This window comes from Drosophila miranda, assembly GCF_003369915.1.
Source record: "Drosophila miranda strain MSH22 chromosome Y unlocalized genomic scaffold, D.miranda_PacBio2.1 Contig_Y1_pilon, whole genome shotgun sequence".
Lineage (NCBI taxonomy): Eukaryota > Metazoa > Arthropoda > Insecta > Diptera > Drosophilidae > Drosophila > Drosophila miranda.
Window position 1 is genome coordinate 49,276,889 of NW_022881603.1, and position 144,179 is coordinate 49,421,067.

Here is a 144,179-nt window from a genome sequence, read left to right on the forward strand (position 1 = left end):
AAGAACGATGAAAGCAGCAAAGCCCTTACTCCGATTCTTACGGTGTTTGTTTTGATTATTGCGTTTGCTGACTTCTTCGTCTCGTTGGTGGTTTAATTAGAAAACATTTGACTTTCTTTACATGCTCAGTGGCATGCTCAATAACTATTAAAAAATATACAAACAAAAGGCACGCAGCCTCTTGTACAATACATCGCACACCAACACATCTAATGTTTGAGACTTCTCTTTGGTAAACTGAGACTCCTCTGAGACGTTTTAGTAAATGCACTTAATTTGTTTATTTAAATTTAATTTATCTTTTTTAATTATTCGTTTCGTCACAGCAATACAAAATCAAGAAGTTAAACGACGCACAATGGCGTTAGACGAAAAAAGGTGGCAAAAGTCGAAGATTTGTTTACCGCTTAGGATACTCTGGAGACAAAAAGAAAGAAAGCAGAGCGCAGGAGAGGCTATCACAGTTTTTAAATCCCTTACAAATCATATTATGACCGTTTTTCGTGCAAGGTTGTGGCAGGTAAATCGTACCTGTCTTTGTGACCAGGTTTTGCATGCAAGAATTATATGTATGGAGTTTATTTTAAAACTTACATATAAAATTCCACGAGAGTGGAAGAAAAATTCTTAGACAAACTATCACGGAAGGTTGACTGCCCAAACAAGGATTTGGAATCACAAACGATGGAAACTCATCACGGGCAATTTTTGAGAAAAAACAAATTACTGCAGTTATAATTGGGATGGATATAGATATTATCAAAAGAATGGGTGTAATTTTGAATATTTAAAACTGCAAAGAAAAAATAAATACCCGCAATATTGTAACGAACCTAAAAGGGCTCGCTACAACGCCCCTCCCAACGTGCAATAATACTACAGATCAACCTACCATCCGAGCAGTCAGTACGTTTAAACTAAGAAAACTAGAGAAATACAAGAAGTTTAAATTATAAGTTCAGCTACAATAAACCCAAGTTATAAACGCCAAAAACGATTTCGCTGCGTAAGTTCATTTGACACCACCCCTCACCCATCCACATACGCCACTCGCCGTACGCCCGCGGCGAAGCTCGACACAGTGCCCCAGTGCCAGAAAACGCGAGCAAAACTAAACAGCAAACGCAGACAACGAACGGAACAATAGAATCCCACACAGAGGAACAGCCTGGCGAGCCCCACTCTGGGGAATTTGTCGCCAACCAAGGAGTGAGTACCGGCTGGATGCATAAACGCCGCCGAGAGGAGCTGGAGGCGGAATTTGAACTCCTCCGCGAAGGTACCGTGGAAGATTTGCGGAGAAACTTCGCCGATCCCCACAGCCCAGCACCTCGGCGCAAGCGGAGAAGCGAAAGGTAGACCCCGAGCTCAGCCTACGAGTCCCTGGAACTGTGGAGAGCAAAGCATCTCACCGACATCGATAACCGTCGAGGATCTACCGAACCCCCCTCCCCCGGAGCCAAGGTCTTCACCCATGAGAAGGATGTTGCCAACTGCGGAAGGGAACAGCACCACGGACGGTCATTTCTACAGCCACGCCGCGCAGATGGCAGAACGCATTCGGAAGTGGGGAATCCAGTTCGACGGGCAGGACGACCCACTGTCTTTCGTTGAGCTACTGGAAGAGCGTGCGCTCTCGTACGGGGTAGACATGAACTACCTGCCGCGAGCCATGGCGCCTCCTGGACCGAGTTCCGACAGGAAATCCTGGCCTTCTTCCTGCCCCCGCGGTACTTCGAGCAATTGGAAGACCAGATAAAGGACCGCAAACAAGCGGTAGGCGAAACGTTCAAGGACTCCGTCATCGAACTCCGGTTGCTTATGCACCACGCCGGGTACGACGCGGCTAAAGAACTCAATAGGATCTACGACAACACCCTCCTAGCGTACCAGCTACACGAACTACGAAGCCTCACGAATGATGTTCAACAACACAATTAAAATAAATAATATAACCCACTGTAGTGAACCCATGCAAGTTAACGTACCCAATTCTATTGAGCTCTTATACGAGTTGTAAACAATCTTTGGCTTTCTAAAACGAAAACAATTTCAATCTTGGGCCTCCATCCAATTGATTTCTAAGATGTACAATCTCAATGGCTCCCGCCACAATCCCAATCTTTGACACTCGCCTAAATGGAAAAACAATGTTTGCCCACACCCGGCTTCTCATAAACAATCTCACACCCGGCTTTCTGCAGATCCTGCACTTTGGGCATTTTACAGTTCTCTCTTTGCATGACGAAATCCAATACTCGGGATGGCGAAATCAATTGAGATGTTTATAGAAAAACTATTCCCGAAAGGGATCGACGATGCAAAGATCGAAAAGTTCAAGTCAGTCTTGATCCAGAAGCGACACCGAAAAGTCGAGCTAAAAACTAAGATCGCGCAAACCCTTTGTCCGGAATCCTTTGTGACCCTCAACTTAAATCTATATCTGTAAACTTAGAAGTTAAATAAAAACTTTTTAAAAACGCAATCCGCTACCGCAGTTATTTAATTGGCGCCCAACGTGGGGCGACGTTGTATAAAAAGCACCGAATAATAAAAGTGTTGCGTCGTGCCGAAACCCGAAGGACAATTAATTAATGGAATAAATCCTTCAATATAAAAACGCGGAGTGACTGTGAGATATTAGATAAGAAAAAGTGAGATAAAAAGGAAACAAACCGGAGCTTAGGGTGTGCAAAAATAAATACAAAAAAAGCTAATCAAGACAGTTCAAAAATACAAAAAAAAAAAACAAAATCTTTAAACCAAACAAATCAAAACAAAACACAAAGAAAGTGAAACTACAAGCTAAACCAGAGAAGGAAGACCCCCAGAAGACCCAGTTAAACAACAAAGAAATTTACGAAGGAAGACCCGTTCGAAGATCTGTCAGCCAAACCAAGAAGGAAGACCCTAAGAAGGACGACCCCTACCGGATTGTTAGTGAGCGAAAGTAGTAGTACTAAATATATAAGTTCAATTAGGTTTAAGCCCAGCGGTGGTCAAGAATATAAGAACAAACATATAAGAAAAATTAAAGGTGGATCAACTAACTTTAGACTTTGGAAAACTAAAAATGATTAACTCACAGACAAGGACCGATCTCACTGCAGATCAGGTCAAACAATTGATAGAACTTCAAATTTCACAAGTCCAGGAGCAAATAGTAAATTTAAAACAACAAATAGAATCTAGATGAGACAATCAAAGATGACACCACTTTAAAAGTAATAGAATCCCTACCAATTTTCAATGGTGGATTAAAGCAGTACGTAGGATGGAAGGAAGCTGCAAAAACTGCAGTGAAATTATATAAAAAAGGAAGTAAGCAATATTATATTGCCTTAACAATTTTAAGAAACAAAATAACAGGACCAGCACATGACGCACTGACCAACCACGGGACAGTTTTAAATTTCGATGCCATACTTTCACGACTTGACTTTGTTAACAGTGACAAGAGACCAATTTATATAATAGAACAGGAGCTAAGCGTTCTCCGACAAGGGAACCTTTCAATAATAGATTTCTATAACGAGGTTAACAAGAAAATGACCTTGTTAATAAATAAGACAATGACTCACGGAAAGGACAGTGAAATTACAAAAGAATCAAATAAAAAAATTAGAGGCCTAAACGGCGGTATTGCAGAAATCCTATTCTCATTGAATCCCCCAGATTCAAAGGTACAGGAATTGCAATCAAATAACATACTGGCCTAATTTGCCTACCAATTCAGTGGCCCCAGAAATTCAGGGAATAATATTTACAATACATTAAGATTCAACCAACGACAACCAAGGACTAATAGTTCACCATTCGACCAAAAAAGGGATTTTCAGAGGAATAACATGTCATGGGGACAACCCTATTTCTTGGGTAATAGACAACAAAATCAGGCCCCAGAACCAATGGATATAGACGAATCAATACAAATCCAGAACCGACAGATCAGCACTCAATACAAAGGTAATAATAATAATAGATATTATCGGGAAAATACTAATGGTTATTATCGGAGAAATAATAACAATTATAACCAAGCTCAGCAATTTCGAGCAAACGTAGTACCGAATAATCAATCTAACGCAAATCAAGCGCAGAAACGAAAACCAAATGAAACGTCGGAACAACCGGCTAATAAAGCAATGCGGATAAATAACATTGAAGAGGACCATTTTTTAGATCAGCCCCCGAAGTAGGTCTGCCCTACCTAAAAAGAGTAGATACAAAATTAAACAGAGAATAAAAAGTTTTGATAGATACGGGAGCAACTTCCTGTTATATAAAAAAGGGAATTTACGAAAATAAAAAAGAATTATCAATTTATAAGAAAGTTGCTACAGTAAATGGGTTTTCGATAATTAAAAATTTCCATAATATAACTATTTGTAACACAAAACAAGTGTTTTACGAAATAGATGGAATGGAGGCGGATTTAATAATACGATTTAACCTATTCAAGAAAATCGGAGCTGTTATTGATACAGGAAAGGGGACTTTAAGTTATAAAGACAATGAAGAGAAACTTATATATGATGAGGTTCTTTCCTTAAACAAATTAACCTTTATAGAAGGAAAAACCATCCTTCCATTGAAGGAATTTATAATAAAAAAATATTTTGAAGAAGAAAAAGAAATGAAAAGTGATTCGGTAAAGGTAGAAGGGAGTTTATATAGCTTGGGATCAAAAAATCCTGAGCACGCCGTCAATAGTTTGGGATTCAAATATCCTGAACCCGCCGTCGTTGAATTATCCGACATCCAAAGTTTTAATAGTTTGGGATTAAAATATCCTGAACACGCCGTCGTTGAATTATCCGACACTAAAATTTGAATAGTTTGGGATTAAAGAATCCTGAACACGCCGTCGTTGAATTACCCGACAATGAACAATTTAAAAGTTTGGGATGCAAAAATCCTGAACGCGCCGTCGTAGAAATATCCGACATACAAAATTATGAAAATTCTGAATTGAAAAAAATTAAATTGTATAACACAATATTCTACATAGAAGACAATTTAGAAAATCTCAGAGAGAAAATGGTATCTATCATCGAGAAGACCATGCCAATATAGATTTACAGTTACCGTTCAGAACGGATATAAAAAGAGATTAACACTGAACATGATAGACCGGTATATGGCAAACAGTATCCACGCTTATTCGGTTAACGATTTCGTTAATAACGAAATAAGTAAAATGTTAGATGAAGGTATAATCAGACCTAGTAAAAGCCCATATAATTCAACGGTAATAGTAGTACCAAAGAAGGGAGTAAATGAGGACGGAACTCCTAAACATAGATTAGTAATAGACTTTAAGAAACTTAATGAAAACACCATACCGGATAATCCTTGCCAATTTAGGTAAGGCAAAGTATTTGTCGGCCATTGATTTAGAGTCATGTTTCTATCAGATTTTAATGAGGGAATCAGATATTGAAAAAACATCTTTTTCCATAAATAACGGTAAATATGAATTTCTAAGAATGCCTATGGGATTGACGAACGCTCCCAGAATTTTCCAAAGGGCAATGGACGATATACTTAGAGAACAAGTTGGGAAAACTTGTCACGTCTATATGGACGATATAATAATATTTTCAAAAACTATAGAACAACATTATAAAGATCTTATTCATATAATACAGATTTTGCAAAATGCTAATATAAAAATTTCCCTAGAGAAGTCTAAGTTCTTTCAATTGGAAACCAAATTTCTGGGATACATTGTTTCCCATAAGATCATTAAAACAGATCCAGACAAAATCTCCACAATACAAAACTATCCAATTCCTAAAAATATCAGAGAGCTACGTAGCTTCTTAGGACTAACAGGGTATTACAGAAAATTTGTCCGAAATTATGCCACAATTACCAAACCATTAACAAAATATCTGAGTGGAGTAAATGGGAAAGTTTCACGAAGGGCATCAAAAAAAACATTAATACAGCTGGATGAATCAGCAATAGGAGCATTTAATAATTTAAAGGACAGTTTAATAGCACATATTGAATTAGTACAACCAGATTACAATACAAAATTCACATTAACCACAGATGCATCGGACATAGCAATAGGTGCAGTTTTATCACAAGATGGGAATCCCATAACGTTTATTTCTAAAGCTTTAAGTAAAACCGAGCAATTATATGCTAAATTATTATTATTTTTATTATTATATGCTAATAAAATGGAATTATTAGCTATTGTATGGGCATTAAAAAATTTGCGAAATTATTTATACGGAGTGAGTGCAATTGAAATACATACAGATCACCAACCTTTGTCCTTTGCAATGTCGCAAAAAAATCCAAATGTTGAAATGAAACGTTGGTATTACTTCATTGAAAGTTTCACACCGAAAATTATTTATAAACCAGGCTCAACTAACGTAGTAGCGGACGATTTATCTCGGATTCAAATATATCATATGACAGATAGTGATGTCGACCAGACATAATCGGAATCAGATATAAATACTCAGCATTCAGCAGAGAGTAGTTTTGAAAACGTCATTCAAGAGACTAGCAAGCCTTTAAACCAATTTAAACAGCAGCTACTATTATCGCAAGGGAGATTCACAGTTCATGAGTTAGTAAGAGTTTATGAAAATACCCGACACATTATTGAATTTGATACGGTTGACAATTTGCTAATCATTTAAAAGAATTTATTCAGCCTCACTTAACCACAGGAATACACTGCACTTTAGAAGATTTATACCTTATCCAAAATAAGCTAAAGGAAAACTTCATAAATAAATTTCTCTTCACGAGAAAGTTCCTCCAAGATGTAGTAAATCCAGAAGATAAAGCTATAATTATAGAAGAAACACATTGCAGAGCCCATAGAGGACTAGACGAAAATTACAAACAAATAACTAAGTTGTATTATTGGCCAAACCTACACAAAAAATTAAAAGAATATATAAAAAATTGTGAGATCTGTAACAAAAACAAATATCACAGACACCCTGTAAAAATTCCAATTGGGGAAGCTCCCATTCCAGCAAAAGAAGGAGATCAATTACACTTAGACATATACTATGCCCAAAACCTAACATTCATAACTTGTATAGATTCTTTTTCCAAATACTTGGTGGTCAAGGAAATCCAAAGTAAATTAAACATTGAAAATAAGGTAATGGAAATTTTGCAACACTTTCCGTTAGCAACATCATTAATGACTGACAACGAACCAAGCTTTACTTCAGCACAATTTAGATCATTCATACAAAGGAGTAACTTAACTATTTATTATGCTGATCCCAGACACAGCACCTCAAATGGTCAGGTAGAAAGGGTACATTCCACACTAACAGAAATAGCGCGGTGCATCAAGGATGAACTAAATCTAACAGATTATTCAGAAATAATAATAAGGTCGGCACTGAAATATAATCTGACGATACATTCAACGACCAATCAAATGCCATATGACATATTGTATAACAAAATAGAGCACAAGAATAATCCAATATTACTTAAGGAAGCTCAGACCAAAATGCTTAAGCTACATAACAAAGATAGAAGAGAAAAAGAATATAAAATAGGAGAAGTAGTTTATGAGAAGAAATTCGGGGAAAGAAATAAACTTCAATCCCGATACAAAAAGCAGGTAGTTAAGGAAAATCGACCGAATAAAATTATAATCAACAATAGAAACAGAATTATACATAAAGATAACATTAAATATTAAGGAAATGCTTTCCATTTTTCCAGAAAACGTATGCGAATATACTTATACTGACTTTTGTTATATTGACGACTTCGGAAGTAATTGACTATACGCATAGTGACTATCTATTGCTCAAAGACGACAGAGACGTTTACACTTATGAAACATACGCCGAACTTTTCCATATTACTAATTTGAGTTTTTATAGAGAGTTAATTGATATAGAATCCAAATATGTCAACAAATCAATTAATTCAGACGATGAGTGGGAAATATCAATGGACTTAAGTCTATTAAAATTAATGATTTCAGAATTAGTTCCAAAACGGAATGAAAGGGGAATAAATGAATTAGGTACCATTTGGAAATGGATAGCAGGCAGCCCTGATCATGACGACTTTTTGAAAATACAAAATAAAGTAAATGAATTAACTGAAAATAATAATAAACAATTTGTAATAAATTCCAAATTTTTCAAAGAAATTGAATTGCTATCAAATTCATTAAAAAATGTCATCTTCAATGAAGAAACGATACTGAGAAAGCATCGTTTAAAATAAATAACTTTTGACCTACTAAATTTAGTTGATACCATAACCCTCTTAAAAGTAAACATTTTCAATACAACAAATTTAGATAAAAATGAAATAGAGGACATTTATAAGCATGAAAAACATCCTGTTGAACTGTCTGATCTACTGGACATTGCAACGGTTAAAATAATTCGAAATGCAGATTTAATAATCAGTTATATAAAATATCCTCAAATTAAAGATATTTGCAAGTTTTACCATGCAAGAGCCATCTCACAAAATGATGGAATGTTAGTTATAAGTGAAAAAGTTTGTGAATGTAAGGAGAAATACTATTTAATGAATAATTTTAAAACTGAAACTTTTAACAATTACGCACAAATAAATTTAAAGAAGACCTGTTTCACCAATTTACTTAATGGCTTTAAAGCCAACTGCACTAAAAAAAGGGAAAAAAACAAGGAAATAGACATCATTCAGGATGGTGCCATATTAGTTTCAGGCAAAAATAACGTAGACAATACTACTTTGGTAGGTTCGTATCTCCTTATATTCAACAACACAATTATAATAAATAATATAACCCACATAAATGATAAGGGTAAAATTCTAAAATACATATCGCATCATAGATATAGCGATTTTGAATTAGTTGATTATGTACAATCGAATGATAAACAATTTTCTTTTGATAATGTTAATATTTTAAATCCCCTTATAACATTAGGTAATACGGCCTTACCATTAACAACATTATTTTTAATCATTTTGATATTGATGTTATTTTACTTCGGCTATAAATTAACCAAATAACCAATTAACCAATAAGAATACCGACAGAAGAAATAGTGGAAAGCAGCGTTCAAATACTATCAGAAGAAATTAGAGCTCTATCAGAACTTCAAAATGTATCGGGACGAAACATTTAAGAATGGGGGGAGTTAACGTACCCAATTTTATTCTCTTCATAAGATGCATGGGAGAACTCTCGCTCTCCGATAAACATAAGAACAATTGTACCCTAGGCTAAGACTTAAAAATATTCCAATAAACATTCACTTATCAGAACTCAAACACAACGGACCTTCTTTTATCAAATAAAACTCTTTACATGGCGACCGTGACTGAGAGCTAAAAGCTCAAGGCACATAAGTGTTCAAAAAAAATGTGAAAAGAGAAAAAAAAAAACAAAACAATAAAACTAAGGCACTAGACAAAAAAAAAAGGAGGATTTAAATACTGAGTGAGTAGAGGATGAGTGGGCTTAAAAATAAAAAACGCAGTGGAATAAAAGTAAGACAAAGAAGAGAAAAAGCCCCACTTTTAAAATTACTAGCCACCAACGAACCACCACGTTGGGAGACGGCCAGCGAGATATATGACAAAATAGATCATATAGAGTCTTGGCAACAAGACCAAAAACGACAGAGAAAGAGCTTCAACCCCTCTCACTCAAGTATCAAATCAATATTCGACAAAACTAAAACTTCTCCTCCACCCCATGCATAAATTTATACATCGTCTTAGGCATCCAGGACTCACCGTTTCTGATATTCGGCAAGGAACGCACCTTCTAATTCGACACATTCAGCTGGCACATTTGTGGATGGACATAAAGGAGGTTCGGCGCAATGGTCAAGTCATGAAATCCAGTTCTATTAGTTCGCTCAACCCGTTCATCGATCATTCTGGACTACTTAGAGTTGGAGGTCGTCTTGGCAACTCATCGCTAGGATTTGACGCTCAGCACCCGCTCATTCTGCCAAAGGGACATTCCATTACCTTTGCGCTGATAAGATATTATCACGAAGGAAACCTCCATGCCGGACCTCGCGCCTTGCTATCCAAAATTCGGCTGGAATATTGGCCCATTGGAGGTATTCAGCAGGTCGTCAGCAAGTGTGTGAGATGCTTCAGGACTAGGCCGCGCATGGTTGAACACATCATGGGAGACCTACCTAAAGAACGTTTTGAAGGATCTCGAGCTTTTGAAGTCACTGGAGTAGATTACTGTGGACCTTTTTTCTACCGATCAGAAATCCGCACGAGGCCTCCGATCAAGTGCTACATTAGCGTATTCATCTGCTTCACTTCTAAGGCTATACACATGGAGATCGTAAAGGATTTGACCACCGCATCGTTTCTAGGCGAACTAAAGCGTTTTACTTCCACTCGAGGAAGGCCAAGTCAAATTTGGTCGGACAATGCGACAAACTTCGTTGGGGCCAAGAACGAGCTTCTGGAGCTAAAGAAGCTTTGTCTGAGCGAACCGCATATGAAGGAGGTCCATGAATCCTGCTTGGCTGACTCGATCGACTGGCAGTTCATCCCACCTCGCTCTGCGCAGGATGGCGGGTTGTGGGAAGCGGCCGTGAAGACCGCAAAATATCACCTGTACCGCTCAGTTGGACCATATGTGCTTAGCTTCGACGAGCTGCGCACTCTGATCTGTCAGATCACTGCAATTGTTAACTCTCGCCCTTTGCTCTCGCTTTCAGAAAATCCTGATGATTTAGACGTTTTGACTCCTGCTCATCTGCTTTTAGGCGGCCCCCATGAGCAAATCCTCGAGCCTGACCTAACGAAGCTAAACTTAATCGTCTGGATGGCTGGCAGCGGGTCACCCAACTACAACAAATATTTTGGAGCCGTTGGCGCGAAGAGTATCTCACTCTTTTGCAAGAGCGCGCGAAGTGGCGTACCTCCGCGCAAAACATCTGCAAGAACGATCTCGTACTAGTGAAGGACGAAAATCTTCCTCCAATGCGTTGTCCACTAGCTAGAGTGGTCGATGTCGTTATGGGCAAGGACGGAATGGGTCGCGTCGCTGACCTGAAGACATCCTCAGGAAACATCAGGAGGGCCGTCACTCGGCTATGTTTGCTGCCCCTTAAGGAATCTGTTAAGAGACTAGCTCCCAACGGGGGGAGTAAATTCGGGCCAGCCGCTGAAGCATTATTATTGTATGAGCAGAGAGAGCCGCCTATGTTGTAAAACGTTGAATTTCTGCAGAGCTGCTGCGCTCTCCCGCTAAAGGGGCTCTCTGCCGCCGCCACTTCGGCAATTACTTTGATCTGCTGCCGCCACTTCGGCAATCACTTTGATCTAACGCCGTCGTCTATTGTTAGTTCTATGCTAACCTGGCCATAGCAAGCAATCGGCTTCCGCTAAGCCACCAAGATTAAATACGAATTATAAAGATTAACCCAAGTTCTCTTTTCATTTTTGAAACACATAGGTGCCAAAAAAGCTTGGCATCTCAAACAATGAGTATTATTAAATTTATCGCAAGAAACGCTCCTGAACAATGTACATCTTAATTTTATTAATATAATTTAGCTAAAAACAACATCGGTAGTAACGGAAGACTAAACAGGCTATCTTCACCGGCCGCATTCACTATCGCTCTATGGAGGAAGTAGACAACGATTGAGAGAAGCAACCTGATTTTTTAAATGCTGTATATCTTACAATTTCACTGACGCTCTCCGGATGACGCTGCCTGTGGGTTATGCCCAGAATCTGGTTAACAGTCAGGGTTTCCAGTGAAAGGCTGTCCGTGTCCCAAATGTTCCGGTGATAGGTATTCTGTAGGAACTTTATGATTGCGCATAAGTCCTTGCGCAGTTTTCGGTTTTCGTCCAGCGTCTTCTGTTGCTCCCCACTGACAGACTGAACGCGGTCCATGATCTTGCCGTATGCCTCCCTTTAATTGCCGACAAGTTGGTGAACATGACGCTGTTTACATTTAGTAGGACGTCCACCCACTCTTGAAAAGTGATCAGGCGCAGCTGGAGTGGGAGGCAACCCAACAAAGATTGGGGTTAGGTATTGAGTGGTAGCCTCTGGGGTGGATTGTGTAGGCACTCACCTTTGAATCTCCGCTCAGAAAATTGAGGCCGTCGATCTCGTCCAGCTGTTTTAGGAATGTCTTGTTCAGCTGCAGATTCATCTGAGCGCTCATGTCGTGTGCCTCAGGCAGTTGGTCTACCAGACGGTGAAAGTACTCCGTGGCTATGGGCTCAGTGCGAGCATTGCACCTGCTCTTGGTTGCTGTAGTCCGTGAAGACACCGGATTGATTTTCGACATTCCCTGTGTCCTTCTGTAGAGCCTTTTGGCTTTGCTGATCCTTCAGCGCCAGCTGCACCTGTACCGACTGCTGAGACGTCTGCTGTCCCGAGTTCATGGGAGTATCCGGATTGGACAGCCCCATAGAGTTTGAGTCCAAGACGAGTCCTCGTCTGTCGCTCATGTTTTGACGATTATTGCTCCGATTTCCTCGTCCGCATCGACTATTATTCAAAGTTTTATGTTCTAGTCAAGTTTTACTGTCGGGAGAAGTGTTCGTGTGCCAGGTTTTACAGTTTCGAGATCAGACGATCACTTCGTAATGGGAATTTCAAGGCACTGGTGATGGGCGTAGCTGTAGCAGTTTTCAGGTCTACGAGCACTCGACTCGACGCGAAACAAAACGAAAACCTCTGCTCTGAAAGAACTCACATGTTTTGAGTGCTTTTGTGTGCTTAGACGTAATATCGCTCATACCGTATTTGAATCCCGTGGTGACCCTCACAGGCTCACAGGTTCTTGCCCTGACTTTCTTTGCATGCTCAATAACTATTAAAAAATATACAAACAAAAGGCACGCAGCCTCTTGTACAATACATCGCACACCAACACATCTAATGTTTGAGACTTCTCTTTGGTAAACTGAGACTCCTCTGAGACGTTTTAGTAAATGCACTTAATTTGTTTATTTATATTTAATTTATCTTTTTTAATTATTCGTTTCGTCACAGCAATACAAAATCAAGAAGTTAAACGACGCACAATGGCGTTAGACGAAAAAAGGTGGCAAAAGTCGAAGATTTGTTTACCGCTTAGGATACAAATACAACGAGGGGGAACGTTGTGAGTTGCTGCGTACACCGCAACTCTACAGTTATACCCGATACTAAGTCAGTATGGCTCTCCTGCGGCAGACGCCGCTAATATTGAACCACACGACAAAGAGTGCGTGCGAGAGAGACAGAAAATCAGTCTGAGCGTGACGTCGGGCGCTGCGTGGCCACTGCAAATTGATTTCTTGCTTTTGGCTATAAAAATGATCCGATCTGATCCAGATTCAGCAATCTGATAGATATAGTCATTAGCTATGATCATGCCTTTTTAGTTTTCTCGAATGTGCAATATTGTGGATGCAACAGGTTTTCGTTCTTTGTGGGGGCGGAAGGGGGTGGGGCGAAATTCTGAGATATACGTTTTATAGTGAGATCTAACAGAAGTGCGGATACCAAATTTGGTTACTCTAGCCTTAATAGTCTGAGATTTGTGGATGCCCCAGATGTTCGTCCTTTGCGGGGGCGGAAGGGGGTGTGGCGAAATTTGGACACGAAACGGTCAAGGTCCGATATCACAGGAGTGTGGATACCAAATTTGGTTGCTCTGGCTCTTATAGGTTCTGAGATCCTTGAACTCATATTTTGCAATTGGCAAAGCCGACCATGAAACCTGTGTGTTAGAGAGAGACAGAGCGAGCAAGAATGAAATTGTTTTCTTAATTCTGGCTATAATAATTATACGATCTGGTTGACATTTTACACTCTAGATCATATAGTCATCCTCTACGATTCTGCATTTTTGGTTTTATCGTATCTTTAAAAATGTGGATGATTTTCGTTCTTTGTGGGGGCGGAAGTGGGCGGGGCAAAGTTTTGAAATATTTTTGTAGCAGTGACATATCACAGATGTCTGGATCCAAAACATCGTTGCTCTCGCTCTTATAGTCTTTGAGCACTAGGCGCTGAAGGGGACGGACGGACGGACGGACGGACGGACGGACGGACGGACGGACGGACGGACGGACAGACGGACGGACGGACGGACGGACGGACGGACGGACGGACGGACGGACAGACGGACAGACAGACAGGGCTCAATCGACTCGGCTATTGATGCTGATCAAGAATATATATACTTTATGGGGTCGGAAACGATTCCTTCTGGACGTTACACACATCCACTTTTACCACAAATCTAATATACCCCAATACTCATTTTGAGTATCGGGTATAAAAACGGCTATCACAGTTTTTAAATCCCTTAAAAATTATATTGTGACCGTTTTTCGTGCAAGGTTGTGGCAGGTAAATCGTACCTGTCTTTGTGACCAGGTTTTGCATGCAAGAATTATATGTATGGAGTTTATTTTAAAACTTACATATAAAATTCCACGAGAGTGGAAGAAAAATTCTTAGACAAACTATCACTGAAGGTTGACTGCCCAAACAAGGATTTGGAATCACAAACGATGGAAACTCATCACGGGCAATTTTTGAGAAAAAACAAATTACTGCAGTTATAATTGGGATGGATATAGATATTATCAAAAGAATGGGTGTAATTTTGAATATTTAAAACTGCAAAGAAAAAATAAATACCCGCAATATTGTAACGAACCTAAAAGGGCTCGCTACAACGCCCCTCCCAACGTGCAATAATACTACAGATCAACCTACCATCCGAGCAGTCAGTACGTTTAAACTAAGAAAACTAGAGAAATACAAGAAGTTTAAATTATAAGTTCAGCTACAATAAACCCAAGTTATAAACGCCAAAAACGATTTCGCTGCGTAAGTTCATTTGACACCACCCCTCACCCATCCACATACGCCACTCGCCGTACGCCCGCGGCGAAGCTCGACACAGTGCCCCAGTGCCAGAAAACGCGAGCAAAACTAAACAGCAAACGCAGACAACGAACGGAACAATAGAATCCCACACAGAGGAACAGCCTGGCGAGCCCCACTCTGGGGAATTTGTCGCCAACCAAGGAGTGAGTACCGGCTGGATGCATAAACGCCGCCGAGAGGAGCTGGAGGCGGAATTTGAACTCCTCCGCGAAGGTACCGTGGAAGATTTGCGGAGAAACTTCGCCGATCCCCACAGCCCAGCACCTCGGCGCAAGCGGAGAAGCGAAAGGTAGACCCCGAGCTCAGCCTACGAGTCCCTGGAACTGTGGAGAGCAAAGCATCTCACCGACATCGATAACCGTCGAGGATCTACCGAACCCCCCTCCCCCGGAGCCAAGGTCTTCACCCATGAGAAGGATGTTGCCAACTGCGGAAGGGAACAGCACCACGGACGGTCATTTCTACAGCCACGCCGCGCAGATGGCAGAACGCATTCGGAAGTGGGGAATCCAGTTCGACGGGCAGGACGACCCACTGTCTTTCGTTGAGCTACTGGAAGAGCGTGCGCTCTCGTACGGGGTAGACATGAACTACCTGCCGCGAGCCATGGCGCCTCATGGACCGAGTTCCGACAGGAAATCCTGGCCTTCTTCCTGCCCCCGCGGTACTTCGAGCAATTGGAAGACCAGATAAAGGACCGCAAACAAGCGGTAGGCGAAACGTTCAAGGACTCCGTCATCGAACTCCGGTTGCTTATGCACCACGCCGGGTACGACGCGGCTAAAGAACTCAATAGGATCTACGACAACACCCTCCTAGCGTACCAGCTACACGAACTACGAAGCCTCACGAATGATGTTCAACAACACAATTAAAATAAATAATATAACCCACTGTAGTGAACCCATGCAAGTTAACGTACCCAATTCTATTGAGCTCTTATACGAGTTGTAAACAATCTTTGGCTTTCTAAAACGAAAACAATTTCAATCTTGGGCCTCCGCCTAATTGATTTCTAAGATGTACAATCTCATTGGCTCCCGCCACAATCCCAATCTTTGACACTGGCCTAAATGGAAAAACAATGTTTGCCCACACCCGGCTTCTCATAAACAATCTCACACCCGGCTTTCTGCAGATCCTGCACTTTGGGCATTTTACAGTTCTCTCTTTGGATGACGAAATCCAATACTCGGGATGGCGAAATCAATTGAGATGTTTATAGAAAAACTATCACGTCGGGGTCACCAAATTTTATGTGGAGATAATGTTTTTTATCCCCAATCGGCCGACTAATTATTTCGAATTAAATAAAACTAGGCGCAGAAATAAAATTACGATATGTTCTTTAATGCGTGACATCCAAATTGCAAGTGTGGCTTGCCTGCCCTTTACATTGCCGCTCCGATCGCTAAGCGCAGCTTCGCTCGGCCGACGTCGGTAGGCAGACGCAAAGCGGAGATAGCGAAGAGCGAGCTGGCAGAGAGCGTTTAGCAGGGCAAGCAAGCGGAAAGCTTTAACAAAAAAATGAGTGACATAGACATAAGTAACAAACAAAATAAGCGGCTGAGGGCCAAGAATTAGGTGCTATTTGGCAAGCAGCTAATCGGCTGGGTTCTGCTCCGAACATTCACCCCCCGTTGGAAGGCAAAGGCTTTCAACAGATCCATCCTGAAGGGGCAGAACCGCTATTTTTCCAATGGCCCTCTTGTAGATGCTTGCTTGGGCGCAGCTGGCGGCTACGCTGGGATGATCGTCGAACGCAGCAATCGGCGCTTCTTTACGAAGGCGGCTTGTCGTGATTACGTCTTGATCATCGGGAACCTCTGTAATTGCATAGAATGGCAGGAAATTTGGCAATGTAGAAACTGTTGAAAGTTTAATTTCATTTGGCGTGGATATGTAGGTTTTTAATATATGGAAAAGTTCGCGCTGCAGTTCCTGATTCTCCGATCGCAGTTTTTCCACTTGCACCTGGCACTCGAGCAGCTGCTTCCTGCATTGCTGCTCTAAGTTTTGGTACTCCAGCGTTGTGGGTCGAAAATCGTCAATAGAGATGCACGAGGAATTTTCAAAAGCGGTTAAAGCTGCACGCTTATTCTCCGAGCTATCAATGCTTCCTGATACTATCCAACCAAGTTTTGTCTCCTGCAATGTTGGCAATTGGGCTGATAGTCGAATCTGTCCGACGCACATTAAATCGAAGAACAAACCAGAACCTATAAACAGATCGATACGTTGGGGCTTGGAGAAATTAGGATCAGCTAGTTTTAGATTATTCGGCATTGGCCAATCCTTTGCGTCTACGCAGAAGTTATGCTGCATTTCCGTAATTGAGTTGGTGACAATTGCAGCGAAGGAAGCTCGATAGCTTGCGTCCTGGGATTGTACAACTATATGTACAGACTTGCTCGAAGGTAGAATGGAATCTCCGATTCCAGAGATGTGAACATAAGACGAGCGATGATCCAACTGCAACTGATCAGCAAGTCTAGATGTTACAAAGTTTGCCTGTGATGCAGAATCCAAAATGGCACGACATGGGATAAGTGCTCCATAACGATCTGTTACATGGACGAGGGCAGTAGGTAGCAACACGTTCTGGCTAGGCTGAGATTTCTGGATCGAGGGGCGAGGGCTAGAACACCCGCTTGCTAGAAGCACAGCCGCGGCCTCTTGCTGGATCGATTCCTCGGCCGGTGAAGAGGAAGATGAAGCACCAGTTCCCGATGGAATGTGGTAGCGTGTGATGTTTGGCCTGGCAATGCCTGCAAAGTCCTGACCTGCACCTCTGCAATTCATGGCCTTTGTTGAGGCAGTTCAAACACAAGCGGCTCTTCTTTGCTTCTTTGTATCGTTCAAACGCAGAGAGATTCAGGAATGCCTGACATCTAGATATGTAATGCTCGGAGGAATTGCAATGGTTACATATGGGGTTAGGATGGTCGTTACTGGAGGTGATAAGGGTGACAGGTTTGTCTTCTCCCACCTGTTGACTAGGACTTGTTGCCATGGCTGATCCCAAATTCTCCAGCATCCGACATCTCGCTTCCAGAAATGAGGCCATGCTTGACCACCGAGGCAATCCTGACGTCGGCAAGTTCTCTTCCCATTTCTCCTTTGTTTTGTGGTCCAGTTTCGTGCCTATGATGAAGATCAGCAACCCATCCGAAATCTCCTGCGGGGTCGCCAAGGTCTGAAGTGCACGCAAGTGCGAATTGATTTTGTCGCTGAGCCCGCTTAAGCCGATAGCTGAGCCCTTCTCCACCCCTTGCAGCCCGAAAATAGCCTTAATGTAACAGTTTATTATCGAATCGCAACATTAGCAAATTCAACGCCTTGTCGTAATTCTCCTCAGAAAGTTCCAAGGAACGAATCGTATCCAGCGCAGCACCATCTAGACATCCACGAAGATATTGGAATTTTTCGATGATTGGTATACGATGGTCTTTGTGGAATTCTGGCCAATCCATGTAGTTCCCCCCGAATCGCGAAAGCTGCAACTCGGGCATTCGAGAACGTCCTACACTATTATAGGCGAACAACGACGAATTCCCTTCGAGAGTATGCCGAGCCGTTGAATTGGCAACATTTACCGTGCGAGCAGCCATCAACTCCCGCGACAGCCTGGACCTAACCTTCACATAAACATTCGAAAAGTCCAGTCGGGCATCATGGGCTAACTGCAGGAAATCCAGCCTTTCAAGGCTCGTTTGAGCGGCATCGAAATCCGCATTCATTCGCTCGATTTGCTCTAAGCGAGCTTGAAGTTCTGCCTCATCTAACTCGGCAAGCTCTTCCTTGGTGAGAAAGCGATCCATGGCCTTTAGTTGGCGCGCGATGGACTCGGCCTTGTGCTTGTAGAAATCTACATCACTCGGCATTGCTGCGTTCGCGACATTGGTAGGCTCAGGTGCTGCCATGTTGAGGTTTTAAAAGAGTCACTCAGCACGACCGAAAAGGACACCCTGTATACGTATAAACGTGGGAACCGAAAGCAAAGGGATTACAGCTAATGCCTTTAGCTGTGCGGCTGTGCGAGATGTCCGATTCCGCTTTGTACTCCGCTTGTGTGTATTAGTGAGTTCGCTGCACTGCCTACCGCACTGCACTGACCGAATTGTCGCGACAGAGAAATTAATAGCCAGCAATGCGTGTATGTAGGTGTATGTAAGTGTGTTTTAGCACCGAATTGTGCTTAACCGCCGAAAATTTGCTAGAGAGGCTAACGAATGTCGATCGCGAATGATTATTAATTGACACTGCAACTCAGAGATCACGTCGGGGTCACCAATTTTTATGTGGAGATAATGTTTTTTATCCCCAATCGGCCGACTAATTATTTCGAATTAAATAAAACTCGGCGCAGAAATAAAATTACGATATGTTCTTTAATGCGTGACATCCAAATTGCAAGTGTGGCTTGCCTGCCCTTTACATTGCCGCTCCGATCGCTAAGCGCAGCTTCGCTCGGCCGACGTCGGTAGGCAGACGCAAAGCGGAGATAGCGAAGAGCGAGCTGGCAGAGAGCGTTTAGCAGGGCAAGCAAGCGCAAAGCTTTAACAAACAAATGAGTGACATAGACATAAGTAACAAACAAAATAAGCGGCTAAGGGCCAAGAATTAGGTGCTATTTGGCAAGCAGCTAATCGGCTGGGTTCTGCTCCGAACAGGGATCGACGATGCAAAGATCGAAAAGTTCAAGTCAGTCTTGATCCAGAAGCGACACCGAAAAGTCGAGCTAAAAACTAAGATCGCGCAAACCCTTTGTCCGGAATCCTTTGTGACCCTCAACTTAAATCTATATCTGTAAACATAGAAGTTAAATAAAAACTTTTTAAAAACGCAATCCGCTACCGCAGTTATTTAATTGGCGCCCAACGTGGGGCGACGTTGTATAAAAAGCACCGAATAATAAAAGTGTTGCGTCGTGCCGAAACCCGAAGGACAATTAATTATTGGAATAAATCTTTCAATATAAAAACGCGGAGTGACTGTGAGATATTAGATAAGAACGAGGGGGAACGTTGTGAGTTGCTGCGGACACCGCAACTCTACGGTTATACCCGATACTAAGTCAGTATGGCTCTCCTCCGGCAGACGCCGCTAATATTAAACGACACGACAAAGAGTGCGTGCGAGAGAGACAGAAAATCAGTCTGAGCGTGACGTCGAGCGCTGCGTAGCCACTGCAAATTGATTTGTTCCTATTGGCTATAAAAATTATCTGATCTGATCCAGATTCAGCAATCTCGAATGTGCAATATTGTGGATGCAACAGATTTTCGTCCTTTGTGGGGGCGGAAAAGGGTGGGGCGAAATTCTGAGATCTACGTTTTATAGTGAGATCTAACAGAAATGCGGATACCAAATTTGGTTACTCTAGCCTTAATAGTCTCTGAGATTTGTGGATGCCCCAGATTTTCGTCCTTTGCGGGGGCGGAAGGGGGTGTGGCGAAATTTGGACACGAAACGGTCAAGGTCCGATATCACAGGAGTGTGGATACTAAATTTGGTTGCTCTGGCTCTTATAGGTTCTGAGATCCTTGAACTCATATTTTGCAATTGGCAAAGCCGACCATGAAACCTGTGTGTTAGAGAGAGACAGAGCGAGCAAGAATGAAATTGTTTTCTTAATTCTGGCTATAATAATTTTACGATCTGGTTGACATTTCACACTCTAGAACATATAGTCATCGTCTACGATTCTGCGTTTTTGGTTTTATCGTATCTTTAAAAATGTGGATGCCACAGATTTTCGTCCTTTGTGGGGCGGAAGTGGGCGGGGCGAAGTTTTGAAATATTTTTGTAGCAGTGACATATCACAGAAGTCTGGATCCAAAACATCGTTGCTCTAGATCTTATAGTTTTTGAGCACTAGGCGCTGAAGGGGACGGACGGACGGACGGACGGACGGACGGACGGATGGACAGACGGACGGACGGACGGACGGACAGACGGACAGACAGACAGGGCTCAATCGACTCGGCTATTGATGCTGATCAAGAATATATATACTTTATGGGGTCGGAAACGATAAAAAGGAAACAAACCGGAGCTTAGGGTGTGCAAAAATAAATACAAAAAAAGCTAATCAAGACAATTCAAAAATACAAAAAAAAAAAACAAAATCTTTAAACCAAACAAATCAAAACAAAACACAAAGAAAGTGAAACTACCAGCTAAACCAGAGAAGGAAGACCCCCTGAAGACCCAGTTAAACAACAAAGAAATTTACGAAGGAAGACCCGTTCGACGAATTGTCAGCCAAACCAAGAAGGAAGAGCCTAAGAAGGACGACTCTACCGGATAGTTAGTGAGCGAAAGTTGTAGTACTAAATATATGTTCAATTAGGTCAAGAATATAAGAACAAACATATAAGAAAAATTTAAGGTGGATCAACTAACTTTAGACTTTGGAAAACTAAAAATGATTAACTCACAGACAAGGACCGATCTCACTGCAGATCAGGTCAAAGAATTGGTCAAACACTTCAAATTTCACAAGTACAGGAGCAAATAGTAAATTTAAAACAACAAATAGAATCTAGATGAGACAATCAAAGATGACACCACATTAAAAGTAATAGAATCCCTACCAATTTTCAATGGCGGATTAAAGCAGTACGTAGGATGGAAGGAAGCTGCAGAAACTGCAGTGAAATTATAAAAAAAAGGAAGTAAGCAATATGTTCAAAGTGACCGCCACGATAATTAGATATTGATCTCTAACAACACTGCGCATGTGCCCTGCTGCATATCGATGTTCTCATATCGATATTCTTCTTTCGGCGTCTGTCTCTTGCGTATGTTACTCGGAAGCACATATAATTCTGTATACTGATCTTCTGCTGTCTTACAAATAAAATAACTTTAACAGGTTATGGGCCCAGACACCAATTCACCCAGAAACAGTATAAAACAGAAACAGTGAGAAACAATAAACATTGTTTGGTGCTTAGTGAAAAGCAGTGCTAAAAAAAATGGCATAGACTCATTAGTGTATGTGTGTACATAGAAAGGCAAAAGAACAAGTTGAACAAATTCAACGGAGATTCGCATTATGTTTTTTTTATTAGAATTTTGCAGCGAATCGGACCGTTGCCGTGGTTTAAAGTCCAAAATAAAGCAGTCCCAACGTATCAAGAAACACAAAAGCGAACGGAGACTCAAGTGTGTATACCAAAAAGTGCGTATGCCAAGCCGCACAAAACCGCGAGTGTGTATACCCAAAAGTGTGTATACCAAGCCTTAGAAAATCCCGAGTGTGTGTGTGTAAATAGCAACTCGGAGGGATACTTAAGAGAAAACGAAAAAACAAAAGAAAGACACGGACAACAGTATTGTCGTCGTAGTTGCTTTGTGCATGAGACGATCGACAGTTACAAATTTTGCACTGTGGGACAATAAGTATAAAAAATGAGTGGAAATATGAATTTCAATATTGAGAAACTGGACGAAAACAATTATAGCACATGGGAAGTTTTGATGAGAAGTGTTCTCATACAAAATGATTTGTGGCCAATCGTCAGTGGTAAAATTGAGCTTAGTGAAAGTGCAACAAATGAGCAACGTGCAGCTTTTGAACTAGAGGATCAAAAGGATAAAATTCACAGGCCAAGCGGACCAGCAAGGGTAGTGCTTTTAATTAAACAATTGTTGACGTCAAAAATGTCGGATGGTATCAGTGCACAGGAATATTTGCGGAAATTCCAGGTGGTACACGAGGCTTTAGCAGAGGTCAACATAAAGGTTGATGAAAAGATCATATCAGTTGTGTTGCTAAATGGTTTGCCTAAATCGTATGAATGTTTTGTTGTTGCGATTGAGACGCGAGATGATTTGCCGAGCTTGAGCATGCTAAAAATAAAAATTTCTGAAGAAGCGAATAGGCAGGAAGATAGCATTAGCAAGGAAATTACAAGTAGCTCGGAACTACACGTCAGTTATGACAACAACAATTTTAAGAAAAACTTTAAGAAGGGCAAAAAGTGTTTTAAGTGCGGAAAGGAAGGGCATTTTAAATCGGAATGCCGTGCTAAAAGCAAGCAGGAAGGAGCAAACAACAAGGCCGCAAACAGTAATAGCGGGGAAAGATTGGGTACAATGCTTTGCGTAACCGAATATGCCAAAGTGGAACCAGAAAAATATGTACCAATCCTAAGTTTAGCTAAGCCAAATGACCAGATGTTAAATGCATGGTGCATAGACAGTGGCGCAACGGCGCATCTATGTTGTGACAAGGAACGCTTTGTGTCGTTCACGGAAGATAATCAAAAAGTATTTTTAGCCGGCGGTAAATCACTTATTGCTGAAGGGCATGGAACTGTTCAAGTAAAGTTCGGTGATAGATCCGTTACGCTGGAAAAGGTTATCTTGGTACCAGATTTGCAGTACAATTTTATATCGGTCACAAAACTATTAAAACATGGAAAAAAAGTTGTGTTTGAGAAAAATCAAGCGATGATTTTTGAAAACGGAAAAATAGTTATAAAGGCACATCTGGAAAATGGATTGTTTATGGTTCAGGACAATCAGGAAAAGTGTATGAACATTGTAAATGTTGAGGCAGATGCATTCAAATGGCACAATAGGTTCGGCCACGTACATTTTGACGCATTAAAGGAAATGGTTAACAAGGAGATGGTAATAGGTCTCAAGGGCATATACAAGCCAAAACAAGTGTGTGCAACATGCGCAACAAGTAAAATTTGCGTGCAACCATTTCAATCGAGCACAAACAGGTCAAAGGGCGTTCTAGACTTAATACATACTGATGTATGCGGTCCAATGCAAAAGCAGTCAATGGGAGGCAATCGATATTTCGCCACATTTATTGATGATTGTTCAAGATATGTATCAGTAAGTTTCCTAAAAACCAAAGATCAGGTTTTCGAGGCTTTTAAAGAATTTAAAAGTCAAGTTGAGTGCCAAACTGGGAGAAAAGTCAAGGTTTTACGAAGCGACAATGGCCGAGAATACATATCAAACGTTTTTGATAATTACCTAAACCAAAATGGAATAAAGCGAAACTTAACAGTGCCATATACACCTCAACAAAACGGAGTTGCAGAAAGGCCAACAGAACATTGGTGGAAATGGCAAGAAGTATGCTGCTGCATGCTGGGTTAAGTGAATGCTATTGGACAGAAGCGATTCGAACTGCCACGTATTTGCGAAATAGAGTGGCAAGCAGCTGCTTGAGCGGGGTGACACCTTTTGAAATGTGGACAGGTAGAAAGCAAGTGGTATCGCATTTAAGAGTTTTTGGCTCAGTAGCGATAGCTCTAGATAAAACAAAGAAATCAAAGTTCGCACAGAAAGGCTTAGAGTATATAATGGTGGGCTACTCGGATACGGCCAAAGCATACCGTTTGGTCAGTAAAGAAACCAGGAAACTCGTAGAGAGTAGGGATGTCATTTTTGTAGAACCTGAAGGGGGCAAACTAGATGCATCATGTTCCAATGACATGGCATCAATTGAGGTTCAACAAAACCAGGACTCTGAACCCGAAATGGATAGCGAGCAATTTAAAGATCCAGAAAATCAGGAGAATATTAGGTCTAGTAATGACATTCTTGTACTTCCAGAACCAATAAGAGGACCAGGACGCCCAACCATAGTACGGACGGGCAAACCAGGACGACCAAGGAAGCAGTATTATATGCTCAATGCGATACTGGCAGCAGACGTATAAGTTCCACAAAACTACGCACAAGCTGAACGGTCTACTGAAGGCGAGATATGGAAAGCATCAATGAAGGACGAGTACGAATCTCTCGTGAAGAACGGCACGTGGTCGCTTACTAAATTGCCTAGCGGGAAAAAGTCCATTGGATGCAGATGGGTTTATGCAGTTAAGTCCAATCCGGATGGAAGCGTGAACAGGCTCAAATCACGTCTGGTGGCGAAAGGTTGTAGCCAACTCTACGGGATCGACTACAAGGAAACATTTGCACCAGCTGTACGCCACGCAACTATCAGGTTGATAATTGCACTTGCAGTCGAACATGGTCTCCACCTACATCAAATGGATGTTGTCACGGCGTATCTCAACGGCGAATTGGAAGATGAGGTTTTTATGAGACAACCTGAGGGCTTCATCAGCGAAGTTCACCCAAATCACGTTTTGAGGCTTCACAAAAGTATATATGGCCTAAAACAATCAGGAAGAGTGTGGAACTCTACGTGGAGTAGTTTCCTGAGACGCATTGGTTTTATACCGACTGTCAACGAACCCTGTCTGTATTGTAAGCCAGGTAAAAATATGTGTCTAATAGCTGTCTACGTAGTTGACATTATTTTGGCGTATAAGGACCTAGATGATATATCTGATATCAAGATAAAGATCGCAGCAGAATTTGATGTGGTTGACATCGGGCCTATGCAATACTTTTTAGGTATTGAGGTGAAACGTGAAGGCAGTACGGGTGCTATTTCAATCAGCCAACGGAAGTATATTAGAGAGTTGCTCGAACAGTACAATTTGAAAGATTGTCGACAGACGTCCACGCCTCTTGAAGCTGGTTACCAGGTGGCATGCAACAAAGAGGACTGCCGCAGGGTCGACATCACATCGTTCCAAAAGCTAATTGGAGAGTTATCTTATCTTGCTGTTATGACTCGTCCGGACATTGCGCATTCGGTGAACAAATTAGCACAACGTAACAAGGATCCTCATTCCGAGCATGAAGCGGCAGCCAAGCACATCCTTCGATATTTGGCAAAAACTATCGACTGGGAGATATGCTACACAAAGCAAGGAAAGGCAATTGAGTGTTTTTTTTTGATGCAGATTGGGCAAGTGATATGACGAACCGAAAGTCATTCACTGGCTATGTATGCATGTTGGCAGGAGGAGCGGTTTCTTGGGAGTCAAGAAAGCAATCGACGGTTGCCCTCAGTTCCACGGAGGCAGAGTACAAAAAGCCATATCATCTGCAGCAAAAAAGGCGATATATTTTCGCAGCCTACTGATTGACTTGAAGCTGATGTCCAAGGAGTCAGCTATTCAGATGTACGGCGACAACATTGGAGCACAGCAGATTGCTAGAAACCCCATGTTTCATGCACGTACAAAGCACATCGACGTCAAGATACATCATATTCGAGAGGTTCTCAAGAGAGGTGAAGTCAACATTGCGTATCTGCCAACCGATGAGATGATAGCAGATGTCCTCACAAAGAACTTAGCCAAGGTTAAGCACCATAAATTTGAATTCGCATTTGGTTTAAAAGATCGTTTATAAGTGCTTGACATGTTATTGAATATTAGTTAAGTATATTTAAAGTTTGTAAACATGCGTTGTGTTGAGGAGGAGTGTTCAATTAGATAATTAGATATTGATCTCTAACAACACTGCGCATGTGCCCTGCTGCATATCGATGTTCTCATATCGATGTTCTCATATCGATATTCTTCTTTCGGCGTCTGTCTCTTGCGTATGTTACTCGGAAGCACATATAATTCTGTATACTGATCTTCTGCTGTCTTACAAATAAAATAACTTTAACACAATATTATATTGCCTTAACAATTTTAAGAAACAAAATAACAGGACCAGCACATGACGCACTGACCAACCACGGGACAGTTTTTAATTTCGATGCCATACTTTCACGACTTGACTTTGTTTACAGTGACAAGAGACCAATTTAAATAATAGAACAGGAGCTAAGCGTTCTCCGACAAGGGAACCTTTCAATAATATATTTCTATAACGAGGTTAACAAGAAAATGACCTTGTTAATAAATAAGACAATAATGACTCACGGAAAGGACAGTGAAATTACAAAAGAATCAAATAAAAAAATTAGAGACAATGCCTTACGCATTTTTGTCACTGGCCTAAACGGCGGTATTGCAGAAATCCTATTCTCATTGAATCCCCCAGATTCAAAGGTACAGGAATTGCATTCAAATAACATACTGGCCCAATTTGCCTACCAATTCAGTGGCCCCAGAAATTCAGGGAATAATAATTACAATACATTAAGATTCAACCAACGACAACCAAGGACTAATAGTTCACCATTCGACCAAAAAAGGGATTTTCAGAGGAATAACATGTCATGGGGACAACCCTATTTCTTGGGTAATAGACAACAAAATCAGGCCCCAGAACCAATGGATATAGACGAATCAATACAAATCCAGAACCGACAGATCAGCACTCAATACAAAGGTAATAATAATAATAGATATTATCGGGAAAATACTAATGGTTATTATCGGAGAAATAATAACAATTATAACCAAGCTCAGCAATTTCGAGCAAACGTAGTACCGAATAATCAATCTAACGCAAATCAAGCGCAGAAACGAAAACCAAATGAAACGTCGGAACAACCGGCTAATAAAGCAATGCGGATAAATAACATTGAAGAGGACCATTTTTTAGATCAGCCCCCGAAGTAGGTCTGCCCTACCTAAAAAGAGTAGATACAAAATTAAACAAAGAATAAAAGTTTTGATAGATACGGGAGCAACTTCCTGTTATATAAAAAAGGGAACTTACGAAAATAAAAAAGAATTATCAATTTATAAGTGTAGCGCCATTTGAAAAATAATAATTCTTATTAGGATACTATTTCATGAAGTCTAGTGTAAGTTAGGCTAGGGCAAAGCGGGAGCGCAATAAAAGCTCGCTCTCTCGCTCTTGGCGAATTCGCCCCGCTTTGCCACCGTAGATAAGGTAGGCACAGAAGAAATTGTTTTAATATATGAAAAGAAGTCGAGAAAAATTCATGAAATCGAACGCACGCACTCCTTTTTTTTCGTCGTATTAAAATACAAAATTGCAGTCACCCAAGTTGTTTCGGTATCGTTATTTAGAAAAACTATTCTAAAATTTCATGGCGCCCCCGGGTGTACTTGCAATTTAAACGTATTAATTCAAGTGGAAGGCAAAAGTGACAGTGACACAGTGGAGAAAAGATAAATAGCCAAAATCTATTATACCTACATACATGTACATGCATATGTGCTGCAGCTAAATTGGCAAATTGACCGCGACGTGTGTGCAAATAATTCAACAAACAAAACTAAAAATCACCGCGTCGGTCGTGCAATACCCTGTCTGCAGCTACATATATACAAAAGGAGATACACATATACCATCTACCCAAGAAGATCCAAGTGGAGCATCCAGTATAAGAAGAGGAGAGTACAGCACCTGGAATTTCCAATCTTCTCAAGAGGTATTTGTGCAAAAAATTGAAAGCTCGAGTGAAGACGAAAAGATTAAAAAACTCGCAATTATTGTCTTGTGCTGAAACAATTGCACCTCGCTTTCAATTCTTGGCACATACGTATGACATAGTAGAGCTAGATTGCATGCTGTAGTTAGAGTTGAGCATATACATATATATTAATACATATATACATATGTATGTACATCTAACCCTCTTGGACGCAATAACTACACATACAACTCATTTTAACTGCAATCGCTGTCACCCCTTTCCCCTTTCTCGATTTCGTTGTGTCAAATATATGTATAGTTGGGTCGTTGGCCAAGCACGCATACCAATACGCAGCTGCAGCGGTGAATTTTTTTCGTCTCGCTTTCGCTCTTCACCGTTGCTTATCGTTGTTCTTTTGTTTGGCGCGCTTGATCCAAACCAAATACCAAGTGACGCGCTACCCTGTTTTCGTCGGGTATATTCGTTTGGTGTCAGTAGGATCCAACTATCAATTAAGACAAAGTCGTGCCTCGCAAATCAATTTAGCGTCGATCGTTGTCGGTGCATACGTATACACAACATCCATTCTTCAGAACTGCAGCGGTGAAATTTTTCGTTTTCGCTTGTCACCAGTGCAGTTCGTTGCTATTCTTGTGTGGTTTTCGTGTACGCGCCAGCCAAGCGACGCTCTACCCTAAATTTTTCGGGTATATTGGTTTTTCACCTCGTTTGGGTACAATTACCCATTATTTCATTGAGTGCCTCGGCATTAAATACGATTATTAGAAACGATCTTTCGCCTTCAGTTGCTTGTATTGAGAATCAATATGACCTCAAAAGCCAACAATATTGCCCTTGAAGAGCTGAAGAAAAAGCGCAGTTGCCGTATTGACGGAGCTCGAGTGCAGACTCGAAACGCTGATGCGTAGCATTGACACGACCCGCGAACTTCAAGAGAAGATTGAAGATATAGACATTGACGATGAATTTGGAGTCGAGTTGGAAGAACTCTCAATTGTCACAAAGGCAAAATTAATGTCTCTCATTTGCGCATTCAAGACAGCTGATGAGACAATACCGGCAGTACCAGCTTATGGTGGCCCAACTCGTGCTCGCCTTCCGAAGTTAGCTCTGCCGCAGTTCAGCGGCAACTTTTCGGACTTTAAAAACTTCATAGGTTTATTTGAGACTCTAGTTCACAATGACCAAAGCATTCCAATTATCGAAAAGTTCAACCATTTGCTTTCGTGTCTCTCCGGTGAAGCGTTGGGAACAGTTAGGTCTTTCCAAGTAACCGAGACCAACTACGAGAAAGCAATGGCTAGCTTAAAACGGGTCTACGATAATGATTGTCTGATCTTTAAACATTGATGCCCTATTTAGTCTTCCCAAAATGACCCAGCAATCAGCATCGTCCTTAAGAAACCTTTTCGATACCGCCTCATCCATATATGGTTCGTTGTTGTCGATAGGCGATGATAAAAAGATCTCGAATGCGATGATTATTCATCTCGTCTTGTGCAGAGTCGATCCGGTGACCAAAGAGAAATGGGAAGAACAGCTCGATTATGAGAAGCTGCCACTTTGGGCTGACTGTGAAAAGTTGCTTAATCGCAGACATCAGCATCTTTCCGCCGAAAATTCGGACAAACCAAAGCAGGAGCAGAAAGCTGTGCAAAGCAAGCCGCATAATCGGAGCTCATTCGCGTGTTCCACCGCGAATACCAAAAACCAACAATGCAGCTACTGCAATGCGAAAGGCCATTTGTTGACAGATTGCAGTCCATTTGGTCGGCTGGCAGTAATGCAAAGGTTCGAATTCGCAAAAACTTCATCCCTGTGCATCAATTGTCTGCAACAAGGCCACTCTGTAGTACGATGCAAAGCTAAGAAGTGTCGAGTGTGTGTACCATACCTTATTGCATAGGTACACAGTGGCGAATAAAAGTCTGGCGTTACCATCACCCCCAGAGAATTCTTCTCCTCCTCCCAATCAGAATCAAACTTCCACTTCGCATGCTCTCCATGCGACAGCTATGGATAGAGTTATTCTGGCTACGTCGATCGTAAGCGTCCGAACAAATAATGGTGAACATGTTTTGGCCCGAGCTCTGCTGGACTCGGGGTCTCAAACCAATTTTATAACTGAGGACTTAGCACAGCGCTTACAGATCCGTAGGGAGGAGTCGTGTATCAACTTGCTTGGTATTGGTGAATCCAATTCACAAGTCAAGAAAAAGATACACACGTTGGTGAAGTCGCGAATTACTGGTAGTGAGTTTTCGGTTGATTTCTGGATTCTAAAGTCCATTTCGGGGTATCACCCTGATCAGACCCTTAACGTGAGTGACTGGAAAATCCCGAAGAACTTACCACTTGCAGACCCATATTTCTTCAAGCCACAGAAGATAGATATGTTGATAGGTGCAGAAACATTTTTCGAAGTTTTATCTGTTGGTCAGATTCGTCAAGGTCCTGACTATCCAACTCTGCAGAAAACGCTTTTCGGCTGGATTGTGTCGGGCAGATACACTCCAAAGGTGACTGCCACCCAAGAAGCTAGGAATTGTTTGAGTTGTCGAGAAGAGTCAGTGATCCACATCGACAATACATTACAAAAGTTTTGGTCACTGGAAGAATTGCCGTCTTCTAAAAAGTCTTTATCTCCTGAACACAAGTTATGTGAAAAGCATTATAGAAGGACTACTCAGGTCGTGCCTTCAGGTCGGTTTGAAGTAAGACTGCCGTTCAAATCAGATCCCAGTATCTTAGGCAACTCCTTTGAAGTGGCTAAACGGCGGTTTTTATCGCTTGAAAAAAGATTGTCTCGTGACCCCGAGTTGCAGAAAATGTACTTGGAGTTCATGGAAGAGTACCTCTCCTTGGGTCACATGTCTACCACAGACAACACAATCCCCAAAACTCCACATTATTTCATTCCACATCAGTGTGTGTTGAGGCCTCAAAGCACGTCGACCAAGCTCCGCGTCGTTTTCGATGCGTCTTGTAAAACGTCCTCTCAGGTGGCCTTGAACGACATATTGATGGTCGGTCCTACGATACAGGATGAGCTGTATTCGACATTGCTCCGATTCAGACTACACAGGTACGCCTTGACAGCCGATGTCAAAAAGATGTATCGCCAAGTCTTGGTCGCTGATGCGGATAGACAATTCCAGCTCATAGTGTGGAGAAGAGACCCGTCTGAGTCCTTGAGAATATACCAGCTCAACACCGTAACATATGGGATTGGACCAGCCCCATTTTTGGCTATTCGGTGTTTGAAGAGGTTGAGTGAGTCTGCAAAACACTCACTCCCTAAAGCTGCTGAAGTTATTGACTCCGACTTCTATGTCGATGACATGTTGACTGGTGCTGGTTGCGTAGAGGAGTTAAAGACAATTAAGTCTGATGTGGCTCAGGTTCTTCAAACCGCTGGGTTCGAATTGACTAAATGGTTTTCGAACTCACCTGAGGTCACCGCATCCGAGAGCACAGTTAAACCGATAACGATCTCGGACTCAGAGTCAACTAAGGCGTTAGGAATATCGTGGCTGCCACACGAAGACGTCTTTAAGTTCCAAATTGACACGTCAGTTATGGGTCTCCGAGCGACAAAACGGAACATATTATCGGTGACATCAAAGCTGTTTGACCCCCTTGGCTTGTTAAGTCCTTTAGTAATTAAGGGAAAGATCCTACTGCAGGAGCTTTGGCTCAACAAGCTAGATTGGGTTGAGTCAATTCCAATGAACTTGGAAACAGCATGGAACTTATTAAAAGAATCCTTGGGTCAGTTGGAGAAGATTACCATACCTCGATTTGTGCATACTGATCCCATGTCACCGATTCAAGTACATGCCTTTGCCGACGCATCCATGAGAGCTTATGGAGCCTGCGTCTATATCCGTAGAAAGACTGCAGAAGGTTTCAAGGTCTCCTTGTTGACTGCAAAGTCGAAAGTAGCGCCACTCAAGACGAAAACGCTCCCAAGGCTTGAGTTATGTGCCGCTCACCTTCTAGCAGACCTTTGTCACCGAATCACATCACTGCTCAAGGTTCCAATTGATAAAATGATATTCTGGTCAGATTCAGAAGTTACTCTTCATTGGATCAGATCCCACCCTTCGTCGTTGTCAACATTCGTTGCGAACCGAGTAGCGGAGATTCAAGAGTGGTCAAGTGAAGCTACGTGGCGGCATGTGCCAACAAAACAGAACCCAGCAGACATAGTTTCGAGAGGTTGCGACGTAGAGGAAATCGTGCAGTCGATCTGGTTTGGTGGACCAGAGTTCTTAAAGTTTGAAGAAGAGAGCTGGCCCAGAAATCCACACTTCGAGCTTTCCGAAGAAGAGATACAGATGGAAAGTCGGAAGAAATCGGTCGGACTGACCGTCGCGGCCAAGCCAAATTATTTAGTGGATGTAATCGAGGGATACTCGTCACACCTCAAACTGCTAAGAGTGTTCGTTTTCGTGTTCCGCTTCATCCGAAAATGCAAAGACAAAAGTCTCAACTTTGGAAAAATTCCGTCATCCGTAGAATACGACGAGGCGTTTCTAAAAATAGTCGAAATAACACAGAAAAATTAGTCCCAAGAAGATATTGAAAGGGTTCGTAAAGGCACCAAGTTAGGCCCCAGTCTTCAGCGCTTGTTAACGCTCCTATGTCATATAATGCCAAGTTTCCCTTGTTATTGACAAAACGCTCGCAGTTTGTGCAGACATACGTTCGCTACCTGCATCAAACGAATTTTCATGCCGGCCCACGAGCACTCGTGAGTATCCTTAGACAGCGCATTTGGATAGTGAATGCTCAGGCGGTCTGCAGGGCGACAGTTAGGTCGTGTATTCGTTGCTTTAAATGCAAGCCGCTACTCCAGACCCAAATGATGGGCAACTTACCCGCAGACCGGCTCCGTGCTCTCCGCCCATTTTCAGTATGTGGCGTTGATTTTTGTGGCCCAGTCTATACGACTCTGAAAATTCGTGGAAGGCCCCCTTATAAGTCCTACATAGCGTTATTTGTCTGTTTTGCGTCCAAGGCGGTTCATTTAGAAATTGTCTCCGATTTGACGACTAATTCCTTCTTATTGGCATTCCAAAGGTTCGTCGGTCGTCGAGGATGTCCGCAACGCGTGAACTGCGACAACGCAAAAAATTTCGTCGGAGCAAGTCGCCACTTCAGCGAACTGCGGAGGAAGATAGAGGCGGAAGCGGACGCGATACGCGAATTTGCGTCAAGAAGCGGGTGCGAGTTTGCCTTCATACCGCCTCGAGCACCGCACATGGGCGGACTTTGGGAGGCCGGTGTGAAGTCTGCCAAGGGCCTACTCCTAGGGGCAGTCGGAAGCGCTCTCCTCACCGCAGAGGAGCTGGAGACCGTGCTGGTCGGGATCGAGGCGGTACTCAACTCACGCCCGCTAGGACCCCTAAGCCCAGACCCAAGCGACGGAGACGCGCTGACTCCCGGGCCCCTGCTGACAGGCGGGCCGCTTATCGCACCCCCAGCACCCAGGACCCCGGACCAGGAGGGTCTGAGCTGCTTAAAGCGATGGCGGCTTGTCTCGTCAGCCAGGCAAATGTTCTGGCAGCGATGGTCCCGGGAGTATGTGCTGGGATTGCAAATAAGATGCAAGTGGCACCAGGAGGAGCCAAACATAAAGGAAGGCGACCTCGTAATCGTCGCCGAGGACAACCTGCCCCCTCAACAGTGGCTCCTCGGAAGGGTGGTCGGAACAATCGCCGGGCAGGACGGAAGGGTCAGAGTTGTCGACCTAAGGACGAGCAGCGGAGCCAAGTTCAGGAGGCCAATCCACAAATTGGCGCTTCTGCCAATGGTTTGAAGCCTTCCAGGCCTTCAACGGGGCCGGTGTAGCGCCATTTGGAAAATAATAATTGTTATTAGGATAGTATTTCATGAAGTCTAGTGTAAGTTAGGCTAGGGCAAAGCGGGAGCGCAATAAAAGCTCGCTCTCTCGCTCTTGGCGAATTCGCCCCACTTTGCCACCGTAGGTAAGGTAGGCACAGAAGAAATTGTTTTAATATATGAAAAGAAGTCGAGAAAAATCCATGAAATCGAACGCACGCACTCCTTTTTTTTTCGTCGTATTAAAATACAAAATTGCAGTCACACAAGTTGTTTCGGTATCGTTATTTAGCAAAACTATTCTAAAATTTCAATAAGAAAGTTGCTTCAGTAAATGGGTTTTCGATAATTAAAAATTTCCATAATATAACTATTTGTAACACAAAACAAGTGTTTTACGAAATAGATGGAATGGAGGCGGATTTACTAATAGGATTTAACCTATTAAAGAAAATCGGAGCTGTTATTGATACAGGAAAGGGGACTTTAAGTTATAAAGACAATGAAGAGAAACTTATATATGATGAGGTTCTTTCTTTAAACAAATTAACCTTTATAGAAGGAAAAACCATCCTTCCATTGAAGGAATTTATAATAAAAAAATATTTTGAAGAAGAAAAAGAAATGAAAAGTGATTCAGTAAAGGTAGAAGGAAGTTTATATAGCTTGGGATCAAAAAATCCTGAGCACGCCGACGAAGAATTATCCGTCAATAGTTTGGGATTCAAATATCCTGAACCCGCCGTCGTTGAATTATCCGACATCCAAAGTTTAATAGTTTGGGATTAAAATATCCTGAACACGCCGTCGTTGAATTATCCGACACTAAAAGTTTGAATAGTTTGGGATTAAAGAATCCTGAACACGCCGTCGTTGAATTATCCGACAATGAACAATTTAAAAGTTTGGGATGCAAAAATCCTGAACGCGCCGTCGTAGAAATATCCGACATTCAAAATTATGCAAATTCTGAATTGAAAAAAATTAAATTGTATAACACAATATTCTACAAAGAAGACAATTTAGAAAATCTCAGAGAGAAAATGGTATCTATCATCGAAGAAGACCATGCCAATATAGATTTACAGTTACCGTTCAGAACGGATATAAAAGGAGATTAACACTGAACATGATAGACCGGTATATGGCAAGCAGTATCCATACGTTTATTCGGTTAACGATTTCGTTAATAACGAAATAAGTAAAATGTTAGATGAAGGTATAATCAGACCTAGTAAAAGCCCATATAATTCAACGGTAATAGTAGTACCAAAGAAGGGAGTAAATGAGGACGGAACTCCTAAACATAGATTAGTAATAGACTTTAAGAAACTTAATGAAAACACCATACCGGATAATCCTTGCCAATTTAGGTAAGGCAAAGTATTTCTCGGCCATTGATTTAAAGTCAGGTTTCTATCAGATTTTAATGAGGGAATCAGATATTGAAAAAACATCTTTTTCCATAAATAACGGTAAATATGAATTTCTAAGAATGCCTATGGGATTGACGAACGCTCCCAGAATTTTCCAAAGGTCAATGGACGATATACTTAGAGAACAAGCTGGGAAAACTTGTCACGTCTATATGGACGACATAATAATATTTTCAAAAACTATAGAACAACATTATAAAGATCTTATTCATATAATACAGATATTGCAAAATGCTAATATGAAAATTTCCCTAGAGAAGTCTAAATTCTTTCAATTGGAAACCAAATTTCTGGGATACATTGTTTCCCATAATATCATTAAAACAGATCCAGATAAAATCTCCACCATACAAAACTATCCAATTCCTAAAAATATCAGAGAGCTACGAAGCTTCTTAGGACTAACAGGGTATTACAGAAAATATGTCCGAAATTATGCTACAATTGCCAAACCATTAACAAAATATCTGAGTGGAGTAAATGGGAAAGTTTCACGAAGGGCATCCAAGAAAACATTAATACAGCTGGATGAACCAGCAATGGGAGCATTTAATAATTTAAAGGACAGTTTAATAGCACATATTGAATTAGTACAACCAGATTACAATAAAAAATGTACATTAACCACAGATGCATCGGACATAGCAGTAGGTGCAGTTTTATCACAAGATGGGAATCCCATAACGTTTATTTCTAAAGCTTTAAGTAAAACCGAGCAATTATATGCTACTAATAAAATGGAATTATTAGCTATTGTATGGGCATTAAAAAATTTGCGACATTATTTATACGGAGTGAGTGGAATTGAAATACATACAGATCACCAACCTTTGTCCTTTGCAATGTCGCGAAAAAATCCAAATGTTGAAATGAAACGTTGGTATTACTTCATTGAAAGTTTCATTTATAAACCAGGCTCAACTAAGGTAGTAGCGGACGCTTTATCTCGGATTCAAATATATCATATGACAGATAGTGATGTCGACCAGACATAATCGGAATCAGATATAAATACTCAGCATTCAGCAGAGAGTAGTTTTGAAAACGTCATTCAAGAGACTAGCAAGCCTTTAAACCAATTTAAACAGCAGCTACTATTATCGCAAGGGAGATTCACAGTTCATGAGTTAGTAAGAGTTTATGAAAATCCCCGACACATTATTGAATTTGATACGGTTGACAATTTGCTAATCATTTAAAAGAATTTATTCAGCCTCACTTAACCACAGGAATACACTGCACTTTAGAAGATTTATACCTTATCCAAAATAAGCTAAAGGAAAACTTCATAAATAAATTTCTCTTCACGAGAAAGTTCCTCCAAGATGTAGTAAATCCAGAAGATAAAGCTATAATTATAGAAGAAACACATTGCAGAGCCCATAGAGGACTAGACGAAAATTACAAACAAATAACTAAGTTGTATTATTGGCCAAACCTACACAAAAAATTAAAAGAATATATAAAAAATTGTGAGATCTGTAACAAAAACAAATATCACAGACACCCTGTAAAAATTCCAATTGGGGAAGCTCCCATTCCAGCAAAAGAAGGAGATCAATTACACTTAGACATATACTATGCCCAAAACCTAACATTCATAACTTGTATAGATTCTTATTCCAAATACTTGGTGGTCAAGGAAATCCAAAGTAAATTAAACATTGAAAATAAGGTAATGGAAATTTTGCAACACTTTCCGTTAGCAACATCATTAATGACTGACAACGAACCAAGCTTTACTTCAGCACAATTTAGATCATTCATACAAAGGAGTAACTTAACTATTTATTATGCTGATCCCAGACACAGCACCTCAAATGGTCAGGTAGAAAGGGTACATTCCACACTAACAGAAATAGCGCGGTGCATCAAGGATGAACTAAATCTAACAGATTATTCAGAAAAAATAATAAGGTCGGCACTGAAATATAATCTGACGATACATTCAACGACCAATCAAATGCCATATGACATATTGTATAACAAAATAGAGCACAAGAATAATCCAATATTACTTAAGGAAGCTCAGACCAAAATGCTTAAGCTACATAACAAAGATAGAAGAGAAAAAGAATATAAAATAGGAGAAGTAGTTTATGAGAAGAAATTCGGGGAAAGAAATTGTTAGGTATTATATTAATATCTATATACGGTCACACCATCCAAGGGATATAGAATAAAAGAGAATCTTGAAGAGAACGCGTGCTTAAGTCTGAGTGTCAATACACTACATAATTGGCGACGAGGATAAAATAAAACGTATTAATATACATACACATGTTAAAAGTGCATATAATATATGAATAGCAACATGACGAAAAATGAAGCACCAACATTCTATCAAATGGCAACAATTGCTGAGTTTTCGCCACACCAAGAAACGTTCTGCATTTGGAAGGAAAAATTCGACATACATTTGTGCGAATTGAATGTGAAAGAGGAAAACACAAAAAAGGCAGTTTTGTTGAAGTCGATCGGTACAGCGGCTTACACTGTACTACATAGTTTGTGCAATCCGGTATCACCCGTATCAAAAGCATACAAAGAATTATGTGAAATTTTAAAAACACACTACACACCACCTACACTCATATTCAGAGAAAGAAAAAAATTTCACATGTCCACAAAAAGTGAAGATGAGACTGTAGCGGAGTGGTATGCTCGAGTTAAACAATTGGCATTGGAATGCAAATTTGGCTCAAATCTGGAAGCGTTTGTATTAAACCAATTTGTGATGAGCCTTCCCAACCCTATATATGAAAGAATATGTGAAGAAGACGAAAATCTAACTCTGGCTGATGCACTCAAGAAGGCGATGATCATGGAGACGAAGATCAGCACAAGGAAGACAGAACACAACGTCAACTACATGCATCAAAAGAACGGGACTAGTCAATGGCAGAGGCAAAGAGGCGAGAACAGAGATCAAGCAAAGAGCAACGGCAGAAGTCATTTCAAGGGCAACCGAAACGTGAGTTACAGAGGCGGCAGAAGCGACGGTGACGGCGACGGCGAAAACGACTGCGACGTTGGCAGAGAAAAGAAGCAGCAGCCATGCACACACTGTGGCTGGCGAAATCATAACTCAAACAATTGCAAGTATAAGGCATGCAAATGTCACAGCTGTGGAAAAATAGGTCACTTGGCGAGCATTTGTAAAAATAAATCAAAAAAATCCGTAAATTATGTATCTCAAACAAAACATGACACCTATTCTGATAATAATTTTGATAATGATAATTATAACTTTTCTATCTATAGCGTTGATACAACCTCAACTAATGGAGTATATTATTTACCTGTAAAAATTGATGGAAACATAACGAAAATTGCTTGCGACACTGGTGCACCGTGCACATTGGTTCCAAAAACATTTTACGAAAGCTTAAATACCAGCAGACCACTTAGAAAATGTCTAGTTCCATATGTAGATTACAATGGAGATTCAATCAAAGTTATTGGTGAGTACGATGCAACGATCGAATATCGAGGTCTAAAAAAACAAATTGTTGTTGTTGTAACCAATGCAGTGAGTCCACCTTTGCTAGGTAGAACATTTTTGAGAGCTTTTAATTTTGAGTTAATGCAGGTGAACAATGTGTACGTAAATGAACCAAATTCTGTAATTACAGAACAGATTAAATCGGAGTTTGCTGAAGTTTTTGAGCCTCGTTTAGGTTCATATACTACGAATACGATATCGTTACTATTAAAAGAAGATGCAAAACCAATATTTTTCAAGCCTAGGTCAGTACCATTAGCATGGAAAGAAAAGATTGAAGTGCAGTTACGAAAATTCATAGATGATGGAATTTTAGAGCAAGTTGTTAGTTCTGAATGGGCAACACCTTTGGTACCGATTTTAAAACCAAACGGTGACATACGAATTTGTGGTGACTATAAGGTTACATTAAACCGGTCTTTAGTCGACGTAAAGTATCCACTACCTCGAATAGACGACATTTTTGCAGCGCTTGAAGGGGGTACACTGTATTCAAAACTTGACCTGTCAAATGCTTACAATCAGCTAAATTTAGATGAGCAATCTCAAAATTTGTGTACTTGGAGCACACATATTGGACTATTGAAAGTTAAACGCTTACCATTTGGTATAAAAACTGCAGCAGCTATTTTTCAAAAAACAATGGAAGGGTTGTTTCAGGGTATGCGAGGAGTTGTGGTTTATCAAGATGACATAACAGTTACAGGACGAGATCTTCAAGAACATATTTCAAACCTAAAAGCTGTACTTAGAAAACTGAAATCAGTTGGACTTAAATTAAATGACAAGAAATGTGAGTTCTTTAAATCCAAAATTTGTTACCTAGGATTTTCAATTGACAGGATAGGACTGAGCAAAAACAATGATAGAGTTGCGAGTGTATTGTTTGCACCGGCTCCGGAAAACATATCACAGCTTAGAGCTTTCATAGGCATGGTAAATTATTATTCAAAGTTTATCAATAATTTCGCTCAGATAATGAGTCCTTTATATGCATTATTAAAGAAAAATACAAAATTTAATTGGACACGCGAATGTCAGAGTGCATATGAAGTGGTAAAGAAAGAAGTAACTTCTGAACAAGTTTTAGTTCACTACAACCCAGATCAACCGTTAGTATTAACGACTGAAGCTAGCAGTCATGCAGTTTCAGGTGTTTTATCACATAAATGCAATGAAGATATCAAACCAATAGCATTTGTATCAAGAGCATTATCCAAAAGCGAGCATAATTACAGTACAATCGAGAAAGAGGCCCTGGCTATAGTGTTCTGTGTGAGTAAATTAAGACAGTATCTTTTAGGAAACAAGTTCATCCTTCGAACAGATCACAAACCATTACTAAGCATATTTGGAGACCTGAAAGGACTTCCATTGATGGCCTCTGCACGAATGCAAAGATGGGCACTGACTTTGTCAGGTTTTCAATATACAGTTGAACACATAAAGGGGACCTTAAATATAGCAGATGGACTCTCAAGAATGCCTCAATGGGAAACGGCTGTACCAAACGAAGACTATAATTACATACATTTTATACAGTCCGAAAAGGTGTTCAAAATTAGCTTCAAAGAAATAGCTCGTGAAACACGACGTGACCCAATATTATCAAAAGTTTGTGAGGCAATTAACACTGGTTCGAAGACAAGATTAAAAGGCAGCGAGTTTTCTGCCTACATCTCTAAAACAAATGAACTTTCAGTGGAATATGATTGTATCTTATGGGGACACAGAGTAGTAATTCCAACCAAACTGAGACAAGCTATTTTAGCAGAATTTCATGCATCGCATTTGGGAATAGTAAAAACCAAAATGTTAGCACGTTCTTATGTGTGGTGGCCTTGCATGGATTCTGAAATTGAGAAATTAATTCGAGATTGTATTCCTTGTCAGGAACTACAATCAAGTCCAGAAAAGAGTCTGTTAATACCGTGGAAATCCACAGGAAAGGCTTGGAGTCGAGTACACATAGACTTTGCAGGACCAATTAGAGGTTTTCATTTATTGGTTATTATAGATTCTTATACAAAATGGGCAGAAGTATTCAAAACGAAGGAAATAACTTCATTGTTTACTATCAACAAGCTTAGAGAAGTATTTTGTCGATATGGTTTACCAGACGTGTTAGTTAGTGACAATGGACGACAGTTCACTTCTGATGATTTTAAAACGTTTATGAAAAACAATGGTGTTAATCACATTTTTACTGCTCCAGGACATCCAGCGACTAATGGTCAAGCAGAAAATTTTGTAAAGACTGTTAAGAAATCACTATATGCAAACATAAAGGCTAATGAAAGACAAGATTTTAATACAATTTTAAATAGATTTTTGATCGATTACCGAAATACGATTCATTGTACTACGGGCGAATCTCCTGCTAAATTATTTTTTGGTCGTACACTAAAAACAAGATTTTCGTTGTTAAAACCACCTACGGTCGAAAGCATAATAAATAAAAAACAGACTGAGTGTGTTGTAAATCACAAAGGTAGACGAAGCACAGAATTTTTAAAGGGTCAAAAAGTTATGGTTAGGGACTACAAAAATCCTAACAAAGCAAGCTGGACTCAGGCAACTGTAAAACAACAACTGGGCCCGCGTTCGTATTGTTGTATTTTGGCGAACAATAACAGAGAAATAAAACGTCACCTGGATCAAATTAGAAACCAAAGCACTAACAATCATACATCGCCTAATGCGAAAACACCTGATGTCGAAAGCAATTGTTCAGTAGGTGACAATTCCAAAACCAACAATGAACAAATAGTTTCTCAACTAACACCCACCAGGAGAGAGTTGAGACCACGTGAGGCAGGGAAGGTAGTAAAGCGTATTTAACAATAAAATAATATAAAGAAAGGAATTATGAAATCAAATTATGTACAAATTAAACACTGAAACAAATACTAAACAGATTAAGAAGAAAGAAAAATACGAAATCACATAAATTTTATATACGCTAATTAGATTAAGTACACAAATCAAATTGTTATAAGAAAATAGATTTGTAAATGACATGTATATTAAACATCTAAGGAGAGGCGTGTTAGGTATTATATTAATATCTATATACGGTCACACCATCCAAGGGATATAGAATAAAAGAGAATCTTGAAGAGAACGCGTGCTTAAGTCTGAGTGTCAATACACTACATAATTGGCGACGAGGATAAAATAAAACGTATTAATATACATACACATGTTAAAAGTGCATATAATATATGAATAGCAACATGACGAAAAATGAAGCACCAACATTCTATCAAATGGCAACAATTGCTGAGTTTTCGCCACACCAAGAAACGTTCTGCATTTGGAAGGAAAAATTCGACATACATTTGTGCGAATTGAATGTGAAAGAGGAAAACACAAAAAAGGCAGTTTTGTTGAAGTCGATCGGTACAGCGGCTTACACTGTACTACATAGTTTGTGCAATCCGGTATCACCCGTATCAAAAGCATACAAAGAATTATGTGAAATTTTAAAAACACACTACACACCACCTACACTCATATTCAGAGAAAGAAAAAAATTTCACATGTCCACAAAAAGTGAAGATGAGACTGTAGCGGAGTGGTATGCTCGAGTTAAACAATTGGCATTGGAATGCAAATTTGGCTCAAATCTGGAAGCGTTTGTATTAAACCAATTTGTGATGAGCCTTCCCAACCCTATATATGAAAGAATATGTGAAGAAGACGAAAATCTAACTCTGGCTGATGCACTCAAGAAGGCGATGATCATGGAGACGAAGATCAGCACAAGGAAGACAGAACACAACGTCAACTACATGCATCAAAAGAACGGGACTAGTCAATGGCAGAGGCAAAGAGGCGAGAACAGAGATCAAGCAAAGAGCAACGGCAGAAGTCATTTCAAGGGCAACCGAAACGTGAGTTACAGAGGCGGCAGAAGCGACGGTGACGGCGACGGCGAAAACGACTGCGACGTTGGCAGAGAAAAGAAGCAGCAGCCATGCACACACTGTGGCTGGCGAAATCATAACTCAAACAATTGCAAGTATAAGGCATGCAAATGTCACAGCTGTGGAAAAATAGGTCACTTGGCGAGCATTTGTAAAAATAAATCAAAAAAATCCGTAAATTATGTATCTCAAACAAAACATGACACCTATTCTGATAATAATTTTGATAATGATAATTATAACTTTTCTATCTATAGCGTTGATACAACCTCAACTAATGGAGTATATTATTTACCTGTAAAAATTGATGGAAACATAACGAAAATTGCTTGCGACACTGGTGCACCGTGCACATTGGTTCCAAAAACATTTTACGAAAGCTTAAATACCAGCAGACCACTTAGAAAATGTCTAGTTCCATATGTAGATTACAATGGAGATTCAATCAAAGTTATTGGTGAGTACGATGCAACGATCGAATATCGAGGTCTAAAAAAACAAATTGTTGTTGTTGTAACCAATGCAGTGAGTCCACCTTTGCTAGGTAGAACATTTTTGAGAGCTTTTAATTTTGAGTTAATGCAGGTGAACAATGTGTACGTAAATGAACCAAATTCTGTAATTACAGAACAGATTAAATCGGAGTTTGCTGAAGTTTTTGAGCCTCGTTTAGGTTCATATACTACGAATACGATATCGTTACTATTAAAAGAAGATGCAAAACCAATATTTTTCAAGCCTAGGTCAGTACCATTAGCATGGAAAGAAAAGATTGAAGTGCAGTTACGAAAATTCATAGATGATGGAATTTTAGAGCAAGTTGTTAGTTCTGAATGGGCAACACCTTTGGTACCGATTTTAAAACCAAACGGTGACATACGAATTTGTGGTGACTATAAGGTTACATTAAACCGGTCTTTAGTCGACGTAAAGTATCCACTACCTCGAATAGACGACATTTTTGCAGCGCTTGAAGGGGGTACACTGTATTCAAAACTTGACCTGTCAAATGCTTACAATCAGCTAAATTTAGATGAGCAATCTCAAAATTTGTGTACTTGGAGCACACATATTGGACTATTGAAAGTTAAACGCTTACCATTTGGTATAAAAACTGCAGCAGCTATTTTTCAAAAAACAATGGAAGGGTTGTTTCAGGGTATGCGAGGAGTTGTGGTTTATCAAGATGACATAACAGTTACAGGACGAGATCTTCAAGAACATATTTCAAACCTAAAAGCTGTACTTAGAAAACTGAAATCAGTTGGACTTAAATTAAATGACAAGAAATGTGAGTTCTTTAAATCCAAAATTTGTTACCTAGGATTTTCAATTGACAGGATAGGACTGAGCAAAAACAATGATAGAGTTGCGAGTGTATTGTTTGCACCGGCTCCGGAAAACATATCACAGCTTAGAGCTTTCATAGGCATGGTAAATTATTATTCAAAGTTTATCAATAATTTCGCTCAGATAATGAGTCCTTTATATGCATTATTAAAGAAAAATACAAAATTTAATTGGACACGCGAATGTCAGAGTGCATATGAAGTGGTAAAGAAAGAAGTAACTTCTGAACAAGTTTTAGTTCACTACAACCCAGATCAACCGTTAGTATTAACGACTGAAGCTAGCAGTCATGCAGTTTCAGGTGTTTTATCACATAAATGCAATGAAGATATCAAACCAATAGCATTTGTATCAAGAGCATTATCCAAAAGCGAGCATAATTACAGTACAATCGAGAAAGAGGCCCTGGCTATAGTGTTCTGTGTGAGTAAATTAAGACAGTATCTTTTAGGAAACAAGTTCATCCTTCGAACAGATCACAAACCATTACTAAGCATATTTGGAGACCTGAAAGGACTTCCATTGATGGCCTCTGCACGAATGCAAAGATGGGCACTGACTTTGTCAGGTTTTCAATATACAGTTGAACACATAAAGGGGACCTTAAATATAGCAGATGGACTCTCAAGAATGCCTCAATGGGAAACGGCTGTACCAAACGAAGACTATAATTACATACATTTTATACAGTCCGAAAAGGTGTTCAAAATTAGCTTCAAAGAAATAGCTCGTGAAACACGACGTGACCCAATATTATCAAAAGTTTGTGAGGCAATTAACACTGGTTCGAAGACAAGATTAAAAGGCAGCGAGTTTTCTGCCTACATCTCTAAAACAAATGAACTTTCAGTGGAATATGATTGTATCTTATGGGGACACAGAGTAGTAATTCCAACCAAACTGAGACAAGCTATTTTAGCAGAATTTCATGCATCGCATTTGGGAATAGTAAAAACCAAAATGTTAGCACGTTCTTATGTGTGGTGGCCTTGCATGGATTCTGAAATTGAGAAATTAATTCGAGATTGTATTCCTTGTCAGGAACTACAATCAAGTCCAGAAAAGAGTCTGTTAATACCGTGGAAATCCACAGGAAAGGCTTGGAGTCGAGTACACATAGACTTTGCAGGACCAATTAGAGGTTTTCATTTATTGGTTATTATAGATTCTTATACAAAATGGGCAGAAGTATTCAAAACGAAGGAAATAACTTCATTGTTTACTATCAACAAGCTTAGAGAAGTATTTTGTCGATATGGTTTACCAGACGTGTTAGTTAGTGACAATGGACGACAGTTCACTTCTGATGATTTTAAAACGTTTATGAAAAACAATGGTGTTAATCACATTTTTACTGCTCCAGGACATCCAGCGACTAATGGTCAAGCAGAAAATTTTGTAAAGACTGTTAAGAAATCACTATATGCAAACATAAAGGCTAATGAAAGACAAGATTTTAATACAATTTTAAATAGATTTTTGATCGATTACCGAAATACGATTCATTGTACTACGGGCGAATCTCCTGCTAAATTATTTTTTGGTCGTACACTAAAAACAAGATTTTCGTTGTTAAAACCACCTACGGTCGAAAGCATAATAAATAAAAAACAGACTGAGTGTGTTGTAAATCACAAAGGTAGACGAAGCACAGAATTTTTAAAGGGTCAAAAAGTTATGGTTAGGGACTACAAAAATCCTAACAAAGCAAGCTGGACTCAGGCAACTGTAAAACAACAACTGGGCCCGCGTTCGTATTGTTGTATTTTGGCGAACAATAACAGAGAAATAAAACGTCACCTGGATCAAATTAGAAACCAAAGCACTAACAATCATACATCGCCTAATGCGAAAACACCTGATGTCGAAAGCAATTGTTCAGTAGGTGACAATTCCAAAACCAACAATGAACAAATAGTTTCTCAACTAACACCCACCAGGAGAGAGTTGAGACCACGTGAGGCAGGGAAGGTAGTAAAGCGTATTTAACAATAAAATAATATAAAGAAAGGAATTATGAAATCAAATTATGTACAAATTAAACACTGAAACAAATACTAAACAGATTAAGAAGAAAGAAAAATACGAAATCACATAAATTTTATATACGCTAATTAGATTAAGTACACAAATCAAATTGTTATAAGAAAATAGATTTGTAAATGACATGTATATTAAACATCTAAGGAGAGGCGTGTTAGGTATTATATTAATATCTATATACGGTCACACCATCCAAGGGATATAGAATAAAAGAGAATCTTGAAGAGAACGCGTGCTTAAGTCTGAGTGTCAATACACTACAGAAATAAACTTCAATCCCGATACAAAAAGCAGGTAGTTAAGGAAAATCGACCGAATAAAATTATAATCAACAATAGAAACAGAATTATACATAAAGATAACATCAATTATTAAGGAAATGCTTTCCATTTTTCCAGAAAATGTATGCGAATATACTTATACTGACTTTTGTTATATTGACGACTTCGGAAGTAATTGACTATACGCATAGTGACTATCTATTGCTCAAAGACGACAGAGACGTTTACACTTATGAAACATACGCCGAACTTTTCCATATTACTAATTTGAGTTTTTATAGAGAGATAATTGATATAGAATCCAAATATGTCAACAAATCAATTAATTCAGACGATGAGTGGGAAATATCAATGGACTTAAGTCTAATAAAATTAATGATTTAATAATTAGTTCCAAAACGGAATTAAAGGGGAATAAATGAATTAGGTACCATTTGGAAATGGATAGCAGGCAGCCCTGATCATGACGACTTTTTGAAAATACAAAATAAAGAAAATGAATTAACTGAAAATAATAATAAACAATTTATAATAAATTCCAAATTTTTCAAAGAAATTGAATTGCTATCAAATTCATTAAAAAATGTCATCTTCAATGAAGAAACGATACTGAGAAAGCATCGTTTAAAATTAATAACTTTTGACCTACTAAATTTAGTTGATACCATAACCCTCTTAAAAGTAAACATTTTCAATACAAAAAATTTAGATAAAAATGAAATAGAGGACATTTATAAGCATGAAAAACATCCTGTTGAACTGTCTGATCTACTGGACATTGCAACGGTTAAAATAATTCGAAATGCAGATTTAATAATCAGTTATATAAAATATCCTCAAATTAAAGATATTTGCAAGTTTTACCATGCAAGAGCCATCTCACAAAATGATGGAATGTTAGTTATAAGTGAAAAAGTTTGTGAATGTAAGGAGAAATACTATTTAATGAATAATTTTAAAACTGAAACTTTTAACAATTACGCACAAATCAATTTAAAGAAGACCTGTTTCACCAATTTACTTAATGGCTTTAAAGCCAACTGCACTAAAAAAAGGGAAAAAAACAAAGAAATAGACATCATTCAGGATGGTGCCATATTAGTTTCAGGCAAAAATAACGTAGACAATACTACTTTGGTAGGTTCGTATCTCCTTATATTCAACAACACAATTATAATAAATAATATAACCCACATAAATGATAAGGGTAAAATTCTAAAATACATATCGCAAATATAGCGATTTTGAATTAGTTGATTATGTACAATCGAATGATAAACAATTTTCTTTTGATAATGTTAATATTTTAAATCCCCTTATAACATTAGGTAATACGGCCTTACCATTAACAACATTATTCTTAATCATTTTGATATTGATAATGTTATTTTACTTCGGCTATAAATTAACCAAATTTGTACTTATTAAATCAATAAGAATACCGTCAGAAGAAATAATGGAAAGCAACATTCAAATACTGTCAGAAGAAATTAGAGCTCTATCAGAACTTCAAAATGTATCGGGACGAAACATTTAAGAATGGGGGGAGTTAACGTACCCAATTCTATTGAGCTCTTATACGAGTTGTAAACAATCTTTGGCTTTCCAAAACGAAAACAATTTCAATCTTGGGCCTCCGCCTAATTGATTTCTAAGATGTACAATCTCAAGGGCTCTCGCCGCAACCAATTGGAAAACCAATGTTTGCCCACACCCGGCTTCTCATAAACAATCTCACTCCCGGCTTTCTGCAGATCCTGCACTTTAGGCATTTTACAGTTCTCTTTTTGGATGACGAAATCCAATACTCGGGATGGCGAAATCAATTGAAATGTTTATAGAAAAACTATTCCCGAAAGGGATCAACGATGCAAAGATCAGAAAGTTCAAGTCAGTCTTGATCCAGAAGCGACACCGCAAAGTCGAGCTAAAAGTTAAGATCGCGCAAACCCTTTGCCCGGAATCCTTTGTGACCCTCTACTTAAATCTATATCAGTGAATCTATGATTCTGCGTTTTTAGTTTTCTCGAATGTGCAATATTGTGGATGCAACAGATTTTCGTCCTTTGTGGGGGCGGAAGGGGGTGGGGCGAAATTCTGATATATACGTTTTATAGTGAAATCTAACAGAAGTGCGGATACCAAATTTGGTTACTCTAGCCTTAATAGTCTCTGAGATTTGAGGTTGCCCCAGATTTTCGTCCTTTGCGGGGGCGGAAGGGGGTGTGGCGAAATTTGGACACGAAACGGTCAAGGTCCGATATCACAGGAGTGTGGATACTAAATTTGGTTGCTCTGGCTCTTATAGGTTCTAAGATCCTTGAACTCATATTTTGCAATTGGCAAAACCGACCATGAAACCTGTGTGTTAGAGAGAGACAGAGCGAGAAAGAATGAAATTGTTTTCTTGATTCTGGCTATAATAATTATACGATCTGGTTGAGATTTTACACTCTAGAACACATAGTCATCCACTACGATTCTGCGTTTTTGGTTTTATCGTATCTTTAAAAATGTGGATGCCACAGATTTTCGTCCTTTGTGGGGGCGGAAGTGGGCGGGGCGAAGTTTTGAAATATTTTTGTAGCAGTGACATATCACAGAAGTCTGGATCCGAAATATCGTTGCTATAGCTCTTATAGTCTTTGAGCACTAGGCGCTGAAGGGGACGGACGGACGGACGGACGGACGGACGGACGGACAGACGGACAGACAGACAGGGCTCAATCGACTCGGCTATTGATGCTGATCAAGAATATATATACTTTATGGGGTCGGAAACGATTCCTTCTGGACGTTACACACATCCACTTTTACCACAAATCTAATATACCCCAATACTCATTTTGAGTATCGGGTATAATCAAGAAGTTAAACGACGCAAAAGTCGAAGATTTGTTTACCGCTTAGGATACAAATACAACGAGGGGGAACGTTGTGAGTTGCTGCGGAGACCGCAACTCTACAGTTATACCCGATACTAAGTCAGTATGGCTCTCCTCCGGCAGACGCCGCTAATATTAAACGACACGACAAGGAGTGCGTGCGAGAGAGACAGAAAATCAGTCTGAGCGTGACGTCGGGCGCTGCGTAGCCAGTGGAAATTGATTTGTTCTTTTTGGCTATAAAAATGATCTGATCTGATCCAGATTCAGCAATCTGATAGATATGGTCATTATCTATGATTCTGCGTTTTTAGTTTTCTCGAATGTGCAATATTGTGGATGCAACAGATTTTCGTCCTTTGTGGGGCGGAAAAGGGTGGGGCGAAATTCTGAGATTTACGTTTAATTATTATAGCCAGAATCAAGAAAACAATTTCATTCTTTCTCGCTCTGTCTCTCTCTAACACACAGGTTTCATGGTTGGCTTTGCCAATTGCAAAATATGAGTTCAAGGATCTCAGAACCTATAAGAGCCAGAGCAACCAAATTTGGTATCCACACTCCTGTGATATCGGACCTTGACCGTTTTGTGTACAAATTTCGCCACACCCCCTTCCGCCCCCGCAAAGGACGAAAATCTGGGGCATCCACAAATCTCAGAGACTATTAAGGCTAGAGTAACCAAATTTGGTATCCGCACTTCTGTTAGATCTCACTATAAAACGTATATCTCCGAATTTCGCCCCACCCTTTTCCGCCCCCACAAAGGACGAAAATCTGTTGCATCCACAATATTGCACATTCGAGAAAACTAAAAACGCAGAATCATAGATAATGACCATATCTATCAGATTGCTGAATCTGGATCAGATCAGATCATTTTTATAGCCAAAAAGAACAAATCAATTTCCACTGGCTACGCAGCGCCCGACGTCACGCTCAGACTGATTTTCTGTCTCTCTCGCACGCACTCCTTGTCGTGTCGTCAAGGTCCGATATCACAGGAGTGTGGATACCAAATTTGGTTTCTCTGGCTCTTATAGGTTCTGAGATCCTTGAACTCATATTTTGCAATTGGCAAAGCCAACCATGAAACCTGTGTGTTAGAGAGAGACAGAGCGAGAAAGAATGAAATTGTTTTCTTGATTCTGGCTATAATAATTAAACGATCTGGTTGAGATTTTTCACTTTAGAACATATAGTCATCCTCTACGATTCTGCGTTTTTGGTTTTATCGTATCTTTAAAAATGTGGATGCCACAGATTTTCGTCCTTTGTGGGGGCGGAAGTGGGCGGGGCGAAGTTTTGAAATATTTTTGTAGCAGTGACATATCACAGAAGTCTGGATCCGAAATATCGTTGCTATAGCTCTTATAGTCTTTGAGCACTAGGCGCTGAAGGGGACGGACGGACGGACGGACGGACGGACAGACGGACAGACAGACAGGGCTCAATCGACTCGGCTATTGATGCTGATCAAGAATATATATACTTTATGGGGTCGGAAACGATTCCTTCTGGACGTTACACACATCCACTTTTACCACAAATCTAATATACCCCAATACTCATTTTGAGTATCGGGTATAATCAAGAAGTTAAACGACGCAAAAGTCGAAGATTTGTTTACCGCTTAGGATACAAATACAACGAGGGGGAACGTTGTGAGTTGCTGCGGAGACCGCAACTCTACAGTTATACCCGATACTAAGTCAGTATGGCTCTCCTCCGGCAGACGCCGCTAATATTAAACGACACGACAAGGAGTGCGTGCGAGAGAGACAGAAAATCAGTCTGAGCGTGACGTCGGGCGCTGCGTAGCCAGTGGAAATTGATTTGTTCTTTTTGGCTATAAAAATGATCTGATCTGATCCAGATTCAGCAATCTGATAGATATGGTCATTATCTATGATTCTGCGTTTTTAGTTTTCTCGAATGTGCAATATTGTGGATGCAACAGATTTTCGTCCTTTGTGGGGGCGGAAAAGGGTGGGGCGAAATTCTGAGATTTACGTTTAATTATTATAGCCAGAATCAAGAAAACAATTTCATTCTTTCTCGCTCTGTCTCTCTCTAACACACAGGTTTCATGGTTGGCTTTGCCAATTGCAAAATATGAGTTCAAGGATCTCAGAACCTATAAGAGCCAGAGCAACCAAATTTGGTATCCACACTCCTGTGATATCGGACCTTGACCGTTTTGTGTACAAATTTCGCCACACCCCCTTCCGCCCCCGCAAAGGACGAAAATCTGGGGCATCCACAAATCTCAGAGACTATTAAGGCTAGAGTAACCAAATTTGGTATCCGCACTTCTGTTAGATCTCACTATAAAACGTATATCTCAGAATTTCGCCCCACCCTTTTCCGCCCCCACAAAGGACGAAAATCTGTTGCATCCACAATATTGCACATTCGAGAAAACTAAAAACGCAGAATCATAGATAATGACCATATCTATCAGATTGCTGAATCTGGATCAGATCAGATCATTTTTATAGCCAAAAAGAACAAATCAATTTCCACTGGCTACGCAGCGCCCGACGTCACGCTCAGACTGATTTTCTGTCTCTCTCGCACGCACTCCTTGTCGTGTCGTCAAGGTCCGATATCACAGGAGTGTGGATACCAAATTTGGTTTCTCTGGCTCTTATAGGTTCTGAGATCCTTGAACTCATATTTTGCAATTGGCAAAGCCAACCATGAAACCTGTGTGTTAGAGAGAGACAGAGCGAGAAAGAATGAAATTGTTTTCTTGATTCTGGCTATAATAATTAAACGATCTGGTTGAGATTTTTCACTTTAGAACATATAGTCATCCTCTACGATTCTGCGTTTTTGGTTTTATCGTATCTTTAAAAATGTGGATGCCACAGATTTTCGTCCTTTGTGGGGGCGGAAGTGGGCGGGGCGAAGTTTTGAAATATTTTTGTAGCAGTGACATATCACAGAAGTCTGGATCCAAAACATCGTTGCTCTAGATCTTATAGTCTTTGAGCACTAGGCGCTGAAGGGGACGGACGGACGGACGGACGGACGGACAGACGGACAGACAGACAGGGCTCAATCGACTCGGCTATTGATGCTGATCAAGAATATATTTACTTTATGGGGTCGGAAACGATTCCTTCTGGACGTTACACACATCCACTTTCACCACAAATCTAATATACCCCAATACTCATTTTGAGTATCGGGTATAAAAACGGTTATCACAGTTTGTAAATCCCTTAAAAATCATATTGTGACCGTTTTTCGTGCGAGGTTGTGGCAGGTAAATCGTACCTGTCTTTGTGACCAGGTTTTGCATGCAAGAATTATATGTATGGAGCTCATTTTAAAACTTACATATACAATTCCACGAGAGTGGAAGAAAAATTCTTAGACAAAGTATCACTGAAGGTTGACTGCCCAAACAAGGTTTTAAAATCACAAACGATGGAAACTCATCACGGGCAATTTTTGAGAAAAACCAAATTACTGCAGACATGATTGGGATGGATATAGACATTATCAAAAGAATGGGTGTAATTTTGAATATTTAATACTGCAAAGAAAAAATAAATACCCGCAATATTGTAACGAACTTAAAAGGTTCAACGTGCAATAATACTACAGATCAACCTACCATCCGAGCAGTCAGCACGTTTAAACTAAGAAAACTAGAGAAATACAAGAAGTTTAAATTATAAGTTGAGCTACAATAAACCCAAGTTATAAACGCCAAAAACGATTTCGCTGCGTAAGTTCATTTGACACCACCCCTCACCCATCCACATACGCCAATCACCGTACGCTACTCGCCATACGCCGCCAGCGACGACCGCCCTCACCACGAATCTCCCCGTCTACGACAGGCCACCCTCGACGTCCTACTTTAAAGTTCCATCCATTTCTACAAATTTCTTGTGGATTGACCCCTGGACGTGACTGGGGATACCTCAGTCTGAAAAAGGTACATCACAAGTGGCGCCCGAGCAGGAACCTAAGGGAAAATCAACAAGGGTTCGTGGATTCAAACCCCACGGCCACTAGAGGGCCAAGAAAAACATAACCCCAAGAATACCCAGACCTCGCGTAATACCAACGCCACGAGTTGAAACGCAACAAAGAAACGCGAACGGTGCTGTAACACCGAGGGGAAATTCGAAACGCCCGCGGCGAAGCTCGACCCAGTGCCCCAGTGCCAGAAAAGGCGAGCAAAACAAAACAGCAAACGCAGACAACGAATGGAGCAATGGAATCCCTTAAGGACTTCGTCATGGAACTCCCGTTGCTTAGGCACCACGCCGGGTACGACGCGGCTAAAGAACTCAATAGGATCTACGACAAAACCCTCTCAGCGTACCAGCTATACGTGCGAAGACACTCACGATGTTGGCCACGGAATACGAAAGTATACAGGAGCGGAATAGCCTGGCGACGCCCGTTGCGCCCCGAAAACTCCCCGGGTACTCGCGACCAGCAGCCTAACGAGCGCAAAACGAAGGGGAGACGGATCGGGCCCAATTCCGAAAAACCCCACTGGGACACCCCGTAACCCACGAGAGGGCCACACCAAGCCGGCGCTCCAGCCCGGGAAGCTACGCAGCGGATGATCACCACTCCAATCGTCAACCCCCACGCGGCCTGTCGGCGCTGTGGAGAGGCTGGACACGCTGCCCGCGACTGCACCAACCCATCGATCCTCTTCTGCTGGGAATGCGGTAAGCGCGGAACGCGCACTACGGTTTGTTGCCGTTAGCACCCGTCGGGAAACGACTCGCGTCCCCAGCTGACACGGGATCAGCCGGGCACGACGCGCTCTCCAACATCAGACTAAAGAACGCGCTACAAGTACAAGGCGGCCGGATAGTGGCGAAAGTGACCATTGGAGGACGGCGCACGGCAGCCACGGTCGACACCGGGGCGTCCCGAACTTTCATCAACGCCGACCTCGCCCGCCGACTCGGCGGCGATAACGCCCTACAAGACGCACGCGTCCCGATACGCCTTGCCGACGGCTCAACGCGCGAGATAACTCAGATACACCGGACCGTATACAGTAGACGGTATAGGAGATAATGATAACATTACAATATCAGATATAAAAGATAAAAAACAAAAAGTACATAAGGATGGATTAAAACTTTTTATTTTACTTTATTGTATGGCCATACACAAAAAGTTATCGGATATTACTTAATTAATAAATAAATAAAAAAAATAAAATAAAAAATATATACATATATAAATAACTTCATATATTACGTTATTTTTTTAAAAAGGGAGCTGCAGTGAACCCATGCATGTACATATGTAATACTCTGTTATATATATAAGCGCGTATATAAACGCAGTGACATAAACAACTATTTTTTATGTTACACATTCCATCTGAACAGCAACATGATCTGCCTCTTGAGCGCGGATCAGCTAGCTGCCGAAACTGCTGATCAGTCTTTTCCCCTAAAACACAGGCAGTACCCCAACGCACTCATACTGAGGCTAAGGGTCTCTTTCAAAAATCCACTTAATGCTGATCATGCATTAATATAGACTCAGGCAGAGACCGCTCGCACTAATACTAATGCAGTGGTACTCTCTTCATAGGATGCATGGCAGAACTCTCGCTCTCCGATAAACATAAGAACAATTGTACCCTAGGCTAAGACTTAAAAATATTCCAATAAACATTCACTTATCAGAACTCAAACACAACGGACCTTCTTCTATCAAATAAAACTCTTTACATGGCGACCGTGACTGAGAGCTAAAAGCTCAAGGCACATAAGTGTTCAAAAAAAATGTGAAAAGAGAAAAAAAAAACAAAACAATAAAACTAAGGCACTAGACAAAAAAAAAGGAGGATTTAAATACTGAGTGAGTAGAGGATGAGTGGGCTCAAAAATAAAAAAACGCAGTGGAATAAAAGTAAGACAAAGAAGAGAAAAAGCCCCACTTTTAAAATTACTAGCCACCACGTTGGGAGACGGCCAGCGAGATATATGACAAAATATATCATATAGAGTCTTGGCAACAAGACCAAAAACGACAGAAAAAGAGCTTCACCCCCTCTCACTCAAGTATCAAATCAATATTCGTAAAAACTAAAACTTCTCCTCCACCCAAAAAAGAACTACCAAAATTTAAAAAGAAGTGCCCGGCCGATTGCGGAGGCCTTCTCTACACCGTCGGCTGCTTTGGAACGTGCCAAAGCCCTGAAAAAACCGACAGCGCTGCAAAGAGCGCCCAACATAAGGCCTGTGTGATGACCAGCACCGGCCCCGCCCAGCGCGCCAAGCTGGGCCAGGAATAAAGTGCGAGAGGCATGGGACCGCCTCTTGCGCCAGCGCAGGAATAAAGTGCGAGTGGCATATAGGCCGCCACTTGCACCTCCGAAGGAAACGCAAAGAAGACAACACGACAGCAGCATATAATAATATTTAGTTTTACTTATATATATAAATAATCAAAAAGTAAAATGTACCATTGAGCAATAATTGCATTGCCCGATGAGAAGTTTGGCCCATAAAGCCATACTTAATAATTTACTCGAAAAAAAAATGTTTATTTTGACAATAGAAGAAAAACCCAATAATTAATCATGGGTAAAACAGAGTCTAAAGTGGAAAATCCAACGGCCAATGTCGTTAATAAAGTTGAAGTTGTTGATCATACCGAGGACATAGGACGTCTATGGACTCAGTTATTAATAATAATCATTTTAATTTCGGTAATGCTTGTTCGTAAACTTTATACAATGCATTACAAGCATCTTAAGAAAAGATACACCCAAAATATATAAATGAAAATTAAAAAAAAAAAAAAAATAAATGCTAATTAATAATAATAAAGTAGATCCGAATATCTATGGAATGGAAAGAGATAGTAAGCAAAATTTCAAACAATAGAACCGAATTTGACAAATCATACAAATGCCTAAATAAAAGTGTGCCTATCACAACGCGTACAATAGTAAAACATACTGAAATCCTCATTACAAAGTACAAATAGTAACTCTTCATCTAAATAATAAAAAAATGCTAACATCTTTGCATACAGTTCAAATTAGAGATGTAATAGCACGTCTAAAAAGTAACCTTTTTAACGTTAATAAAATACATAATTTACAACTTATATTGCCAAACGATTACACCAATCTAGCTGTTTTTGACCAATCACTCTTGCCACAAACTAAGTATATAAAAGACCAAACCTTATCGGAAGTAGAATCAGAACCAGAATTAGAATCAAAATCTGTTAAAATAGAACAAAAACTTAGCACCATGGCCGATGAATCAGCCGCCCAAAGGGCGTATATAAAAGAAATTTCGTATGCAGTGCCAGAATTTGATGGAAAAAAACTCCATTTACAAAGATTCATAACGGCAATAAAATTGGTTGATATGACAAAAAGCTCATATGAAGCCATAGCAATAGAGGTAATAAAGTCTAAAATAATTGGCTCAACCCTCTATAAAGTTCAAAACGAGACAACGATTAGTGCAGTAATAAAGAAATTGCAAGACACAATTGTCGGTGAAACATCCGACGTTGTAAAAGCAAAAATGTCTATCAAAGAGGCAAAACAGCTACTCAACTTACCAATTAAATCGACAGTTTACGAAATTTACTCGAATCTTCGTATATCGATGAGGGATTGCCACCAGAGCATGCTGATAATTTCAGCACTAAGGAAGCGATTGGCATCATGACCAAAAATTGTGAGCATGGCAAGTTGAAAACAATACTAGAGGCAGGTACATTCAGAACCATGAATGAAGCCGTCTCTAAGTATATACATTGCAGCACTGAGATGACGGGAAATGCAAGTTCCATTTTGTACTCCCAACGAGGCAATTATAATAGAGGCTATTACCGCGGTAGAGGCAATGGTCGTGGTAATAATAATAGTAGAAACAATTATTACCGAAATAATAGCCAGAATAACTACAATAACTACGGAAGGGGACGTGAAAGTTATAGAGGAAACAACCGTCAAAACGGTAGTACCTATAACAGTAACAACAATAAACAGACCAACAATGTCCGACAGGTTCAAACCATGCCGGAAAACTAGGAGGCACCCTTGAGAAAACAACAACAGTCAAAACAGCGGTTCACACGATAAATCTCTATTTCAATTTATTTATTTCATTACAAAATGAAAAAACACGCAAACCATACATATTATTAGTTGATACTAGTGCAGACATATCTTTACTTAAAGAAAGTTCAGACACATTTCGTAACCTAAATTACAACAATATCACAAAAATATCAGGCATTGGTGATGGCACCACCAATTCTAAAGGATTAGCATTCATAGAACTTCTTTCAGGAAAATATGCTGTTCCCCCTTAGTTTTCATATAGTTGATTCAGACTTTCCCATACGATGTGACTTCATGAAAAAATTTAATTGCCAAATAGACTTAAAACATGAAAAAACCAAATAATCTTCGTTTCCCCATCAACATTCCAATTCAACACACTCTACATAACAACTTAACAATTTTACCAGCCCGCTCCGAAGTTTTCCGAAAGATTGATATAAATACAGCAACCAACTACATAGTCATACTAAACCAAGAGATCCAAAATGGAGTATACATAGGAAACTCTATTTCAGATTCTCGAAACACCTTCGTCCGAATCCTAAATACAACAAACAAAAATGCAATTATTAAACTAGATGCCATCCAATTCGAGTCATTAGATGATTACGACATAGTAAATAACGGCAACAATCCTAAACACACCGAAATTTTAAAGAAACTAAATAAAAATTTTCCCCCACAGTTCAAACCATTCTCACAGAACTATGCACCAAAGACAGTGACATATTTGGAACAGAAGCCGAATCGATATCAACTAATAATTTTTATAAACAAAAGATAAGAATGAAAGATGATGAACCGGTATATATTAAAAACGAGGGGGAACGTTGTGAGTTGCTGCGGAGACCGCAACTCTACATTTATACCCGATACTGCAAATTGATTTCTTGCTTTTGGATACAAAAATGATTTGATCTGATCCAGATTCAGCAATCTGAAAGATATGGTCATTATCTATGATTTTGCGTTTTTAGTTTTCTCGAATCTGCATCGTCGAATCGTCCTTTGTGTGGGCGGAAGGGGGTCGGACGAAATTTTGAGATATACGTTTTATAGTGAGATCTAACAGGAGTGCGGATACTAAATTTGGTTACACTAGCGTTAATAGTCTCTGAGATTTGTGGATGCCCCAGATTTTCGTCCTTTGCGGGGGCGGAAGGGGGTGTGGCGAAATTTTGACACAAAACGGTCAAGGTCCGATATCACAGGAGTGTGGATACCAAATTTGGTTGCTCTAGCTCTTATGGGTTCTGAGAACGTTGAACTCATATTTTGCAATTGGCAAAACCGACCATGAAACATGTGTGTTAGAGAGAGATAGAGCGAGAAAGAATGAAATTGTTTTCTTGATTCTGGCTATAATAATTATACGATCTGGTTTAGAATTTGCCCTCTAGAAGATATAGTCATCTTCTACGATTCTGCGTTTTTGGTTTTCTCGTATCGTCGAAATTGTGGATGCCACAGATTTGCGCCCTTTGTGGGAGCGGACGTGGGCGGGGCAAAGTTTTGAAATTTTCTTGTAGCAGTGACATATCACAGAAGTCTGGATCCAAAACATCGTTGCTATAGCTCTTATAGTCTTTGAGCACTAGGCGCTGAAGGGGACGGACAGACGGACGGACGGACAGACGGACGGACGGACAGACGGACAGACAGACGGACGGACGGACAGACGGACGGACGGACAGACGGACGGACGGACAGACGGACAGACAGACATGGCTCAATCGACTCGGCTATTGATGCTGATCAAGAATATATATACTTTATGGGGTCGGAAACGATTCCTTCTGGATGTACACACATCCACTTTTACCACAAATCTAATATACCCCAATACTCATTTTGAGTATCGGGTATAATTATAGAATTCCCCACAGTCAAAAAGAGGAAGCAATAAAACAAGTGGACAAACTAATAAAAGACAAAATAGTAGAACCCTCAGTCTCAGAATATAACAGTCCATTATTAATCGTACCGAAAAAATCATTACCAAATTCAGATAGTAAAAGATGGCGCCTAGTGATTGACTACCGCCAAATAAACAAAAAAGTATTATCAGACAAATTCCCACTGCCCAGAATAGATGATATTCTTGATCAATTAGGTAAAGCCAAATACTTTTCATGTCTAGATCTGATGTCAGGCTTTCATCAAATAGAGTTTGAAGAAAGTTCAAGAAATATAACGTCCTTTTCAACGATCAATGGCTCCTATCGCTTCACGCGGTTACCATACGGTTTAAAAATAGCGCCCAATTCTTTTCAAAGAATGATGACAATTGCATTTTCAGGTATCGTACCTTCTCAGGCATTCTTGTATATGGATGACCTAATTGTCATTGGTTGTTCCGAGAAACATATGATTAACGAGGGGGAACGTTGTGAGTTGCTGCGGACACCGCAACGCTACGGTTATACTCGATACTAAGTCAGTATGGCTCTCCTCCGGCAGACGCCGCTAATATTAAACGACACGACAAAGAGTGCGTGCGAGAGAGACAGAAAATCAGTCTGAGCGTGACGTCGGGCGCTGCGTAGCCACTGCAAATTGATTTGTTCCTATTGGCTATAAATCTGATAGATATAGTCATTATCTATGATTCTGCGTTTTTAGTTTTCTCGAATGTGCAATATTGTGGATGCAACAGATTTTCGTCCTTTGTGGGGGCGGAAAAGGGTGGCGCGAAATTCTGAGATATACGTTTTATAGTGAGATCTAACAGAAGTGCGGATACCAAATTTGGTTACTCTAGCCTTAATAGTCTCTGAGATTTGTGGATGCCCCAGATTTTCGTCCTTTGCGGGGGCGGAAGGGGGTGTGGCGAAATTTGGACACGAAACGGTCAAGGTCCGATATCACAGGAGTGTGGATACCAAATTTGGTTGCTCTGGTTCTTATAGGTTCTGAGATCCTTGAACTCATATTTTGCAATTGGCAAAGCCGACCATGAAACCTGTGTGTTAGAGAGAGACAGAGCGAGAAAGAATGAAATTGTTTTCTTGATTCTGGCTATAATAATTATACGATCTGGTTGAGATTTTACACTCTAGAACATATAGTCATCCTCTACGACTCTGCGTTTTTGGTTTTATCGTATCTTTAAAAATGTGGATGCCACAGATTTTCGTTCTTTGTGGGGGCGGAAGTGGGCGGGGCGAAGTTTTGAAATATTTTTGTAGCAGTGACATATTACAGAAGTCTGGATCCAAAACATCGTTGCTCTAGATCTTATAGTCTTTGAGCACTAGGCGCTGAAGGGGACGGACGGACGGACGGACGGACGGACGGACGTACGGACGTACGGACGGACGGACGGACGGACGGACAGACGGACAGACAGACAGGGCTCAATCGACTCGGCTATTGATGCTGATCAAGAATATATATACTTTATGGGGTCGGAAACGATTCCTTCTGGACGTTACACACATCCACTTTTACCACAAATCTAATATACCCCAATACTCATTTTGAGTATCGGGTATAAAAATCTTACAAATGTTTTTGATTTGTGCAGGAATCACATTTGCTCATTTTTCAGATACGAAGTAACCTTTCTAGGTCATAAGTGTATTGACAAAGGTATTTTTCCAGACGACAAGAAATATGACGTCATAGAGAAATACCCAGTCCCAACGGACGCAGATAGCGCTAGACCATTCGTTGCATTCTGCAATTATTATAGACGTTTTATTAAAAAATTTTCCGATCATTCATGCCACATGACAAGATTATGTAAAAAGAATGTTAACTTCGAATGGACATATAAATGTCAGAAAGAATTCGAATATCTAAAAATACAATTGATGAAGCCAACCTTATTGCAATATCCAGATTTTAACAAAGAATTTTGTATAACAACGGATGCAAGTAAACAAGCATGTGGAGCTGTTCTAACACAAAACTATAACGGAACTCAGCTACCAGTAGCGTATGCATCAAGATCTTTAACGAAAGGCGAAAGTAATAAAAACACAACAGAACAAGAATTAGCGGCAATACATTGGGCAATAAATCATTTTCGACCTCACATTTATGGCAAACACTTCACTGTCAAAACTGACCACAGGTCACTTACATATTTATTTTCAATGATTAACCCCAGCTCTAAACTAACACGTATGAGACTAGATCTAGAGGAATATGATTTCACTGTGGAGTATCTCAAGGGAAAGGACAATCATATAGCAGATGCGTTATCAAGAATAACCATTACAGACCTAAAAAATATTCAGACAACCAACAAAGTAATGAAAGTCACTACAAGAAATCAAAGTAGACAAAAAACCTGCTCAGGTCCAAACAAAGAATTGCAAAGCATTCGATCTCTTCAGAGCCCAATATATACTACGTCATACAAAATGATGATGTTAAAAAAGTAGTGACCTTACATTTAACTTCGACTAAATGTTTCCTCAAGCATGGAAAGAAGATAATTGTAAGAATTGAAGTTAGCGATCTTTATACCAATGGAACATTCGACTTAGGTCAATTCTTCCAAAGGCTTGGTCCACTTCCCAAATCAGAACAAGGAAATGAATATGCAGTCACCTTAATCTGTGATCTAACAAAATACCTTGTTGCCATACCAATACAGAACAAAAGTGCAAAAACAGTAGCTAAAGCTATATTTGAAGATTTCATTCTAAAGTACGGTCCAATGAAGACGTTCATTACGGACATGGAAACAGAATATAAAAATTCAATAATTGAAAATGTATGTAAATACTTAAATATTCAAAACATAACATCGACTGCACATCATCACCAAACCGTAGGAACCGTGGAGCGAAGCCACAGAACATTCAATGAGTTAATACGCTCATACATCTCAACCGATAAAACAGATTGGGATGTATGGCTACAATACTTCGTATATTGTTTTAACAGGACACCCTCTATGTCACATGATTATTGTCCATATGAGTTAATTTTCGGTAAGACTTCAAACTTGCCAACACATTTTAATAGTATAGATAGAATAGACCCCCTATTCAATATAGATGATTACGCTAAGGAATCAAAATTTAGGTTAGAACAAGCCTATAAAAAAGCCAGCTTAATGTTAGAATCAAATAAACAAAAACAAAAAACTAAATATGACAATCAAGCCTTCAATCTCAAGTTAAAAACAGGAGATCAGGTTTTATTAAAAAATGAAACAGGTCATAAGTTAGATTTCAAATACACCGGACCGTATACAGTAGACGGTATAGGAGATAATGATAACATTACAATATCAGATATAAAAGATAAAAAACAAAAAGTACATAAGGATGGATTTAAACTTTTTATTTTACTTTATTGTATGGCCATACACAAATAGTTAATCGGATATTACTTAACTAATAAATAAATAAAAAAAATAAAATAAAAAATATATACATATATATATACTTATATACATATATAAATAACTTCATATATTACGTTATTTTTTTAAAAAGGGAGCTGCAGTGAACCCATGCATGTACATATGTAATACTCTGATATATATATACACTCATATATAAGCGCGTATATAAACGCAGTGACATAAACAACTATTTTTTATGTTACACATTCCATCTGAACAGCAACATGATCTGCCTCTTGAGCGCGGATCAGCTAGCTGCCCAAACTGCTGATCAATCTTTTCCCTAAAACACAGGCAGAACCCAAACGCACTCATACTGAGGCTAAGGGTCTCTTTCAATAATCCACTTAATGCTGATCATGCATTAATATAGACTCAAGCAGAGACCGCTCGCACTAATACTAATGCAGTGGTACTCTCTTCATAAGATGCATGGGAGAACTTTCGCTCTCCGATAAACATAAGAACAATTGTACCCTAGGCTAAGACTTAAAAATATTCCAATAAACATTCACTTATCAGAACTCAAACACAACGGACCTTCTTCTATCAAATAAAACTCTTTACACTACATAAATAAAAAAGGGTAAAATTCTACAATACATATCGCATCAGAGATGTAGCGATTTTTAATTAGTTGATTATGTACAATCGAATGATAAAAATTTTTCCTTTGATAATGTTAATATTTAAGATCCACTTATAACATTAGGTAATACGGCCATACCATTAACAACATTATTTTTAATCATTTTATTTTACTTCGGCTTTAAATGAACCAAAGTTGTACTCATTAAATCGATAAGGATACCTTCAGAAGAAATAGTGGAAAACAGCACTTAAATACTATCGGAAGAAATTAGAGTTCTATCAAAACTTAAAAATGTATCGGGTCGAAACATTTAAGAATGGGGGGATTTAACGTACCCAATTCTATTTAGCTCTTATACGAGTTGTAAACAATCCTTGGCTTTCTAAGACGAAAACATTTTCACTATGGGGCCTCCGCCTAATTGGTTTTTTATACCCGATACTCAAAATGAGTAATTTGGTTTTTCTCAAAAATTGCCCGTGATGAGTTTCCATCGTTTGTGATTCCAAATCCTTGTTTGGGCAGTCAACCTTAGATTTGTGGTGAAAATGGATGTGTGTAACGTCCAGAAGGAATTGTTTCCGACCCCATAAGGTATATATTCTTGATCAGCATCAAAAGCCGAGTCGATTGAGCCCTGTCTGTCTGTCCTTCCCTATCAGCACCTAGTGCTCAAAGACTATAAGAGCTAGAGCAACGACATTTTATATCCGGACTATGTCGGAGAGGATGAGTATATCTTCCAGAGTGCAAAAACTGAACCAGATCGTATAATTATTTAAATTCAATTTATCTTTTTTAATTATTTGTTTTTTCACAGCAATACAAAATCAAGAAGTTAAACGACGCACAATGGCGAGTTAGACGAAAAGAGGTGGAAAAAGTCGAAGATTTGTTTATCGCTTAGGACACAAATACAAAAACGGCTATCACAATTCTTAAATCCCTTAACAATCATATTGTGACCGTTTTTCGTGCGAGGTTGTGGCAGGTAAATCGTACCTGTCTTTGTGACCAGGTTTTGCATGCAAGAATTATATGTAAGGAGTTTATTTTAGAACTTACATATACTATTCCACGAGAGTGTAAGAAAAATTCGTAGACAAACTATCACTGAAGGTTGACTGCCCAAACAAGGATTTGGAATCACAAACGATGGAAACTCATCACGGGCAATTTTTGAGAAAAACCAAATTACTGCAGACATAATTGGGATGGATATAGACATTATCAAAAGAATGGGTGTAATTTTGAATATTTAAAACTGCAAAGAAAAAATAAATACCCGCAATATTGTAACGAACCTAAAAGGGCTTGCTACAACGCCCTTCCCAACGTGCAATAATACTATAGATCAACCTACCATCCGAGCAGCCACATAGCCACAATCAAGAAAACCATTTCATTCTTTCTGGCTCCATCTCTCTCTATCACACAGGTTTTATAGTCGGTTTTGCCTATTGCAAAATGTGAGTTCAAGGTTCTCAGAAACTATAAAAGTTAGAGCAACCAAATTTGGTATCCACACTCCTGTGATATCGGACCTTAACCGTTTTGTGTCAAAATTTCGCCACACCCCCTTCAGCCTCCGCAAAAGACGAAAATCTGAGGCATCCGCAAATCTCAGAGACTATTAAGGCTAGAGTAACCAAATTTGGTATCCGCACTTCTGTTAGATCTCACTATAAAACTTATATCTCAGAATTTCGCCCCACCCCCTTCCGCCCCCACTAAGGACGAAAATCTGTTGCATCCACAATATTGCACATTCGAGAAAACTAAAAACGCAGAATCATAGATAATGACCATATCTATCAGATTGCTGAGTCTGGATCAGATCAGATCATTTTTATAGCCAAAAAGAACAAATCAATTTCCACTGGCTACGCAGCGCCCGACGTCACGCTCAGACTGATTTTCTGTCTCTCTCGCACGCACTCCTTGTCGTGTCGTTTAATATTAGCGGCGTCTGCCGGAGGAGAGCCATACTGACTTAGTATCGGGTATAACTGTAGAGTTGCGGTCTCCGCAGCAACTCACAACGTTCCCCCTCGTTGTATTTGTATCCTAAGCGGTAAACAAATCTTCGACTTTTGCGTCGTTTAACTTCTTGATTATACCCGATACTCAAAATGAGTATTGGGGTATATTAGATTTGTGGTAAAAGTGGATGTGTGTAACGTCCAGAAGGAATCGTTTCCGACCCCATAAAGTATATATATTCTTGATCAGCATCAATAGCCGAGTCGATTGAGCCCTGTCTGTCTGTCCGTCTGTCCGTCCGCCCGTCCGTCCGTCCGTCCGTCCGTCCGTCCCCTTCAGCGCCTAGTGCTCAAAGACTATAAGATCTAGAGCAACGATGTTCTGGATCCAGACTTCTGTGATATGTCACTGCTACAAAAATATTTCAAAACTTCGCCCCGCCCACTTCCGCCCCCACAAAAGACGAAAATCTGTGGCATCCACATTTTTAAAGATACGATAAAACCAAAAACGCAGAATCGTAGACGATGACTATATGTTCTAGAGTGTGAAATGTCAACCAGATCGTATAATTATTATAGCCAGAATTAAGAAAACAATTTCATTCTTGCTCGCTCTGTCTCTCTCTAACACACAGGTTTCATGGTCGGCTTTGCCAATTGCAAAATATGAGTTCAAGGATCTCAGAACCTATAAGAGCCAGAGCAACCAAATTTAGTATCCACACTCCTGTGATATCGGACCTTGACCGTTTCGTGTCCAAATTTCGCCACACCCCCTTCAGCCTCCGCAAAAGACGAAAATCTGAGGCATCCGCAAATCTCAGAGACTATTAAGGCTAGAGTAACCAAATTTGGTATCCACACTCCTGTTAAATCTCACTATAAAACTTATATCTCAAAATTTATCCCCACCCCTTTCCGCCCACACAAAGAACGAAAATCTGTGGCATCCACAATAAAGAAGATACGAGAAAACATAAAACGCACAATCATAGAGAATGACCGTATCTATGAGATTGCTGAATCTGGATCACATCGGATAATTTTTAGTGGCTACGCAGCGCCCGACGACATGTTCAGACACATTTTCTGTCTCTCCCGCACACATTGTCGCTCAATGTAGCCATACTGACTATGTATCGGGTATAAATATAGAGTTGAGGTTTCCGCCGCAACTCACAACGTTCCCCCTTGTTTCAAAATATAAAAAATCTCAATATTTAGCTCCCACCACAAGCTCAATCTTAGGCTTCCGCCCAATTGATTTTTAAGATATACAATCTCAATCTTGGGCTCCCGCCACAATCCCAATCTTTGACACTCGCCTAAATGGAAAAACAATCTTTGCCCACACCTGGCTTCTGATAAACAATCTCACACCCGGCTTTCTGCAAAATCTGCACTTTGAGCATTTTATAGTTCTCAATCTTTGGAGGACGAAATCCAATATTCGGGATGGCGAAATCAATCGGGCTGTTTTTAGAAATATTATTACCGAAAGGGATTGACGATGCAAAGATCAAAGTTCAATGCAGTCTTGATCCAGAAGACAAACCGAAAAGTCGAGATTAAAACTAAACTAAACTAAAACTAGATCGCGAAAACCCTTTGTCCGGAATCCTTTGTAACCCTCAACTTAAGTCCATATCTGTACATTTAGAATTAAATAAAAACTTTTTAAAAACGCAATCCACTGCTGTAGTTTTTTAATTTGCATGCAAGTTAACGTACCCAATTCTATTGAGCTCTTATACGAGTTGTAAACAATCTTTGGCTTTCCAAAACGAAAACAATTTCAACCTTGGGCCTCCGCCTAATTGATTTCTAAGATGTACAATCTCAAGGGCTCTCGCCGCAATCCCAATCTTTGACACTCGCCTAAATGGAAAACCAATGTTTGCCCACACCCGGCTTCTCATAAACAATCTCACTCCCGGCTTTCTGCAAATCCTGCACTTTAGTCATTTTACAGTTCTCTCTTTGGAGAACGAAATCCAATACTCGGGATGGCGAAATCAATTGAAATGTTTATAGAAAAACTATTCCCGAAAGGGATCAACGATGCAAAGATCAGAAAGTTCAAGTCAGTCTTGATCCAGAAGCGACACCGCAAAGTCGAGCTAAAAATTAAGATCGCGCAAACCCTTTGCCCGGAATCCTTTGTGACCCTCTTAAATCTATATCAGTGAAGTTAGAAGTAAAATAAAAACTTTTTAAAAACACAATCCCCTACCGCAGTTATTTAATTTGCGCCCAACGTGCGGCGACGTTGTATAAAAAGCACCGAATAATAAAAGTGTTGCGTCGTGCCGAAACCCGAAGGACAATTAATTAATGGAATAAATCCTTCAGATATAAAAACGCGGAGTGACTGTGAGATATAAGATAAGAAAAAGTGAGATAAAAAGGAAACAAACCGGAGCTTAGGGTGTGCAAAAATAAATACAATATACAATACAAATACAAATACAAATACAAATACAATACAAAATACAAATAAATACAAAAGCTAATCAAGACAATTCAAAAATACAAAAAAACCAAAAAAAACCAAAGTTTTTAAACAAAACCAACCAAACCAAAACACCAAGAATGTGAAACTATCAGCTAAACCAAAGAAGGAAGACCCCCAGAAGACCCAGTTAAACAAAGATATTTAAGAAGGAAGACCCGTTCGAAGACCTGTCAGCCAAATCAAGAAGGAAGACCCGTTCGAAGATCTGTCAGCCAAAGCCTATAAGTTCAATTAGGTTATATTAGATTATAAAAACAAACATATAAGAAAAATTTAAGGTGGATCAACTAACTTTAGATTTTGAAAAACTAAAAATGATTAACGCACAAACAAGGACCGATCTCACTGCAGATCTGGTCAAACAATTGATAGCACTTCAAATTTCACAAGTACAGGAGCAAATTGTAGATTTAAAACAACAAATAGAAACTAAATCCGATCAGGTATCAGATTATCAGGCAGAAACAATAGACGAGACAATAAAAGATGACACCACATTAAAGGTAATAGAATCCATACCAATTTTCAATGGTGGATTAAACCAATACGTAGGATGGAGGGAAGCTGCAGAAACTGCAGTGAAGTTATATAAGAAAGGAAGTAAGCAATATTATATTGCCTTAACAATTTTGAGAAACAAAATAACAGGACCAGCACATGACGCACTGACCAACCACGGGACAGTTTTAAATTTTGATGCCATACTTTCACGACTTGACTTTGTTTACAGTGACAAGAGACCAATTTACATAATAGAACAGGAGTTAAGCGTTCTCCGACAAGGGAACCTTTCAATAATAGATTTCTATAACGAGGTTAACAAGAAAATGACCTTGTTAATAAATAAGACAATAATGACTCACGGAAAGGACAGTGAAATCACGAAAGAATCAAATAAGAAAATTAGAGACAATGCCTTACGCATTTTTGTCACTGGCCTAAACGGCGGCATTGCAGAAATCCTATTTTCATTGAATCCCCCAGATTTACCGAATGCCTTGGCAAAGGTACAGGAATTGCAATCAAATAACATTCGGGCCCAATTTGCCTACCAATTCAGTGGCCCCAGAAATTCAGGGAATAATAACTACAATACATTAAGATTCAACCAACGCCAACCAAGGACTAATAGTTCACCATTCGACCAAAAAAGGGATCATCAGAGGAATAACATGTCATGGGGACAACCCTATTTCTTGGGTAATAGTCAACAAAATCAGGCCCCAGAACCAATGGATGTAGACGAATTGATACAAATCAAGAACCGACAGAACAGCAATCAATTCAGGGGAAATAATAATAATAGAAATTATCGGGAGAATACTAACGGTTATTATAGGAGAAATAATAACAATTATAACCAAGCTCAGCATTTTAGGGCAAACGTAGTACCGAATAATCAGTCTAACGAAAATCAGGCGCAGAAACGAAAGCCAAACGAAATGTCAGAACAACCAGCTAATAAAGCAATGCGGATAAATAACATTGAGGAGGACCATTTTTTAGATCAGCCCCCGAAGTAGGTCTGCCCTACTTAAAAAGAGTAGATAAAAAAATAAACAGAGAATTCAAAGTTTTGATAGATACGGGAGCAACTTCCTGTTATATAAAAAAGGGAATTTACGAAAATAAAAATGAATTATCAATTTATAAGAAAGTTGCTACAGTGAATGGGTTTTCAATAATTAAATATTTCCTTAATATAACTATTTTCAACACAAAACAAGTGTTTTATGAAATAGATGGAATGGAGGCAGATTTACTAATAGGATTTAACCTATTAAAGAAAATCGGAGCTGTTATTGATACAGGAAAGGGGACTTTAAGTTATAAAGACAATGAGGAGAAACTAATATATGACGAGGTCCTTTCTTTAAACAAATTAACCTTTATAGAAAGAAAAACCATCCTTCCGTTGAAGGAATATATAATAAAAAAATATTTTGAAGAAGAAAAAGAAATGAAAAGTGATTCAGTAAAGGTAGAAGGAAGTTTATATAGCTTGGGATCAAAAAATCCTGAGCACGCCGACGAAGAATTATCCGTCAATAGGTTGGGATTCAAATATCCTGAACCCGCCGTCGTTGAATTATCCGACATCCAAAGTTTTAATAGTTTGGGATTAAAATATCCTGAGCACGCCGTCGTTGAATCATCCGACACTAAAAGTTCGAATAGTTTGGGATTAAAGAATCCTGAACACGCCGTCGTTGAATTATCCGACAATGAACAATTTACAAGTTTGGGATGCAAAAATCCTGAACGCGCCGTCGTAGAAATATCCGACATTCAAAATTATGCAAATTCTGAATTGAAAAAAATGAAATTGTATAACACAATAACCTACAAAGAGGACAATTTAGAAAATCTCAGAGAGAAAATGGTATCTATCATCGAAGAAGACCATGCCAATATAAATTTACAGTTACCGTTCAGAACGGATATAAAAGGAGAGATTAAAACTAAACATGATAGACCGGTATATGGCAAGCAGTATCCATACGCTTATTCGGTTAACGATTTCGTTAATAACGAAATAAGTAAAATGTTAGATGAAGGTATAATCAGACCTAGTAAAAGCCCATATAATTCACCGGTAATAGTAGTACCAAAGAAGGGAGTAAATGAGGACGGAACTCCTAAACATAGATTAGTAATAGACTTTAAGAAACTTAATGAAAACACCATACCGGATAATCCTTGCCAATTTAGGTAAGGCAAAGTATTTCTCGGCCATTGATTTAAAGTCAGGTTTCTATCAGATTTTAATGAGGGAATCAGATATTGAAAAAACATCTTTTTCCATAAATAACGGTAAATATGAATTTCTAAGAATGCCTATGGGATTGACGAACGCTCCCAGAATTTTCCAAAGGTCAATGGACGATATACTTAGAGAACAAGCTGGGAAAACTTGTCACGTCTATATGGACGACATAATAATATTTTCAAAAACTATAGAACAACATTATAAAGATCTAATTCATATAATACAGATATTGCAAAACGCTAACATGAAAATTTCCCTAGAAAAGTCTAAATTCTTTCAATTGGAAACCAAATTTCTGGGATTCATTGTTTCCCAAAATATCATTAAAACAGATCCAGACAAAATCTCCACAATACAAAACTATCCAATTCCTAAAAATATCAGAGAGCTACGAAGCTTCTTAGGACTAACAGCGTATTACAGAAAATTTGTCCGAAATTATGCTACAATTGCCAAACCATTAACCAAATATCTGAGTGGAGTAAATGGGAAAGTTTCACGAAGGGCATCCAAGAAAACATTAATACAGCTGGATTAACCAGCAATTGGAGCATTTAATAATTTAAAGGACAGTTTAATAGCACATATTGAATTGGTACAACCAGATTACAATAAAAAATTCACATTAACCACAGATGCATCGGACATAGCAATAGGTGCAGTTTTGTCGCAAGATGGGAATCCCATAACATTTATTTCTAAAACTTTAAGTAAAACCGAGCAATTATATGCTACTAATAAAAAGGAATTATTAGCTATTGTATGGGCATTAAAAAATTTGCGAAATTATTTATACGGAGTGAGTGGAAAACTAAAGGAAAACTTCATAAATAAATTTCTCTTCACGAGAAAGTTCCTCCAAGATGTAGTAAGTCCAGAAGATAAAGCTATAGTTATAGAAGAAACACATTGCAGAGCCCATAGAGGACTAGACGAAAATTACAAACAATTAACTAAGCTGTATTATTGGCCAAACCTGCACAAAAAATTAAAAGAATATATAAAAAATTGTGAGATCTGTAACAAAAACAAATATCACAGACACCCTGTAAAAATTCCAATTGGGGAAGCTCCCATTCCAGCAAAAGAAGGAGATCAATTACACTTAGACATATACTATGCCCAAAACCTAACATTCATAACTTGTATAGATTCTTATTCCAAATACTTGGTGGTCAAGGAAATTCAAAGTAAATTAAACATTGAAAATAAGGTAATGGAAATTTTGCACCTCTTTCCGTTAGCAACATCTTTAATGACTGACAACGAACCAAGCTTTACTTCAGCACAATTGAGATCATTCATACAAAGAAGTAACTTAACTATTTATTATGCTGATCCCAGACACAGCACCTCAAATGGTCAGGTAGAAAGGGTACATTCCACACTAACAGAAATAGCGCGGTGCATCAAGGATGAACTAAATCTAACAGATTATTCAGAAATAATAATAAGGGCGGCACTGAAATATAACCTGACGATACATTCAACGACCAATCAAATGCCATATGACATATTGTATAACAAAATAGAACACAAGCATAATCCAATATTACTTAAGGAAGCTCAGACCAAAATGCTTAAGCTACATAACAAAGATAGAAGAGAAAAAGATTATAAAATAGAAGAAGTAGTTTATGAAAAGAAATTCGGGGAAAGAAATAAACTTCAATCCCGATACAAAAAGCAGGTAGTTAAGGAAAATCGACCGAATAAAATTATAATCAACAATAGAAACAGAATTATACATAAAGATAACATCAATTATTAAATATTTTTTTTCCAGAAAATATATGCGAATATACTAATACTGACTTTTGTTATATTGACGACTTCGGAAGTAATTGACTATACGCATAGTGACTATCTATTGCTCAAAGACGACAGAGACGTTTACACTTATGAAACATACGCTGAACTTTTCCATATTACTAATTTGAGTTTTTATAGAGAGATAATTGATATAGAATCCAAATATGTCAACAAATCAATTAATTCAGACGATGAGTGGGAAATATCAATGGACTTAAGTCTATTAAAATTAATGATTTCAGAATTAGTTCCAAAACGGAATGAAAGGGGAATAAATGAATTAGGTACCATTTGGAAATGGATAGCAGGCAGCCCTGATCATGACGACTTTTTGAAAATACAAAATAAAGTAAATGAATAAGCTGAAAATAATAATAAACAATTTGTAATAAATTCCAAATTTTTCAAAGAAATTGAATTGCTATCAAATTCATTAAAAAATGTCATCTTCAATGAAGAAACGATACTGAGAAAGCATCGTTTAAAATTAATAACTTTTGACCTACTAAATTTAGTTGATACCATAACCCTCTTAAAAGTAAACATTTTCAATACAAAAATTTTAAATAATAACGAAATAGAGGACATTTATAAGCATGAAAAACATCCTGTTGAACTGTCTGATCTGCTGGACATTGCAACGGTTAAAATAATTCGAAATGCTGATTTAATAATCATTTACATAAAATATCCTCAAATTAAAGATATTTGCAAGTTTTACCATGCAAGAGCCATCTCACAAAATGATGGAATGTTAGTTATAAGTGAAAAAGTTTGTGAATGTAAGGAGAAATACTATTTAATGAATAATTTTAAAAGTGAAACTTTTAACAATTACGCACAAATAAATTTAAAGAAGACCTGTTTCACCAATTTACTTAATGGCTTTAAAGCCAACTGCACTAAAAAAAGGGGAAAAAACAAAGAAATAGACATCATTCAGGCTGGTGCCATATTAGTTTCAGGCAAAAATATCGTAGACAATACTACTTTGTTAGGATCGTATCTCCTTATATTCAACAACACAATTGTAATAAACAATATAACCCACATAAATGATAAGGGTAAAATTCTAAGATATATATCGCATCATAGATATAGCGATTTTGAATTAGTTGATTATATACAATCGAATGATAAGCAATTTTCTTTTGATAATGTTAATATTTTAAATCCCCTTATAACATTAGGTAATACGGCCTTACCATTAACAACATTATTCTTAATCATTTTGATATTGATAATGTTATTTTACTTCGGCTATAAATTAACCAAATTTGTACTTATTAAATCAATAAGAATACCGTCAGAAGAAATAATGGAAAGCAACATTCAAATACTGTCAGAAGAAATTAGAGCTCTATCAGAACTTCAAAATGTATCGGGACGAAACATTTAAGAATGGGGGGAGTTAACGTACCCAATTCTATTGAGCTCTTATACGAGTTGTAAACAATCTTTGGCTTTCCAAAACGAAAACAATTTCAATCTTGGGCCTCCGCCTAATTGATTTCTAAGATGTACAATCTCAAGGGCTCTCGCCGCAACCAATTGGAAAACCAATGTTTGCCCACACCCGGCTTCTCATAAACAATCTCACTCCCGGCTTTCTGCAGATCCTGCACTTTAGGCATTTTACAGTTCTCTTTTTGGATGACGAAATCCAATACTCGGGATGGCGAAATCAATTGAAATGTTTATAGAAAAACTATTCCCGAAAGGGATCAACGATGCAAAGATCAGAAAGTTCAAGTCAGTCTTGATCCAGAAGCGACACCGCAAAGTCGAGCTAAAAGTTAAGATCGCGCAAACCCTTTGCCCGGAATCCTTTGTGACCCTCTACTTAAATCTATATCAGTGAAGTTAGAAGTAAAATAAAAACTTTTTAAAAACACAATCCGCTACCGCAGTTATTTAATTTGCATATAAGTTGGGTGTGTGTGTTTTATTACGCAATTATTGCATCATCCATTTACACACATGCACTCATACATGGTCAGAAATGGAGTAGCCAGATCAATGGATTTACTTCCAACATTATAAAACGTTAAAAATTACTTAAAATCAGCACTTTCAGAGGAGTGGGCGAAAAATGACCTTAAAATTGGTCGACTCGATGGAAAATACTTTCAACTTATATAAACAAAAAACAATAAAGAGAGCTTTTAGACCGCAGATCGTATTAATATTATAGTCAGAATGATAAAAACAATCTTATTCTTTCTCGTTCTGTCTCTCACTGACACACACATTTCATGGTCGGCTTTGCCTATCGCAAAAAGTGAGCGCCTAGACGACCGACGACATGTTGGGACACGTTTTCTGTCTCTCCCGAACGCAGACATTGTCGCTCAATGTAGCCATACTGACTACATATGAATCGGGTATAAATGTAGAGTTGCGGTCGCAGCAGCAACTCAAAAAGTTCCCCCTCGTTCTTATTGTCCTTAATACAGAAACTAAACACGTCCTTGATACCCTGCAGGTAGCCAGCTTTTTGGGAAAGCCAATCATCACCGATCGTGGTGACCCTTTCTAAGTAAGATGAAAAGTATTGTAAATCGAATAATGTAAAGCCTATACTCAATGCTGTAAGGACATCAAGAGATAACAGTCATGCAAATCGAACGAACCGGATTATTTTGTCAATGCTTTTGCCTTCCAATGAAAATGAAACACGATGGGACGACCAAAAATTACCCTTCCAGTGGAACATCAACACTATGGTAAATATAACCACTAAATGTATTGTATTGTATGGCTATGAGCCACAAGATTTGAGGATATCTAACAAATTGACGAGCGTGATACAAGGTCAGGATCCGAAAACGATAAGCGCCGTTTTTGAAACGAGAATGAGTTGGGAGAATGAATGAGATGAGTATTATTAAATTTATCGCAAGAAAAGCTCCTGAACAATGTAAATCTTAATTTTATGTATATAATTTAGCTAAAATCAACATCGGTAGTAACGGAAGACTAAACAGGTTATCTTCACCGGCCGCATTCACTATCGCTCTATGGAGGAAGTAGACAACGATTGAGAGAAGCAACCTGATTTTTTAAATGCTGTATATCTTACAATTTCACTGACGCTGTCCGGATGACGCTGCCTGTGGGTTATGCCCAGAATCTGGTTAACAGTCAGGGTTTCCAGTGAAAGGCTGTCCGTGTCCCAAATGTTCCGGTGATAGGCATTCCGTAGGAGCTTTTTGATTGCGTATAAGTCCTTGCGCAGCTTTCGGTTTTCTTCCAGCGTCTGCTGTTGCTCCCCACTGACCGACTGAACGCGGTCCATGATCTTGCCGTATGCCTCCCCTTTAATTGCCGACAAGTTGGTGAACATGACGCTGTTGACATTTAGTAGGACGTCCACCCACTCTTGAAAAGTGATCAGGCGAAGCTGGAGTGGGAGGCAATCCAACAAAGATTGGGGTTTGGTATTGAGTGGTAGCCTCTGGGGTGGATTGTGTAGACACTCACCTTTAAATCTCCGCTCGGAAAATTGAGGCCGTCGATCTCGTCCAGCCGTTTTAGGAATGTCTTGTTCAGCTGCAGATTCATCTGAGCGCTCATGTCGTGTGCCTCAGGCAGTTGGTCCACCAAACGGTGAAAGTACTCCGTAGCTATGGGCTCAGTGCGAGCATTGCACCTGGAGTGGTCTTGGTTGCTGTAGTCCGTGAAGACACCGGATTGATTTTCGACATTCCCTGTGTCCTGCTGTTGAGCCTTTTGGCTTTGCTGATCCTTCAGCGCCATCTGCACCTGTACCGCCTGCTGAGACATCTGCTGTCCCGAGATCGTGGGAGTATCCGGATTGGACAGACCCATAGAGTTTGAGTCCAAGACGAGTCCTCGTCTGTCGCTCATGTTTCGACGACTATTGCTCCGATTTCCTCGTCCGCATCGACTATTATTCAAAGTTTTATGTTCAAGTCAAGTTTTACTCTCCGGAGAAGTGTACGTGTGCCCGGTTTTACAGTTTCGAGATCAGACGTTCACTTCGTAATGGGAATTTCAAGGCACTGGTGATGGGCGTAGCAGTAGCAGTTTTCATGTCTACGAGCACTCGACTCGACGCTAAACAAAACGAAAAACTCTGCTCTGAAGAACTCACATGTTTTTAGTGTTTTTGTGTGCTTAGACATAATATAAAAGCTCATACCGTATTTGAATCCCGTGGTGACCCTCACAGGCTCACAGGAAGAAACACATTCTGCTAATCTCCCGACACCCCGGACTTGGCACTTACCATTGTCCCACTTGTTCTTGCCCTGAGTTTCTTTGCATGCTCAGTGGCATGCTCAATAACTATTGAAAAATTCAAACACAAGGCACGCAGCCTCTTGTACAATACATCGCACACCAACACATCTAATGTTTGAGATTTCTCTTTGGTAAACTGAGACTCCTCTGAGACGTTTTAGTAAATGCACTTAATTTGTTTATTTAAATTCAATTTATCTTTTTTAATTATTAGTTTCGTCACAGCAATACAAAACGAGGGGGAACGTTGTGAGTTGCTGCGGAGACCGCAACTCTACATTTCTACCCGATACTTAGTCAGTATGGCTCTCCTCCGGCAGACGACGCTAATATTAACCACGACACGACAAAGAGAGAGACAGAAAATCAGTCTGAGCTTGTCGTCGGGCGCTGCGTGGCCACTGCAAATTGATTTCTTGCTTTTGGCTACAAAAATGATCCGATCTGATCCAGATTCAGCCATCTGATAGATATGGTCATTATCTATGATTCTGCGTTTTTCGTTTTCTCGAATGTGCAGTATTGTGGATGCAACATATTTTCGTCCTTTGTGGGGGCGGAAGGGGGTGGGGCGAAATTCTGAGATATACGTTTTATAGTGAGATCTAACAGAAGTGCGGATACCAAATTTGGTTACTCTAGCCTTAATAGTCTCTGAGATTTGAGGTTGCCCCAGATTTTCGTCCTTTGCGGGGGCGGAAGGCGGTGTGGCGAAATTTGGACACGAAACGGTCAAGCTCCGATATCACAGGAGTGTGGATACCAAATTTGGTTGCTCTGGCTCTTATAGCTTCTAAGATCCTTGAACTCATATTTTGCAATTGGCAAAACCGACCATGAAACCGGTGTGTTAGAGAGAGACAGAGCGAGAAAGAATGAAATTGTTTTCTTGATTCTGGCTATAATAATTATACGATCTGGTTGAGATTTTACACTCTAGAACATATAGTCATCGTCTACGATTCTGCGTTTTTGGTTTTATCGTATCTTTAAAAATGTGGATGCCACAGATTTTCGTCCTTTGTGGGGGCGGAAGGGGGCGGGGCGAAGTTTTGAAATATTTTTGTAGCAGTGACATATCACAGAAGTCTGGATCCAGAACATCGTTGCTCTAGATATTATAGTCTTTGAGCACTAGGCGCTGAAGGGGACGGACGGACGGACGGACGGACGGACGGACGGACGGACGGACGGACGGACGGACAGACGGACAGACAGACAGGGCTCAATCGACTCGGCTATTGATGCTGATCAAGAATATATATACTTTATGGGGTCGGAAACGATTCCTTCTGGACGTTACACACATCCACTTTTACCACAAATCTAATATACCCCAATACTCATTTTGAGTATCGGGTATAATCAAGAAGTTAAACGACGCAAAAGTCGAAGATTTGTTTACCGCTTAGGATACAAATACAACGAGGGGGAACGTTGTGAGTTGCTGCGGAGACCGCAACTCTACAGTTATACCCGATACTAAGTCAGTATGGCTCTCCTCCGGCAGACGCCGCTAATATTAAACGACACGACAAGGAGTGCGTGCGAGAGAGACAGAAAATCAGTCTGAGCGTGACGTCGGGCGCTGCGTAGCCAGTGGAAATTGATTTGTTCTTTTTGGCTATAAAAATGATCTGATCTGATCCAGATTCAGCAATCTGATAGATATGGTCATTATCTATGATTCTGCGTTTTTAGTTTTCTCGAATGTGCAATATTGTGGATGCAACAGATTTTCGTCCTTTGTGGGGGCGGAAAAGGGTGGGGCGAAATTCTGAGATATACGTTTTTTAGTGAGATCTAACAGAAGTGCGGATACAAAATTTGGTTACTCTAGCCTTAATAGTCTCTGAGATTTGTGGATGCCCCAGATTTTCGTCCTTTGCGGGGGCGGAAGGGGGTGTGGCGAAATTTGGACACAAAACGGTCAAGGTCCGATATCACAGGAGTGTGGATACCAAATTTGGTTGCTCTGGCTCTTATAGGTTCTGAGATCCTTGAACTCATATTTTGCAATTGGCAAAGCCAACCATGAAACCTGTGTGTTAGAGAGAGACAGAGCGAGAAAGAATGAAATTGTTTTCTTGATTCTGGCTATAATAATTAAACGATCTGGTTGAGATTTTTCACTCTAGAACATATAGTCATCCTCTACGATTCTGCGTTTTTGGTTTTATCGTATCTTTAAAAATGTGGATGCCACAGATTTTCGTCCTTTGTGGGGGCGGAAGTGGGCGGGGCGAAGTTTTGAAATATTTTTGTAGCAGTGACATATCACAGAAGTCTGGATCCAAAACATCGTTGCTCTAGATCTTATAGTCTTTGAGCACTAGGCGCTGAAGGGGACGGACGGACGGACGGACGGACAGACGGACAGACAGACAGGGCTCAATCGACTCGGCTATTGATGCTGATCAAGAATATATATACTTTATGGGGTCGGAAACGATTCCTTCTGGACGTTACACACATCCACTTTTACCACAAATCTAATATACCCCAATACTCATTTTGAGTATCGGGTATAAAAACGGCTATCACAGTTTTTAAATCCCTTAAAAATCATATTGTGACCGTTTTTCGTGCGAGGTTGTGGCAGGTAAATCGTACCTGTCTTTGTGACCAGGTTTTGCATGCAAGAATTATATGTATGGAGCTCATTTTAAAACTTACATATACAATTCCACGAGAGTGGAAGAAAAATTCTTAGACAAACTATCACTGAAGGTTGACTGCCCAAACAAGGTTTTAAAATCACAAACGATGGAAACTCATCACGGGCAATTTTTGAGAAAAACCAAATTACTGCAGACATGATTGGGATGGTTATAGACATTATCAAAAGAATGGGTGTAATTTTGAATATTTAATACTGCAAAGAAAAAATAAATACCCGCAATATTGTAACGAACTTAAAAGGTTCAACGTGCAATAATACTACAGATCAACCTACCATCCGAGCAGTCAGCACGTTTAAACTAAGAAAACTAGAGAAATACAAGAAGTTTAAATTATAAGTTCAGCTACAATAAACCCAAGTTATAAACGCCAAAAACGATTTCGCTGCGTAAGTTCATTTGACACCACCCCTCACCCATCCACATACGCCACTCACCGTACGCTACTCGCCATACGCCGCCAGCGAAGACCGCCCTCACCACGAATCTCCCCGTCTACGACAGGCCACCCTCGACGTCCTACTTTAAAGTTCCATCCATTTCTACAAATTTCTTGTGGATTGACCCCTGGACGTGACTGGGGATACCTCAGTCTGAAAAAGGTACATCACAAGTGGCACCCGAGCAGGAACCTAAGGGAAAATCAACAAGGGTTCGTGGATTCAAACCCCACGGCCACTAGAGGGCCAAGAAAAACATAACCCCAAGAATACCCAGACCTCGCGTAATACCAACGCCACGAGTTGAAACGCAACAAAGAAACGCGAACGGTGCTGTAACACCGAGGGGAAATTCGAAACGCCCGCGGCGAAGCTCGACCCAGTGCCCCAGTGCCAGAAAAGGCGAGCAAAACAAAACAGCAAACGCAGACAACGAATGGAGCAATGGAATCCCTTAAGGACTTCGTCATGGAACTCCCGTTGCTTAGGCACCACGCCGGGTACGACGCGGCTAAAGAACTCAATAGGATCTACGACAAAACCCTCTCAGCGTACCAGCTATATGTGCGAAGACACTCACGATGTTGGCCACGGAATACGAAAGTATACAGGAGCGGAATAGCCTGGCGACGCCCGTTCCGCCCCGAAAACTCCCCGGGTACTCGCGACCAGCAGCCTAACGAGCGCAAAACGAAGGGGAGACGGATCGGGCCCAATTCCGAAAAACCCCACTGGGACACCCCGTAACCCACGAGAGGGCCACACCAAGCCGGCGCTCCAGCCCGGGAAGCTACGCAGCGGATGATCACCACTCCAACCGTCAACCCCCACGCGGCCTGTCGGCGCTGTGGAGAGGCTGGACACGCTGCCCGCGACTGCACCAACCCATCGATCCTCTTCTGCTGGGAATGCGGTAAGCGCGGAACGCGCACTACGGTTTGTTGCCGTTAGCACCCGTCGGGAAACGACTCGCGTCCCCAGCTGACACGGGATCAGCCGGGCACGACGCGCTCTCCAACATCAGACTAAAGAACGCGCTACAAGTACAAGGCGGCCGGATAGTGGCGAAAGTGACCATCGGAGGACGGCGCACGGCAGCCACGGTCGACACCGGGGCGTCCCGAAGTTTCATCAACGCCGACCTCGCCCGCCGACTCGGCGGCGATAACGCCCTACAAGACGCACGCGTCCCGATACGCCTTGCCGACGGCTCAACGCGCGAGATAACTCAGATACACCTGACCGTATACAGTAGACGGTATAGGAGATAATGATAACATTACAATATCAGATATAAAAGATAAAAAACAAAAAGTACATAAGGATGGATTAAAACTTTTTATTTTACTTTATTGTATGGCCATACACAAATAGTTAATCGGATATTACTTAATTATTTTTTTAAAAAGGGAGCTGAAGTGAACATGTACATATGTAATACTCTGATATATATATACACTCATATATAAGCGCGTATATAAACGCAGTGACATAAACAACTATTTTTTATGTTACACATTCCATCTGAACAGCAACATGATCTGCCTCTTGAGCGCGGATCAGCTAGCTGCCCAAACTGCTGATCAATCTTTTCCCTAAAACACAGGCAGAACCCAAACGCACTCATACTGAGGCTAAGGGTCTCTTTCAATAATCCACTTAATGCTGATCATGCATTAATATAGACTCAAGCAGAGACCGCTCGCACTAATACTAATGCAGTGATACTCTCTTCATAAGATGCATGGGAGAACTTTCGCTCTCCGATAAACATAAGAACAATTGTACCCTAGGCTAAGACTTAAAAATATTCCAATAAACATTCACTTATCAGAACTCAAACACAACGGACCTTCTTCTATCAAATAAAACTCTTTACACTACATAAATAAAAAAGGGTAAAATTCTACAATACCTATCGCATCAGAGATGTAGCGATTTTTAATTAGTTGATTATGTACAATCGAATGATACAAATTTTTCCTTTGATAATGTTAATATTTAAGATCCACTTATAACATTAGGTAATACGGCCATACCATTAACAACATTATTTTTAATCATTTTATTTTACTTCGGCTTTAAATGAACCAAAGTTGTACTCATTAAATCGATAAGGATACCTTCAGAAGAAATAGTGGAAAACAGCACTCAAATACTATCAGAAGAAATTAGAGTTCTATCAAAACTTAAAAATGTATCGGGTCGAAACATTTAAGAATGGGGGGATTTAACGTACCCAATTCTATTTAGCTCTTATACGAGTTGTAAACAATCTTGGGCTTTCTAAGACGAAAACTATGGGGACTCCGCCTAATTGGTTTTTTATACCCGATACTCAAAATGAGTAATTTGGTTTTTCTCAAAAATTGCCCGTGATGAGTTTCCATCGTTTGTGATTCCAAATCCTTGTTTGGGCAGTCAACCTTAGATTTGTGGTGAAAATGGATGTGTGTAACGTCCAGAAGGAATTGTTTCCGACCCCATAAGGTATATATTCTTGATCAGCATCAAAAGCCGAGTCGATTGAGCCCTGTCTGTCTGTCCTTCCCTATCAGCACCTAGTGCTCAAAGACTATAAGAGCTAGAGCAACGACATTTTATATCCGGACTATGTCGGAGAGGATGAGTATATCTTCCAGAGTGCAAAAACTGAACCAGATCGTATAATTATTTAAATTCAATTTATCTTTTTTAATTATTTGTTTTTTCACAGCAATACAAAATCAAGAAGTTAAACGACGCACAATGGCGAGTTAGACGAAAAGAGGTGGAAAAAGTCGAAGATTTGTTTATCGCTTAGGACACAAATACAAAAACGGCTATCACAATTCTTAAATCCCTTAAAAATCATATTGTGACCGTTTTTCGTGCGAGGTTGTGGCAGGTAAATGGTACCTGTCTTTGTGACCAGGTTTTGCATGCAAGAATTATATGTAAGGAGTTTATTTTAGAACTTACATATACTATTCCACGAGAGTGTAAGAAAAATTCGTAGACAAACTATCACTGAAGGTTGACTGCCCAAACAAGGATTTGGAATCACAAACGATGGAAACTCATCACGGGCAATTTTTGAGAAAAACCAAATTACTGCAGACATAATTGGGATGGATATAGACATTATCAAAAGAATGGGTGTAATTTTGAATATTTAAAACTGCAAAGAAAAAATAAATACCCGCAATATTGTAACGAACCTAAAAGGGCTTGCTACAACGCCCTTCCCAACGTGCAATAATACTATAGATCAACCTACCATCCGAGCAGCCACATAGCCACAATCAAGAAAACCATTTCATTCTTTCTGGCTCCGTCTCTCTCTAACACACAGGTTTTATAGTCGGTTTTGCCTATTGCAAAATGTGAGTTCAAGGTTCTCAGAAACTATAAAAGTTAGAGCAACCAAATTTGGTATCCACACTCCTGTGATATCGGACCTTAACCGTTTTGTGTCAAAAATTCGCCACCCCCCCTTCAGCCCCCGCAAAAGACGAAAATCTGAGGCATCCGCAAATCGCAGAGACTATTAAGGCTAGAGTAACCAAATTTGGTATCCACACTCCTGTTAAATCTCACTATAAAACTTATATCTCAAAATTTATCCCCACCCCTTTCCGCCCACACAAAGAACGAAAATCTGTGGCATCCACAATAGTGAAGATACGAGAAAACATAAAACGCACAATCATAGAGAATGACCGTATCTATGAGACTGCTGAATCTGGATCACATCGGATAATTTTTAGTGGCTACGCAGCGCCCGACGACATGTTCAGACACGTTTTCTGTCTCTCCCGCACACATTGTCGCTCAATGTAGCCATACTGACTATGTATCGGGTATAAATATAGAGTTGAGGTTTCCGCAGCAAATCACAACGTTCCCCCTTGTTTCAAAATATAAACAATCTCAATATTTAGCTCCCACCACAAGCTCAATCTTAGGCTTCCGCCCAATTGATTTTTAAGATATACAATCTCAATCTTGGGCTCCCGCCACAATCCCAATTTTTGACACTCGCCTAAATGGAAAAACAATCTTTGCCCACACCTGGCTTCTGATAAACAATCTCACACACGAAATCCAATATTCGGGATGGCGAAATCAATCGGGATGTTTTTAGAAAAATTATTACCGAAAGGGATTGACAATGCAAAGATCAAGGTTCAATGCAGTCTTGATCCAGAAGACAAACCGAAAATTCGAGATTAAAACTAAGATCGCGAAAACCCTTTGTCCGGAATCCTTTGTAACCCTCAACTTAAGTCCATATCTGTAAATTTAGAATTAAATAAAAACTTTTTAAAAACGCAATCCACTGCTGTAGTTTTTTAATTTGCATGCATATGAGTTGGGTGTGTGTGTTTTATTACGCAATTATTGCTTCATCCATTTACACACATGCAAGTTAACGTACCCAATTCTATTGAGCTCTTATACGAGTTGTAAACAATCTTTGGCTTTCCAAAACGAAAACAATTTCAATCTTGGGCCTCCGCCTAATTGATTTCTAAGATGTACAATCTCAGTGGCCCCCGCCACAATCCCAATCTTTGACACTCGCCTAAATGGAAAACCAATGTTTGCCCACACCCGGCTTCTCATAAACAATCTCACACCCGGCTTTCTGCAGATCCTGCACTTTAGGCATTTTACAGTTCTCTCTTTGGATGACGAAATCCAATACTCGGGATGGCGAAATCAATTGAAATGTTTATAGAAAAACTATTCCCGAAAGGGATCGACGATGCAAAGATCAAAAAGTTCAAGTCAGTCTTGATCCAGAAGCGACACCGAAAAGTCGAGCTAAAAACTAAGATCGCGCAAACCCTTTGCCCGGAATCCTTTGTGACCCTCAACTTAAATCTATATCTGTAAACTTAGAAGTTAAATAAAAACTTTTTAAAAACGCAATCCGCTACCGCAGTTATTTAATTTGCACTCATACATGGTCAGAAATGGAGTAGCCAGATCAATGGATTTACTTCCAACATTATAAAACGTTAAAAATTACTTAAAATCAGCACTTTCAGAGGAGTGGGCGAAAAATGACCTTAAAATTGGTCGACTCGATGGAAAATACTTTCAACTTATATAAACAAAAAACAATAAAGAGAGCTTTTAGACCGCAGATCGTATTAATATTATAGTCAGAATGATAAAAACAATCTTATTCTTTCTCGTTCTGTCTCTCACTGACACACACATTTCATGGTCGGCTTTGCCTATCGCAAAAAGTGAGCGCCTAGACGCCCGACGACATGTTGGGACACGTTTTCTGTCTCTCCCGAACGCAGACATTGTCGCTCAATGTAGCCATACTGACTACATATGAATCGGGTATAAATGTAGAGTTGCGGTCGCAGCAGCAACTCAAAAAGTTCCCCCTCGTTCTTATTGTCCTTTGTGGAGATAATGTTTTTTATCCCCAATCGGCCGACTAATTATTTCGAATTAAACAAAACTCGGCGCAGAAATAAAATTACGATATGTTCTTTAATGCGTGACATCCAAATTGCAAGTGTGGCTTGCCTGCCCTTTACATTGCCGCTCCGATCGCTAAGCGCAGCTTCGCTCGGCCGACGTCGGTAGGCAGACGCAAAGCGGAGATAGCGAAGAGCGAGCTGGCAGAGAGCGTTTAGCAGGGCAAGCAAGCGCAAAGCTTTAACAAACAAATGAGTGACATAGACATAAGTAACAAACAAAATAAGCGGCTGAGGGCCAAGAATTAGGTGCTATTTGGCAAGCAGCTAATCGGCTGGGTTCTGCTCCGAAAATTCACCCCCCGTTGGAAGGCAAAGGTTTTCAACAGATCCATCCTGAAGGGGCAGAACCGCTATTTTTCCAACGGCCCTCTTGAAGATGCTTGCTTGGGCGCAGCTGGCGGCTACGCTGGGATGATCGTCGAACGCAGCAATCGGCGCTTCTTTACGAAGGCGGCTTGTCGTGATTACGTCTTGATCATCGGGAACCTCTGTAATTGTACAGAATGGCAGGAAATTTGGCAATGTAGAAATTGTTGAAAGTTGAATTTCATTTGGCGTGGATATGTAGGTTTTTAATATATGGAAAAGTTCGCGCTGCAGTTCCTGATTCTCCGATCGCAGTTTTTCCACTTGCACCTGGCACTCGAGCAGCTGCTTCCTGCATTGCTGCTCTAAGTTTTGTTACTCCAGCGTTGTGGGTCGAAAATCGTCAATAGAGATGCACGAGGAATTTTCAAAAGCGGCTAAAGCTGCACGCTTATTCTCCGAGCTATCAATGCTTCCTGATACTATCCAACCAAGTTTTGTCTCCTGCAATGTTGGCAATTGGGCTGATAGTCGAATCTGTCCGACGCACATTAAATCGAAGAACAAACCAGAACCTATCAACAGATCGATACGTTGGGGCTTGGAGAAATTAGGATCAGCTAGTTTTAGATTATTCGGCATTGGCCAATCCTTTGCGTCTACGCCGAAGTTAGGCTGCATTTCCGTAATTGAGTTGGTGACAATTGCAGTGAAGGAAGCTCGATAGCTTGCGTCCTGGGATTGTACAACTATATGTACAGACTTGCTCGAAGGTAGAATGGAATCTCCGATTCCAGAGATGTGAACATAAGACGAGCGATGATCCAACTGCAACTGATCAGCAAGACTAGATGTTACAAAGTTTGCCTGTGATGCAGAATCCAAAATGGCACGACATGGGATAAGTGCTCCATAACGATCTGTTATATGGACGAGGGCAGTAGGTAGCAACACGTTCTGGCTAGGCTGAGATTTATGGATCGAGGGGGGAGGGCTGGAACACCCGCTTGCTAGAAGCACAGTCGCGGCCTCTTACTGGATCGATTCCTCGGCCGGTGAAGAGGAAGATGAAGCACCAGTTCCCGATGGAATGTGGAGTAGCGTGTGATGTTTGGCCTGGCAATGCCTGCAAAGTCCTGACCTGCACCTCTGCAATTCATGGCCTTTGTTGAGGCAGTTCAAACACAAGCGGCTCTTCTTTGCTTCTTTGTATCGTTCAAACGCAGAGAGATTCAGGAATGCCTGACATCTAGATATGTAATGCTCGGAGGAATTGCAATGGTTACATATGGGGTTAGGATGGTCGTTACTGGAGGTGATAAGGGTGACAGGTTTGTCTTCTCCCACCTGTTGACTAGGACTTGTTGCCATGGCTGATCCCAAATTCTCCAGCATCCGACATCTCGCTTCCAGAAATGAGGCCATGCTTGACCACCGAGGCAATCCTGACGTCGGCAAGTTCTCTTCCCATTTCTCCTTTGTTTTGTGGTCCAGTTTCGTGCCTATGATGAAGATCAGCAACCCATCGGATATCTCCTGCGGGGTCGCCAAGGTCTGAAGTGCACGCAAGTGCGAATTGTTTTTGCCGCTGGGCGCGCGAAAGCCGATAGCCGAGCCCTTCTCCACCCCTTGCAGCCCGAAAATAGCCTTGACGTGTGCCTGAAAATGTAACAGTTTATTATCGAATCGCAACATTAGTAAATTCAACGCCTTGTCGTAATTCTCCTCAGAAAGTTCCAAGGAACGAATCGTATCCAGCGCAGCACCATCTAGACATCCACGAAGATATTGGAATTTTTCGATGATTGGTATACGATGGTCTTTGTGCACCATTGTCGAGAACATCGAGTGGAATTCTGGCCAATCCATGTAGTTCCCACCGAATCGCGGAAGCTGCAACTCGGGCATTCGAGAACGGCCTATACTATTATAGGCGAACAACGACGAATTCCCCTCGAGAGTATGCCGAGCCGTTGAATTGGCAACATTTACCGTGCGAGCAGCCATCAACTCCCGCGACAGCCTGGACCTAACCTTGACATAAACATTCGAAAAGTCCAGCCGGGCATCATGGGCTAACTGCAGGAAATCCAGCCTTTCAAGGCTCGTTTGAGCGGCATCGAAATCCGCATTCATTCGCTCGATTTGCTCTAAGCGAGCTTGAAGTTCTGCCTCATCTAACTCGGCTAGCTCTTCCTTGGTAAGAAAGCGATCCATGGCCTTTTGTTGGCGCGCGATGGACTCGGCCTTGTGCTTGTAGAAATCTACATCACTCGGCATTGCTGCGTTCGCGACATTGGTAGGCTCAGGTGCTGCCATGTTGAGGTTTTAAAAGAGTCACTCAGCACGACCGAAAAAGACACCCTGTATACGTATAAACGTGGGAACCGAAAGCAAAGGGATTACAGCTAATGCCTTTAGCTGTGCGGCTGTGCGAGCTGTCCGATTCCGCTTTGTGCTCCGCTTGTGTGTATTAGTGAGTTCGCTGCACTGCCTACCGCACTGCACTGACCGAATTGTCGCGACAGAGAAATTAATAGCCAGCAATGCGTGTATGTAGGTGTATGTAAGGGTGTTTTAGCACCGAATTGTGCTTAACCGCCGAAAATTTGCTAGGGCTAACGAATGTCGATCGCGAATGATTATTAATTGACACTGCAACTCAGAGATCACGTCGGGGTCACCAAATTTTATGTGGAGATGTTTTTTATCCCCAATCGGCCGACTAATTATTTCGAATTAAACAAAACTCGGCGCAGAAATAAAATTACGATATGTTCTTTAATGCGTGACATCCAAATTGCAAGTGTGGCTTGCCTGCCCTTTACATTGCCGCTCCGATCGCTAAGCGCAGCTTCGCTCGGCCGACGTCGGTAGGCAGACGCAAAGCGGAGATAGCGAAGAGCGAGCTGGCAGAGAGCGTTTAGCAGGGCAAGCAAGCGCAAAGCTTTAACAAACAAATGAGTGACATAGACATAAGTAACAAACAAAATAAGCGGCTGAGGGCCACGAATTAGGTGCTATTTGGCAAGCAGCTAATCGGCTGGGTTCTGCTCCGAACATCCTTAATACAGAAACTAAACACGTCCTTGATACCCTGCAGGTAGCCAGCTTTTTGGGAAAGCCAATCATCACCGATCGTGGTGACCCTTTCTAAGTAAGAAGAAAAGTATTGTAAATCGAATAATGTAAAGCTTATACTCAATGCTGTAAGGACATCAAGAGATAACAGTCATGCAAAACGAACGAACCGGTTTATTTTGTCAATGCTTTTGCCTTCCAATGAAAATGAAACACGATGGGACGACCAAAAATTACCCTTCCAGTGGAACATCAACACTATGGTAAATATTACCACTAAATGTATTGTATTGTATGGCTATGAGCCACAAGATTTGAGGATATCTAACAAATTGACGATAAGCGCCGTTTTTGAAACGAGAATGAGTTGGGAGAATGAATGAGATGAGTATTATTAAATTTATCGCAAGAAAAGCTCCTGAACAATGTAAATCTTAATTTTATGTATATAATTTAGCTAAAATCAACATCGGTAGTAACGGAAGACTAAACAGGTTATCTTCACCGGCCGCATTCACTATCGCTCTATGGAGGAAGTAGACAACGATTGAGAGAAGCAACCTGATTTTTTAAATGCTGTATATCTTACAATTTCACTGACGCTGTCCGGATGACGCTGCCTGTGGGTTATGCCCAGAATCTGGTTAACAGTCAGTGTTTCCAGTGAAAGGCTGTCCGTGTCCCAAACGTTCCGGTGATAGGCATTCTGTAGGAGCTTTATGATTGCGTATAAGTCCTTGCGCAGCTTTCGGTTTTCTTCCAGCGTCTGCTGTTGCTCCCCACTGACCGACTGAACGCGGTCCATGATCTTGCCGTATGCCTCCCCTTTAATTGCCGACAAGTTGGTGAACATGACGCTGTTGACATTTAGTAGGACGTCCACCCACTCTTGAAAAGTGATCAGGCGCAGCTGGAGTGGGAGGCAATCCAACAAAGATTGGGGTTTGGTATTGAGTGGTAGCCTCTGGGGTGGATTGTGTAGACACTCACCTTTAAATCTCCGCTCGGAAAATTGAGGCCGTCGATCTCGTCCAGCCGTTTTAGGAATGTCTTGTTCAGCTGCAGATTCATCTGAGCGCTCATGTCGTGTGCCTCAGGCAGTTGGTCCACCAAACGGTGAAAGTACTCCGTAGCTATGGGCTCAGTGCGAGCATTGCACCTGGAGTGGTCTTGGTTGCTGTAGTCCGTGGAGACACCGGATTGATTTTCGACATTCCCTGTGTCCTGCTGTAGAGCCTTTTGGCTTTGCTGATCCTTCAGCGCCATCTGCACCTGTACCGCCTGCTGAGACATCTGCTGTCCCGAGATCGTGGGAGTATCCGGATTGGACAGCCCCATAGAGTTTGAGTCCAAGACGAGTCCTAGTCTGTCGCTCATGTTTCGACGACTATTGCTCCGATTTCCTCGTCCGCATCGACTATTATTCAAAGTTTTATGTTCAAGTCAAGTTTTACTCTCCGGAGAAGTGTACGTGTGCCCGGTTTTACAGTTTCGAGATCAGACGTTCACTTCGTAATGGGAATTTCAAGGCACTGGTGATGGGCGTAGCAGTAGCAGTTTTCATGTCTACGAGCACTCGACTCGACGCTAAACAAAACGAAAACCTCTGCTCTGAAGAACTCACATGTTTTTAGTGTTTTTGTGTGCTTAGACATAATATAAAAGCTCATACCGTATTTGAATCCCCTGGTGACCCTCACAGGCTCACAGGAAGAAACACATTCTGCTAATCTCCCGACACCCCGGACTTGGCACTTACCATTGTCCCACTTGTTCTTGCCCTGAGTTTCTTTGCATGCTCAGTGGCATGCTCAATAACTATTGAAAAATTCAAACACAAGGCACGCAGCCTCTTGTACAATACATCGCACACCAACACATCTAATGTTTGAGACTTCTCTTTAGTAAACTGAGACTCCTCTGAGACGTTTTAGTAAATGCACTTAATTTGTTTATTTAAATTCAATTTATCTTTTTTAATTATTCGTTTCGTCACAGCAATACAAAATCAAGAAGTTAAACGACGCAAAAGTCGAAGATTTGTTTACCGCTTAGGATACAAATACAACGAGGGGAACGTTGTGAGTTGCTGCGTACACCGCAACTCTACAGTTATACCCGATACTAAGTCAGTATGGCTCTCCTGCGGCAGCCGCCGCTAATTGTGAACCACACGACAAAGAGTGCGTGCGAGAGAGACAGAAAATCAGTCTGAGCGTGACGTCGGGCGCTGCGTAGCCACTGAAAATTGATTTCTTGCTTTTGGCTACAAAAATAATCCGATCTGATCCAGATTCAGCACAGACGGACAGACGGACAGACAGACAGGGCTCAATCGACTCGGCTATTGATGCTGATCAAGAATATATATACTTTATGGGGTCGGAAACGATTCCTTCTGGACGTTACACACATCCACTTTTACCACAAATCTAATATACCCCAATACTCATTTTGAGTATCGGGTATAAAAACGGCTATCACAGTTTTTAAATCCCTTAAAAATCATGTTGTGACCGTTTTTCGTGCGAGGTTGTGGCAGGTAAATCGTACCTGTCTTTGTGACCAGGTTTTGCATGCAAGAGTTATATGTATGGAGCTCATTTTAAAACTTACATATACAAATAATAAAATAAAATGGAATACGCTGTGGTCTGTGCCAAAAAAAGCTGTAAGAAGCAGATCACCCACGATCAGCCGAATGTCCCCTGCTGGCTCTGCGACAGCGTAGTGCACGCAAAATGCGCTGGATTTTCTGGCCTCGTGAGTGATGCTATAGCCAAACGTAATGGCTTGCATTACAGTTGCGAGGCATGCCGTGCGGTGGAGAAAGACATGGTGGCTTTCATGAGGCAGACGCGGAGTGGCTTTAAGGAGCTGACCGTTGGTTTTAAAAACCAATACGATCGGCTCCTAGCCATGGAGGCTCAGTTTAGCGGTTTAAAACTGCTGAATGAGTCTCCGAGGCGCAAAAAGGTCACTCCGCGGGATCTGCAATTGCCAACCGTCACTCAGCCGTGCGCCGCCGAAAAACTGACTCCGACCACTCCAAGTGTGCAGCAGTTGATCTCGTTTGCCACTCCAAGGGCAACGACAGCTGCTGGCGACGCAGATTCGGTAGCCGAATTCATCGCCGCGGAGAATGTGCAGCCAAGTACGTCTGCAGCGTCCGTGTCAGTGGTGTCCGCAAGTTCGCTAGTTGTCCCGTCTATACCGATCTCACCAGTAAATAGACGTTCCGGACCTCCGGATATTGCCACCACAGGTACTAGGCCTGTGGTGACTAAACCACTGGTGGGACTCCCCCCAAACCGCCAAGTTTTTTTTTCACGGCTGGCCCCTGACCTCACATCTAATGATGTAATTGCTTTTATTCAAAGCAAAATAAAAGCCGTGGGTTTAAAGGTGGAGAAATTTAACTTCTCTTATGCCAGGTAGATAGCCTCGTTTAAGATAAGCATCTCCCCAACTCAATTTGACACCATTTGCTCCGCCAAATTTTGGCCGGAGCATTTGGTGGTGAAGGAGTTTAAGGCTAAGAAGAAGAATAGGCCCCCCATATCCCTTCCAAACCTTTCCAGTGTGCCACCCTCAACCTCAACCTCAACTTCCTCTTCCTCAACTTCCCGTCTTGCTTCCACCTTTCCAAAAAACTAACTTCTCTTTTAGTAACCTATCAGAATGTAAGAGGCTTGCGTAGTAAGCTCAGCATTCTTTTCCGGGATAGTGTTGCATTTGCTTCCCACGTTATTGTGTTTACTGAAACCTGGTTAAAGCCGGACATTCTTAGTTCCGAGGTTTTGGCAGGTCGGTACACAACTTTTAGAAAGGACCGTTCGTCTCGACGGGCAGGGGGGTTCTAATTGCAGTGGACTCTTACTTCACGTCGGAACACTTCACAGTCCAAGTTCAACAGGAACTGGAATTCCTGTGTGTAAAACTGATTCTTCCCGCTTTCGCTATATTCATTACTTGCTCGTATATCCCACCTTCTTCGGATATTTCAATTTATGAGCAGCACTTGTCCGCTTTAACCGCTGTTTCTTCCTCGCTATCTGATAAAGATCGTATGATAGTTCTTGGTGACTTCAACTTGCCAGGAACTGTTTGGTCTTCGGTAAACGAGTCTAGTATCCTAGTGCCCATGTCACGACATGACTTTGTTGACGGCTTGCTTGACCTATCCCTGTCTCAAGTCAACCATGTGAATAATTCCTTGGGTCGATTGCTTGATCTGTGCTTTGTATCGGATCCGACCATAGTGTTGTTAACCCGAGCCCTTCCGCTCACTATACCTGAAGACGCCTACCACCCTACTTTCGAGGTGTCGCTAGATATAGGACCAACTGTATTGGATCGGTCGAGTAGGCTGCCCGAACGTGTCCGCTGCTTTCGTAAAGCCGAGTTTGCGAAGCTTAATAACCTCATTAGGGATTTTGATTGGTCCGCTTTGTACTTGTGCACTGATATCATAAAAGGCACAAACATTTTTTACAATGCTCTTGGCACATTTTTCGATTCTTGTGTCCCGCTTTCTTGTCCGACTAGATCTGGAAAACCCCCTTGGTTTACCAAAGAGTTATCCAGTCTAAAAAACTTAAAATCAAGACTTTATAAAAAATTTCAAGAAGTGGGTTCTCCTACTTCTCACTCTCGCTATGTATTAGCTCGGTCAAACTTTTCAGTTCTTAATGCTCAATGCTATAAGAACTACTTATCTCGATGCAGGATACGTTTTTCTCAGGACCCTAAACAGTTTTACAGCTTCGTAAACAGTAAGCGTAGAACGTCCGCACACCCATCCTCGCTATCATTTTGTAATACGTCGGCAAATAATGATCAGGCAATTGCCGATCTTTTTGCCCAATTCTTCCAAACCACCTATTCTGAGGAAAGCTACTCTGGTCATCCGTACCCATACGGTTTACCGAGGTCGAACGGCATTTTCAGTCCCTTGTTAAATGAATGTTCCCTACTTCATGATCTTCGACTAGTTAAGCCGGTGTTTTCACCGGGTCCAGACGGGGTTCCAGGTTGTGTACTCAGGTACTGCGCCGAGGCTCTGTGTGGACCTTTGCTTAAACTATTCACCCTATCCATTGATTCTTCTTGCTTCCCCCCGATCTGGAAGGAATCGTTTATAATTCCTCTCCATAAAAAAGGTAGCAAGTCTGATGCAAAAAATTATAGAGGTATAGCAAAGTTATCCGCTATTCCTAAAATGTTTGAGAGGGTTTTAACTCCGCACTTGCAACATCTCTGCAAGTCACTTATATCTCCAACTCAGCATGGATTTATAAGGCGGCGATCAACCACCACGAACTTGTTAGAGTTTACCTCTTTCATTATTAAAGGCTTTCAAGGTAACTTACAGACGGATGTTATTTACACCGACTTTAGTAAAGCATTCGACTCTGTAAACCATTCCCTTTTAGCGCATAAACTTGACCTTTTAGGGTTTCCGCCCAACCTCCTGAGATGGATTTCTAGCTATCTTTGTTCTAGGTCTCAAAGAGTCCTCTTCAAAAACTCCCTCTCTTTCCCAGTAAAGGTTTCTTCGGGAGTACCACAAGGCAGCCATCTAGGCCCCTTACTCTTCACACTCTTTATTAATGACTTACCTTCAGTATTAACATACTCTCGAGTACTTATGTATGCGGATGATGTTAAACTCTGTGTGCAGTACAAGGACATTTCATTTCATTCTCGCTTGCAATCCGATCTCAATAACTTTCAGTCATGGTGTTGTGCAAACTTGTTACACCTTAATGCCTCGAAATGCAAAGTTATGACATTTCATCGTTCTAGCCCTTTGTTGGCTCCTTACACCCTATTTGGTGGTTCTCTTGAGAGAATTACCCTGGTGGATGATCTGGGTGTTATGTTAGACCCCAAGTTAAAGTTTTCCGAACACATTTCTACCATGGTAAATAAGGCCATGAGCGTGCTTGGGTTTATAAAGAGGTGGTCAAAGGAATTTGACGACCCCTATATAACAAAGACTCTCTATACCTCGCTTGTTCGTCCGATCTTAGAATACGGCTCCTGTGTATGGTGCCCTCAGTACAAAGTACACCAGGACCGTATAGAATCAGTACAGAAAAACTTTTTACTCTTTGCTCTGCGGGGCCTTAACTGGGATGCGGGTGTAAGACTCCCATCTTACTCTAGTAGACTACTATTAGTAAACCTCCCATCCTTAGTTAACCGTAGAAAAATGCTTGGTGTGATATTTATGCACAACTTGATCAGGGGTGACATAGACAGCCCTGATCTGTTGAGCCGCATAAACTTCACGATTCCTATTAGACTGACTAGAAATTTTATACCGTTGTTCCTTCCACTTTGTAGATCGAATTATTCCTTGCATGAACCGTTTAGGGTCTTATGCTCGGATTATAATTCCCTCTACCATATTATATCCACCACTAATTCTCTTCCTCTTATTAAATTATTAATCCTTACACACCTTTCTATTAATTAGTAACTGTAGTGGTATTTGTACTTTGATTGCATGCTTAGTTTCTTAGTAAGTTTAGTACTAAATTTCCTCGAATGTTAGTCTAATAGCTATCTTTCTTGCATGTTCGCGTTTGGTTCGGCTACGCACCGCGCGTCATGCGGCAGCGCCCCTCGGTCGGTTGGGCGGGAGGAGTGCTGCGTTTTGCCTGGGATCCGCGCGTAACAGCCTTCTGCTGGTGTCACACGGGCCACTTGACGGTGCAGTAACTGCATCGCCTCTTGAAAGATGCAGTCATTGCATGTCAACGTCCACACAATTCCACGAGAGTGGAAGAAAAATTCTTAGACAAACTATCACTGAAGGTTGACTGCCCAAACAAGGTTTTGGAATCACAAACGATGGAAACTCATCACGGGCAATTTTTGAGAAAATCCAAATTACTGCAGACATGATTGGGATGGATATAGACATTATCAAAAGAATGGGTGTAATTTTGAATATTTAATACTGCAAAGAAAAATAAATACCCGCAATATTGTAACGAACTTAAAAGGTTCAACGTGCAATAATACTACAGATCAACCTACCATCCGAGCAGTCAGCACGTTTAAACTTAGAAAACTAGAGAAATACAAGAAGTTTAAATTATAAGTTCAGCTACAATAAACCCAAGTTATAAACGCCAAAAACGATTTCGCTGCGTAAGTTCATTTGACACCACCCCTCACCCATCCACATACGCCACTCACCGTACGCTACTCGCCATACGCCGCCAGCGACGACCGCCCTCACCACGAATCTCCCCCTCTACGACAGGCCACCCTCGACGTCCTACTTTAAAGTTCCATCCATTTCTACAAATTTCTTGTGGATTGACCCCTGGACGTGACTGGGGATACCTCAGTCTGAAAAAGGTACATCACAAATGGCGCCCGAGCAGGAACCTAAGGGAAAATCAACAAGGGTTCGTGGATTCAAACCCCACGGCCACTAGAGGGCCAAGAAAAACATAACCCCAAGAATACCCAGACCTCGCGTAATACCAACGCCACGAGTTGAAACGCAACAAAGAAACGCGAACGGTGCTGTAACACCGAGGGGAAATTCGAAACGCCCGCGGCGAAGCTCGACCCAGTGCCCCAGTGCCAGAAAAGGCGAGCAAAACAAAACAGCAAACGCAGACAACGAATGGAGCAATGGAATCCCTTAAGGACTTCGTCATGGAACTCCCGTTGCTTATGCACCACGCCAGGTACGACGCGGCTAAAGAACTCAATAGGATCTACGACAAAACCCTCTCAGCGTACCAGCTATACGTGCGAAGACACTCACGATGTTGGCCACGGAATACGAAAGTATACAGGAGCGGAATAGCCTGGCGACGCCCGTTCCGCCCCGAAAACTCCCCGGGTACTCGCGACCAGCAGCCTAACGAGCGCAAAACGAAGGGGAGACGGATCGGGCCCAATTCCGAAAAACCCCACTGGGACACCCCGTAACCAACGAGAGGGCCACACCAAGCCGGCGCTCCAGCCCGGGAAGCTACGCAGCGGATGATCACCACTCCAATCGTCAACCCCCACGCGGCCTGTCGGCGCTGTGGAGAGGCTGGACACGCTGCCCGCGACTGCACCAACCCATCGATCCTCTTCTGCTGGGAATGCGGTAAGCGCGGAACGCGCACTACGGTTTCTTGCCGTTAGCACCCGTCGGGAAACGACTCGCGTCCCCAGCTGACACGGGATCAGCCGGGCACGACGCGCTCTCCAACATCAGACTAAAGAACGCGCTACAAGTACAAGGCGGCCGGATAGTGGCGAAAGTGACCATCGGAGGACGGCGCACGGCAGCCACGGTCGACACCGGGGCGTCCCGAAGTTTCATCAACGCCGACAAGACGCACGCGTCCCGATACGCCTTGCCGACGGCTCAACGCGCGAGATAACTCAGATCTTGCTAGCGCGCGTCAACTTAGGAGGTACAGATGCCGCTCTTGGTACTTGCAAACATTCTAGAACAAGCCATCATACGGATGGATTTCCTGGGCGCTATCGACACCACAATACAGTGTGGCACCACGCGCCTACATCTCCAAGACTCCCAGCGCCACATCCCAAACACGCCGATGATCACCGCCAGCGAAGTACACGCCACTGAACCCACGAACTCAAGACCCCCAACGAATTCCCCGCCTCGAAACAAGACACGAGCACAAGGAACAGGGAACACAAAACGCACGGCCGCAACGGGGCACACCAGCCCCAGGCCGACGACGAGAAACCCAAAATCAAGCCAAGCAACGAAGAAAGCGAGCCGGTCCTCCGAGGGCACCGACGTGGTTCCCCCAACGATGGGAAAGGAACCTAGGACGCCCCTCCGGGAGACAACCCGGCCCCAGAAACGACGGCCGGCACGCAGCAACCAGGCGCTCGAGGTACCACCTCCGACCGCCACCCCGTCCCGCGAGACCCCTGAGGGCCAAAGACCGACCATCAGGCAGGAACCGGGAAAGGCGACCGCAACACGAGGTGCCAATCGGAACCCCGAGCCTCCCGGGTAACACCTCGTACGGCGCCGGCATGCGGCCCAGCACCATGCCTGAAGCCATGTCAGTAACCTTCATCGCCCAAACTAGCCGTTGGTCGAACGATGGGACCGCCATCGAGACCCGCACGTTCGACCCCACACCCCCAAGGACACACACGCGTGAGTGTGTACACGCACCATAAGCGTGTAAGATAGCATAAGCGATCTGACGGAACACACCATCGTCATGAGGGACAACCGACCCATTAAACAGCGGTACTACCCGAAAAACCCAGCTATGCGACGGATCATCGATGAACAGGTCGACCAACTGATAGCGGTGGACCTGATCGAGCCATCCCGGAGCCCCCACAGTGCGCCAATCGTCCTGGTCCGCAAAAAGGACGGGAGATGGCACATGTGTTTAGATTATCGGCAGCTCAACGAGCGTTCCATCCCGGACGCGTACCCGCTGCCCAGGATCAACTACATACAGGAACGGCTCCGAAAGGCGTGTTTCATCACGACCCTCGTGAAAAACGGATATTGGCAGATACCGATGGCCCGCGACAGCCGGGAAGCCACTACGCGCGACTACGCAAGGCAAACCTACGGATCAATACCGACAAGTGCGCCTTCTTCCAACGCCAAATAAAATACCTTGGCCACATGATCAGCGAAGAAGGTATCCAGACGGACCCCGACAAGATCGCGGCCGTAAAGGATCTGAGTCCGCCGACCAACCTGAAGGAACTGCGACAATGCGTAGGCATGGCTGGTTGGTACCGCAGATTTGTCCCGAACTTCGCCACCGGAGACCAACCAATGTCACTGCTGCTGAAGAAAGGGAAAGCATGGACGTGGGACCAAGAGCAACAAGACGCTTTCGACGAGCTAAAGACAGTGCTAACCACCGCCCCAGTCGCCTGCCTGGACTTCAATGTCAAATTCTCCCTACAGACGGACGCAAGCAAGCTTGGAGTGGGCGCGGTCCTCACCCAAGAGATCGAAGGGAAGGAGCGGGTCATCGCATACGTCAGTAGCCGCCTCAACAAGGCAATAGGAAACTACTTGGCCACCGACAAGGAATGCCTAGCCGTCATCTGGGCGATCCGAAAACTGCGATGCTATCTCGAAGGCTACGGATTCGACGTCATAACCACCGATCACCTAAAGTGGCTGAATACCCTCGAGAGCCCGTACGGTAGAGTCGCGCGGTGGGCACTCGAGCTACAGCAATACCAATACGACGTGCATTATCGGGCCGGCAACCAGAACGTAGTCGCGGTCACGCTGTCAAGACAACCAATGGAAACCCTCTCTCGTCGACGGCGATGTCGTTATCTGGGGACATACTCGGGACCGCGCTGAAAGTAGTAGCCGGGACCCCCCACTTCGACGACTAGGAACAAATGAAGTTCAAGCAGACCCAACTGGTGGACGCCCACAACAGGCAGATCGAGATCAACTCCAAGATCCAGGCCCGCCTAAACGAGATGACCGGACTGATGAACCACATAGCAAAGTCAGACGACGCAGAAGACAGCCTGCTGGCAGAGAGCATCGTAGCCCGGAATCGAATCGTTATCACCGACTTGGAGAACCTCATCCTGGGCCTGACACTAGCCAAAATCAAGATGGTGAGCCCAACCCTCTTCGCCGGCACCGACATCAAAGAGCTGAACGAGCAACACTTCGCTAACATACGCTTAGTGGAACTCCTGGAAGCCTCCAACGTCAGCGTCTTCCAGAACGTCGACCTGCTACGATTTCTGAAACGATTCCCCCAGCCCACGCTCATCTGCAAAAAATTGCTCATATTCCCGTTCCAACGAGGAAACAAAATTTTAGACTTCAGCGACGGTGAAATGGTGGCTTAGTGCGGCACCCGGCACTCAACATCGGGAGCTGCGAACCCAGCGTCGCCGCAACGTTTTGCAAGGAACGGCGAGTGACTACCTGCGCACAACAGCTAGTAGCGGGGTCCACCGTACGCTGCGCCACGCTACCCGGACATTTGGACTCGATAACAGTAGTCGACCACGGCACGATCATCGTAAACGACGACAACGTGACCGTCATCGACGACGCAGGGGCCAGCTTACCTTTCTTACGAGAACTAAGCCTGAAGAAGCCTCAATCACATCGACGACCTGCACGAACTGCTGACGGTGAAGAGTACATCATGGTACGTATTCCCCTCTGCATCGTCATTGGAATATTATACCGCCGCCTCAATGCGAAAGCGCCGGAACGAAACGCCGACACAGCATACAGCAAAGAGAACGGCCGACAGCCACCAACCGCATCGCCCCGCGCCCGACAAACCACGATGACACCACCCGCAGACAGCACGACGACGACGGCCAAGCCAGGGGCCAGACCCGAACGCCGCACGTCAATACCACGTCGAGACGCACGAAATCGTCGAACTCATGGGAGACACCGACTCCGAGGGATCCTGCGACTTCACCGACCCGGAAAGCGAGACATCGTCCGACAGTAGCATGGACGGCCAAGACGGGTTCACTACGGATTCAGAGGACGAAGAGGGACCCGAAACCCGAAGACACGACCCCCCGCCACAGTACTCTCGCCAACACCACCGCCGACGAGGGAGTCAGCTCCGAGGAGGGCACCGGCCACCTCGCCAATGGAGACTGACGAGTACGAAGAGGCAACACCACGGCGCACCACGACGAGGTATACGAAGCGCCCGCTGCCGAGCTCACTGCGCGTTGGGCGGTCGCCCCACCAGAATGGGTGACGAACAACGCCAACCGGACCCTGCCAGCGCCGCTTGTCCCAGAGGTACTGCGGCGACTAGAGCCGCAGCCAAACACATCAGGTCGCGCTGATTTCCCCCCACTCCAAGCCAAGCGTCCGACCAGGCGCCACCGCCTACGAAAACGATGACGCCGCGGAAGCAATTCTGCGCCGAGCAGACTCCGCCAACTGAGAAAACGATGACATCGCGGAAGCTTGCGGCAAACGCCCGCGGCGAACCCGCCAAATCATGGAAATGCAAGAAATAAACTAGGGCATGCCACGATCGGTGAATCGGCAAAAGCGAACACTACACGGAAGTACCCGCAGCAACGGCAGGCGTATAACTCGACGCCAACCGAGACCAAAAGACAACTTACGAAGAGACACAAGTCAGCACGTTTAAACTAAGAAAACCAGAGAAATACAAGAAGTTTAAATTATAAGTTCACCTACAATAAACCCAAGTTCATTTAACACCACCACTCGCCGTACGCTACTCGCCATACGCCAACAGCGACGCTCGCCCGCACCCCGACTCTCCCCCTCTACGACAGGCCACCCCCGACGACCCCCTTAAAGTTCCATCCATTTCTACAAATTTCTTGTTAACTGACCCCTGGACGTGACAGCATATCTCAGCCTGAAATAGGTACATCACAATATGAATATGGTGAATATGCCTCGAAGACTGCAAATCTGTTACTGGAAAAATATCCTGAAAAGAAGCTAACTTCCACGCTTAATAGTCATTTTAATTGAACATCAGAGCCTACCAATTGGAAAGATGTCAGAGGAAGCCCAGGAAACAAAAACAAAGACTACAAAAAAAACGAGGGAGAACGTTGTGAGTTGCTGCGGAGACCGCAACTCTACAGTTATACCCGATACTAAGTCAGTATGGCTCTCCTCCGGCAGACGCCGCTAATATTAAACGACGCGACAAGGAGTGCGTGCGAGAGAGACTGAAAATCAGTCTGAGCGTGACGTCGGGGGCTGCGTAGCCAGTGCAAATTGATTTGTTCCTTTTGTGGGGGCGGAAAAGGGTGGGGCGAAATTCTGAGATATACGTTTTATAGTGAGATCTAACAAAAGTGCGGATACCAAATTTGGTTACTCTAGCCTTAATAGTCTCTGAGATTTGTGGATGCCCCAGATTTTCGCCCTTTGCGGTGGCGGAAGGGGGTGTGGCAAAATTTGGACACAAAACGGTCAAGGTCCGATATCACAGGAGTGTGGATACCTAATTTGGTTGCTCTGGCTCTTATAGGTTCTGAGATCCTTGAACTCATATTTTGCAATTGGCAAAGCCGACCATGAAACCTGTGTGTTAGAGAGGGACAGATCGAGAAACAATGAAATTGTTTTCGTGATTCTGGCTATAATAATAATACGATCTGGTTGAGATTTTACACTCTAGAACATATAGTCATCCTCTACGATTCTGCGTTTTTGGTTTTATCGTATCTTTAAAAATGTGGATGCCACAGATTTTCGTCCTTTGTGGGGGCGGAAGTGGGCGGGGCGAAGTTTTGAAATATTTTAGTAGCAGTGACATATCACAGAAGTCTGGATCCAAAATATCGTTGCTCTAGATCTTATAGTCTTTGAGCACTTGGCGCTGAAGGGGACGGACGGACGGACGGATGGACGGACGGACGGGCGGACGGACGGACGGACGGACAGACGGACAGACAGACAGGGCTCAATCGACTCGGCTATTGATGCTGATCAAGAATATATATACTTTATGGGGTCGGAAACGATTCCTTCTGGACGTTACCACACATCCACTTTTACCACAAATCTAATATACCCCAATACTCAATTTGAGTATCGGGTATAAAAAACGAGGGGGAACCTTGTGAGTGGAACCGCAACTCTACATTTATACCCGATACTTAGTCAGTATGGCTCTCCTCCGGCAGACGCCGCTAATATTAAACGACACGACAAAGAGTGCGTGCGAGAGAGACAGTGTAACGAACCTTAGGAAGGTTCGTCACAGCGCGCTACAGCGGGATCGTCACCGCCTCATTTTTCCCCTTTTTATATCTCCAGTTTCCCTTAAATATGTCGTTACTTAGCCTTAAGAACAGAGAATGCATACGATAAATGTACCACCAATAAAGAAACTCATTCCCCATATCGTTTCGCCTACCGTTTCACGACAGCCAATCCCACATTCTCGTACCAACACATTACCCCCACCTCTAACGAAAAGCTCCCGAAGCACTGACAATTAGCCGGTAAGAACGCCCCCCACACCAACACATTGCCCCGTGTTTAGCCATAAGCTCCCGAGACACGAACCGTTAGCCGGTGACAACTCCCCACCGGGCCAACACATTACCCCCACCTCTAAACTTAAGCTCCCGAAGCACAGACTAGCCGATAAGAACCCCCGCCCCTTCCCTTCGCGGCTTCGGGACGCTCCGCGAAGCGGCAGCCAATCCGAAGCCGACGAAGACGAAGACACGTAGATACTGATAAGTTAGAGATCGGCGGCAGCGAAGTTTTCACTTACGCGGAGACCCGGGCCGAGAATAGACGTTGTCCCGCGTGACAACTAAGATACAAGTTAAGAATCCTTCCGGGAACGTGACGAAACAACAAAAAATATTCAATGTAACAAATTACCTGTATAACCAGCAAGCTAATAAATCATTATTGTAACGAGAACCAACCCCGTGTAAGTCATTTTTGGAGATCCAAACCCCTCCCCGGTCACCCTTACCAACAACTACTCGCCAGCGAGCCACACTCACCTCCACTAACCCCCGATCAATCCTCGAAACCCCCCTCACGCAGGTGTGACACGCCCTGCGCCCCTCTCTCGACCCCCTCAGGTGTGACTCGCCCTGTGACCCCTCTTTCCCGACCCACGCAGGTGTGCCTCGCCCTGCGCCCGCCTCTCTCTCGACTCACGCGGGTGTGCCTCGCTCCGCGCCTTTCTTCTCGACCCTCACGTCCGCCCAGTAAGACGAGCCGACCCCCCTTTCGGAGTTCCTGCGAACTTCCTTCCATCCAAGAGCGGAATAACCCCACTGCTCCCACTGCCCCTCGGCCCGGCCCAAGATACACTAGACCGACGACGCACCAGACGCAAAACGAGGTCGAAGCAAACCGGACCTCTTTTCGGAAGCCCCAATGGGACACGGCAGGACCGTCAAGGAGACCTTCGTCAAACCGACCCGACACTCCAGCGCCGGAAGTCGCTCACCGCATGGTCACCACCCCCATCGCCAACCCATGACCTGTCGCCGCTGCGGCGAAGTCGGCCATGCCTCCCACAACTGCACCAACCCCTCTATCCTGTTCTGTTGGGAATGCGGTAAGCGAGGCGTAAGGACCATCGATTGCTGCCGCCAAGACTCGTCGGGAAACGATCAGCGTCCCCGACTGGCACAGAACTAAGCCACCCACTATAGATACAGGACGGCCGGATAGTGGCGAGGGTGACGATAAGAGGACGGGCCACAGAGGCCACTGTGGATACCGGGGCGTCCCGGAGTTTCGTCAGCGCCAACCTCGCCCGGCAGCTCGGCAACGACGCCGGCCTCAGGGAAGCGTGCGTCCAGATCCGCCTGGCAGACGGGTCGGTACGCGAAATAACGCAAATTCTGTTGGCGTTCGTTAAACTGGACAAACGCCAGGTACAGATACCGCTCCTAGTGTTACCAAACAAGCTAGAGCAGGTCATCGTGGGGATGGACTTCCTCTGCGCCATCGAAACAACGATACAGTGTGGCACCACCCTCCTCCAACTCCGCGACAGGCACCTCGCGACAAATACACCGGTAGTTACCGCCAGCCAGGTGCACACCCCGGAACACGCGCCTACGAAACCCAAGGCGACGAACGATACGCCACGCAAACAAGGAATCAGGCACACGAAGCCCAGGCCCCCGACGGAACGCCCTGACCCCAGGTCATCCAACCAGGGCAAAATCTCGGGTAAGGCAACAAGGGACGCGAACAGACCCACCAGGACCCCCGGTCCAACGTCCTCGACGAGTGGTGGAGAGCCCGGAGCAACGATCGAACCCCCACGGCGGCGACGATCGTCCAGCGGCCCAGCGCCGAATACAACGACCACGTTAGCCGCCCCGGCGAGCGAGCGCGGGACCGCAGCCCTTTCGATAACGGAAACTCCCACATCCGAAATCGTCCTTCCTGCCCGAAGTTTTGCCAGCCGAGAACCGGGAATAGGAGCAACAGCCACTCGAGACACCGACCAGGGCCCCGACGCGCCCGTGGCCGGAGATCAACTCATCAGCACCAACGCCACGGGGCGCTGCTGGAGCCACCCTCCCCGCGTCGCCGAAGGTTTCACTATAGCAGGCACCAAAGCGGAAATCTGCGTCACCCGAAAGAGCCGCTGGTCTAGTACTAGCGGCATCATCGAGACCCGCATGTTCGTGCATCACGCCGAACACGACACGACCCATGTATTCAGCCGGAGTCCCGAAAATGCCCTGCCTACACCCGAAACTATCCCGGTGGTCGCTAATAAGGGAGTACCCTCGTGGGATCGAACCGCCAAGCGCGTTCGACATGACCATACTCCCCGAGGGCCGAGACCAGACCCCCGCTCCCGGAACCAGCCGGCTAAGCGAAGAGGAGCCAGAAAGAGTCCCCGACCCCTGGCCTCCCGACGTGGCGCCGCAAATCCAGGAATTCCTGGACGAAGAGCTGCCGAAGCTCACAGGCCTCCGAGGGACCACGGACCTCACGGAGCACACGATAGTTATGAGGGACCAGCGTCCCATAAAGCAAACGGTACTACCCAAAGAACCCGGCTATGCGTCGGATCATCGACGAGCAGGTCGACCAGCTGATAGCAGAAGGCCTGATCGAGCCCTCGCGAAGTCCCCACAGCGCCCCCATTGTCCTCGTCCGCAAAAAGGACGGGAGGTGGCGCATGTGTGTGGACTATCGACAACTAAACGAACATTCGATCCCGGACGCATACCCGTTGCCGAGGATCAACTATATACTGGAAAGACTCCGAAGTGCGCGGTTCATCACCACGCTGGATCTGAAGAATGGATACTGGCAGATACCGATGGCCCATGACAGTAGGGAGGCCACGGCGTTCACGGTGCCCGGAAGAGGCCTCTATCAGTGGAAGGTAATGCCTTTCGGGTTACATTCCACGGGAGCCACGTTCCAGCGTACCCTCGACACGGTCATCGGCGCAGACATGGAACCCTTCGCTTTCGCGTATCTGGACGACATCGTCATCGTCGGCAAGGATTTCGCGGAACATTTGCGCAACGTCGAGAGAGTCTTCTCGCGACTGCGCCGGGCCAATCTGCGGATCAACGCAGACAAATGCGTATTTTTCCAGCGCCGCATAAAATACCTGGGTCACATGGTCAGCGAGGAAGGCAAGATAGCGGCCGTCAAAGACCTGAGACCGCCCACTAACCTGAAGGAATTGCGACAATGCATAGGCAGGGCGGGCTGGTATCGTCGATCGTCCCCAATATCGCCACCATAGTGCAACCGATGTCATTGCTACTAAAGAAGGGGAGAGCATGGGCATGGGGACAGGAACAACAGGACTCCTTCGACGAACTCAAAGTGCGACTCACCACCGCCCCGGTGCTCGACTGCCCGGACTTCAACGTCAAATTCTACCTGCAGACCGACGCGAGCAACGTGGGTGTGGGCGCGGTCCTCACCCAAGAGATCGAAGGGAAGGAACGCGCCGACGCGCTCTCTAGGCAGCCTTTGGAATCCCTTTCACGCGTCGAAGAAGAGGGCACGACCTGCCCGTGGCTCAGAAGAAGGATCCAACAAGTTCACGACGAGCCCCAAAAATACCCGGACTACACGTACGAAGACGGGCAGCTTAACCGAAACCTGGGGCATGGAGCCGACGATGACGACCACGTGCCGTGGAAGCTCTGCGTGCCCAAGGACTGCCGAGCGAGAGTCCTCCGCGAGTGCCACGACCAACCGACGGCAGGCCACCTCGGCGTACGAAAAACTATCACGAGGATATCCCAGAGGTATTATTGGCCGGGATTTTATCGCGACGTGAGGCGATATATCCGCGGTTGCGTGAGCTGCCAGAAGTTCAAGGCTACCCAACGCAAGCCAGTGGGCAGGATGCCCACTCGCAAGGCCGAGGAACCCTTCGCCACCCTGTGCGCCGACTTCGTCGGACCGTTACCCCGATCCAAACGGGGGAACGCCATCCTGCTAGTTTTCTTTGACACCTTCTCCAAATGGGTCGAACTGGTGCCCCTTAAGAAGGCAACGACGGCTAGCCTCGAACGAGCTTTCAGGGAACGCATACTGAGTAGCTTCGGTGTTCCGAAGCTGTTTGTCTGTGACAACGGCACCCAGTTCACCAGTCGGTCGTTCAAGACCTTCCTGCACACCGCCGGCGTGGAACTCCAACACACCGCGCCCTATTGTCCGCAAGAGAGCCCGACGGAAAGGGCAAACCGGACCGTGAAGACGATGATCGCCCATATCGTGGACGATCACCAAAACACGTGGGACGAACTCTTGCCAGAAATGACGCTGGCGATCAACTCGAGCGTCTCGGAGACTACCGGTTTCAGCCCGGCATTCCTCGTACACGGAAGAGAGCCCCGACTGCCCGGCGCTTTATACGACGAGGTCACGCCGGGGACGGGAAGCGCCCAGGAAACTCCTATGGGTAAGGCCGCCAGGCTAAAAGAAGTGTTCGCCATCGTCAGAGACAACATTCAAAGGCCCAGCCAAGAACAAGGGAGGCACTACAACCTTCGCCGACGACAGTGGCGTCCCACGATCGGTTCGCTAGTACTTCTACGGCAGCATCACCTCTCAAACGCCGCCGAAGGCTTCGCGGCAAAACTGGCCCCTAAATTTGACGGCCCCTATCGCGTGAAGGGTTTCCCGTCGCCAAACATCGTTCAGCTGCAGCACCCGAGCAGCCGGAAACGGAAGGTCGCCAACATCAACGATCTGAGAGAATTTCACGACCGCGAACCCGACGAACGTGCCGGGGAGGCGGACGACCCAGGTACCGCCGAACAAGCGCCGGACTACGACAGGGGCACAGGTACCGGCTGAAACGAAGGGAAAAGGGGGGGAAGGGCGCCCGTGCCGGGGAAAAACCCGAGCGAGGCAAGCGACGACTGCCCGGATCCCGAAAAGTACCGACACTAGGTCGACCGACGGCGTAGCCCGCGACAAGCGTCTCCGGCAGTCCGAGACCCCACCATCACCGATCAGTGCCATTCCGCCACCACAGCCGACGCCATCATTTGGGCCAACCACGGATACCTGAACCACATTACGAACGTGACTTCATACGAAGATTACGTCGCCGAAACGGAACAAGCCGCGGAGCTATTTAGCCTAGACCGGATGGCGCAAGTGATAGCAGCCGACCTGGACCACATCAAGAACCTGGTGGCCACGCCAAGGGTCCACCATCGGGGAACAAGGAGTATAAACCTGCTCGGAACAGCATTGAAGGTAGCGGCCGGAACGCCCAACTTCGACGACTGGGAGCAGGTCAAATTCCAACAAAAGCAGCTGGCGGAGTCCAGCCGTGGCCAAAACGAAATCAACTCCAGCATTCAAACCCGGATCAACGAGCTGACCCGCCTCGTGAACCACATCGCCAAGGAGGACAACGCCGACCGGGCCGAAGCCATAATAGCCCGGAACAGGATCATTATAACGGATCTGGAAGACCTCATCCTGGCCTTTACCCTTGCCAAGATCAACGTGATCAGCCCCGCCCTTCTGGACGGCGCTGACATTAAGGAATTGGGCGAGCAACACCTCGCTAACATCAGCCTAGTGGAGCTACTAGAAGTGTCAAACATTAGCGTCTTCCAGAGCGCAGACCTACTCCACTTTCTCATCAAGTTTCCCCAACCGAAGCTGGTCTGTAGGAAAATGCTTATTTTCCCGGTCCAACATCAGAACAAGATACTGGATTTCAGCGAGGGAGACATCGTGGCAGAATGCGGGCCCCAAACCCTCAGCATCGGGGATTGCGAAGCCACCATCGGCGCCACGTTTTGCAGAGAACGCGAGGGGATCACCTGCGCTCAGCAGATGGTGACCGGGTCCGTCGCGCACTGCGCGACTTCGCCCGGTCACTTGGATCCGATCGTCGTGGTGGACCACGGCACCATCATCGTCAACGTCGACGCAAGGTTCACCGTTGTAGATGAGGCGGGGACCACCCAAGCAATCTCGGGATCGTACCTGGTTACGTATTCCCACCCGGTCTCGTTTAACGGGACCTGGTACGTGAATCACCTCGGCGACTCCAAAAGAAAGGCGGTGGTACCGGCGATGACTCGAATAAACGTAACGGCACACAAGGAAAAGCTAAGCTTGCCGTTCCTACGGGAGTTAAGGCTACAAAATTCAAACTACATCGACGACCTGACGATAAGGAGCGCCGCCTCCTATTTGTTTACCCTCGTCGTCGCCATCCCTCTCTGCGCCATCATCTGGGTGCTATACCGCCGCCTCAAATCCCAAGGCCTTCGGAACGAGACGTGAAGGCCGCCCCCCGTAACCCCCCGGCCAATGACGAACCGCCAGAACAACAGAGACGGCGCACGGTACTGTCGCCCCCGGCAGAGCCTTCCCGCGGCGATACATGCCCAGAGGCCGGCCGAGCCCAGCGATAAGAGCTGGAACTACACCCGGCCCATCGGCGCCCGAAATCCGATCGGAGCCCGCGTGCGACGCATAGCTGCGCTGCCCGTAAAACGGAAGTTACGAAGGGAAAAGACGACGAAAATGAAATATCCAAAAAAAATAAAAATAAAATAAAGAAAGAACGAAAAAAAAATATATAAATGTCAATTCGGCAGATTCATGCATAACACTCATTACACACATTCATAAACCCATGCCCCAAACGTCCATAATCGTCCCACGGATCCATTTACCATAGCTTAGATTACAGAATTGCAAGCCCGCTGACGCCGGCTCCCGTGAGTCGCGCTGTCAGGGAAATGCATGACGTTAGAAATACAAGAAATAAGTCAGATTCCGAACGCCGAGCGAGCAAGGCGATTTTGATAAAACCCTACTATACAAGAACCAAAACAATGTAAGTTTTCGTCACGCCCCCTGGGAGGCCCTAGAATTAAGAAGATTAAAGAAGATTAAATAGAAAATAGACACTCTCCCCCTCCCCGAACTCTACGCACCAAAGAACCAGCCATGAACGCCACCGAGAACACCCCAGCTAAGGCGCACCAGAGAGCCGCTGCATCAGCAGAGTCACCCGAAGTCGTAGACCTCACGGATTTCCCCGACGCCGAGGAACCGGAGTCCGCTGCCAAGGCGGACGAGGAAGCCGCCCCGCAGCCAGGAGTAGCCGAAGAACCCCACACCTCCGATGGGGACATATACGCGGATATGGAGCTAGACGCCGACGAGGCAGGGCCAGCGGACCACGAGGGTCCCCGAAACAGCCCCCCGCTGTTCTCCCGCCGACCATCCGGGTTCCGTCGAGAGAACCTGTGGTCGCCGCCGCCGTATAAACGACGAGCCGCGCCCTGCTCCCCGGAGCCAGGGTCACCGTCATTCGAAGAGGAGTTCGAAGATGCCGGTTCTAGCCAGCACAGCTTCCCGGAACCAGAGACGCCATCATACGCGCCGATGTTCGAACAGGAGTTTGAAGATGCCGGTTATCACCAGCGCCGCGATCCCCGAACCGGCCGTGGCATTTACCGCCCCGAGAGGGGGCTGGAGCGTTACATACCGAAACCATACAACGCGTACTACGACGACGGGGAGAGCGAAGAGGAGGAACCCTACGGTCGGCAATTCATAGCCGAAACAGAGACCTTTCATTACACGGTCACGCCATGGGGGTTACGCGTCACGCGTAACCACCAGATGTCCGTAGACGTCTTTGTCCCTCCCGGCCGGAATGTCAACGCGTTCTTCAGGACATTCCGAGAAGCCGCGGAACCAATCGACTACCGCTCCGAACTGGCCGCCCCAGCCAGGGCAAGCCCCCCGCACGCCGAAGCGCGATCGCCAACGCCCGCATCGGATCCTCCCCGATGCCCCAATCCTCCCGAAGAGTCAGCGGCGGCCACGCCCCCGCACACCGAAGCGCGACCGCCAACGCCCGCATCGGATCCTCCCCGATGCCCCAATCCTTCAGAAGAGTCAGCGGCGACCACACCAACGCACGCCGAACCTGTAACGAACCTTAGGAAGGTTCGCCTCATTTTTCCCCTTTTTATATCTCCAGTTTCCCTTAAATATATCGTTACTTAGCCTTAAGAACAGAGAATGCATACGATAAATGTACCACCAATAAAGAAACTCATTCCCCTATCGTTTCGCCTACCGTTTCACGACAGCCAATCCCACATTCTCGTACCAACACATTACCCCCACCTCTAACGAAAATCTCCCGAAGCACTGACAACTAGCCGGTAAGAACGCCCCACACCAACACATTGCCCCGCGTTTAGCCATAAGCTCCCGAGACACGAACCGTTAGCCGGTGACAACTCCCCACCGGGCCAACACATTACCCCCACCTCTAAATTTAAGCTCCCGAAGCACAGACTAGCCGATAAGAACCCCCGCCCTTTCCCTTCGCGGCTTCGGGACGCTCCGCGAAGCGGCAGCCAATCCGAAGCCGACGAAGACGAAGACACGTAGATACTGATAAGTTAGAGATCGGCGGCAGCGAAGTTTTCCCGAGCGCGCAAGCGCCGAGCAGACTTCACTTACGCGGAGACCCAGCGAAGTTTTCCCGAGCGCGCAAGTGCCGAGCAGACTTCACTTACGCGGAGACCCGGGCCGAGAATAGACGTTGTCCCGCGTGGCAACTAAGATACAAGCTAAGAATCCTTCCGGGAACGTGACGAAACAACAAAAAATATTCAATGTAACAAATTACCTGTATAACCAGCAAGCTAATAAATCATTATTGTAACGAGAACCAACCCCGTGTAAGTCATTTTTGGGGATCCAAACCCCTCCCCGGTCACCCTTACCAACAACTACTCGACAGCGAGCCACACTCACCTCCACTAACCCCCGATCAATCCTCGAAACCCCCCCTCACTCAGGTGTGACACGCCCTGCGCCCCTCTCTCGACCCCCACAGGTGTGACTCGCCCTGTGACCCTTCTTTCCCGACCCACGAAGGTGTGCCTCGCCCTGCGCCCGCCTCTCTCTCGACCCACGCGGGTGTGCCTCGCTCCGCGCCTTTCTTCTCGACCCTCAGGTCCGCCCAGTAAGACGAGCCGACCCCCCTTTCGGAGTTCCTGCGAACTACAAATTTCTTGTAGGAAGACCCCTGGACAGGACTGAGCTTACCTCAGCCTGGAAGAGGAGACATTACAACAGAAAATCTGTCTGAGAGTGACGTCGGGCGCTGCGTAGCCACTGCAAATAGATTTGTTCCTTTTGGCTATAAAAATGATTCGATCTGATCCAGATTCCGCAATCTGATAGATATGGTCATTCTCTATGATTGTGCGTTTTTAGTTTTCTCGAATCTGCAATATTTTGAGTGCAACAGATTTTCGTCCTTTGTGGGGGCTATGCTACGTGTGTGTTAGAGAGAGACAGGGCGAGAAAAAATGAAACTGTTTCTTGATGCTGACTATAATAATGATACGATCCAATTCTGCAATCTAAAAGATATGGTCATTCTCTACGATTCTGCGTTTTTGGTTTTCTCGTATCTTTAAAATTGTGTATGCCACAGATTTTCGTCCTTTGTGGGGGCGGAAGTGGGCGGGGCGAAGTTCTGAAATATTCTTGTAGCAGTGACATATCACAGAAGTCTGGATCCAAAACATCCTTGCTCTAGCTCTTATAGTCTTTGAGCACTAGGCGCTAATAGAGACGGACAGATGGACAGACGAACGAACGGACAGACAGACAGGGCTCAATCGACTCGGCTATTGATGCTGATCATGGACGTTACACACATCCATTTTCACCACAAATCTAATATAACCCAATGCTCATTTTGAGAATCGGGTATAAAGACAACGACAATGTGCAAAACAGCAAAGAAAAATGAGGGTAACAAAAGAAGCCAGCAGCAACAGCAACAACATCAAGAGCACACAAGCCAGACAGACCAACAACAACAACAACAAAAGCTACGACCCCCTCCAGCAGGAGCAACGCCAACACCACACATGCCCCTCCCCCCATCCCTACCATAGCTACAGCCATTAATAAAAACTTCCAGCCAAAAATCCACATACCGCCAATAATTGTAGCAGCGATAACAGCGTTCATACCGGTCCTGGAAAAGCTGCAAAAGGATCCAAGGGTGGGCAGATTTAGTACTAAGGTAGTAAGCAGGGAGGGCCTGAAAATCCAGGCGCAGGATAGGGCTTCCAGAGATGCCATCATGGATATCCTGGGGGATGCAGACGAGGGCCTGTACACCCACCAAAGCAAAACCGAAAGGGGACTCCGCATCGCTATCCGTGGGTTCCAGCACACCACCCCGCCAAGCTGGATCAGGGGAAAAATGCTGGAGGCAGGGTTCATGGTGACCTTCAGTAGAATCCTCCCAAGCGAATACGATAAAGAATAATACGAAATAAGCTAGAACGAGACGAATTCAAGGTGCTGGCCCTAAAACATGTGGGCACGCAGATGGTCTCCATAGAGAGGCTGGACAAAACAAAGGACCCGGTCCAGTGCCATTGATGCCAAGCTTTTGGCCACACACGCGCTTATTGCCGACGTGCTTTTGCGTGTATGAAGTACGCGGGCAATCATCCCTCAACTGCATGCCCAAAACCGACAAGCACGCCTGCAAAATGCGCAGACACAGAAGCATACAAGCCTATGGAGACAGCCACCAGCAGCGTAGCCAACAACAGCCGTTACACCAGCAGCAGCAGCCACAGAGGCAGCACCTCTGGGAGAAGCCCCAACGGCAACTCCAGCAGCACCAGCAGCACCAGCAGCAGCGGTAGCGGCAGCAGCAGCAGCATCAGAAGTTACAGGAATGGCAACAGAAACGACAACAACAACAGCAACAGCGTAGACCCAAACAAAATCGCGAACCTCAGCATCAGGGACTGCAGCAGCGGTCAAGGGTGCAAAGTGAAAAACAGCCAAATTCAGCAGAGGCGCATCTTATCCGTTTCCAGAAAAGGCAGCAATCCTCGGGCTCAAACAGCACCAGCAGCAGCAGTAGCACCACTACCACAACAACAACAAAGATCAACTGGATTTGCGGGGACCGGCACCAGGGTGCCCCTAGAAGGCATAGAGAGGATAGAAAAATTAGAAAGGAAAATGGAGGAAATATTACATTTACTTACTACACTGATCCAAATCCAAGCCAGTAACGATAGAGGGACAACAATAGCAGACAATATAACGATGACACTGAAATAAATCAAATAATTAATCTATCTGCTAATAATACAAATAAAAATAATAAAAGAAAAAACAGACAATCAAAAGAAATAAAGAAAATATATCACATACCAAGAAAGAACCCAGTACGCAGGACTCCATCAGCAATAGATTTTGCCATAACGAGCGGCTTACAAAAGGGGGAAGGATTGATTGCAAAAACGACAGATAACGTCTGACCATCTAGTAATTAAAATAGCATTAAACAATAGAGGACACGAACATAAAACAAGCCCACCCATGCCACTTATGACTAAAGGTGCTGATGTCAAAATATTCAAGGATCACCTAAACCAAAATATTCACCTAAATACGGATATAAAATCTGGCCTGGACATTGATGACACGGTGGCCATATTCCCCAAGAACATATACGATGCAGCTGTCAAGGCAACGGAAAAAACAACAAAACCAAATGACAAGCGATTCCAAAGTCGGACACTAAAACTTGCCGAAGGGACTATGTAAACGCTTGACAAAAAGAAAGAGGCGAGACGAGTATATCTAATATTAAGGACAAAGCAAAGAAACAAAAAGCAAAGAAACACTACAATATGCTTACAAACAAGCTGAGAAATGCGGTTAAAAACTGGAAGGAGAACAAATTCAATAGACAGTTAGAGGCAGTAAGGGTGGAGGAGGGACGAAGTATGAGAAAGCTGTGGAAGATAACAAACAACATTAAATAGCAGCCGAATCCAAACTGGCGATTGAGAATAGAAGACGAAGAAAACATTCCCAATTGGACAAAAGACCACAATAGAAAAGGCTGAAGCCTACAAAAAACACCTAGGAGAGCGCCATAGGACATCACAAACGCATAACGAGGCAGAGAATAATCAAATAATAGACGAACTACAGAAGCAAAAAGAACTACATATATAAACGAGGGGAACGCTGTTAGTTGCTGCGGAGACCGCAACTCTACATTTATACCCGATACTTAGTCAGTATGGCTATCCTCCGGCAGACGCCGCTAATAGAGAGAGACAGAAAATCAGTCTGAGAGTGACGTCGGGCGCTGCGTAGACACTGCAAATTTATTTGTTTCTTTTGGCTATAAGAATTATCCGATCTGATCTAGATTCAGCAACCGGATAGATATGGTTATTCTCTATGATTCTCTAGCCTTAATAGTCTCTGAGATTTGTGGATGTCCCAGATTTTCGCCCTTTGTGGGGGCGGAAGTGGGCGGGGCGAAGTTTCGAAATATTCTTGTAACAGTTACATATCACAGAAGACCGGATATAAAATGTCGTTGTCGTTTTGGCTATATACATGCAAGTTAACGTACCCAATTCTATTGAGCTCTTATACGAGTTGTAAGCAATCTTAGACTTTCTAAGACGAAAACAAAAACGAAATTGGTTTTTTATACCCGATACTCAAAATGAGTAATTTGGTTTTTCTCAAAAATTGCCCGTGATGAGTTTCCATCGTTTGTGATTCCAAATCCTTGTTTGGGCAGTCAACCTTAGATTTGTGGTGAAAATGGATGTGTGAAACGTCCAGAAGGAATTGTTTCCGACCCCATAAGGTATATATTCTTGATCAGCATCAATAGCCGAGTCGATTGAGCCCTGTCTGTCTGTCCTTCCCTATTAGCACCGAGTGCTCAAAGACTATAAGAGCTAGAGCAACGACATTTTATATCCGGACTATGTCGGAGAGGATGAGTATATCTTCCAGAGTGCAAAAACTGAACCAGATCGTATAATTATTTAAATTCAATTTATCTTTTTTTTTATTATTCGTTTCGTCACAGCAATACAAAATCAAGAAGTTAAACGACGCACAATGGCGAGTTAGACGAAAAGAGGTGGCAAAAGTCGAAGATTTGTTTACCGCTTAGGACAGAAAAATACATAAACGGCTATCACAGTTTTTAAATCCCTTAAAAATCATATTGTGACCGTTTTTCGTGCGAGGTTGTGGCAGGTAAATCGTACCTTTCTTTGTGACCAGGTTTTGCATGCAAGAATTATATGTATGGAGTTTATTTTAGAACTTACATATACAATTCCACGAGAGTGGAAGAAAAATTCTTAGACAAACTATCACTGAAGGTTGACTGCCCAAACCAGGATTTGGAATCACAAACGATGGAAACTCATCACGGGCAATTTTTGAGAAAAACCAAATTACTGCAGACATAATTGGGATGGATAAAATTGGAGAAATTTAACTTCTCTTTTGCCAGGGAGATAGCTTCGTTTAAGATAAGCATCTCCCCAACTCAATTTGACACCATTTGCTCCGCCAAATTTTGGCCGGAGCATTTGGTGGTGAAGGAGTTTAAGGCTAAGAAGAAGAATAGGCCCCCCATATCCCTTCCAAATCTTTCCAGTGTGCCACCCTCAACCTCAACTTCCTCTTCCTCAACTTCCCGTCTTGCTTCCACCTTTCCAAAAAAATAACTTCTCTTTTAGTAACCTATCAGAATGTAAGAGGCTTGCGTAGTAAGCTCAGCATTCTTTTCCGGGATAGTGTTGCATTTGCTTCCCACGTTATTGTGTTTACTGAAACCTGGTTAAAGCCGGACATTCTTAGTTCCGAGGTTTTGGCAGGTCGGTACACAACTTTTAGAAAGGACCGTTCGTCTCGACGTGCAGGGGGGGTTCTAATTGCAGTGGACTCTTACTTCACGTCGGAACACTTCACAGTCCAAGTTCAACAGGAACTGGAATTCCTGTGTGTAAAACTGATTCTTCCGGCTTTCGCTATATTCATTACTTGCTCGTATATCCCACCTTCTTCGGATATTTCAATTTATGAGCAGCACTTGTCCGCTTTAACCGCTGTTTCTTCCTCGCTATCTGATAAAGATCGTATGATAGTTCTTGGTGACTTCAACTTGCCAGGAACTGTTTGGTCTTCGGTAAACGAGTCTAGTATCCTAGTGCCCATGTCACCACATGACTTTGTTGACGGCTTGCTTGACCTATCCCTGTCTCAAGTCAACCATGTGAAAAATTCCTTGGGTCGATTGCTTGATCTGTGCTTTGTATCGGATCCGACCATAGTGTTGTTAACCCGAGCCCTTCCGCTCACTATAAATGAAGACGCCTACCACCCTACTTTCGAGGTGTCGCTAGATATAGGACCAACTGTATTGGATCGGTCGAGTAGGCTGCCCGAACGTGTCCGCTGCTTTCGTAAAGCCGAGTTTGCGAAGCTTAATAACCTCATTAGGGATTTTGATTGGTCCGCTTTGTACTTGTGCACTGATATCATAAAAGGCACAAACATTTTTTACAATGCTCTTGGCACATTTTTCGATTCTTGTGTCCCGCTTTCTTGTCCGACTAGATCTGGAAAACCCCCTTGGTTTACCAAAGAGTTATCCAGTCTAAAAAACTTAAAACCAAGACTTTATAAAAAATTTCAAGAAGTGGGTTCTCCTACTTCTCACTCTCGCTATGTATTAGCTCGGTCAAACTTTTCAGTTCTTAATGCTCAATGCTATAAGAACTACTTATCTCGATGCAGGATACGTTTTTCTCAGGACCCTAAACAGTTTTACAGCTTCGTAAACAGTAAGCGTAGAACGTCCGCACACCCATCCTCGCTATCATTTTGTAATACGTCGGCAAATAATGATCAGGCAATTGCCGATCTTTTTGCCCAATTCTTCCAAACCACCTATTCTGAGGAAAGCTACTCTGGTCATCCGTACCCATACGGTTTACCGAGGTCGAACGGCATTTTCAGTCCCTTGTTAAATAAATGTTCCCTACTTCATGATCTTCGACTAGTTAAGCCGGTGTTTTCACCGAGTCCAGGCGGGGTTCCAGGTTGTGTACTCAGGTACTGCGCCGAGGCTCTGTGTGGACCTTTGCTTAAACTATTCACCCTGTCCATTGATTCTTCTTGCTTCCCCCCGATCTGGAAGGAATCGTTTATAATTCCTCTCCATAAAAAAGGTAGCAAGTCTGATGCAAAAAATTATAGAGGTATAGCAAAGTTATCCGCTATTCCTAAAATGTTTGAGAGGGTTTTAACTCCGCACTTGCAACATCTCTGCAAGTCACTTATATCTCCAACTCAGCATGGATTTATAAGGCGGCGATCAACCACCACGAACTTGTTAGAGTTTACCTCTTTCATTATTAAAGGCTTTCAATGTAACTTACAGACGGATGTTATTTACACCGACTTTAGTAAAGCATTCGACTCTGTAAACCATTCCCTTTTAGCGCATAAACTTGACCTTTTAGGGTTTCCGCCCAACCTCCTGAGATGAATTTCTAGCTATCTTTGTTCTAGGTCTCAAAGAGTCCTCTTCAAAAACTCCCTCTCTTTACCAGTAAAGGTTTCTTCGGGAGTACCACAAGGCAGCCATCTAGGCCCCTTACTCTTCACACTCTTTATTAATGACTTACCTTCAGTATTAACATACTCTCGAGTACTTATGTATGCGGATGATGTTAAACTCTGTGTCCAGTACAAGGACATTTCATTTCATTCTCGCTTGCAATCCGATCTCAATAACTTTCAGTCATGGTGTTGTGCAAACTTGTTACACCTTAATGCCTCGAAATGCAAAGTTATGACATTTCATCGTTCTAGCCCTTTGTTGGCTCCCTACACCCTATTTGGTGGTTCTCTTGAGAGAATTACCCTGGTGGATGATCTGGGGGTTATGTTAGACCCCAAGTTAAAGTTTTCCGAACACATTTCTACCATGGTAAATAAGGCCATGGGCGTGCTTGGGTTTATAAAGAGGTGGTCAAAGGAATTTGACGACCCCTATATAACAAAGACTCTCTATACCTCGCTTGTTCGTCGATCTTAGAACACGGCTCCTGTGTATGGTGCCCTCAGTACAAAGTACACCAGGACCGTATAGAATCAGAAAAACTTTTTACTCTTTGCTCTGCGGGGCCTTAACTGGGATGCGGGTTTAAGACTCCCATCTTACTCTAGTAGACTACTATTAGTAAACCTCCCATCCTTAGTTAACCGTAGAAAAATGCTTGGTGTGATATTTATGCACAACTTGATCAGGGGTGACATAGACAGCCCTGATCTGTTGAGCCGCAAAAACTTCACGATTCCTATTAGACTGACTAGAAATTTTATACCGTTGTTCCTTCCACTTTGTAGATCGAATTATTCCTTGCATGAACCGTTTAGGGTCTTATGCTCGGATTATAATTCCCTCTACCATATTATATCCACCACTAATTCTCTTCCTCTTATTAAATTATTAATCCTTACATACCTTTCTATTAATTAGTAACTGTAGTGGTATTTGTATTTTGATTGCATGCTTAGTTTCTTAGTAAGTTTAGTACTAATTTTCATCGAATGTTAGTCTAATAGCTATCTTTCTTGCATGTTCGCGTTTGGTTCGGCTACGCACCGCGCGTCATGCGGCAGCGCCCCTCGGTCGGTTGGGCGGGAGGAGGGCTGCGTTTTGCCTGGGATCCGCGCGTAACAGCCTTCTGCTGGTGTCACACGGGCCACTTGACGGTGCACTAACTGCATCGCCTCTTAAAAGATGCAGTCATTGCATGTCAACGTCCAAAGATATAGACATTATCAAAAGAATGGGTGTAATTTTAAATATTTAAAACGGCAAAGAAAAAATAAATACCCGCAATATTGTAACGAACCTAAAAGGGCTCGCTACAACGCCCCCAACGTGCAATAATACTATAGATCAACCTACCATCAGAGCAGCCACAAGCCACAATCAAGAAAACAATTTCATTCTTTCTGGCTCCGTCTCTCTCTAACACACAGGTTTCTAGTCGGTTTTGCCTATTGCAAAATGTAAGTTAAAGGTTCTCAGAAACTATTAAAGTTAGAGCAACCAAATTTGGTATCGACACTCCTGTGATATCGGACCTTGACCGTTTTGTGTCAAAATTTCGCCACACCCCTTCAGCCTCCGCAAAAGACGAAAATCTGAGGCATCCGCAAATCTCAGAGACTATTAAGGCTAGAGTAACCAAATTTGGTATCCACACTCCTGTTAAATCTCACTATAAAACTTATATCTCAAAATTTCTCCCCACCCCTTTCCGCCCACACAAAGAACGAAAATCTGTGGCATCCACAATAAAGAAGATACGAAAAAACATAAAACGCACAATCATAGAGAATGACCGTATCTATGAGATTGCTGAATCTGGATCACATCGGATAATTTTTAGTGGCTACGCAGCGCCCGACGACATGTTCAGACACATTTTCTGTCTCTCCCGCACACATTGTCGCTCAATGTAGCCATACTGACTATGTATCGGGTATAAATATAGAGTTGAGGTTTCCGCCGCAACTCACAACGTTCCCCCTTGTTTCAAAATATAAAAAATCTCAATATTTAGCTCCCACCACAAGCTCAATCTTAGGCTTCCGCCCAATTGATTTTTAAGATATACAATCTCAATCTTGGGCTCCCGCCACAATCCCAATCTTTGACACTCGCCTAAATGGAAAAACAATCTTTGCCCACACCTGGCTTCTGATAAACAATCTCACACCCGGCTTTCTGCAAAATCTGCACTTTGAGCATTTTATAGTTCTCAAACTTTGGATGACGAAATCCAATATTCGGGATGGCGAAATCAATCGGGCTGTTTTTAGAAATATTATTACCGAAAGGGATTGACGATGCAAAGATCAAAGTTCAATGCAGTCTTGATCCAGAAGACAAACCGAAAAGTCGAGATTAAAACTAAACTAAACTAAAACTAGATCGCGAAAACCCTTTGTCCGGAATCCTTTGTAACCCTCAACTTAAGTCCATATCTGTACATTTAGAATTAAATAAAAACTTTTTAAAAACGCAATCCACTGCTGTAGTTTTTTAATTTGCATGCAAGTTAACGTACCCAATTCTATTGAGCTCTTATACGAGTTGTAAACAATCTTTGGCTTTCCAAAACGAAAACAATTTCAACCTTGGGCCTCCGCCTAATTGATTTCTAAGATGTACAATCTCAAGGGCTCTCGCCGCAATCCCAATCTTTGACACTCGCCTAAATGGAAAACCAATGTTTGCCCACACCCGGCTTCTCATAAACAATCTCACTCCCGGCTTTCTGCAAATCCTGCACTTTAGTCATTTTACAGTTCTCTCTTTGGATGACGAAATCCAATACTCGGGATGGCGAAATCAATTGAAATGTTTATAGAAAAACTATTCCCGAAAGGGATCAACGATGCAAAGATCAGAAAGTTCAAGTCAGTCTTGATCCAGAAGCGACACCGCAAAGTCGAGCTAAAAATTAAGATCGCGCAAACCCTTTGCCCGGAATCCTTTGTGACCCTCTTAAATCTATATCAGTGAAGTTAGAAGTAAAATAAAAACTTTTTAAAAACACAATCCCCTACCGCAGTTATTTAATTGGCGCCCAACGTGCGGCGACGTTGTATAAAAAGCACCGAGTAATAAAAGTGTTGCGTCGTGCCGAAACCCGAAGGACAATTAATTAATGGAATAAATCCTTCAGATATAAAAACGCGGAGTGACTGTGAGATATAAGATAAGAAAAAGTGAGATAAAAAGGAAACAAACCGGAGCTTAGGGTGTGCAAAAATAAATACAATATACAATACAAATACAAATATAAATACAATACAAAATACAAATAAATACAAAAGCTAATCAAGACAATTCAAAAATACAAAAAAACCAAAAAAAACCAAAGTTTTTAAACAAAACCAACCAAACCAAAACACAAAGAATGTGAAACTATCAGCTAAACCAAAGAAGGAAGACCCCCAGAAGACCCAGTTAAACAAAGAAATTTAAGAAGGAAGACCCGTTCGAAGACCTGTCAGCCAAATCAAGAAGGAAGACCCGTTCGAAGATCTGTCAGCCAAAGCCTATAAGTTCAATTAGGTTATATTAGATTATAAAAACAAACATATAAGAAAAATTTAAGGTGGATCAACTAACTTTAGATTTTGAAAAACTAAAAATGATTAACGCACAAACAAGGACCGATCTCACTGCAGATCTGGTCAAACAATTGATAGCACTTCAAATTTCACAAGTACAGGAGCAAATTGTAAATTTAAAACAACAAATAGAAACTAAATCCGATCAGGTATCAGATTATCAGGCAGAAACAATAGACGAGACAATAAAAGATGACACCACATTAAAGGTAATAGAATCCCTACCAATTTTCAATGGTGGATTAAACCAATACGTAGGATGGAGGGAAGCTGCAGAAACTGCAGTGAAGTTATATAAGAAAGGAAGTAAGCAATATTATATTGCCTTAACAATTTTGAGAAACAAAATAACAGGACCAGCACATGACGCACTGACCAACCACGGGACAGTTTTAAATTTTGATGCCATACTTTCACGACTTGACTTTGTTTACAGTGACAAGAGACCAATTTACATAATAGAACAGGAGTTAAGCGTTCTCCGACAAGGGAACCTTTCAATAATAGATTTCTATAACGAGGTTAACAAGAAAATGACCTTGTTAATAAATAAGACAATAATGACTCACGGAAAGGACAGTGAAATCACGAAAGAATCAAATAAGAAAATTAGAGACAATGCCTTACGCATTTTTGTCACTGGCCTAAACGGCGGCATTGCAGAAATCCTATTTTCATTGAATCCCCCAGATTTACCGAATGCCTTGGCAAAGGTACAGGAATTGCAATCAAATAACATTCGGGCCCAATTTGCCTACCAATTCAGTGGCCCCAGAAATTCAGGGAATAATAACTACAATACATTAAGATTCAACCAACGCCAACCAAGGACTAATAGTTCACCATTCGACCAAAAAAGGGATCTTCAGAGGAATAACATATCATGGGGACAACCCTATTTCTTGGGTAATAGACAACAAAATCAGGCCCCAGAACCAATGGATGTAGACGAATTGATACAAATCAAGAACCGACAGAACAGCAATCAATTCAGGGGAAATAATAATAATAGAAATTATCGGGAGAATACTAACGGTTATTATAGGAGAAATAATAACAATTATAACCAAGCTCAGCATTTTAGGGCAAACGTAGTACCGAATAATCAGTCTAACGAAAATCAGGCGCAGAAACGAAAGCCAAACGAAATGTCAGAACAACCAGCTAATAAAGCAATGCGGATAAATAACATTGAGGAGGACCATTTTTTAGATCAGCCCCCGAAGTAGGTCTGCCCTACTTAAAAAGAGTAGATAAAAAAATAAACAGAGAATTCAAAGTTTTGATAGATACGGGAGCAACTTCCTGTTATATAAAAAAGGGAATTTACGAAAATAAAAATGAATTATCAATTTATAAGAAAGTTGCTACAGTGAATGGGTTTTCAATAATTAAATATTTCCTTAATATAACTATTTTCAACACAAAACAAGTGTTTTATGAAATAGATGGAATGGAGGCAGATTTACTAATAGGATTTAACCTATTAAAGAAAATCGGAGCTGTTATTGATACAGGAAAGGGGACTTTAAGTTATAAAGACAATGAGGAGAAACTAATATATGACGAGGTCCTTTCTTTAAACAAATTAACCTTTATAGAAGGAAAAACCATCCTTCCGTTGAAGGAATATATAATAAAAAAATATTTTGAAGAAGAAAAAGAAATGAAAAGTGATTCAGTAAAGGTAGAAGGAAGTTTATATAGCTTGGGATCAAAAAATCCTGAGCACGCAAACGAAGAATTATCCGTCAATAGGTTGGGATTCAAATATCCTGAACCCGCTGTCGTTGAATTATCCGACATCCAAAGTTTTAATAGTTTGGGATTAAAATATCCTGAGCACGCCGTCGTTGAATCATCCGACACTAAAAGTTCGAATAGTTTGGGATTAAAGAATCCTGAACACGCCGTCGTTGAATTATCCGACAATGAACAATTTACAAGTTTGGGATGCAAAAATCCTGAACGCGCCGTCGTAGAAATATCCGACATTCAAAATTATGCAAATTCTGAATTGAAAAAAATGAAATTGTATAACACAATAACCTACAAAGAGGACAATTTAGAAAATCTCAGAGAGAAAATGGTATCTATCATCGAAGAAGACCATGCCAATATAAATTTACAGTTACCGTTCAGAACGGATATAAAAGGAGAGATTAAAACTAAACATGATAGACCGGTATATGGCAAGCAGTATCCATACGCTTATTCGGTTGACGATTTCGTTAATAACGAAATAAGTAAAATGTTAGATGAAGGTATAATCAGACCTAGTAAAAGCCCATATAATTCACCGGTAATAGTAGTACCAAAGAAGGGAGTAAATGAGGACGGAACTCCTAAACATAGATTAGTAATAGACTTTAAGAAACTTAATGAAAACACCATACCGGATAATCCTTGCCAATTTAGGTAAGGCAAAGTATTTCTCGGCCATTGATTTAAAGTCAGGTTTCTATCAGATTTTAATGAGGGAATCAGATATTGAAAAAACATCTTTTTCCATAAATAACGGTAAATATGAATTTCTAAGAATGCCTATGGGATTGACGAACGCTCCCAGAATTTTCCAAAGGTCAATGGACGATATACTTAGAGAACAAGCTGGGAAAACTTGTCACGTCTATATGGACGACATAATAATATTTTCAAAAACTATAGAACAACATTATAAAGATCTAATTCATATAATACAGATATTGCAAAACGCTAACATGAAAATTTCCCTAGAAAAGTCTAAATTCTTTCAATTGGAAACCAAATTTCTGGGATTCATTGTTTCCCAAAATATCATTAAAACAGATCCAGACAAAATCTCCACAATACAAAACTATCCAATTCCTAAAAATATCAGAGAGCTACGAAGCTTCTTAGGACTAACAGCGTATTACAGAAAATTTGTCCGAAATTATGCTACAATTGCCAAACCATTAACCAAATATCTGAGTGGAGTAAATGGGAAAGTTTCACCAAGGGCATCCAAGAAAACATTAATACAGCTGGATTAACCAGCAATTGGAGCATTTAATAATTTAAAGGACAGTTTAATAGCACATATTGAATTAGTACAACCAGATTACAATAAAAAATTCACATTAACCACAGATGCATCGGACATAGCAATAGGTGCAGTTTTGTCGCAAGATGGGAATCCCATAACATTTATTTCTAAAACTTTAAGTAAAACCGAGCAATTATATGCTACTAATAAAAAGGAATTATTAGCTATTGTATGGGCATTAAAAAATTTGCGAAATTATTTATACGGAGTGAGTGGAATTGAAATACATACAGATCACCAACCTTTGTCCTTTGCAATGTCGCAAAAAAATCCAAATGTTGAAATGAAACGTTGGTATTACTTCATAGAAAGTTTCACACCAAAAATCATTTATAAGCCAGGCTCAACTAACGTAGTAGCGGACGCTTTATCTCGGATTAAAATAAATCATATGACAGATAGTGATGTCGACCAGACAGATTCAGAATCAGACATAAATACTCAGCATTCAGCAGAGAGTAGTTTTGAAAACATCATTCAAGAGACTAGCAAGCCTCTAAACCAATCTAAACAGCAGCTACTATTAGCGCAAGGGAGATTCACAGTTCACGAGTTAGTAAGAGTTTATGAAAATACCCGAAATATTATTGAATTTGATACGGTAGACAATCTGCTAATCATTTTAAAAGAATTTATTCAGCCTCACTTAACCACAGGAATACACTGCACTTTAGAAGATTTATACCTTATCCAAAATAAGCTAAAGGAAAACTTCATAAATAAATTTCTCTTCACGAGAAAGTTCCTCCAAGATGTAGTAAGTCCAGAAGATAAAGCTATAATTATAGAAGAAACACATTGCAGAGCCCATAGAGGACTAGACGAAAATTACAAACAATTAACTAAGCTGTATTATTGGCCAAACCTGCACAAAAAATTAAAAGAATATATAAAAAATTGTAAGATCTGTAACAAAAACACATATCACAGACACCCTGTAAAAATTCCAATTGGGGAAGCTCCCATTCCAGCAAAAGAAGGAGATCAATTACACTTAGACATATACTATGCCCAAAACCTAACATTCATAACTTGTATAGATTCTTATTCCAAATACTTGGTGGTCAAGGAAATTCAAAGTAAATTAAACATTGAAAATAAGGTAATGGAAATTTTGCAACACTTTCCGTTAGCAACATCTTTAATGACTGACAACGAACCAAGCTTTACTTCAGCACAATTGAGATCATTCATACAAAGAAGTAACTTAACTATTTATTATGCTGATCCCAGACACAGCACCTCAAATGGTCAGGTAGAAAGGGTACATTCCACACTAACAGAAATAGCGCGGGGCATCAAGGATGAACTAAATCTAACAGATTATTCAGAAATAATAATAAGGGCGGCACTGAAATATAACCTGACGATACATTCAACGACCAATCAAATGCCATATGACATATTGTATAACAAAATAGAACACAAGCATAATCCAATATTACTTAAGGAAGCTCAGACCAAAATGCTTAAGCTACATAACAAAGATAGAAGAGAAAAAGATTATAAAATAGAAGAAGTAGTTTATGAAAAGAAATTCGGGGAAAGAAATAAACTTCAATCCCGATACAAAAAGCAGGTAGTTAAGGAAAATCGACCGAATAAAATTATAATCAACAATAGAAACAGAATTATACATAAAGATAACATCAATTATTAAATATTTTTTTTCAAGAAAATATATGCGAATATACTAATACTGACTTTTGTTATATTGACGACTTCGGAAGTAATTGACTATACGCATAGTGACTATCTATTGCTTAAAGACGACAGAGACGTTTACACTTATGAAACATACGCTGAACTTTTCCATATTACTAATTTGAGTTTTTATAGAGAGATAATTGATAAAGAATCCAAATATGTCAACAAATCAATTAATGCAGACGATGAGTGGGAAATATCAATGGACTTAAGTCTATTAAAATTAATGATATCAGAATTAGTTCCAAAACGGAATGAAAGGGGAATAAATGAATTAGGTACCATTTGGAAATGGATAGCAGGCAGCCCTGATCATGACGACTTTTTGAAAATACAAAATAAGGTAAATGAATTAACTGAAAATAATAATAAACAATTTGTAATAAATTCCAAATTTTTCAAAGAAATTGAATTGCTATCAAATTCATTAAAAAATGTCATCTTCAATGAAGAAACGATACTGAGAAAGCATCGTTTAAAATTAATAACTTTTGACCTACTAAATTTAGTTGATACCATAACCCTCTTAAAAGTAAACATTTTCAATACAAAAATTTTAAATAATAACGAAATAGAGGACATTTATAAGCATGAAAAACATCCTGTTGAACTGTCTGATCTGCTGGACATTGCAACGGTTAAAATAATTCGAAATGCTGATTTAATAATCATTTACATAAAATATCCTCAAATTAAAGATATTTGCAAGTTTTACCATGCAAGAGCCATCTCACAAAATGATGGAATGTTAGTTATAAGTGAAAAAGTTTGTGAATGTAAGGAGAAATACTATTTAATGAATAATTTTAAAAGTGAAACTTTTAACAATTACGCACAAATAAATTTAAAGAAGACCTGTTTCACCAATTTACTTAATGGCTTTAAAGCCAACTGCACTAAAAAAAGGGGAAAAAACAAAGAAATAGACATCATTCAGGCTGGTGCCATATTAGTTTCAGGAAAAAAATTTGTGGACAATACTACTTTGTTAGGATCGTATCTCCTTATATTCAACAACACAATTGTAATAAACAATATAACCCACATAAATGATAAGGGTAAAATTCTAAGATATATATCGCTTCATAGATATAGCGATTTTGAATTAGTTGATTATATACAATCGAATGATAAGCAATTTTCTTTTGATAATGTTAATATTTTAAATCCCCTTATAACATTAGGTAATACGGCCTTACCATTAACAACATTATTCTTAATCATTTTGATATTGATAATGTTATTTTACTTCGGCTATAAATTAACCAAATTTGTACTTATTAAATCAATAAGAATACCGTCAGAAGAAATAATGGAAAGCAACATTCAAATACTGTCAGAAGAAATTAGAGCTCTATCAGAACTTCAAAATGTATCGGGACGAAACATTTAAGAATGGGGGGAGTTAACGTACCCAATTCTATTTAGCTCTTATACGAGTTGTAAACAATCTTTGGCTTTCCAAAACGAAAACAATTTCAATCTTGGGCCTCCGCCTAATTGATTTCTAAGATGTACAATCTCAAGGGCTCTCGCCGCAACCAATTGGAAAACCAATGTTTGCCCACACCCGGCTTCTCATAAACAATCTCACTCCCGGCTTTCTGCAGATCCTGCACTTTAGGCATTTTACAGTTCTCTTTTTGGATGACGAAATCCAATACTCGGGATGGCGAAATCAATTGAAATGTTTATAGAAAAACTATTCCCGAAAGGGATCAACGATGCAAAGATCAGAAAGTTCAAGTCAGTCTTGATCCAGAAGCGACACCGCAAAGTCGAGCTAAAAGTTAAGATCGCGCAAACCCTTTGCCCGGAATCCTTTGTGACCCTCTACTTAAATCTATATCAGTGAAGTTAGAAGTAAAATAAAAACTTTTTAAAAACACAATCCGCTACCGCAGTTATTTAATTTGCATATAAGTTGGGTGTGTGTGTTTTATTACGCAATTATTGCATCATCCATTTACACACATGCACTCATACATGGTCAGAAATGAAGTAGCCAGATCAATGGATTTACTTCCAACATTATAAAACGTTAAAAATTACTTAAAATCAGCACTTTCAGAGTGGGCGAAAAATGACCTGAAAATTGGTCGACTCGATGGAAAATACTTTCAACTTATATAAACAATAAACAATAAAGAGAGCTTTTAGACTTCAGATCGTATTAGTATTATAGTCAGAATGATAAAAACAATCTTATTCTTTCTCGCTCTGTCTCTCACTGACACACACATTTCATGGTCGGCTTTGCCTATCGCAAAAAGTGAGCGCCTAGACGGCCGACGACATGTTGGGACACGTTTTCTGTCTCTCCCGAACGCAGACATTGTCGCTCAATGTAGCCATACTGACTACATATGAATCGGGTATAAATGTAGAGTTGCGGTCGCAGCAGCAACTCAAAAAGTTCCCCCTCGTTCTTATTGTCCTTAATACAGAAACTAAACACGTCCTTGATACCCTGCAGGTAGCCAGCTTTTTGTGAAAGCCAATCATCACCGATCGTGGTGACCCTTTCTAAGTAAGATGAAAAGTATTGTTAATCGAATGATGTCAAGCCTATACTTAATGCTGTAAGGACATCAAGAGATAACAGACATGCAAAACGAACGAACCGGATTATTCGGTCAATGCTTTTGCCTTCCAATGAAAATGAAACACGATGGGACGACCAAAAAATTACCCATCCAGTGGAACATCAACACTATGGTAAATATTACCACTAAATGTATTGTATTGTATGGCTATGAGCCACAAGATTTAAGGATATCTAACAAATTGACGAGCGTGATACACGGTCAGGATTCGAAAACGATGAGCGCCGTTTTTGAAACGAGAATGAGTTGGGAGAATGAATGAGATGAGTATTATTAAATTTATCGCAAGAAACGCTCCTGAACAATGTAAATCTTAATTTTATTAATATAATTTAGCTAAAAACAACATCGGTAGTAACGGAAGACTAAACAGGTTATCTTCACCGGCCGCATTCACTATCGCTCTATGGAGGAAGTAGACAACGATTGAGAGAAGCAACCTGATTTTTTAAATGCTGTATATCTTACAATTTCACTGACGCTCTCCGGATGACGCTGCCTGTGGGTTATGCCCAGAATCTGGTTAACAGTCAGGGTTTCCAGTGAAAGGCTGTCCGTGTCCCAAATGTTCCGGTGATAGGCATTCTGTAGGAGCTTTATGATTGCGCATAAGTCCTTGCGCAGCTTTCGGTTTTCGTCCAGCGTCTGCTGTTGCTCCCCACTGACAGACTGAACGCGGTCCATGATCTTGCCGTATGCCTCCCCTTTAATTGCCGACAAGTTGGTGAACATAACGCTGTTTACATTTAGTAGGACGTCCACCCACTCTTGAAAAGTGATCAGGCGCAGCTGGAGTGGGAGGCAATCCAACAAAGATTGGGGTTAGGTATTGAGTGGTAGCCTCTGGGGTGGATTGTGTAGGCACTCACCTTTAAATCTCCGCTCGGAAAATTGAGGACGTCGATCTCGTCCAGCCGTTTTAGGAATGTCTTGTTCAGCTGCAGATTCATCTGAGCGCTCATGTCGTGTGCCTCAGGCAGTTGGTCCACCAAACGGTGAAAGTACTCCGTAGCTATGGGCTCAGTGCGAGCATTGCACCTGGAGTGGTCTTGGTTGCTGTAGTCCGTGAAGACACCGGATTGATTTTCGACATTCCCTGTGTCCTGCTGTAGAGCCTTTTGGCTTTGCTGATCCTTCAGCGCCAGCTGCACCTGTACCGCCTGCTGAGACATCTGCTGTCCCGAGATCGTGGGAGTATCCGGATTGGACAGCCCCATAGAGTTTGAGTCTAAGACGAGTCCTCGTCTGTCGCTCATGTTTCGACGATTATTGCTCCGATTTCCTCGTCCGCATCGACTATTATTCAAAGTTTTATGTTCAAGTCAAGTTTTACTCCCCGGAGAAGTGTACGTGTGCCCGGTTTTACAGTTTCGAGATCAGACGTTCACTTCGTAATGGGAATTTCAAGGCACTGGTGATGGGCGTAGCTGTAGCAGTTTTCAAGTCTACGAGCACTCGACTCGACGCGAAACAAAACGAAAACCTCTGCTCTGAAAGAACTCACATGTTTTGAGTGCTTTTGTGGCTTAGACATAATATAAAAGCTTCGCTCATACCGTATTTGAATCCCGTGGTGACCCTCACAGGCTCACAGGATGAAACACATACTGCTAATCTCCCTACACCCCGGACTTGGCACTTACCATTGTCCCACTTGTTCTTGCCCTGAGTTTCTTTGCATGCTCAGTGGCATGCTCAATAACTATTGAAAAATTCAAACACAAGGCACGCAGCCTCTTGTACAATACATCGCACACCAACACATCTAATGTTTGAGACTTCTCTTTGGTAAACTGAGACTCCTCTGAGACGTTTTAGTAAATGCACTTAATTTGTTTATTTAAATTCAATTTATCTTTTTTAATTATTCGTTTCGTCACAGCAATACAAAATCAAGAAGTTAAACGACGCACAATGGCGAGTTAGACGAAAAGAGGTGGCAAAAGTCGAAGATTTGTTTACCGCTAAGGATACAAATACAAAAACGGCTATCACAGTTTTTAAATCCCTTAAAAATCATATTGTGACCGTTTTTCGTGCGAGGTTGTGGCAGGTAAATCGTACCTGTCTTTGTGACCAGGTTTTGCATGCAAGAATTATATGTATGGAGTTCATTTTAAAACTTACATATACAATTCCACGAGAGTGGAAGAAAAATTCTTAGACAAACTATCACTGAAGGTTGACTGCCCAAACAAGGATTTGGAATTACAAACGATGGAAACTCATCACGGGCAATTTTTGAGAAAAACCAAATTACTGCAGACATAATTGGGATGGATATAGACATTATCAAAAGAATGGGTGTAATTTTGAATATTTAATACTGCAAAGAAAAAATAAATACCTGCAATATTGCAACGAACTTAAAATGTTCAACGTGCAATAACACTACAGATCAACCTACCATCCGAGCAGTCAGCACGTTTAAACTAAGAAAACTAGAGAAATACAAGAAGTTTAAATTATAAGTTCAGCTACAATAAACCCAAGTTATAAACGCCAAAAACGATTTCGCTGCGTAAGTTCATTTGACACCACCCCTCACCCATCCACATACGCCACTCGCCGTACAATACTCGCCATACGCCGCCAGCGACGCCCGCCCTCACCCCGAATCTCCCCCTCTACGACAGGCCACCATCGACGTCCTACTTTAAAGTTCCATCCATTTCTACAAATTTCTTGTGGATTGACCCCTGGACGTGACTGGGGATACCTCAGTCTGAAAAAGGTACATCACAAGTGGCGCCCGAGCAGGGACCTAAGGGAACATCAACAAGGGTTCGTGGAATCAGGCGATAACGCCCTACAAGACGCACGCGGCCCGATACGCCTTGCCGACGGCTTAACGCGCGAGATAACTCAGATCTTGCTAGCGCGCGTCAACTTAGGAGGTACAGATGCCGCTCTTGGTACTGGCAAACATTCTAGAACAAGCCATCATACGGATGGATTTTCTGGGCGCTATCGACACCACAATACAGGGTGGCACCACGCGCCTCCATCACCAAGACTCCCAGCGCCCCATCCCAAATACGCCGATGATCACCGCCAGCCAAGTACACGCCACTGAACCCACGAACTCAAGACCCCCAACGAATTCCCCGCCTCGAAACAAGACACGAGCACAAGGAACAAGGAACACAAAACGCACGGCCGCAACGGGGCACACCAGCCCCAGGCCGACGACGAGAAACCCAAAATCAAGCCAAGCAACGAAGAAAGCGAGCCGGTCCTCCGAGGGCACCGACGCGGTTCCCCCAACGATGGGAAAGGAACCCAGGACGCCCCTCCGGGAGACAACCCGGCCCCAGAAACGACGGCCGGCATGCAGCAACCAGGCGCCCGAGGTACCACCTCCGACCGCCACCCTGGCCCGCGAGACCCTTGAGGGCCAAAGACCGACCATCAGGCAGGAACCGGGAAAGGCGACCGCAACACGAGGTGCCAATCGGAACCCCGAGCCTCCCGGGTAACAAGTCGTACGGCGCCGGCATGCGGCCCAGCACCATGCCTGAAGCCATGTCAGTAACCTTCATCGCCCAAACTAGCCGTTGGTCGAACGATGGGACCGCCATCGAGACCCGCACGTTCGACCCCACACCCCCAAGGACACACACGCGTGAGTGTGTACACGCACCATAAGCGTGAGCGACGCGCCGCCGTCGTCGCCAGCATAAGCGATCTGACGGAACACACCATCGTCATGAGGGACAACCGACCCATTAAACAGCGGTACTACCCGAAAAACCCAGCTATGCGACGGATCATCGATGAACAGGTCGACCAACTGATAGCGGTGGACCTGATCGAGCCATCCCGGAGCCCCCACAGTGCGCCAATCGTCCTGGTCCGCAAAAAGGACGGGAGATGGCACATGTGTTTAGATTATCGGCAGCTCAACGAGCGTTCCATCCCGGACGCGTACCCGCTGCCCAGGATCAACTACATACTGGAACGGCTCCGAAAGGCGTGTGTCATCACGACCCTGGACCTGAAAACCGGATATTGGCAGATACCGATGGCCCGCGACAGCCGGGAAGCCACGGCATTCCCGATACCCGGCAGGGTTACACTCCGCGGGAGCCACGTTTTAACGGACCCTTGACGCCGTTATCGACGCGGACATTGAACTGTTCGCGTTCGCGTATCTTGACGACATCGTCATCGTCGGGAAAAACTTCACGGAACACCTGAACAACGTGAGAGAAGTTTTCGCGGGACTACGCAAGGCAAACCTACGGATCAATACCGACAAGTGCGCCTTCTTCCAACGCCAAATAAAATACCTTGGCCACATGATCAGCGAAGAAGGTATCCAGACGGACCCCGACAAGATCGCGGCCGTAAAGGATCTGAGGCCGCCGCCGCTGGTTGGTACCGCAGATTTGTCCCGAACTTCGCCACCGGAGTCCAACCAATGTCACTGCTGCTGGAGAAAGGGAAAGCATGGACGTGGGGCCAAGAGCAACAAGACGCTTTCGACGAGCTAAAGACAGTGCTAACCACCGCCCCAGTGGTCGCCTACCCGGACTTCAATGTCAAATTCTCCCTACAGACGGACGCAAGCAAGCTTGGAGTGGACGCGGTCCTCCCCCAAGAGATCGAAGGGAAGGAGCGGGTCATCGCATACGTCAGTAGCCGCCTCAACAAGGCAATAGGAAACTACTCGGCCACCGACAAGGAATGCCTAGCCGTCATCTGGGCGATCCGAAAACTGCGATGCTATCTCGAAGGCTACGGATTCGACGTCATAACCACCGATCACCTAAAGTGGCTGAATACCCTCGAGAGCCCGTACGGTAGAGTCGCGCGGTAAGCACTCGAGCTACAGCAATACCAATACGACGTGCATTATTGGGCCGGCAACCAGAACGTAGTCGCGGACACGCTGTCAAGACAACCAATGGAAACCCTCTCTCGTCGACGGCGATGTCGTTATCTGGGGACATACTCGGGACCGCGCTGAAAGTAGTAGCCGGGACCCCCGACTTCGACGACTAGGAACAAATGAAGTTCAAGCAGACCCAACTGGTGGACGCCCACAACAGGCAGATCGAGTTCAACTCCAAGATCCAGGCCCGTCTAAACGAGATGACCGGACTGATGAACCACATAGCAAAGTCAGACGACGCAGAAGACAGCCTGCTGGCAGAGAGCATCGTAGCCCGGAATCGAATCGTTATCACCGACTTGGAGAACCTCATCCTGGGCCTGACACTAGCCAAAATCAAGATGGTGAGCCCAACCCTCTTCGCCGGCACCGACATCAAAGAGCTGAACGAGCAACACTTCGCTAACATACGCTTAGTGGAACTCCTGGAAGCCTCCAACGTCAGCGTCTTCCAGAACGTCGACCTGCTACGATTTCTGAAACGATTCCCCCAGCCCACGCTCATCTGCAAAAAATTGCTCATATTCCCGTTCCAACGCGAAAACAAAATTTTAGACTTCAGCGACGGTGAAATGGTGGCTTAGTGCGGCACCCGGCACTCAACATCGGGAGCTGCGAACCCAGCGTCGCCGCAACGTTTTGCAAGGAACGGCGAGTGACTACCTGCGCACAACAGCTAGTAGCGGGGTCCACCGTACGCTGCGCCACGCTACCCGGACATTTGGACTCGATAACAGTAGTCGACCACGGCACGATCATCGTAAACGACGACAACGTGACCGTCATCGACGACGCAGGGGCCAGCTTACCTTTCTTACGAGAACTAAGCCTGAAGAAGCCTCAATCACATCGACGACCTGCACGAACTGCTGACGGTGAAGAGTACATCATGGTACGTATTCCCCTCTGCATCGTCATTGGAATATTATACCGCCGCCTCAATGCGAAAGCGCCGGAACGAAACGCCGACACAGCATACAGCAAAGAGAACGGCCGACAGCCACCAGCCGCATCGCCCAGCGCCCGACAAACCACGATGACACCACCCGCAGACAGCACGACGACGACGGCCAAGCCAGGGGCCAGACCCTTCGCACCTCCCCCACCCACCCCCAACCGAAGACTCGACCCCCCGCCGCAGTACTCTCGCCAATGCCCGCCAGGCAGCGTCACCTTGCGAGGGGGACCGTCGGAGCTACCCTCGTACCAGCAGTCCCAGAGATGGGGTGTTTCTTTGGTCCACAGCATGTCCGTACGCCCCCATGGGCGACATATTTGACGACTACGCAAGGCCCCGCGACTTGATCACCGATCTCCGCAGAAACACCACCGCCGACGATGGAGTCAGCTCCGAGGAGGGCACCGGCCACCTCGCCAACGGAGACCTACGAGTACGAAGAGTCAACACCACGGCGCACCACGACGAGGTATACGAAGCGCCCGCTGCCGAGCTCACTGCGCGTTGGGCGGTCGCCCCACCAGAATGGGTGACGAACATCGCCAGCCGGACCCTGCGAGCGCCGCTTTTCCCAGAGGTACTGCGGCGACAAGAGCCGCAGCCAAACACATCAGGTCGCGCTGATTTCCCCCCACTCCAAGCCAAGCGGCCGACCAGGCGCCACCGCTTACGAAAACGATGACGCCGCGGAAGCAATGCTGCGCCGAGCAGACTCCGCCAACTGAGAAAACGATGACATCGCGGAAGCTTGCGGCAAACGCCCGCGGCGAACCCGACAAATCATGGAAATGCAAGAAATAAACTAGGGCATGCCACGATCGGTGAATCGGCAAAAGCGAACACTACACGGAAGTATCCGCAGCAACGGCAGGCGTATAACTCGACGCCAACCGAGACCAAAAGACAACTTACGAAGAGACACAAGTCAGCACGTTTAAACTAAGAAAACCAGAGAAATACAAGAAGTTTAAATTATAAGTTCACCTACAATAAACCCAAGTTCATTTAACACCACCACTCGCCGTACGCTACTCGCCATACGCCAACAGCGACGCTCGCCCGCACCCCGACTCTCCCCCTCTACGACAGGCCACCCCCGACGACCCCCTTAAAGTTCCATCCATTTCTACAAATTTCTTGTGGATTGACCCCTGGACGTGACAGCATATCTCAGCCTGAAATAGGTTCATCACAATATGAATATGGTGAATATGCCTCGAAGACTGCAAATCTGTTACTGGAAAAATATCCTGAAAAGAAACTAACTACCACGCTTAATAGTCATTTTAATTGAACATCGGAGCCTACCAATTGGAAAGATGTCAGAGGAAGCCCAGGAAACAAAAACAAAGATTAAAAAAAAAACGAGGGTGATCGTTGTGAGTTGCTGCGGACACCGCAACTCTACATTTATACCCGATACTTAGTCAGTATGGCTCTCCTACGGCAGACGCCGCTAATATTAAACGACACGACAAAGAGTGCGTGCGAGAGAGACAGAAAATCAGTCTGAGCGTGACGTCGGGCGCTGCGTAGCCACTGCAAATTGATTTGTTCCTTTTGGCTATAAAAATGATCTGATCTGATCCAGATTCAGCAATCTGATAAATATGATCATTATCTATGATTCTGCGCTTTTAGTTTTCTCGTATCCTCAATATTGTGGATGCAACAGATTTTCGTCCTTTGTGTGGGCGGAAGGGGGTGGGGCGAAATTTTGACACAAAATGGTCAAGGTTCACACGGGAGTGTGGATACCAAATTTGGTTGCTCTAGCTCTTATGGGTTCTGAGATCCTTGAACTCATATTTTGCAATTGGCAAAACCGACCATGAAACCTGTGTGTTAGAGAGAGACAGAGCGAGAAATAATGAAATTGTTTTCTTGATTCTGGCTATAATAATTATACGATCTGGTTGAGATTTTGCACTCTAGAAGATATAGTCATCCTCTACGATTCTGCGTTTTTGGTTTTATCGTATCTTTAAAAATGTGGATGCCACAGATTTTCGTCCTTTGTGGGGGCGGAAGTGGGCGGGGCGAAGTTTTGAAATATTTTTGTAGCAGTGACATATCACAGAAATCTGGATCAGAAACATCGTTGCTCTAGCTCTTATAGTCTTTGAGCACTTGGCGCTGAAGGGGACGGACAGACGGACAGACGGACGGACGGACAGACGGACGGACGGACAGACAGACAGGGCTCAATCGACTCGGCTATTGATGCTGATCAAGAATATATATACTTTATGGGGTCGGAAACGATTCCTTCTGGACGTTACACACATCCACTTTTACCACAAATCTAATATACCCCAATACTCATTTTGAGTATCGGGTATAAAAACGAGGGGGAACCTTGTGAGTGGAACCGCAACTCTACATTTATACCCGATACTTAGTCAGTATGGCAAAGAGTGCGTGCGAGAGAGACAGAAAATCAATCTGAGAGTGACGTCGGGCGCTGCGTAGCCACTGCAAATAGATTTGTTCCTTTTGGGTATAAAAATGATTCGATCTGATCCAGATTCCGCAATCTGATAGATATGGTCATTCTCTATGATTGTGCGTTTTTAGTTTTCTCGAATCTGCAATATTTTTAATGCTACAGATTTTCGTCCTTTGTGGGGTCTATGCTACGTGTGTTAGAGAGAGACAGGGCGATACGATCCAATTCTGCAATCTAAAAGATATGGTCATTCTCTACGATTCTGCGTTTTTGGTTTTCTCGTATCTTTAAAATTGTGTATGCGACAGATTTTCGTCCTTTATGGAGGTTCTGAAATATTCTTGTAGCAGTGACATATCACAGAAGTCTGGATCCAAAACATCGTTGCTCTAGCTCTTATAGTCTTTGAGCACTAGGCGCTAATAGAGACGGACAGATGGACAGACGAACGAACGGACAGACAGACAGGGCTCAATCGACTCGGCTATTGATGCTGATCATGGACGTTACACACATCCATTTTCACCACAAATCTAATATAACCCAATGCTCATTTTGAGACAACGACAATGTGCAAAACAGCAAAGGAAAATGAGGGTAACAAAAGAAGCCAGCAGCAACAGCAACAACATCAAGAGCACACAAGCCAGACAGACCAACAACAACAACAACAAAAGCTACGACCCCCTCCAGCAGGAGCAACGCCAACACCACACATGCCCCTCCCCCCATCCCTACCATAGCTACAGCCATTAATAAAAACTTCCAGCCGAAAATCCACATACCGCCAATAATTGTACCAGCGATAACAGCGTTCATACCGGTCCTGGAAAAGCTGCAAAAGGATCCAAGGGTGGGCAGATTTAGTACTAAGGTAGTAAGCAGGGAGGGCCTGAAAATCCAGGCGCAGGATAGGGCTTCCAGAGATGCCATCATGGATATCCTGGGGGATGCAGACGAGGGCCTGTACACCCACCAAAGCAAAACCGACAGGGGACTCCGCATCGCTATCCGTGTGTTCCAGCACACCACCCCGCCAAGCTGGATCAGGGGAAAAATGCTGGAGGCAGGGTTCACGGTGACCTTCAGTAGAATCCTCCCAAGCGAATACGATAAAGAATAATACGAAATAAGCTAGAACGAGACGAATTCAAGGTGCTGGCCCTAAAACATGTGGGCACGCAGATGGTCTCCATAGAGAGGCTGGACAAAACAAAGGACCCGGTCCAGTGCCATAGATGCCAAGCTTTTGGCCACACACGCGCTTATTGCCGACGTGCTTTTGCGTGTATGAAGTACGCGGGCAATCATCCCTCCACTGCATGCCCAAAACCGACAAGCACGCCTGCAAAATGCGCAGACACAGAAGCACACAAGCCAATGGAGACAGCCACCAGCAGCGTAGCCAACAGCAGCCGTTACACCAGCAGCAGCAGCCACAGAGGCAGCAACTCTGGGAGAAGCCCCAACGGCAACTCCAGCAGCACCAGCAGCACCAGCAGCAGCGGTAGCGGCAGCAGCAGCAGCATCAGAAGTTATAGGAATGGCAACAGAAACGACAACAACAACAGCAACAGCGTAGACCCAAACAAAATCGCGAACCTCAGCATCAGGGACTGCAGCAGCGGTCAAGGGTGCAAGGTGAAAAACAGCCAAATTCAGCAGAGGCGCATCTTATCCGTTTCCAGAAAAGGCAGCAATCCTCGGGCTCAAACAGCACCAGCAGCAGCAGTAGCACCACTACCACAACAACAACAAAGATCAATTGGATTTGCGGGGACCGGCACCAGGGTGCCCCTAGAAGGCATAGAGAGGATAGAAAAATTAGAAAGGAAAATGGAGGAAATATTGCATTTACTTACTACACTGATCCAAATCCAAGTCAGTAACGATAGAGGGACAACAATAGCAGACAATATAACGATGACACTGAATTAAATCAAATAATTAATCTATCTGCTAATAATACAAATAAAAATAATAAAAGAAAAAACAGACAATCAAAAGAAAATATATCACATACCAAGAAAGAACTCAGTACGCAGGACTCCATCAGCAATAGATTTTGCCATAACGAGCGGCTTACAAAAGGGGAAGGATTGCTTGCAAAAACGACAGATAACGTCTGACCATCTAGTAATTAAAATAGCATTAAACAATAGAGGGACTATGTAAACGCTTGACAAAAAGAAAGAGGCGAGACGAGTATATCTAATATTAAGGACAAAGCAAAGAAACAAAAAGCAAAGAAACACTACAATATGCTTACAAACAAGCTGAGAAATGCGGTTAAAAACTGGAAGGAGAACAAATTCAATAGACAGTTAGAGGCAGTAAGGGTGGAGGAGGGACGAAGTATGAGAAAGCTGTGGAAGATAACAAACAACATTAAGTAGCAGCCGAATCCAAACTGGCGATTGAGAATAGAAGACGAAGAAAACATTCCCAAGTGGACAAACGACCACAATAGAAAAGGCTGAAGCCTACAAAAAACACCTAGGAGAGCGCCATAGGACATCACAAACGCATAACGAGGCAGAGAATAATCAAATAATAGACGAACTACAGAAGCAAAAAGAACTACATATATAAACGAGGGGGAACGCTGTTAGTTGCTGCGGAGACCGCAACTCTACATTTATACCCGAAACTTAGTCAGTATGGCTATCCTCCGGCAGACGCCGCTAATATTAAACGACACGACAAAGAGTGCGTGCGATAGAGACAGAAAATCAGTCTGAGAGTGACGTCGGGCGCTGCGTAGACACTGCAAATTTATTTGTTTCTTTTGGCTATAAAAATTATCCGATCTGATCTAGATTCAGCAACCGGATAGATATGGTTATTCTCTATGATTCTCTAGCCTTAATAGTCTCTGAGATTTGTGGATGTCCCTGATTTTCGCCCTTTGTGGGGGCGGAAGTGGGCGGGGCGAAGTTTCGAAATATTCTTGTAACAGTTACATATCACAGAAGACCGGATATAAAATGTCGTTGTCGTTTTGGCTATATACATGCAAGTTAACGTACCCAATTCTATTGAGCTCTTATACGAGTTGTAAGCAATCTTAGACTTTCTAAGACGAAAACAAAAACGAAATTGGTTTTTTATACCCGATACTCAAAATGAGTAATTTGGTTTTTCTCAAAAATTGCCCGTGATGAGTTTCCATCGTTTGTGATTCCAAATCCTTGTTTGGGCAGTCAACCTTAGATTTGTGGTGAAAATGGATGTGTGTAACGTCCAGAAGGAATTGTTTCCGACCCCATAAGGTATATATTCTTGATCAGCATCAATAGCCGAGTCGATTGAGCCCTGTCTGTCTGTCCTTCCCTATCAGCACCTAGTGCTCAAAGACTATAAGAGCTAGAGCAACGACATTTTATATCCGGACTATGTCGGAGAGGATGAGTATATCTTCCAGAGTGCAAAAACTGAACCAGATCGTATAATTATTTAAATTCAATTTATCTTTTTTTTTATTATTCGTTTCGTCACAGCAATACAAAATCAAGAAGTTAAACGACGCACAATGGCGAGTTAGACGAAAAGAGGTGGCAAAAGTCGAAGATTTGTTTACCGCTAAGGATACAAATACAAAAACGGCTATCACAGTTTTTAAATCCCTTAAAAATCATATTGTGACCGTTTTTCGTGCGAGGTTGTGGCAGGTAAATCGTACCTGTCTTTGTGACCAGGTTTTGCATGCAAGAATTATATGTATGGAGTTTATTTTAGAACTTACATATACAATTCCACGAGAGTGGAAGAAAAATTCTTAGACAAACTATCACTGAAGGTTGACTGCCCAAACAAGGATTTGGAATCACAAACGATGGAAACTCATCACGGGCAATTTTTGAGAAAAACCAAATTACTGCAGACATAATTGGGATGGATAAAATTGGAGAAATTTAACTTCTCTTATGCCAGGGAGATAGCTTCGTTTAAGAAAAGCATCTCCCCAACTCAATTTGACACCATTTGCTCCGCCAAATTTTGGCAGAAGCATTTGGTGGTGAAGGAGTTTAAGGCTAAGAAGAAGAATTGGCCCCCCATATCCCTTCCAAATCTTTCCAGTGTGCCACCCTCAACCTCAACTTCTTCCTCTTCCTCAACTTCCCGTCTTGCTTCCACCTTTCCAAAAAAATAACTTCTCTTTTAGTAACCTATCAGAATGTAAGAGGCTTGCGTAGTAAGCTCAGCATTCTTTTCCGGGATGGTGTTGCATTTGCTTCCCACGTTATTGTGTTTACTGAAACCTGGTTAAAGCCGGACATTCTTAGTTCCGAGGTTTTGGCAGGTCGGTACACAACTTTTAGAAAGGACCGTTCGTCTAGACGTGCAGGGGGGTTCTAATTGCAGTGGACTCTTACTTCACGTCGGAACACTTCACAGTCCAAGTTCAACAGGAACTGGAATTCCTGTGTGTAAAACTGATTCTTCCCGCTTTCGCTATATTCATTACTTGCTCGTATATCCCACCTTCTTCGGATATTTCAATTTATGAGCAGCACTTGTCCGCTTTAACCGCTGTTTCTTCCTCGCTATCTGATAAAGATCGTATGATAGTTCTTGGTGACTTCAACTTGCCAGGAACTGTTTGGTCTTCGGTAAACGAGTCTAGTATCCTAGTGCCCATGTCACGACATGACTTTGTTGACGACTTGCTTGACCTATCCCTGTCTCAAGTCAACCATGTGAAAAATTCCTTGGGTCGATTGCTTGATCTGTGTTTTGTATCGGATCCGACCATAGTGTTGTTAACCCGAGCCCTTCCGCTCACTATAAATGAAGACGCCTACCACCCTACTTTCGAGGTGTCGCTAGATATAGGACCAACTGTATTGGATCGGTCGAGTAGGCTGCCCGAACGTGTCCGCTGCTTTCGTAAAGCCGAGTTTGCGAAGCTTAATAACCTCATTAGGGATTTTGATTGGTCCGCTTTGTACTTGTGCACTGATATCATAAAAGGCACAAACATTTTTTACAAGGCTCTTGGCACATTTTTCGATTCTTGTGTCCCGCTTTCTTGTCCGACTAGATCTGGAAAACCCCCTTGGTTTACCAAAGAGTTATCCAGTCTAAAAAACTTAAAATCAAGACTTTATAACAAATTTCAAGAAGTGGGTTCTCCTACTTCTCACTCTCGCTATGTATTAGCTCGGTCAAACTTTTCAGTTCTTAATGCTCAATGCTATAAGAACTACCTATCTCGATGCAGGATACGTTTTTCTCAGGACCCTAAACAGTTTTACAGCTTCGTAAACAGTAAGCGTAGAACGTCCGCACACCCATCCTCGCTATCATTTTGTAATACGTCGGCAAATAATGATCAGGCAATTGCCGATCTTTTTGCCCAATTCTTCCAAACCACCTATTCTGAGGAAAGCTACTCTGGTCATCCGTACCCATACGGTTTACCGAGGTCGAACGGCATTTTCAGTCCCTTGTTAAATGAATGTTCCCTACTTCATGATCTTCGACTAGTTAAGCCGGTGCTTTCACCGGGTCCAGACGGGGTTCCAGGTTGTGTACTCAGGTACTGCGCCGAGGATCTGTGTGGACCTTTGCTTAAACTATTCACCCTGTCCATTGATTCTTCTTGCTTCCCCCCGATCTGGAAGGAATCGTTTATAATTCCTCTCCATAAAAAAGGTAGCAAGTCTGATGCAAAAAATTATAGAGGTATAGCAAAGTTATCCGCTATTCCTAAAATGTTTGAGAAGGTTTTAACTCCGCACTTGCAACATCTCTGCAAGTCACTTATATCTCCAACTCAGCATGGATTTATAAGGCGGCGATCAACCACCACGAACTTGTTAGAGTTTACCTCTTTCATTATTAAAGGCTTTCAATGTAACTTACAGACGGATGTTATTTACACCGACGTTAGTAAAGCATTCGACTCTGTAAACCATTCCCTTTTAGCGCATAAACTTGACCTTTTAGGGTTTCCGCCCAACCTCCTGAGATGGATTTCTAGCTATCTTTGTTCTAGGTCTCAAAGAGTCCTCTTCAAAAACTCCCTCTCTTTACCAGTAAAGGTTTCTTCGGGAGTACCACAAGGCAGCCATCTAGGCCCCTTACTCTTCACACTCTTTATTAATGACTTACCTTCAGTATTAACATACTCTCGAGTACTTATGTATGCGGATGATGTTAAACTCTGTGTCCAGTACAAGGACATTTCATTTCATTCTCGCTTGCAATCCGATCTCAATAACTTTCAGTCATGGTGTTGTGCAAACTTGTTACACCTTAATGCCTCGAAATGCAAAGTTATGACATTTCACGTTCTAGCCCTTTGTTGGCTCCCTACACCCTATTTGGTGGTTGTCTTGAGAGAATTACCCTGGTGGATGATCTGGGTGTTTTGTTAGACCCCAAGTTAAAGTTTTCCGAACACATTTCTACCATGGTAAATAAGGCCATGGGCGTGCTTGGGTTTATAAAGAGGTGGTCAAAGGAATTTGACGACCCCTATATAACAAAGACTCTCTATACCTCGCTTGTTCGTCCGATCTTAGAATACGGCTCCTGTGTATGGTGCCCTCAGTACAAAGTACACCAGGACCGTATAGAATCAGTACAGAAAAACTTTTTACTCTTTGCTCTGCGGGGCC

The 144,179-nt window shown here is 42.7% G+C and overlaps 5 protein-coding genes across 7 annotated transcripts; 2 read left to right on the top strand and 3 right to left on the bottom strand.

Moving 5' to 3' along the window:
* Positions 1-11,517: 11,517 nt before the first annotated feature.
* Positions 11,518-76,549, bottom strand: LOC117190822. Of its 3 annotated transcripts, none has more exons than XR_004473854.1 (3): positions 76,011-76,549; positions 11,686-12,005; positions 11,518-11,621 (listed from the first exon to the last, which is right to left on the bottom strand). XR_004473854.1 is itself a non-coding variant. In XM_033395860.1 (3 exons), the coding sequence occupies exons 1-3, from the start codon at positions 76,395-76,397 to the stop codon at positions 75,522-75,524; spliced, it is 732 nt and encodes a 243-aa protein (XP_033251751.1). In that variant the 5' UTR covers positions 76,398-76,546; the 3' UTR covers positions 75,405-75,521. The 3 variants fall into 3 exon arrangements, 1 of the variants encoding a protein (XP_033251751.1); XR_004473855.1 differs by lacking the exon at positions 76,011-76,549 and adding an exon at positions 12,086-12,603; XM_033395860.1 differs by lacking the exons at positions 11,518-11,621; positions 11,686-12,005 and adding exons at positions 75,405-75,545; positions 75,610-75,930 and having other exon boundaries at positions 76,011-76,546.
* On the top strand, positions 27,722-33,968 carry LOC117190823. Its single transcript, XM_033395861.1, has 2 exons — positions 27,722-28,108; positions 33,200-33,968. Exon 2 carries the CDS (start codon positions 33,381-33,383, stop codon positions 33,936-33,938), a length of 558 nt encoding a protein of 185 aa, XP_033251752.1. The 5' UTR covers positions 27,722-28,108; positions 33,200-33,380; the 3' UTR covers positions 33,939-33,968.
* A 12,625-nt stretch (positions 76,550-89,174) lies between the features above and the next one.
* On the bottom strand, positions 89,175-90,312 carry LOC117189366. Its single transcript, XM_033394494.1, has 3 exons — positions 89,781-90,312; positions 89,380-89,700; positions 89,175-89,315 (listed from the first exon to the last, which is right to left on the bottom strand). Exons 1-3 carry the CDS (start codon positions 90,165-90,167, stop codon positions 89,292-89,294), a joined length of 732 nt encoding a protein of 243 aa, XP_033250385.1. The 5' UTR covers positions 90,168-90,312; the 3' UTR covers positions 89,175-89,291.
* A 19,102-nt stretch (positions 90,313-109,414) lies between these two features.
* Positions 109,415-113,119, top strand: LOC117191718 (protein transport protein sec31-like). Its single transcript, XM_033396504.1, has 3 exons — positions 109,415-109,636; positions 109,742-110,760; positions 112,766-113,119. Exons 2-3 carry the CDS (start codon positions 109,750-109,752, stop codon positions 113,117-113,119), a joined length of 1,365 nt encoding a protein of 454 aa, XP_033252395.1. The 5' UTR covers positions 109,415-109,636; positions 109,742-109,749.
* Positions 113,120-129,549: 16,430 nt separating this feature from the next.
* On the bottom strand, positions 129,550-130,647 carry LOC117189386. The gene is made up of 3 exons (XM_033394507.1): positions 130,119-130,647; positions 129,718-130,038; positions 129,550-129,653 (listed from the first exon to the last, which is right to left on the bottom strand). The coding sequence occupies exons 1-3, from the start codon at positions 130,503-130,505 to the stop codon at positions 129,630-129,632; spliced, it is 732 nt and encodes a 243-aa protein (XP_033250398.1). The 5' UTR covers positions 130,506-130,647; the 3' UTR covers positions 129,550-129,629.
* Positions 130,648-144,179: the final 13,532 nt, after the last annotated feature.

Bases quoted from the DNA above. Each gene is read 5' to 3' on its own strand.
- LOC117190823 (XM_033395861.1), top strand. From the start codon at position 33,381: ATGGGCGGACTTTGGGAGGCCGGTGTGAAGTCTGCCAAGGGCCTACTC.
- LOC117190822 (XM_033395860.1), bottom strand. From the start codon at position 76,397: ATGAGCGACAGACGAGGACTCGTCTTGGACTCAAACTCTATGGGTCTG. The intron at 75,931-76,010 runs GTGAGTGTCTAC...CTCCCACTCCAG, and splicing joins TTCCGAGCGGAGATTTAAAG to CTTCGCCTGATCACTTTTCA. The intron at 75,546-75,609 runs GTAAGATATACA...CTTCCTCCATAG, and splicing joins CGGACAGCGTCAGTGAAATT to AGCGATAGTGAATGCGGCCG.
- LOC117189366 (XM_033394494.1), bottom strand. From the start codon at position 90,167: ATGAGCGACAGACTAGGACTCGTCTTGGACTCAAACTCTATGGGGCTG. The intron at 89,701-89,780 runs GTGAGTGTCTAC...CTCCCACTCCAG, and splicing joins TTCCGAGCGGAGATTTAAAG to CTGCGCCTGATCACTTTTCA. The intron at 89,316-89,379 runs GTAAGATATACA...CTTCCTCCATAG, and splicing joins CGGACAGCGTCAGTGAAATT to AGCGATAGTGAATGCGGCCG.
- LOC117191718 (XM_033396504.1), top strand. From the start codon at position 109,750: ATGAACGCCACCGAGAACACCCCAGCTAAGGCGCACCAGAGAGCCGCT. The intron at 110,761-112,765 runs GTTCGCCTCATT...AAAAACTTCCAG, and splicing joins CTGTAACGAACCTTAGGAAG to CCAAAAATCCACATACCGCC.
- LOC117189386 (XM_033394507.1), bottom strand. From the start codon at position 130,505: ATGAGCGACAGACGAGGACTCGTCTTAGACTCAAACTCTATGGGGCTG. The intron at 130,039-130,118 runs GTGAGTGCCTAC...CTCCCACTCCAG, and splicing joins TTCCGAGCGGAGATTTAAAG to CTGCGCCTGATCACTTTTCA. The intron at 129,654-129,717 runs GTAAGATATACA...CTTCCTCCATAG, and splicing joins CGGAGAGCGTCAGTGAAATT to AGCGATAGTGAATGCGGCCG.